Here is a 140794-nt window from a genome sequence, read left to right as displayed (position 1 = left end):
AACACCACTTTTGCTGCATCACGTGGGTTTTAGTATATTGTGTCTTCATTTTATTCATCTCTAATTATTTTCTAATTTCTCTTGTGATTTGTTTTTTGGATGATTGATTAAGAATTTAAAAATTAATGTATAGTTTCCACAAGTTTACAAATTTTCCGGTTTTCCTTCTATTATTTATTTCTAATTCATCCAGTTTTGATCAGAGGATATACATCACATCATATCTATGTTTTCAAATGTTGAGACTTTGTGACCTAATTCCATTCTATTTGAAAAGACTGTATTTTAAAGAACGTGCATTTTGTCATTGTTGGGCAGAGTGTGCTGTATTTGTCTGTTAGATCTGGTTGGTTTCATGTGTTGTTCAAGTCCTCTATTTCCTTACTATTGAGAGTGAGATACTGAACTCTCCCGCTATTATTGTAGAACTTTCTGTTTCTCACTGCAATTCTGTCAAGTTTTGCTTCGTAGATTTTGATTGTCTGCCATCAGGTGCATAAATGTTTACATACAATTATTTTTCTTGTATTGAATCTTTTGTTAATATACAAGGTTCTTCTTTGTCTTTTGTAAACTTTTTTATTTAAAGTCTATTTTGGGGCATTTCCTGGTGAACCTGTAGTTAAAACTCGGTGCTCCCAAGGCAGGGAGCCTGGGTTCAATATCTGGTCAAGAAACTAGGTCCCACATGTCATAACTAAGAGTTCAAATGGTGCAACTAAACATTTTTCATGCTGCAACAAAGATCAAAGACCCTGCATCCTGCAACTCAGATCCAGTGCAGCCAAATAATTAAATATTTTTAAATATCTCATTTCCTAAAAAAATATACTCAAGAAGGCAATGGTGGGGGCGGGGCAGGTGAAGGTACAAAGAACTAAAGGAAATTAGGGGGAAATGTATTAACAAAATTAGAGTATCAACAAAGAGAAAATCTTAAAAGAAACCAAAAGGAAATTCTGGAGCTCAAAGTATAATAGCTGAAATGAAAAATCCATTAGAAGGGTTCAACAGCAGATGTGAGTAAGCAGAAGAACTAATCAGTGAACTTGAATATAGAGCTGAAATAAAGAAGCATGAAACAAAAATGAAGAGACTATGAACTTTAGCAAAGCTATGAACTATGAACTATCAAGCAAAGCAACATATACATTATGGGAGTCCAAGAAAGAGAGTAGAGACAGAAAAGGGAAGAAAGATTATCTGAAGAAGTAATGGCCAAAAACTCCCCAGATTTTCTGAAAGATATAAATCATTACTTCAAGTAGAATAAACACAAAGAGACCCACACCAGGGCACATTATAATCAACTGTCAAAGGCCAAAGACAAAGAGATAACCTTGAAAGCAGCAAGAGAGAAGTGACGCATCCTGTATAAATTTGCTTCAATAAGATTATAAAGTGATTTCTCATCAGAAACTTTGGAAGCCAGAGGCAATAACTATTACTTGTTTATTTATTTATTTTATTACTTGTTTAAAGTCCTGAAAGAAAGTAACATTAATAATACTATATGTATCATAATTATCCTTCAATAATAAGGAAAAAATTAAGAAATTCTTAAATAAACAAAAGCTGAGAGAGTTCATTACCACTAGATCTGCCCTACGTGAACTACTAAAGGGAGTTCTTCAGGTTGAAATGAAAGGACACAGGACAGAACTCAAAGATACTTACAGAAATATAGGTCTCTGGTAAAGTGATATATATATGTGCAAATATAAATGCCAGTATTATTGCAACTTTGGTTTATAACTATATTTTTTAATTTGCTACATAATTTAAAAGACAAATTCATGAAAATTATAATTTGATTTTATTGGTCAAACACTGTAAGAAGATGCTATTTGTGACATCAGTAATATAAAGTGAAGATGAAGTTGTATAGGAATAGAGTTTTGTATTCTTTGACATTGTTACCATCAATTCATATTAAATAGCTGTATTTTAGGATTTATATGTAATGTCCATGGTATTTACCAAAAAACACAGCTATACACTATAAACAAGAGAAAACAAGAACAGAATCAAAATGTGTCACTACAAAAAAATCAACTCAGAAAGAATTGAAAGCAGGAGTGGTTGTACACCAGTGTTCATTGCTGCACTATTCACAACAGCCCAAAGGTGGAAACAACCCAAGCGTCCATCAACAGATGAAGGGATAAAGTGTGGCATATACAGGCTTGGAATGTTATTCAGCCACAAAAAAGGAATGAAATTCTGATACATGCTACTACATGGGTGAAACTCAAAGATATTAAGCTAAATAAAATAAGCCAGACACAAAAGGACAAGTACTGTATGATTCCACATATATGAGGACCTTAGAGTGGTCAAACTCCTAGAGACAAAAAATAGAATGGTGGTTGCCAGGGGCTCCTAGAGTGGATTGGAAGATATCATTTAATGGGTATAGAGTTTCAGTTTCAGTTCAGTTCAGTTCAGTTCAGTCGCTCAGTCGTGTCCGACTCCTTGCAACCCCATGAACCGCAGCACGCCAGGCCTCCCTGTCCATCACCAACTCCCGGAGTCCACCCAAACCCATGTCCATTGTTTCGGTGATGCCATCCAACCATCTCATTCTCTGTCGTCCCCTTCTCCTCCTGCCCTCAATCTTTCCCAGCATCAGGGTCTTCTCAAATGAGTCAGCTCTTCACATCAGGTAGCCAAAGTTTTGGAGTTTCAGCTTCAACATCAGTCCTTCCAATGAACACCCAGGACTGATCTCCTTTAGGATGGACTGGTTGGATCTCCTTGCAGTCCAAGGGGCTCTCAAGAGTCTTCTGCAACACCACAGTTCAAAACCATCAATTCTTCGGCGTTCAGCTTTCTTTATAGTCCAACTGTCACATTCATACACGACTACTGGAAAAAACTATAGCCTTGACTAGACGGAGCTTTATTGATAAAGTAATGTCTCTGCTTTTTAATATGCTGTCTAGGTTGGTCATAACTTTCCTTCCAAGGAGTAAGTGTATTTTAATTTCATGGCTGCGGTCACCATCTGCAGTGATTTTGGAGCCCAGAAAAAATAAAATCAGCCGTTGTTTCCATTGTTTCCCCATCTATTTGCCATGAAGTGATGGAACCAGATGCCATGATCTTAGTTTTCTGAATGTTAAGGTTTAAGCCAACTTTTTCGCTCTCCTCTTTCACTTTCATCAAGAAGTTCTTTAGTTCTTCTTCACTTTCTGCCGTAAGGGTGATGTCATCTGTATATCTGAGGTTATTGCTATTTCTCCCGGCAATCTTGATTCCAGCTTGTGCTTCTTCCAGCCCAGCGTTCCTCATGATGTACTCAGCATATAAGTTAAATAAGCAGGGTGAGTTCCAGAAAAACATCTGTTTCTGCTTTACTGACTATGCCAAAGCCTTTGACTGTGTGGATCACAATAAACTGTGGAAAATTCTGAAAGAGATGGGAATACCAGACCACCTGACCTGCCTCTTGAGTTTCAGTTTGTGGGGTGAAAAAGTTCTGGAGATGGATAGTAGTGAATCCACACCAATGTGATTTTACTTCATATACTTCACCTTTCAGCAATGTGGATCATACACTTAAAATGATTAAGATGATCAAGTTTATGTTATGTATCCTTTACCACAACTTACAAAAAAAAGATGGCAGGGCAGGAAGATGGAAGAATCTGGATCCCTAATGGTACTGCAGGGACGTTGCTCCAAGTCCGCAGTCATCCAGTTATTCGGACCCCTGTTCATTCACATCCCTATCGTGGAGATTCTCTTACCGCAGCTATATGCACTCCTGAATAACATGCCTGGAAGCCCCCGCTCTCTCCCACCTGGTTCCCAGCATGCCCTCCCCCCTATTGTTGCTTGCAGGACTTCATTGACGTTTCCACCCTGATAACTCTTCAATGTGGGAGCTGCCCTGGGCACTGTAGGATTTAGCAGCATCCCTAGCTTCAACCCCCTAGATGCCAGGAGCATCCACCACTCCCACATGTGATGATTTAAAGGGTCTTCACTCCTTGCCAGAGGCCCCGTTGGGGCAAATCACCCCAGTTGAGAACCACGGCCCTATGCAGCCTTTGCTAAGCCAGGTAACCTGCTCACTGCTCTGCAAATGTGCTGTGGGTCCCTTTCCCCCAGCTCAGCTGTGATCCGCAAAACCCCCTCCAAGTCCTCCCCAAACCTGCCTGTCCTTCACAGCTCGCATGGAATTCTCCATCGCGGTGGAGACTTTGCCCACGGTCCCCGGCCCATGCAGGCTTGCCAAGCTCCAGCCATCACACCATTTGGCTTCTCTGTTGCCGTATGTGTGGGTTTTGCTCTTGGAAGCTGAGTTCCTGGTTCCTGGAAGATATTGCACATATAAGGGTCCAATCTATGCATTTCAGTGAACGTATGAGATTGTCTTTCCCTGGAACTCAGTCGCGGTCCGAATGCACTGGTGTGGAAGCCAGAAAACTCAAGGCTGTCTGGTCCTTTGTCCCCATCCCCTGCGGGGAAGCCATCAGCATCTTGGGAGCCTGCTCCCCCAGCCCACTGCTGAGGCAGGGAAGGCCTGCAGGTCCACACAAAGGATGGCCCAGGCCCACAGCCCAGTCTCCACCTTGAGTCACAGAGGTGACTCGAAGGGCGTGTCCAGCCCTTTGGGTCAGGGAGCAGAATCCAGCCTGCTTGGCACATCCTTCCTTTCACTTTTAAAGGGAAATAGTGCTCAAGAGCCTCAGTTGGAGAGGAGAGAGGGTTATGAAAATGAATGACCCCCAAGGGACCAGGGACACTCTCAGGGGAAAGGTTTTTATCAACACCTGTGAGTCCTAGTTCCTGAGCCCAGGAACCCACTGACAACTCAGCATGGTGCCTACCTCCAAGAGCTCCCAGGCCAGGGTGGAGACAAGGGGCCAGATACAAGCCTAATGAGGTCAAGGGTAGTATTAGAGACATACTGAGAAAAAAAATGCCCAGCCCAGGCCGGAAGTCAGTCTTCCTAGAGGAGGCCACGTCCAGGCCAGAAAGGTTTCACATTCCAGGGCTGTCAAATTTAGTAAATATGGAGGAAGACACCCAGGGAGATTTTTTTTTTTTTCCTTTGACCAGGCTACACAGCATGTGGGATCTTAGTTCCCCGACCAGGGATAGAACACAAGCCCCCTGCATCCCCACATTGGAAGCACGGAGTCTTAATGGTTGGACCCCCAGGGAAGTCCTGACCAGTGAGATTTAAATTTAAAAGAAGCAGCTAATAATTTTTTAGTATGTCATAAACATTCCATGGAATATACTTAGGTTGGAAAGTTACAGACTTCATCACTGCACCTCACAGACCAAGGTCAGACTCAGAGAAGGGACAGGGCAGGGCTGAGCCTTGGGTTCCAGAGTAGAGCCCACCGATCTGAGCACCCTCCTACTCTGCCATTTAACTGGGCAGCCCTAGGCTGCCTATTTATTCTCTCTGAACCTCAGTTTTCCAATCTGTAAAATGGGATGGGTGTGTGGACATTAAAGCTTGCCTCTTAAGGGCTGGTCTGGGATCCCACAGCATCAGGCTCCCTCAGGAGGGAGATTGTTAGAAATACAGAATCTCTGGCCCTGCCCCAAGCCTGTTGGATAAAACCTGCCTTCCAAGAAACCTCTGATCCAGGTGTTCATTTAAATTTCAGAGTGCTGTGGGCAGAGCCACCCTATGGGACCCAGGGGCCAACACAGAGCCAGGCACAGTGGTGCGGGGAGGCCTCTCAGGCTGCCTGACCTCCTTGGCACATCCCACACACACAGACACTCAGAGGGGGTACTTTTTACCTGCACTTACAGCTGAGACCCCAGAAGAGGCCAAGAAAAGTGAGCTGCTTCCCTGGAGGTCAGGCTGGCCCAGCTCAGGTGCCTTAGGTTTGAAGACCTTCGATGTGCCCACGCTCTCCAGCTCAGCCATGCCACGTTAATCTCGCTGCTTCTCAGTGGCCTTGTGGATGGACTCATGGATGGTTGCTCAAGCTCTGGAGGTTCTGAGGTGCAGTGAGGTTGAGTCTGCCCAGCAAGGTGCCTGGCACACCATGGGAGGCTGGGCAGAGGCACCTTTTCCTGCCCAGAAGGATCACTTCCTTTTCCACCTGTGGCAAACCAATGAGAAGCAGCCCCAGCCTCACTGACAGCGAGGACACCCCAAGGCTTTTTTCTGGGGGAAAGAGGATGACATCTGGCAGGGGCACCTCCTGGCACAAATTCAACTTAATTGGCATTGCCTCCAGGAGAAACTGCCCCTACAGACCAAAGTCCCGAGACCAATTAATTCCCCAAATGCTGAGTCACTGATCCTCAACAGATGGGGGAGAGAATTAGCTGAAACAGGAAATGCATTGAATTGGTTTGTGCTCTGGGTCCAGAGGTTTCTAGGGACACTCTGTTGCCCGTGTGTTATCACCATGGCTACTCAGCTATCTGATCAGGGTGCTCCCCTGCTTCAAATCCACCAGCACCTTCTGAATGCTTAATATGTAGCTATATTGCCCTTTAAAAATAATTCAGGGACTTTCCTAGTGGTCTAGTGGTTAAGACTCCACACTTTCAATGCAAGCGATGTGGGTTCGATTCCTGGCTGGGAAACTAAGATCCCATGTGCTGCGTGGCACAGCCACAACATAAAAAAATTTTAAATAAAAGACATCAGTTTAGTTTTTCAGTTTTTGCCTGTTTCAGTGATGATCTCTTTGGTTTTCTTTTTATCCTCAAATGTGCCAGGCACCCTCCCCCCTGGAGCACTTTCACTCTGCTTCCAACACCCTTTCCAGTCTCACCTAACTCCTACAATAGTGAGGCCCCAGGTAACCCTCCTGGCCCCTGGGCGTCCCAGAAGGGAGATGATCTAGCCATAAGTTCACCTGGCTGGAGGGCACTACCCACTCCCTCCCGCCTCCAGCCCAGTGCAGAGCCAGGAACACAAGGGCACCCATTCAAGCCTATGCGTGGGTGGGATTGTGCCAGTCAGAGGTGTGGAATTTCCCTGCACTCTGCTGACCCCTTTGCCATAAGCCCTGTACGTCAGTCAGCCTGGAACCTGCTGGAAACCTGCCGAGCTTATCTATTGTTCAGTGATCTCTTTCCTTCCAAACCCAGCTCACTTATCGCGTGCATGCCCGTGTCCCAGGGCCTGTTCCATTCTATTTTGGACACACTTATCAAGGGCAGAGGTTTTGATATCAGATAGACAAGTTCAACCCCTGACAGCCTGTTTCCCTGTGTATAAGCGGATAGCAGAGCCTCCACCCAGGGCTGTGTGATTGTATGAGACGTCTGCACACCTTCCCTCTGCAGGTCCAGGCCACAGGAACACACCACTCTCTTGATCCCGCCCAATTCAGATTCCACCAAGTGCCAGGGCCTGTTCCAGCCAAGCGTGGGTTATATAAGCACAGCCCAGGGTTATGTAAAGTGCCTAGGATGGCACCTGCTCCCAAGCTGGTGAGACCAAGCTACTCCTTCATGGGGGTGGACAGTGGGCCAGCCTGGGACACCAGAGCAGGCCTGTGCTGATGTCCAAATCCTGTCCTCTTCACCCACCCTTTGACTTGTTGCCAGGTGAGTTCTGAGCCTCAGCACCCCCACCCAGAACTTGGGAGTAGCCCCTATCTTGGTAGAACACTCAGCGCAGGTCTCAGCACACAGCTTGCATCTAGCATGTGGCCAACAGGCCCCAGCTCTGTTCCCAGACAGGAACGCACCCCACCAGCAGAGGCCCCTCTGAAAAGAAATATCACTGGAGAAACCCAAGGTGCCCACTCTCCTGCGTCTGCGCAGACTCAATGTTAAGTTCATTGGCTGGGACGCCTGGACGTGGCAGGCTCAGAGGAACAAGGTTGGCACACCATTTGAGCAGACCGCCACCTCTATGTCCCAGGCTCTTGGGTCCCCAGGGCCAGGCCTGCCTCACACAGCAGGTGGGGAGGTCTACAGCCAGCAGCCTGGCAGGGATACAGGAAGCTCTCCAGGCTTGACCCCTTCAACAAGGCAGTGACACCCATGAGGCTGTTGCTGCAGTTCTGGGACCCCACAAATGCTAGGCTGCCATCTCTGTTCAGCTCCATTAGCTCATCTCCTTAAGGTGCCCGAGCCACGGCAGGCCTCAGGAACCTGGTAGCAATGTACTGGTTGCTGTTTCACTCACTGATAATCCCACCTGAGCGGCAATCCCCACCATATACACTTTGATTCCCTAGAAATCCTCAAAATGGCAGAAACGTGGAGACCCTAAACCTGAGGGCCCACCACCCCCTAATAGCAGCCAGAGACCCAGACTTTCCTCACCGTGTAGACCAGCTTGTGCTGGTACCACTACCTGGTTTTCTGCTGGAATGAAATACTCAAGCACTTTCAACTTTCTTCCCAATTTTCTCCTAACTCCCCTGCCAACCCTGCTGACCCTCTTCCACTAAGTACTCTCATCAGCTGGGCCTTGTGAGGCCTGATAAGTGGGTGACAGTGACACTGTGATAAGCGGGCACAATAAAGGGCACAGTTATCAGCAGCATCCCCCTCCTCCAGACAGCAGCTGGGAGGCCCAAATATGAGGTGGGACCCTCCCCTGTCAGAACCTTGCAGGTGGGCTGAGAGCAAACAGACAGGGCATGTGTGTGTCACACTGTCACTCATGCACTTAAAACACCCAGGTAGGACTTTCCTGGTGGTCCAGTGGCTAAGACTGCACATTCCTAATGCAGGGGGTCCAGGTTTGATGCCTGGTCAGGAAGAAATAGGTCCCACGTGCCACAATGAAAAAAGACCACACATGCTGCAACTAAGACTTGTTGCAGCCAAATTAATTAATTAATTAAACACACACACACACAAGTGTGCCAAACAGAGCAGAGCAGTTCAGGAGCAGAGACAGCTGGCCCTGGCTGCCTGAGGGAGCAGAAGGCTGAATTTACAACGGGCCATGGAGAAAGAGGCGTCATCAGGCAGGCTCATCTTTCCAGGAGGCGAAAAGTCGTTCCCAAGCTTCACAGGAGGTGTCAGCCTGATCCCAGAGGGGAAGGCCACAGGAGCAGATGGTGGTAAGGTCAGAGAGCCAGATGCCGGTGGGTGTCTCCCAGCCTGAGGGCTGCTGGGTTGCAGTGCTGCAAGGCTGACCTCTTCTGGCCAAGGAGGCACTGCACACAGCAGGCAAAGAGCCAGGTGCTGCTTCCTGGAAATGGTTTCTGATTCCCAAGGTTTCGATGGCCTCTTCCTACAGGCAGGAGGTACAAACTAGGGCAGCTAGAATCTTTATTCTGTTGTTATAGGCAAAGCACCATCCTGGCCATCCATCTGGAGGGCCACAGTTCTGCCTGCCTGAAATCCAGTCCATCCAGTCTGAGAATCAAGCTACCTCCAGCAGGGAGGCCTGCTCCACACTCCAGTCCCGGGAGAGGCTGGGAAGGCAGCCAAGGCTGCCTGAACCACCTCAGGAGGGTGCTGCTGTGGGTCTGAGTTTCTCTCCTCTGTGCTTGAAGCTTCGCAGTGGGTTCTGTGTCTTTGCCTTCTGTGGGGGCAAAGTTACCGATTAACTGTGGGGAGCAGACGTCTGTCTGCACATAACGAGAGACTCAGAGAAGTGGCTGGTACTGCTACTTGGCAGGCCCTGCAGGCCGCGAGCCAAGGACAGGTGCTGCTTCCAGCACCGCAGACGCCCACCTTCCTCCTCCTGCAGCGTGGAGGACGAGGAGGGCGGTGGGGACAGGGAGGCAGGTCCTCCTTTGCTCTGGAGGCTGCTCATGGTTGCCAAGGGAAAGCCCCGGCCCCCACAAGTCTGGCCAGGGGTCTGGGGCCGGTTCTCAGGACCTTGTTCCTTCCTCCTGAGGACAAGGGACGAGCACACCCCGGTGACCAGGGAACCAGACTGGGGGTGGGGTGGGGCGGGGAGCCCTGCAGCCATCACCAAGGCCCCAGGGGACATACCTTGGCCTTCTTAGAGGCAGGGGGCTTCTTCCGCTTCTTGTGTGGGTGGATGAGGCCGCGCAGAGCAGGAGGAACTGGAAGAGACAGCCAGCTCAGCGGCTGCCCCCACTGCCCCATGGGCCTGCTCCCACCCCCTCTCCCGCCGGCTCCACCTCCAATGGCTTCCAGAGCGCTCTCCCCTCCTGACCCAGGGCCTGGCACTCCGATCCTCACTGCAATCCTAAGAACACACGACTATCTAGTGTCACACCGCTGTCCCCAGGGATGCCCACTAAAACACATCTCTACAGTACGTGTCACAGTAAGGGTGAAACAGAAGAAGGAAAATTAAGAAAGAAAACGCTGCTAAAATAGAAAAGCAGCCTTCACGTAATTCCTTCCTATGTGGCCCTTCCTCACCTGTCAGGAGCCACCATCACTGCTCGGGACCTGCTACATGACCCCTGGCCTCTGCCCTCTCACCCACCACCCAGGGCATAGCTCAGGGTCCCATCCAGCCAGGTCACACAGGTCCTGACAGGCCTCTGAGCACCACACCGCCACACCCTCCCACGTCATCCCAACCCCTAAAGGCCAAAGGTTTTGGGCAACGACTCTGCTCCTGTGTAACAGAGAGGATGGGATTCACTTCTGAGGCAGGAAACAGATGGGCCCCAGGTTAAACATTTACAACTAGCTTCCTGTTTACACTTTGAAAATAAAAATAACAACAGAACAGTATAAGTAGCTGGACTTTGTCTCCTGCGGACACTTCAAGATAATGGGAAAAGGAGTAACAGAAAGGAGCTAAGTAAGCCCTGCTTAGGTGAAAAATTAAGGAGACCACGTATTCTTCATTCACGGGGTCAAGGAGACCTCCCAGACTATGCAAGCACAAAAAGGTTCCTCAGGGGAGGGGGCACTAGACCATAAGGTCTGCCAACCTCCCGAAAAGTCTTGCACTGGAATTCACCTTGTCTAAAAGATGCGCTTGCACATCCAGGAGGGCCCTGAGTCAGACCTGATATGGACTTGGGGCCACATAATGCAACGTGACTGGCCAAATGAAAACCAGAAAACTGCCTCCAAATAAGTGGTCTAAACCATCCCAAAAGGGACTTCCCTGGTGGTCCAGTGGTTAAGAATCCACCTGCCAATACAGGGGACACAGGTTCGATCCCTGGTTCTGAAAGATCCCGTGGACCGCGAGGCAACTAAGTCCATGTGCCACAGCTAAGTCCATGGTGCCCCACAACAAGAGAAGCCATGTCAACAAGAGGTCCATACACTGAAACGAAGAGTAGCCCCCACTCGCCCCAACTAGAGAAAGCCTGAGAAAATGCAATGAAGACTCAGAGCAACCAAGAATAAATTAATTAAAAAAAAAAAAAGCTCAGAGCTACTTCTCTCTCAGTTCACCCATCTTTTCTCCACATCCCTCTTCTCTCCTAATAAACACTTCACTTGCCTTTTTTTTTAACTTTTTCCCAAATTCTTTCTTCAAACCAGGCAAGAGCCAGGGCCCTGCTCCCAGCCACAAGTTTCTGTGGTCTAAATTCAATCCCCACTCAGGGAACTGGGATCCACTTCAAGCTGCCACACAGACCACCCAAAAGCCACCCAAGATCACACCCACTCCTCCCCCTCTCCCCCTCCTCACTCCTCAGACCAGGACCTTGGTTGGTATCCCTTACAGCTCACTTCCTGGGGAGCCTGGCCCTATCTCTCTGGCATTTTCCCATCTCTCCTGGATCTTTCCCATCCACTTGCTTGGGGTTCTCCTTGCCATATCCACCAGCTTACGCTAATCCACAGGGGTACCAGGGAAAGGGGACTGCACTCACTGCTCTGCTTCCTTAATCCACTTTAAGCATCTTCAGCATAGAAGTCACACACACCCATTACCAAAGACACAAGGAGTATCATTACCGGGTGCAAAGGGAGCAAGGCTCCTGAACACATCAGGTACGCTTTGGCCTCATCTACACCATAGAAACCACTTTCGGGATCCATTCTTTTCTTGGCTGTGCCATGCAGCATGCAGGATGTGGGATCTTAGTTCCCTGGCCAGGGATTGAACATCAAACCCATGCTCCCTGTGCAGAGTCTTAACCACTGGACCACCAAGGAAGTCCCTCTTGGGATCCATCCCTGACCTCATAACTGTGATCCTGATATCCCTCATCCCCACAAGGCTCAAGCAGGTCTATTCTCTATTTCCCACCCCCCGCTTCCCCGGTCAAATGTTCTGGAGTCAGACACCCAAGGGCAGCTTGGCCTGGTCACTATCCCCAAATCTCCTCCAGCACGAGTAGCACTGCCTCCTACCTGCGACTCCCACATCCCACCCAGTCACTCCCTTCTACACACAGGAGGCTGCTTGGCCAGGTATTAGCTTGCTCTTTCATAGGACCAGGCTCTAGATGTGAGACCCCTGGCCTTGAGAGCAGAGTGCTGCCCTGGTTTCCTGTCTCCCCAACAGAGAGCAATGCCTACCCAGGGGCACTGTGCAGAGTTATGTCTGTGTACATGCTCGCTGCCCAGCTCCCAGGGCTCTGTGTCACCCCAGTGCACGGCAGCCCAGCGATGAATGCACAGCCCGCCCCCAGCCCTGCTCACCCAGGTAGTCAGGGACGTTGCCCAGGTGAGGCTTCACCACGGCAGGGTGTAAGGGCAGGTCGTGCCGCAGCAACTGGAGGTCCCTGGGGTTGTCTTCAAAGTATGTCTGGCAGGGAAGAGAAGCAGGCACTGCATGGTTGGTCCTCCTTTTGTAATTTTGCAGGATTTTTTTTTTTTTTTTTTTTTTACAGGGGAGTTTTTGAACAGGTAGCCCATGTTCCAATTGTTAAGGCTGAGATTTCCCACTGCCTTGTCAATGGGGCCCCCTCCCAGAGGCAGCTCCATTTCTGGTTGCTCATATCCCCTCAAGTGCTCTGCACACGCAGGAAGGCATATGTCCCTGCTCCCACTCCCTATTCGGTGGGGGCAGTTAGGAGCACGCCACACCCTCCTCACTGGGAATCACTCTATGGCCGTGCACCTTCCAACTGACACACAAACAGCTGCCTCCTCCTTTTGTGTAATGCACACCACGTGAATGCACCTGACTTGGTTTACTGCGTCCCCGGGGTGGACCCCCTAGTGTTTCCACCTTGGGAATCATAACGGAACGCAGGCACCTATACAGTTATGAGCTCACACAACTCTTACAACTGTGTCAAGAGAATAAACCCCAGAAGCTGTGCTTCTGATGGACACAGCCACTGTCCACCTCAGAGACTGGGCCGATTCACCTCCCAGAAGGACAGCTGACATCCTTGCTCACTCGTGGCCAGCTTTCTCCCCATGACCTGCTAAAGGCACGGTCTGCCGCCCAGTTCACCGCCTCTCTCACACCCACAGCTTTGCTGCCGGCCTCCAGGAAGGGCGATGCCTTGGAGCCTCCCCTTTCCGTCCCCCCACCACAGCCCCTTACCTTGAGCTTCTCTGAGTGCAGGAGCTCCTCTTTGATCTCCTTCAACCTTGCCTCGCGGATGGCTTGTTTAGTCACTGAGCGCATGGCATCCTGGGGGCAGACATCAAAGGTCAACATGGCAGGGCTGCCTGAGCCCGCCCTCCTGCCAGGGTGCTGAGCAACAAGAGCCTGACTCTGGGTCCTGGAGAAGCCCCAAGTACCCACATCCCCATAGGGCCCCACTCACCCTGCAGCGGTAGCGGAAGCCCTCGATCTCCTCCATGTGGAACTGGTAAGGAAGCAGGACAGGGGCACCACTGTCTGCAGAGAAAACAGCAGTGAGGGTCCTGCAGACTTGGGCAGGGTCTATGGAGGCCTTCAGCTCAGAACCTCCCATGTCTGCTCCCTGGGGTGGGGCAGCCGGGGATCCAGCCCACTCTTTCCTCACTTTGCAGACGTGCAGCAAAAAACCTGGGTCTCATGGACAGTTCATGACAGGGGATCCACCCTGCTGCAGCCAGGGCAGTTTCCTGTCCCCCCGTCCTGGGCCCTGTCACATCTCTCAGCCTTAGGACCTGCCCACTCGCCCACTCTCCTACTCTGAGGCCACTCTAGCCACAAAGTATGTGCGATGACAGGCACGGAGCACAGCCAAGGAGCACCAGACCCTGAAATTTAAAGTGTCACGACAGAAGCCTGGCCCTTTCTCGGGTCAGTGAGGGCGGGGCTCTTACCTCCACTGAGAAGCTCCTCGATCTTGCCCAGCTGAGACTGCTCTGTGGGCAGCACGAAGGTCAAAACTATGCCGGGGTTGTTGGCACGTGCCGTCCTGCAAGGAGAGACAACCCAGCCCGTGTCTCTGGCTGTGGGTCCCACCGTGTGCCCACAGTCCGGGTGCCCAGCCCGCCACGCCTCGGTTCTCCTACCTGCCGGCCCTATGTATGTAGGCCTCGGGGGTGGGGGGGAGATCAAAGTTGAGCACGGCACATACGTGGTGGAAGTCTATGCCCCTGGCCACGCCCGCCTCTGGATCAGAAGCCCTGTAAGAAAACACGCCAACCTCAGACTGAGCCCTCCTCTCCTCAGAGGCCATGTTCTCAAACTTATTTAATCAGCACCACGACTAAACAAAGGCTGGTATGGAATTACAAGACACTGTCACGAGTAAGATTCTTAAACATCATAACTGTGCCAGGAGCTAGAGTAGGGGGGGCAGCCAAACCCTGGAACTCACTGCCCACAGGGCAACCCGAGAAGCACTCTGAGCCAGCCCACCCGAGAGGCAGACAGGGACTGGGGGCTCCCCTTCCCCCGAAGAAAGATCCTTCGTCCAAGTCACAGCCAGTGGAGGCTGGGCCACCTTCCTCACAGGATAACAGTAGGCCAACAAGTCAGGCAGTGTGGCCATTCATGCTGCCCATGAAGCACAGGCCTGTGAGCCCTTCACTCCCTGCCTCCACACGCTAGTTTCCCAGTCTTCTGAAAGGTGGGTCTCCCTGGCAAGGGCTGAGAGGAGATAAAAGTGGACTCACTTGTCCCGCTTGGGTCCTTTGCCCCGATGCTTGCCCTTGACTGGAGGCCCCAGGACTTCAGCATCTGTTGCTATGACGCAGTCGTAGAAGCCTTGATTGAACTGCGAGATGATGTGGCACCTGTGGCTCAAGAGCAGACAAAAGTCAGATCTAAGAGCACTGGAGGCCTCTCCCCCTCCCTCCACCTGGTCATAACGGTCATCCTTTCTGACTCTTCCCTCCTCTTCAATTCTTCCCCAACTTAATCTTTGTGCTTCAACCTCCTCAAGTGAAGATGGAATTATAGTTGGTATTGCAGAGTTGTGAGAGATAAAGTCATTGAAGATCATTCAAGCCTGGAGCCCTCAATCCACTAAGCACTTAAGAAACAAGAAGAGTGACTATGTCTCCCCTTTTCCATCCCCATCTTCAACCAAGACATGAGAGTCAGCACACCTGGAGCGTAGTGGAAGCTCTCCATTGAGCACACAGGCGGGGATGCTGAATTGCTCCAGGAATAGGCGCAGCCGGTAACTCCGCTCCAGAGTGTTGACAAAGAGCAGAGACTTTCCCCGAATCAACGACAGCTTGAGCAGGGCATATAGCAACAGAAATTTGTCTTCCTCAGTCTCACAGACCACCTGAAACTGCTGTAACTGGTCTGGCCCTGGTAGCTGGGACTCCTGTAACTTGAGGGTAACCTAGGGGAGGACAAGCCTGTGGTCAGGAAAGAAAAGAAGACAGAAATGCTACTGCAAGCCGCTGGCTCGCCAACCACAGCACTAACGTGTTACTGGAGGGTGCCCTGGGTCCCTTCCAACTGTGTAATGTCAGAATTCAAAGTATACTAACTACTGCAATTTACAAAGGACATAAAACTACACACAATTTGGGGCACGAATCAAAGAGAAACACACTATAAATGACTATAGTGAAAAGAAAACCCCTACAATAGCAACCTTTCTGAAGAGTAAAGTTCACATAAGGGGAGAATTTTGGTCCTGCTGCTCAGAGCAGCCCTTCTGCCCTTTGGGGGTCCCTGATCTCAAGGCCTTTAGGCAAAGCATGGTTTGAACCCAGCGGATACCTGGGACTACACAGTGATTTTAGGTTGGAGGATCAGGAGTGCCTAACAACATGGGACTTCTAATGCCTCAGAACCAGGAATACTAAACGAGGAATTTTCAACCCCAAATAACAAAGGGTTCCTTTGAGAAGGCAGGAGCGAGTCCTCTGAGTCTCCTGACGGTCCCAGGGGGCTCTTACCGGGTTATGTAGTACCAGTTCCTTGAGGGCGTGCACATCCTCATTAAAAGTAGCTGACATCAGAAAAGCCTGGTAAATCCGGGGCAAGTGACTAAAATGAAACAGAGCCCCATCAGACTCCAATTCTAAGGCCTCTAACAGGGGCAGATGAACTGGCCCCCTCGCTCCAGGCCCTACTGTGTATTCACCACCCCTTCTCCTTACCAGAGAAGACTCTTAAGTTCCTCCTCAAAGCCAAAGGAAAAAAGAAGATCAGCCTCATCGACCACCAGCAGCTCCATGGAGTCTCGAAGCTTCAAGTTGTCTTGCTGCAAGTGGTTTAATATGCGGGATGGGGTCCCCACCACCACATCGGGCTTCTCCATCAGTACAGCTCTGTAGACAGGGGACACCTCAGTATTAAGTAGAAGGTAGCAGCTGGGACCTCACCTCAATCAGCCCTTGTTTTTGCTGCACACAAACCCCATCCCACATCCCAGTGCGGACTCATTCCCTCACAGCCCTGCTGTTCTAACCCACCTCTGAGAGGCTGAGTCTTCAGCGGCTGACACGTTGGCCACCCGGATGTCTCGAGCACAGTAGGCAGCCAGCTGCTGAATCATGGATTGGGCCTGCCTTGCCAATTCCTTAGTCGGCACAAGGACAAGGGCTCTCACAGCCTGCTCTACTGCAGGCCCTGTCTGCAAGACAAAGACTTCAGCCAGTCAGTTATCATCATGGCCATTGGATGCTTTTCTCTACCTCTTCCAGGCAATCTGATCATGTACTATGACTTCAACACAACAATATTGTTGTGTTTTGATCACCCCTTCACTTACTTTACCCACCTCTGAATGTAGATCAGAAGGCCCTTTCCCAAGGCACTGAATTCAACAAGGATAACTTACTTTATCATTACAAAGTTACTCAAAATGTGTCAGTTACTGAACAACCATCAGTTACTTCTCTGGTGGTCCAGTAGCTAAGAATCTGTGCTCCCAATAGGCTTAGGTTCAATCCCTGGTCAGGGAACTAGATCCTGCCTGCCACAACTAAGAGTTCACATAAAACTACCAAGGATTCCCACATGCCATGAGGAAGAAGGAAGATGCCTCAACTAGGGTCTGGAGCAGCCAGACAGAAGATCAAACTAGTCAACCCTAAAGGAAACCTATCCTGAATGTTCATTGGAAGGACTGATGCTGAAGCTGAAACTCCAATACTTCGGCCACCTGATGTGAAGAACTGACTCAATGGAAAAGACCCTGATGCCAGGAAAAACTGAAGGCAGGAGAAGGGGATGACAGAAGATGAGATGGTTGAATGGCATCACCGACTCCATGGACATGTGTTTGAGTAAGCTCCTGGAGTTAGTGATGGACAGGGAAGCCTGGCTTGCTGCAGTCCATGGGGTCGCAAAGAGTCAGACACGACTGAGCAACTGAACAGAACTGAGTACAGAGAATAATGGTCGCAAGGCCTGGACTAGAACCCAAGTAACCTGAATCCCAGCTCAGAGCGTTTACCAGAAAATCATCTGATTCTCTTGGATCAGCCTTCATGTGTAAGAGATCCAAAAAAAGCCCGGTTCTTGGGAAAGACTTGGGTGCATGAGTGTGGCCGGCACAGCTTTCCAAGAGGGCGCAACGGAACTCAAACGCCTTTTGAGTTCCTTTTGAGTTCTCCCTTTCTCGGTCTTTGGGGCCCCTCCCCCGACTCACCGCCTTCCTGTGGAGCAACAGCTGTAGCATCGGAATGGCATAAGCGGCGGTCTTCCCGGAACCCGTGCGGGCGCGAGCCAGGAGGTCCTTCCCCTCCAGCGCCAGCGGGATGGCCTTTTCCTGGATCAACGTGGGTCGCGACCAGCCCAGATCGGTGACGGCCTAGGAGAGACAAGGGACGGCTCAGGCGGCGTGCTGCCCTGCCACCGCTCCCATCCACCGTCGGTTGGGCTCCTCAGCCCTCCCCGGTACCTGTAGGAGCCGGTGGTCCAGGCCCATGTGTTCGAAGCCCAACGACTCTTGATCTTCCATGCTGCTGCTCTGTAGTGACAGCGCGCAGGCGCGACAGGAAGAGCACGAGAAGACGCGTGAGCCGGTCAAAGCAGCAGCCAATCAGTTTCAAAGGAGTTAGCCTTGGCTTCCGGTGTTCCGGCTGATCTCTGAGGCTGCTGCTGCGCTCTAGCTGTGGGGTCTCGGGGGAGACGCGGCGGGCGGCGGAGATCCCACCGGTCCTTGCCGGTCCCCTGACACTACCTCTAAATGGCGTTCTGGGTTAGGGTTACCTGCGGCAGAGGCGGGGCTCCGTGGAGGTGGATGAGGTCCCCTCCGTGCCCGCCTCCGCCCACCGACACCGGCCACACAATCCTCAAGTTTCTCCACCAGGTTGCATGCTTATGCCTTTACCATCATCTAGCACTTGATTTTTAACAGCCTCGCCCTAACAATTATGCCAGTATTAGTTGTAGTTATATTGACAAATACATAAATGTTTAGAATGCTCGTCTGTGTACTACCTAAGAAAAGGGATGCCGCGGGTGGTACCTTACCACATTTGGGAAATACTGGTGAGTCCTGCGTCCTTTCCTGCCATTATGCATCTGGGGGAATCTTTCAGGTTTATGAGCAAGCATTAATTGCTCTGCCACGGACTATACTTAGGAAAAGTGCACCAGCATATGTGTTACAGGGTTGTTTGCCTGTAGCCGTGGTGGGAACGTGGGAATCTGAAACGCGGCAATGACTTTAAGAGTAAAAAGCAAGTGACACTGGGTGTACCAGCATATAATAGAGGCCACCAGGGCTGGGCTAAGGTTTAGGGTCACAGGCAGAACAAGGACAGGCTATAACAATTGAACTGTCCAAGAATGAAGTTTGGAAGAATCAGTAGCATAAGAAAAAAGAAAGGTAGCTTGCTCTGGGGTTCCCAAAGGTAGCAACCTGTGTTGCCTGCACAGCTTGGTTAAAAATAATAATTCTTAGGCGTTCCCTGCAGGTCTGGTGGTTAGGATTTCAGGCTTTCACTGCTGTGACCTGGATTCATTTCCTTTTTGGGGACTGAGATTCCCCAAGCAGTAAGACTCAGCCAAAAAAAAAAGGGGGGGTGGATTTTTGGTCCCAACTTATATGTTTGCTATTGCTCCTGTAACAAATCTTCATAAATTTGGTGGCTTAACACACTTACTATCTTACAGTTCTATAGGTCATAAGTGTGACAAGGCCTCTCTAAGCTTAAATCAGGAGGTTGGTGGGGCTGTATTCCCTTCTCGAGGTTCTAAAGGAGTCATTATTATTTTTTGTGTTTTTTTGCCTTTCGCAGCTTCACTTGTGGCCCCCTTGGTCTATCTTCAAAGCTATTAATGGAGGGTTGAGTTCTTGTGTCACATCATTACAACCTTCTTTTGCCTCCCTCTTGCATTTTTCAAGAAACTTTGTCATGACATTGGGCCCTCCCAGACAATCCAGGACAATCTCCCTATTTTAAAGGCAGATGGTAGCAACCTTAATTTCTCTTTGCCATGTTTGGTAACATATTCACAGGTTTCAGGAATTAGTACATCTAGTTGGACATTATTGGGAAGTTATTAGTCTGCCTACCATGTGTGTTAACAGGGATGCAGGATGTCCATCTCTTTGTGACCGCATAGCCTTCCAGGCTCCTCTGTCCATGAAATTCTCTAGGCAAGAATACTGGCATGGGTTGCCATTACCCTCTCCAGGAGATCTTCCCGACCCAGGGATTGAACCTGGGTCTCCTGCATTGCTGGCAGATTCTTTACCGTCTGAGCCACCAGGGATGCCCATTCTGCCTACCACACCAAACATAGTCAGACTGGACGTAAATGTTGCTCAGGAATCTATATGGATGAGTTTCTCAGGTGCCCTATGCATCTATTCTGACATGGGTCCAGCATGAGATCCAGAAGTCAGGCTCTGGGTGTTATAGGGTGAGAACTGAGAGCACCACAGGTAAAGTGAGGCTGGAACCAAACATGGAGATGGGGACTGGGCCAGGGATAATGGGATGAGTAGAAAGACTCCTGTGCCCCCATAGCCTTTTTGTATAAGGATAGAAGGCCATTTGGTAAGGATGTTTTATAACCTAAGAAAGCAAGGACTTCAGAATGGAATCAGGGTAGTATTGGGGGAAAAGGTCCCCAGAACTCCTTGGATGTAGCCGAACTATTTTTTTAAATTTTTCCTAGCCTCTATGGTGTCTGTGAATACTACACACCAATGTGGAAACTTTTTTCCTCACATCTACCACCGATTAGCCTATCCTCTGGCAATCAAGATTCCAACTGTCCCATCAGAATAAAGGTGTGATATACTCCCACCTCTGTCTTCACTCCATTCCCCTATCAAAAATCAGAAGAGGAGAAACCGAGTACCTACTGACCCATCAGCATAATTGAGATGCACAGATGGACAGGCTACTTCCTGTATTCCTACAGCCTAGACACTAGTGTGCTTGGCTGGGTAGATTCCTAGTAACAGCCACAGAACAGACGTGTGTTCCCTTCCTGACACATCCCATGCTCCTAAAGAGCCCCAGGCCAGAGGTCTACACACCAACTAGTTTCAAGGCCACCTCATTTTCCGTGTTAATTCTAATATTAAGAGTATTATGGTAAATATCCAAATAATTTTGGATGAGTCATTTATGGTGTTTCACCTCACTGGACCGTTAACATGGTCACCCCAAACTGGAATTTTTTAAATATTTACAAAAATATTAAGTGAAAAGGTCTAGAAAACTAAATTGCTTATACTTCTATAAGTAAAAATAGATACACATGTAGAATAATATGGAAGATAAAAACAAGAAGGGGAAAAAAAAAACAAGAAGGGAAGATTTAGTTTTGTATGTCAGATAAATAATGTATTTTAAATAAATAAAACCATGAAATAAAATGTCAAGAATGGGCAACTAATGGTATTAAGTTTTATATGGCAAAAAGGCATGAGGGAAGTATGCTAAGATGTGTTTACACTTATGATTCCAGGGAGCTAAGAAACAGATACTTAATCCCTTCACAGGATTCCTTGCTGTCAAGCCTACGTGGCTGCCCTCTGTGCATGGCTGAGCCACCACCCTGTCTGTTCCCTAGCCTCACAAGCCCACATGCCCAAGTCCGCTCCCAGTCAGCTGCAGAAGCACCCAGACCAAGAGCTTTTCTTCCATCTCCTTTGGTGCCTCCCCTCTGCCCACGGCCTCTTTATTTCATTTCAAACACAGCTACTACAACACGTTTTATTTCACTGGAAAAATCTGTATAAAGAACCAAATCTGGTTCCCGCAAGGAAAACATTTACCACAGCTTAAATAAAAGTTAAGGGAAACAGGAGGGTAACAGTGTCCTGCCTTGTGTGAGCTGTCACTGCCTCACTCTTGAATTCAGGCCCTGTGTGATGGAAACCACAGGTGTCCTGGAGAATTCTCTGCCTGGCCCTCTGATTAGGCCTTGAGAGCAGCTGCTCTCTGGCCCTGAGAGCTGAAGTCCTGGGAGCTGCCATGGTAGTTAAGTTATCAAGGATGTGTGCATAAACAATGCAGAAGGGACTGCACCAATGTTTTCAGCTAGTCACACAAAGGCAGTAACACTTCAACTAGGAAGGAAAATATATAATTTTATCAAAAAATAGTTCTAATATATAGAAAAACTTTTCAATCCTCTGGGGCCTTTGCCCCTATTTACATTCACAAAGCTGCTGAGTGAACCCAAGACTGACAGCAGAGCAGTGAGGCAGGCCTCCTCGATGGAGCATTTTGGTTGCCTACTTCGTAAGTAGATGAAGGGAAAGGTTAAAGGCGTAGGAGGGTTTTTCATTTGCTCATTTTATGAGAAAGAGGGGAATCACTGGATGCAAAAGAAGACTTAGTCCTGGGTCAGTTCCAGCTCTGCACAAACCCCAAGACAGATCTTTGAAAGCCTGGACCAGTGTCCTGTGTCCTTGAAAACCAGTGTTAACAAGTGGTTGATCTGAATGCTTTGTTGCCATGGAACCAATGTGGCTTATATTCTTTTTTCACTTTTTTTTTTCCCTCAGAATCCAGGTGGATAAGATATTGGGTGGGGAAAGTACCAAATAATTGAGGTGACAGGAAAGGGTCATGTGGTGAGGACACTACACCAGCTTCTTGGCCTCAAAGAAGCTCTTGAGGTGACGCATCTGCCAGATGCCAGTGAGGATGAGGATGACAGTCTGAGCGATGGACCACCACAGGACCCTCTGGTTGGTGCTCTCACTGATCAGACGGAAGCGCTCTTCACGATACTGCGTAGGACAATGAACCCAGGGTTAAATGTGCAGGAGAGACAGTCTCAGCTGTTGCAAGGTCCTTCCCTCCCATGCCACTGCTCAACTGTGGGACCAAACACCTTTTGAAATACTGCCTCTGATTCCCCTGAGAGTGCCCCAAGGAAGTAACATGCTGCCCCTCCATGAGCTTCTCTGCTAGAACAGAAATCACATTCTTAAACCACTTAAAGCAAGATCCCCCCCAAAAAAAAAGAAAAAAAAAAGCAAGATCCCAAAATAAGGAGGCAGGCAATGGATTTTGCTAGAGGGTGAACTGTCCTCTCTACACTTCATTCTACAGAGCTGAAAAATGGCCACCTGCACTGATACCCTCCATTCCAGTCTTTGAACAGCCGGCTTCCCGAGTAGGGAAAGCCCCAGGAAGACACTGCCAGGTGTAATGGGTATAAAGGTCAACTGCCATGGCCAAGTACAGTGACATGCCCTTACCCTTTGGTAATCCTGCTCCTTCTGGATCTGCTCCACCTGATCAAGCAGCTGGCGGGCTCGGAGCTGCAACTCCGTCAGCTTATCCTTGGCAGCAATCTCAGGGTAGTTGTTGGCATGCTCCCCAACCTGGATGTCTAGGTGCACACGCTAGGAGGAAACAAGGTTGGACCCCAAAGTCAGCGTCATTGTGACATTATGATGTCTAAGTGATGCAACCTCTGATGGTCTGTTCCAGGCTATGGAACATACTCTTGTCCCTGTGGGACAGGCGGGCAACGTCTATTTCTTACTTGTAACTGTGCCACAAGGAGTTACAAATGATGTGCATGCTTGCTAAGTCGCTTCAGTTATGTCCCACTCTTCGTGACCTTGTGGACCATAGCCCTCTAGGCTCCTCTGTCCATGGGTCCTCCAGGCAAGAATACTGGAGTGGGTTGCCATGCCCTTCTCCAGAGGATATGCCCGACCCAGGGATGGAACCTGCATCTCTTGGTCTCCTGCGTTGGCAGGCAGGTTCTTTAGTAAATCTAAACTTTGGAACCAAGTGACAGATTCTGAGCTATGGCCAAGAGAAAACTGTTACCAGTCTGCCTCCAGCAAAGAGAGCCATCCTGGTAGAGTTGGAGTGCAGGCAGATCTGATGGTCACCGGGAGTGTGGGAAGTGAAGGTGAAGCGGCCCTCTGAGCCGTACTGCCGGGAGAGCACCACCTGCAACAGAGCAGTCAGTGAAAGCCCACACCTTTACTCTAACCTCGCCAAGTGCAAGCTCGTGTCTTATGAGTTCTGTCCAACCCAAGAGCTCTAGTGAAGGTGGCCCTACCTTGCCTTCAGGATCCTTCACCTCCACATGCATGCCCAGGCCGGGCGTCGAGGGCAGGAAGACCTCCTTCTGTTTATCCCACATTTGGGTGCGGTAGTTCCCTGCGGAACAGACAGAGCTGTCACAACCCGCCTAGTCCGTCCGGCTCCCACACTCCGCGGCTCCCGGGACGCCAGGCAGGGGGCACTGCTCGCCCGGTCACCGTCCCGCGTCCTCAGAGTGCCGCTGCGAGCGGAGAGCCCGACGGCGTCTTGGGGACAACTCAGGGCCCGATCCACCCTCGCCCCGCCTGACCGATGACCATGGTCTCGTCGGGGATTTCCTCGATGAAGCAGCGCTTTTCGGTCTCGCCGATGTGGAAATAAAGCCCCCGGGCGCTTGCTGCGCACAGAGCAAGGAGCAGCAACGCCGGCAACCCCATTGCCCGCCGACGCCCAGCCGAGACACCTGCCAACGCGCGCCCTCTGCCCAGTGCGCATGCGCGCACCTGCGCCCCACTCCCTGACGACGCAGAACGACCAGGCGCAGGACGCGCTTGCGCGGTGACTCCCGCTCTGCGTCCGCTCCGCCCCGCCCCGCCCCGCCCCGCTCGCGTCCTTTAAGCCAAGTTACAGGGCCGAGGGGAGAGTGCGCAAACGCAGGACGCCCGGAGACTGACTGGTCCCTCCCTCTCTCTGGAGGCGTAGTGGGTTCCGTCAACAACCAAAAAGCTGCTTCTCCTCAGTGCGCATGCGCGCGCCTGCGCCCTGCTCCCAGCAAACGCGGCGTGGCAGAGCAAGCGTACGGAAATGTTCACAACCCCTTCGCCCCTGCTGCTTACCCGTCAGCCTGCGCTGGGGCTTGAGTCCCGTATCCGGAAGATTGGGTCGACGTAGGCTTCCGAACTCGGGGTCCACCGAGGAAAGGAAAGTCGGAGTCCCCGGACCGACAGACCGTTCACGAGACTCCGACTAGGCGGATACCGGTGTGAGAAATCGTGTAGGAGCCTCAGGCACATTCGGTGCCGCCAGGAATAGGGGCTCACCGAGCCTTTGGAAGCCTTGACCTCGGGGTGGAGGCCTCACCTGGGTGGGGCTCCAAACAGACCTACAGGAAACGGTATTCCAAGCCGTGAGGCGCCAACAGGTTTAGGTGTTCCAGATTTTAGGAGTTTATCGGTTTTGTTGCTTGAGATGACAGTGTTGGAATGATTATTTTCTGACACTCCTCTGCTAGGGGTATACACCGAAGTGCTCACAGATAGTCACCCGGGGGTGCTTACCAGTAAGAGAAAGTGGAGATTGGGCTAAAGGTGAGAGATGTGTGGGAAGAGGGACAAATAGAGACGGTCCAGTGGTCACTAGAACTGCACCAAAAGGGCGAGGCTCGGCGGCGTCTCCGCCTCTGTTTCCAGCCCTTATTGTTCTCTCTCAACTTGTCCAGCTGCTCATTGTCTTCTAGGTGAAGATGTGGAACATGCAGTCTCTCGGGCTGTGGGTCTGCTCCACTGTCTCACGGTGGTTTAGGGCTCAGAGTGGAGAGAGATGTGAAACAGAACAAAATCCAGCCTCTTGGGTCTGATGGGCCCATGACAAGTGCAAGTGGGGGCCCAGAGCTTGTTCTGCTGCTTCCCATCCTTCCTAAACACAAACCCTGTAAAAATCATTCTTACCGCGCTTACCGTGGTTTAGTCACTAAGTCGTGTCCGGCTCTTGCGACCTCACGGACTGTACCCTGCCAGGCTCTGTCCATGGGATTCTCCAGGCAAGAATACTGGAGTGGGTTGCCATTTCCCTCTCCAAGGGTCTTCCCCACCCAGGAATCTGCTTAGTGTTGGATATGTTCCTATTTATCTCTTAAAAAGTGGGATTGAACCAAGGCAAATATCCTAGTGGCTTTAAAGAAGTTTTACAAGGAAACCCTGAGCAGCAGCAGTTGTGCAGTGAGGACGGAAAATAAGATCTCTTTTATCAGAAGCTGGAAATTTGAGTTTAAGTATGAAATCTGATTTTTAAATATTAGCATATGGCTCAGCTTTAATGAAATGGACAAGAAGTCACAGTCTAGCCACATTCAGCAGTCAGTCGTGAGAACAACTTGTGATCTCATCCAAATTCAATAGGGGACAGTCTTCTTGTTTAAGTGATGATCTCTGTGCAGTTTCCTCCCTTTTCCAAGGTTCTGTGTCCTTCACCTTCTTTTCTTTGAGCAAACTGGTGCAACTTGAGAATGAATATCTGGGCTAAGAAAATTGAGGAAAAGTCTTGAAGAAAACTTAGAATGAGGAGGTCTATGAGGCATGTTTACATCTCCTAATGAGAGCATTCCTCTTGTGGGACAGAGGAAGGCAAAAAAGAAGCCAGAAAGGTCCTCACTGGGTGTGGAATTAGAGCAAAGGAAGGTTGAAAATTTGTCTTAAAATTTTTACTAAGAGAATTTCCAAACACATAGAATAGTTAACAATGAGCTTTCAAATACTAGCAACCAGTTTCAGCAACAATCAAAATTTTGTCTTATTTTATTTATCCATTTCTGCACTTTTTTCCTGAAGTGTGTTAAAGATTCCCTGGACATCATATAGGTATATTCCAGTGTATTTCTAGCCAATAAGGACTGTTAAAAATAACATTATCACACCCAAAACAAAAATAATTCTTTAATAATTCTAGTACTAAAAAAAAATAATAATTCTAGTACTTAGTATATTTTCAGTTCCCCCCACTCCATCTCAATAAACTTTGGATTGTTAAAAAGGTCTATTTACTACATTCATTTATATATCTTTTAAACCTCTTTTGATACATAGTAGTCACACCTTGTCTAAGGGGTATATGGTCCAAGACTCCCAGTGAATGCCTGAAACCACAGACTGTGCCAAAAATCTCTCTCTCATGTGTTTTATTCTATACATACCCATGGTAATGTTTATAAGTTAGGCACAGTGAAAAATTAACAATAACTAATAGCAAAATAGAACATTATACTGTAATAAGAGTTATATGAATATGGTATCAGAAAGTTTTGTTGTACAAATTTAATGCCTTTTCCATCTTAACTAAGGAGGAATCATGTTGTGGTTGTAACTTTTGCAGTTTGAAGTTCAACAGCAAAACCAGCAAGAATTTTTCTTTCTTTACAATTTCACAGAAGTTTCACCCTTTAACATAGATCTTAACAACTTCAGCATAAGACTTCTTTTTCTTAGTAAGCTGAGAACTTTCACCTTTTCACTTAAAGGAAGCCCTTTGCAGCTTCTCTTTGACTTACCTGAATTGCCAACATCACTACTCTTGCACTTTGGGGTCATTGTTAATTAAACCGAAGCACTGTGATAGTGGTGCAGCCAGCCTGATAACTAAGAGGGCCGCTATAAACAGGCAGGATACGCCTGGACAAAGAGATGATTCTTGTCCCAGGCAGGACAGAGTAAGATTTCACCATACTACTCAGAACAGTGAGCAATTTAAAATTGATGAGTTGTTTATTTCTGGAATTTTCTATTTAATATTTTCAGACTGCTGTGGACCACAGGAAGCCAAATCTGGATAAGCAATTCCCCTTCCCTTTCCATTGTTGATGATGGTGATGCTATCTACTTATTGAAGCAATTTGATCATTTGACCCGTAGAATTTTCCACATTCTGAATTTGGTTGATTGTTTCTTAATGTGACACTTAACATGTTTCTCTGCCCTTGGTATATCCTTCAAACAAATCTAGAGCCAGTGAGGATTTACAGTAAGACAGTGTGTTTCAGTGCATTAAACCCATTACCCTTTTTAATGCTCAGATTCTCCAATAAAACATTGTTTTCGCAGATCTGGGCTCAAGCGCTGCTCTGCCACATTCCGTTACTTGAACTTCAAAAATGTCATTTAGTGCGACTTAATAAATACTTTTTGAACACCTATTTTGCATTAAAAAAAAAAAAACATTGTTTTGCTATACCCTTTTGACACAATTCTAGTAGTCTTTAGGGTCTTCCTTGTTTTCCATTTTGCACATCTCCCATTGTAGGTATAAAATCAGCCATTTATCGAAGGAATTCTAAATCCCTTTAGCAAAAAATGGTATCTGTATTTCTTTCTTTTCTTAAAAAGAACCCTGGAATTTGTCCTAATTGATAGATAATCTTGATATTATTGGGACTTTCCCGGCGGTCCAGTGGTTAAGACTCCATGCTTCTGCTGTAGGAGGGTTAGAGATCAATCACTAGTCAGGGAACTAAAATCCTGCAATGGCACAGCCAAAAAAAAAAAAAAAGTTTGCATTCCCCACAGGAAGAAAGCTGTCTTAGGTAATCTAATTCCCCTGGCCCCAGACCTTTACCCTGCAAAGGTGGGAGGAAGAAATTCCTGCAAGCCTTGACCTAGGCTAGCTAGCCGTTCATTCAACCAGTATCTGCTGAATAGCCATTTGTACCAGACACTTTTAAACCCTGGGAACACACTGGTGAACGAAACAAAAGTCCTTGTCCTTGCAGACTTATTTTTATTATTGTCTATCAATAAACTAGATAAATGAGTAAATACATAGCATGTCAGATGGAGGAAAGTATCAGGGAGGAAAATAAAAGGAGTATAATGAGTTGAATGGTGGTCCCCCAAAGACATGTCAATGTTCGAGTCCCCAGAACCTGTGAATGTCACCTTACTTGGAGAAAGGATATTGCAAATGTAATTAAGGATCTTGATGAGATAATCCTAGATTATCTATGTGGGCCCTAAGTCCAATGACAAGTGTCTTTATGAGAGACACAGATTAGGATGACTACTATTAACAAATAATAACAAGGCTTCCCAGGTGGTTCAGTGGTAAAGAATCTGTCTGCCAGTGCAGGAAATACAGGTTTGATCCCTAGTCTGGGAAGATCCCACATGGCACAGAGCAACTAAGCCTGTGTGCCACAACCACTGAGCCTGCATTACGCAACAAGAGAAGCAACCAGAATGAGAAGCCTGCACACTGCAATGAAGAGGAGCCCCTGCTGGCCACAACTAGAGAAAAGCCCATACAGCAACAAAGACCCAGCACAGCCAAAAACAATTTTTAAAATGTTCACTATTATAATAACAGAAAAGAACAAGTGTTGATAATGTGGAGAAACGAACCTTTGTGAACTATTGGTGGAAACATAAAATGGCTCAACCACTATGGAAAGTTGTATTGAGGTTCCTCAAAAAAATTAAATTACATGCATGCATGCTCAGTCACTTCAGTCATGTCCAGCTGTTTGCAACCCTCTGGACTGTAGCCTGTCAGGCTCCTCTGTCTATGGGATTCTACAGGCAAGCATACTGGAGTGGCTTACCATTCCCTCCTCCAGGAGATCTTCCCAACCCAGGGATCAAACCCAAGCCTCCCACACTGCAGGCAGATTCTTCACCGCTGAGCCGCTAAGGAAGACCCAAATTACCATATATCCCAGCAATCCCACTTCTGGATAGATCTGTAAAAGAAAGCAGGATTTTGGAAAGATATTTGCACATCCATATTCATAGCACTATTCACAATACCCAACAAGTAAAAGCAACTCAAATGTTCATCAGTGGGTGAAGGATAAACAAAATGTGTATACTCCATATACAAACTATGGAGTAGTATTCAGCCTTAGGAAATTCTGCAATATGATACACCATGGATGAACCTTGAGAATATTATGCTAAGTGAAATAAGCCAGTCACAAAGGACAAATATATGACTCCATTTATATGAGGTATCTAGAGTAGTAAATTCAGAGACACAGAATGGTGGTTACAAGTGGGGAGGGGGGAGAATGGGGAGTTGCCTATTGGGTAGTTCAGTTCAGTCACTCAGTTGTGTCCGACTCTTTGCAACGCCATGAACTGCGGCACACCAGGCCTCCCTATCCATCACCAACTGCTGGAGTCTACCCAAACCCATGTCCATTGAAGTCAGTGATGCCATCCAACATTCTCATCCTCTGTCGTCCCCTTCTCCTCCTGCCCTCAATCTTTCCCAGCATAAAATGAGTCTGGTCTTCACATCAGGTGGCCAAAGTATTGGATCTTAGTTTTACGAATGTTGAGCTTTAAGTCATGTGCAAAAAGATGATGTTGGGTTCCTACTGCACATCATATACAGTTCATCAACATCAGTCCTTCCAATGAATATTCAGGACTGATTTCCTTTAGGATGGACTGGTTGGATTTCCTTGCAGTCCAAGGGACTCTCGAGTCTTCTCCAATACCACAGTTCAAAAGCATCAATTCTTCAGCACTCAGCTTTCTTTCTTTATGGTCCAACTCTCACATCCATACATGACTACTGGAAACACCATAGCCTTGAATAGACAGACCTTTGTTGGCAAAGTAATGTCTCTGCTTTTTAATATGCTGCCTAGGTTGGTCATAACTTTTCTCCAAGGAGTAAGCATCTTTTAATTTCATGGCTGCAGTGACCATCTGCAGTGACTTTGGAGCCCAGAAAAATAAAGTCTGCCACTGTTTCTACCATTTCCCCATCCATTTTCCATGAAGTGATGGGACCAGATGCCATGATCTTAGTTTTATGAATGTTGAGCTTTAAGCCATATGCAAAAAGATGATGTTGGATTCCTACTGCACATCATATACAAAAATTAATTCAAAACACACAGACAACCTAAATGTTAAAGCTAAAACCATAAAATTCTTAGAAGAAGGATAAATCTTCATGATCTCAGATTTAGCAATGGATTCTTGGCTGTGACAGATAATGAACTATGCAACAATAACAACAAACATGGATAAAATGGACTTCAAAGTTTAAAACTGTTGTTCATTAAAGAACGTTATAAAGTAAAAAGACAACCTACAGAATGGGAGAAAATATTTGCAACTCATATACCTGATAAGGGGTTAATATATGAAGAACTCTTCCGACTCAACAATGAGACAAAAACCCCAATTCAAAAAAGGGCAAACAACTTAAACTTTTCTCCAAAGAAGATATACAAATGGCCAATAAGCGCATAAAAAGTTTGACATAATTGGTCATTAGGGAAATGCAAAACAAGACAACAATGATATCACCTCACTCATACTAATATGGCTATAATAAAAATTTTGTTTAGGAAATTAAGTACTGAAGCATATGCAGAAGAATTGAAACCATCATGCACTGCTAGTGGGAATGTAAAATGGTATGGCCCCTGTGGGAAACAGTTTAGTACTTGCTCAGAAAGCTGGAGATAGAATTACCATATGACCAACCACTTACGCTCCTAGGAAATACCCAATAAAATTGTAAACAAGTACTTGACAGACACTTGTAAGCTAATGGTCATTGTCGTGAAACCAAGCAGGATTCTGTGGGAGTTTCCAGGGACAGACTCAAATATCTCCGTCTCTCTTTTTTCTTAAGATTTTAATTTTATTTATTTAATTTTGGCTGTGCTGGGTCTTCATTGCTGTTCAGGCTTTTCTCTAATTGTGGTGAGCAGGCTTTTCTATAGTTGTGGTACATGGACTTTTCATGGCAGTGGCTTCTTTTGGTAGGAGCATGGGCTCTAGGGCGTGCAGGCTTCAGTAGTTGTAGCATGCGGGCTCAGTAGTTGTGGCTCACAGGCTCTAGAGCTCTAGAGCACATGTTCAGTAGTTGTGGCACATGGGTTTAGTTGCTCCCATATGCCCATAGGCATGTGGGATGTTAGTTGCACATAGGCATGTGGGATCTTCCTGGACCAGGAATCTAACCCATGTCTTCTGCATTGGCAGGTGGATTCTTCACCACTGAGCCACCAGGGAAGCCCTCCCCTGTCTCTTGTTTGTAGAAAAGCTTAAGCCCCTAAGCTTACCCTAAGTTCCAAAGAGCAAATTTAATCAGAGAAGTGAGAAAAGGCAAAAACAAAGGAAAACAGTCCAGACAAATTAATAATAATTTAGCCATAAAACAAAGTCAAGGACCTTTATAGTTCCTCCTCAAGAGTTATAGATAGTATTCTGAACCGTATCCTTGAGCTGTTTTGCAGATACAAAAACCCCCACTAGGTGGAGGACGTTAACTGCATGCTGAACACAAGCACACAGAGCCCAGGCCAGCTGGAACCAGAAGGCTGATGTTGACTCCTGAAATAGCACCTAGTTACTTCACCACCAACCAATCATTAGAATGTCCTCCAGGCACCCTGTGACCCTCTCCCCTAATGTTGCCTTTCAAAACACTTCCCTGGGAATTCTCTGGCAGTCCAGTGCTTAGGACTCTGTACTTTCACTACTGGGGTCATGGGTTCAATCCCTAGCCAGGGAACTAGGATCCTGCAAGCCATGTGGTACAGTCAAAAATAAAGAATAAAAATTTAAAAAACAAACGAAACATTTCCTGAAACCATTGACGAGTTCTGATCTTTTGAGCACAAGCTGCCTTTTTTCCTTGCTTGGCCTTGCAATAGACACTGTATTTCCTTTCACCACAACCTGGTGTCAGTAGATTGGTCTCGCTGCCAGTCAGGCAAGTAGACCCAAGTTTAGTTCAGTAACAGTAGCACTATTCACAAAAGCAGAAAGGTAGAAACAAACCAAATGTCCATCAACCGATGGATGGATAGACAAGGCGCAGTATATCCATAAAACAGAATATTACTCAGCCATGAAAAGGAAAGAAATTTTGATCCATGCTATAGTATGGATGAACATTGAAAACATGCTAAGTGAAATAAGCAAGACATAAAAGGACAAATACTATCTATGAGATATATACAGTACCTCATATGATACTGTATATGAGGTAGATGGACTCATCAAGTTTATAGAGACAAAGTATAATAGAGGTTACCCAGTGAGAAGGAAGAAGGGAGGGGGGTGGGAAGTTATTGCTGCTAAATGGTTACAGTATTTCTCTCTTTTATTACTATTTTTAATTGGAGCATAATTGCTTTACAATGTTGTGTTAGTTTCTGCCATACAATGACATGAATCAGCTGTATGCATATGTATATCCTCTCCCTCTTGGACTTCCCCCCACTCCCCACCCACATCCCACCCATCTAGGCCATCACAGAGCACCAAGCTGAGCTTCCTGTGAATTTCTCTTTGGAATGGTAAAATAGATAGTGGTTATGGTTGTACAACATTGTAAAGTGATTAATGCCACTGAATTGTTCTTTAAAAGGACAAATTTTTTCTTATATTTTACCACAATAAAAAGAGAAAGAAAAAAAACACTGGTTTGTTCCTTGGTTCCTTCGCTTTCTGCTAGTCTTTAAATCCACAGAACACATATCAGCCTAACTTTGTTTTCACAAGCATTTATGTATGTGTGTGTTCAGTCACTCAGTTGTATCCATCTCTTTGCAACCCTTTGAGATGCAGCCCACCAGGCTTCTCTTGTTTATGGGATTTTTCAGGCAAGAATACCGGGAGTGGGTTACCATTTCCTCCTCCAGCAGATCTTCCTGACCCAGAGATAGAACTGGAGGCTCCTGCATTGCAGGAGCAATAAGCTCATTCTTTACTAATGAGCTGCAGGGAAGCCCCTTTCAGTTCAGTTCAGTTCAGTCCTTTACTTCCTCCTTAAAAAAACAAAAGGAAAAAAAAAAAAAAACCCACCTCTACTTTGCCTTTCCATTTTAGAAATGTGGGCTTCCCTGGTGACTCAGCTGGTAAAGAATTGGCCTGTAATGCAGGAGACCTGGGTTAGAGCCCTGGGTTGGGAAGATCCCCTGGAGAAGGGAAAGGCTACCTACTCCAGTATTCTGGCCTGGAGAATTCCATGGATTGTATAGTCCATGGGGTCCCAAAGAGTCAGGCATGACTGAGCGACTTTCACTCACTTCACTTGAGAAATTTAGAAATTGCTACAAGTCTGTATCACACTTGCCAGCAGGTGGCAAGTTCTGTCTGAATTTCGGCCCAGATTCATACACTTGTGTCCTCTATGGAGCTTTCAAGGTGAGATCCCTATGACCAGATGACTGTCCTTTGTCACCTCACTATCCCCGGCTTTGCCACATGACACAGTCCTTGCCTTTAAATTGTGGGGAATAAACACAGAGGAACAATTCAAGACAGTGTGGAACAGCCTTTCCCTACTGTCGGTCATTTGGATGCCACTTTCCCATACTAGTATCTAGTTAATATAGATAGCATATTAAAAAGCAGAGACATTACTTTGCCAACAAAGGTCCGTCTGGTCAAGGCTATGGTTTTTCCAGTGGTCATGGATGTGAGAGTTGAACTGTGAAGAAAGCTGAGAGCCGAAAAAGTGATGCTTTTGAACTATGGTGTTGGAGAGGACTCTTGAGAGTCCCTTGGACTGCAAGGAGATCCAACCAGTCCATCCTGAAGGAGATCAGTCCTGGGTGTTCATTGGAAGGACTGATGCTGAAGCTGAAACTCCAATACTTTGGCCACCTCATGTGAAGAGTTGACTCATTGGAAAAGACCCTGATGCTGGGAGGCACTGGAGGCAGGAGGAGAAGGGGACGACAGAGGATTAGATGGCTGGATGGCATCACTGACTCGATGGGCATGGGTTTGGGTAGACTCAGGGAGTTGGTGATGGACAGGGAGGCCTGGCGTGCTGCGACTCAAGGGGCCGCAAAGAGTCGGCGGATATGACTGAGCGACTGAACATAGTCTTAAAATGGAAACTTTTATTACAAAATAAAACATTTTAGTATTACAGTAAATCAGAAAACCTATTACTTGCCATATATCTCAAAGATAACCTGTCACAAGTCAGGAAGACCAAGTAACTTCTACCTTTATTATTGTCCACCTAAGCCTAAGTCTTATCTTGGTCAGAAAAGGGAAAGAAGAAAAAGTGGAATTAAAGACACTTTAGCATTAAATGATGCTTTTCCCTTGCTAATAAAGACTGAAGAACTGAAAGGACTTTCTCAGTATGTGATTGCTTACAACTTACCATATTTCAACAAAATTAAGATTTTTGTCCTCCACATTTTGAAAACAGTTTTGTATCTACGATTGAGGTGTCCTAGTGAAAGTGGTCCCCCCCCCCCTTTCTCAGCAGTAAGTAAAATAACCTCTAAAAGCGGATGACCACTTGGTATTCGATGAAACAGCATAATAAACCATCCATGCACCAAGTGAAGGCTCCCGCAGGCCCGTTGCCTACTTTGGGAAAACCTAGTGTCAGAGTTAGGACTTCCTGGTTCTCACTCCACGGTCACTGCCTGCGGCGCCTCGAGCGCGCACTGCCGACCAAGGTTTGTTTCTGACAGCACACACCAGGTGAGTTCTCCATCAAAGGACTCCTGACAGCCTACTGCAGGAGACAGTACTTAGCAACATGTACACCCCCTTTCAGAACTGTCACGCAAGCCGGTCAGGACCGGACATGCCAAAAGCAAGCCACAACCTCTAAGCTAACACTATCACCCCAAGACGGCGCCACAGGAGATGTGGGCGCGACTCTGTGACGTCAAGGCCCCGCTCACGAGGTAGGGGCTGCCCCTCTCGTCTCAGGGAGGGGCGGCGTGCTGACGCCACACGCTGAGGCGGGGCCGAGAGTTTGGTGCCCCGGAGTGGGGTGTCGGCGCCTCATTCGGGTGGAGCTGAGCCGGAGACAGGTAGGCTTGCGCGGCCGCCGGGTCCAGCAGGATTTGGGAGGCTCCGCTCCGGTCAGGCAGGAGGCGATGGTCTTGGCATGGGGCAGGGCCGCCGCACCCTCGTTAGCGCCGCCGCCCCGGTGACAGGGAGTGGACCTGGCTGGAGCGGGGCTGACGGGGGGAGGTGGGTGGGACGGAGCCTGACAGACGGACGTGGGAGCCAATGGTGCGGGGGTCGCCTCCTGGCGGGCGGAGATTGGCGGGTGCGGGCGTGCGCAGAGGTCGCGCGGGGCGCGGAGCGGTAAGCCATTGGCTGTAATGGCCAGGGGGGTGGGCTGCACGGCGGATGTGAGGGAACGGGCGCAGCGGCCAGGGTGACCCCCAAGGTCGAGGAGGCGTCACGTGGGAGTCATCAGGCTGTGTCCTCTCCCCGCCTGGTCGGCTGGAAGGGTGGCGCGCCCTTGACGAACCGGCTGTGAATTGTGGACATTCGTTTTTCCCAGAGCGCGAAGCCGCTGGTCGGCTTCTGTCCGCACTGACCCTTCGCCCCTGGGACGACCCCTTGAGAAACAAATTACTCTGCAGTACCCCCTCTGTCTTCAGTGCCCATAGTACTAATCCTTCCTGTGTTCCTTGAGGTGACGCCCTTGAGGAGCGGATTACCCCACAGTATCTATCCTGTGTATTCAGTACCCCCATACCCATCCTCCCTGCGCTCTTCTGGGGTGAACCCTTGAGTGAATTACCCTCCAGCACTTGGTACCTCCACTCTCCTCAGTACCTTGACTGTACTCGGCACTCATCGTTTCCATTCTCTGTGCTCTAAAGGGTGACACCCCTAATGGATGGGTTACTCTGCTGCACGCGTGCTCAGTGCCCATATACTCAGGAGCCCTCCTTGCTTAGTACCCACAGCACCCATCCTCCCGGTGAACTCTTTGGGGGCAACACCCTTAATGGGTAGACTAGCTTGCCGTACGCTACTGTATTCAGTACGCTTCTTTCTTTCAGGGATATGGTAGCTCATGTTGAGATGAAGCGCGTTTCCTCGAGGAACACACTAGTTTACCTTTTCCCTTTCGCAAAGCTACCTGATGTTAGTGTAAGTTGTGTCCCGAAGCTTAGTAGAAAACTGATAGCGAGACATTGAGTACAGACAAGAACTTGCTCTCTCTGCCCTTCACCCATAACGGAGGAGAGATGACTCAGGCCTGAGGTGTGAACTCTAGTTTTGTCCTGGGGTTTCTCCGCTTGGTTTTACCTGTACATTGAAGCAGGGACTAGAGGCTGACTCCCAGGTTTACTGCTCTGCGCAGCTTTAGGATAAATGGCCTGGATGAAGTCTTGTTTGCACTGTGACAAGAGGTGCAAGAGTCAAACTGCAGTTTTTTGTGCAAGACCCTCACGGTCTGAAAATGTATAATACTATTCTAGCTTTGCAAATTAGCTGATCTTAGAAAGTTGAAGAAAGATTAGAATATCCTGATAAAATTTTGAAGAGCATTTTCCACATTTCAAGTACCTTTTTTTTTTTCTTTAACAGCTTTATTGAGATATAATTTGTGTACCATACTGTTCACTCTTTCAAGTATACAATTCACTAGTTTGTAGTGTATTCATAGTATGCAGCCATCACCGAAATTTAGTTACTTTTAAAGACTAATTTCAGAAATGCATTAATTTCTGTTGATTTCATTTAAATTTGAACATACAGCTTATTAAATGTGAAATATTTACCATGCTATATGTGTATCTTGCATATATATCAGATCTGCTTTTAATTAGTCTTACTCCTCACTGCCCCATTTGAGAGAAGTACTGTACCATCTTTAAAATTTTTAGATAGTTTTATTTTGGAATAATTGTACAATTATTGAGAAATTTATTCTAGAATTTTGTAATTTTGAGAAATTGTACATGCAAATCTATTATATGCAATTATAACAAATACTTCGGAGAGGTCTCAATGACCATTTACCCATTTTCTCAAATAACATTTTTACAAAACCTACAGTACACAACCAGGTATTGACATTGATTAACAGTCAAGATAGAGAACCTTTCCATTATGCCAAGGGTCCCTCCTGTTATCTTGTTATGGCTGTACCCACTTCCATCCTGCTTGCCATTCATCAGCTCCTGGCAACCACTAATCTGTTTTCCATTTCTATAATTTTGACATGTCAGGAATGTTACATAAGGAGAATCGTACAGTATGTAATCTTTTAGGGTTGGCTTTTTTCTCTAAGCATAATTCTCTGAAAATGCATGCAGGTTGTTGCCTATATCAGTAGTTTTGTTCATTTTTATGCTTTTGATGCTGTTGATGTACCAGGTATTGGTGTACCACAGTTGATTTAAGTCTCCAGTCATTAAAGGACATCTCGGTGGTTTCCATTCTTTGAATTAACAGCTTCTTAACAGCTGTTATAAACATTTATATACAGGTTTTTAGGGTTTCTTTTTCCTTCAAATTCCTGGTTTTTTTTTTTTATTTTTATTTTTTTAATTTCTGGTTTAATAAGGACTTTATTTTGAGGAAAAAAAGGTCCCAAACATCAGACTGTTCACAAAAATAACCCATGGTATCAACTTTAGAAAACAAGTCTTAATATTACACCAGTTATTTTTCTAGAGGATGCATTTGACATGCCAACTCTCATTCACAAAAGTACATAATTAAGCTTGTGTTGAACAGCCCCACATAGCACTTTTATATGGGGTGTATATACAGGTTTTTATGTGAACAGAAGTTTTGATTTCTCTGAGGAAAAATTCCCAGGAGTGTAATCACTAGGTCATAGGGTGGTTTCATGTTTAGTTTTTTCTAAAGTAGACAGACTTTTCTATTACATTCTATTTCAGACTTTTCTTTTACATTCCCACCAATAATGTATTTGTGACCCACTTACTCCATGTTCTTGGTAGCATATAATGCCATTTAAAAATTTTTAGCCATTCTAATAGATGCATAGTGATTGTGGTTTTAATTTGCATTTCCCTGATGGCTAGTGATACTGAATGTCTTTTTATGTGTTTATTTGCCTCTTCAGTGAAATACCTATTCATATCTTTTGCCCATTTTGTAATTGGATCATTTGCAGTTTTTAATGTTTCATTTTGAGAATTTCTTAAGCATTCTAGTCCTTTGTTGGATATGTGGTTTACAGATATTTTCTCCTGTCTGTAGCTTGTCTTTTCATCTTAATGGGCTCTTTTGGAGAGCAAAGACTTCTAATTTTGGTCAAGTCCTGTTTATGAACTTTGTCTTTTCTGGGTTGTGCTTTTAGTAGCAAGTTAAAGATTCCACCTAGCTCTCTTTCTATTACATATTTCTCTATAAGTTTTATAGTTTTGTGTTGTACATGTAAATTATAATCCACTTCAAGTTAATTTCTATATAAGGTGTGAATTATGGCTTGAGTGATTTCTTTCTTTTCCTTTTATTCTTTTTTTTTCTTTTTCCTTCCACTGTAGATATCCAACTAGCAGCATTTGTTGAGAGGACTGTTCTTCCTCCATTGAATTGCTTTTACATTTTTGCCAAATATCAGTTGGTTGTGCTTGTACAGGTCTGTTTTAGAGTTCTCTGTTGTATTTCATCAGTCTTTTTGTCTGTCTCACCGTCAGTACTATACAATATAATTATTGAAGCTACATAATAAATTTTGGAATTAAGTAAATTGGTTCTTTCCACTACTATTGTTTCAGCTAATCTAATTTCTTTGCCTTCGCCTATAAATTTTAGAGTAATCTTACCTCTATCTACAGAAATTCTTACTGAGATTTTGATAGGAATTATGCTAAAGTTGTGTAACAATTTGGAGATAATCTTCCAGTCCATGAACAAGGTATGTTTCTCATTTATTTAGGTTTTTTTATTTTGTTCATTGGTATTTTGTAGTTTTTAGCATACAAGCCTTGTACATGTTTTGTTAGACTTATACTGTTTCCTTTTTAAAAATTCTTTTTCATGTGTCCATTGATAGTTTGTAGAGATACAGTTGGTTTTTATATATTGATCTTGTATCCTATGACCCTGCAAATACACTTATTCTATAAATGTTTTTGTAGGTTCCTTAAAGTTTTGTACATAGATAATCGATTATGTGATCTGCAAATAGTAGTAGTTTTATTTCTTGCTCTCTGATCTATATGCCTTTTAGTTCCTTTTTTTTTGGCTTATTGCACTGGCTACGGCTCTCAGTACTATGTTGAATAGTAGGGATGAAAGTAGACATCCTTACATTGCTCCCAGTTTTAAAAAGATGCAGTCACTCTTTCACCATTAAGTAGTGTGTATTAGCTGTAGGCTTTTGTGGAGGCTTTCTATCAAGTTAAAGTTCCCTTTTATTCCTAGTTTTCTGAGAGTTTTTATCATGGTGGTTGAATTTTGTCAAGTCCCTTATCTGCATCTATTGATATGAGCATGTAGTTTTTCTTTTCGAGCCTGTCAGTATGGTAGACTGCATTGTTTTTTGTTTTGTTTTGTTTTTGGCTTTGCCACATGTGGATCTAAGTTTCCAACCAGGGATTGAACCCATGCCCCCAGCAGTGGAAGTAAAGAGTCCTAACCAGTCCTGGAATGCCAGGAAATTTCCCGGAGTCTACTTTCTCAGGAGCTTTTAAATTACACATGAAATTTCTTGAATAGCTATTTCAAACTGAATAGGTTGTAGTAGTTTGTACTTTTGAGATTCTTGGTTTCTTTGCTGACCTCATATGTAGCCTTTCTATCTCTTGTTGAAAGAGAAGTTGAAAAAAAAAAAAAGAAAGAGGAGTTGAAGTTTCCAACTGTAATTTAAATTTGTTTTTTTTCTCCACTCCCTTTTATTAGTTTGATTCACATATTTTGCAGTTATGTTGTTTGGTACATACATATTTAGATTGCTATATTTTCTTGGTAGATTAATCTTTTGTCGTTAGTATCTCTGGTAATTTTCTTTGCTCTGATGTCTATTTTGTCTGATAATAGATAATTATTAGATGACAAAATAAACTCCTGCTTTCGTTTGCTTAATGTTTGTATGATACATAATTTTTCGTCCTTTCACTTCCAACCTTCCTGTATTGTTATAGTTGAAATTTCTTATATTATTGGATCCTATTGTTTTATCCATTCTGCCTATCTCTAACTGGTGTATTTAGATCATTTACATTTAGTGTAATAATTGATATGTTAGGGGTTATGTTTGGTATTTTATTCTTTATTTTCTTTTGTTCCTTTGCTTTCTTTTTCTTGCCCCTTTGTGGGTTACTTGAACACATTTTTCTTTTTTTTTTTTTAACTTGAACACATTTTTAAATTCCACTTTTAATTATATGTAGTGTTTTTTAGTATATCTGTGTAGCTTTTTTTAGTGGATTTTTAGGTAGTGCATTGTATGTACATAATTTATCACAGTCTACAAGTGTCATCATTTTATCATTTTAAGTGAAATATGAAAACCATATCTCTGTTTACATCATTTTATCCTACTCCACTTAAAATTGTTTTAAATAATTCTTCTACAGACACAGCGTTAGAACTACATTAGATGTGTAGTAATTTTTGCTTCATCCATCACACATCATTTACAGGATTCTAGAGGAAAGGAAATTATATTTACCTATATTTTGTTCTTGTTCTTTCTTCATGATATTACAAGGTTCCCTTTTATCATTTACTTTCTGTTTACAGGATTTCATTTAGCCATTCATTTAAGATAAATCTTCTGCCAGCAAAGTTTTTCTTCATCTAAGATCTTTATTTCCCCCCTTTTTCCTGAAGGATGTTTTTGCTGGATATAGGACTCTGGATTGACAGTTATTTTCTTTCAGCACTTGAAAAGTGTTGTGCCACTTTCTCTTGACCTCCATAGTTTCTGATGAGAAATATACTATTTCAGTTGTTTGTAGTTTTCAAAAGCTTATGATGTATTGTGGAATGTATTTCTTTGGGTTTATTTTGTTTGGGGTTCTCTCAACTTCTTGAATCTGTAAGTTTATGTCTTCTGCTAAATTTGGAAAGTTTTCAGCCATTATTATTTTTTTTTTTTTTTTAATACATTTTCAGCCCCTTCCCCTTTCTGCTGCTCCTAAGATTCAGATGACATTTATATGGAGCATTGGGTCTTTTGTTATAGTCCCACATGTCCCTGAGGCCCTGGTTTTTTCCCCCAGTCTCTTTCCTCTTGTTCAGAATGGGAAATTCCTTTTGTTCATGTTTGTTCATGTTCATTGTTTCTTCTTTCTTTAGTTTAATTTATTTATCAAGTTTTTTATGCTAGTTATTGTAATTTTTAGTTCTGAAGTTTCCATTTGGTTCTTCTCTTTCTTTACTGAGGCTATTTACATTTGTTTCAAGCATGTTGATAGTTGCTTGTGGAAGTATATTGATGCTGGCTCTTTTAAAACTTTACCACATAATTCTAATGTGTGTCATCTTAGTGTTGGTGAGTACAACAGAACAGGCTTCTGACACTGCTGGGGGGATAGGAGGTGCTGCCTGGTTATTACTGGGTGGAGGTGGAGGCTCCTCACCTGGCCTCCTTGGTATCTGTGGGTAGGGATTCCTAGTCACTGCTGTGTGGGTGTAATTTCTCAGTTAGACCTTTGTGATTCCACCCTGCCTGGGAAGGGAGATTCCACCCTGCCTTGTGCTGCTGGGCAGTAAAATCCAGGCTCCCTCCTGGCCTCTACTAATGTTGTTGAGGGGAGGGGGTCATTGTCACTGGTGGGGATGAAAGTCGCTGATCTCCTCTGATACTACCAGATGGAGTGGGAGCGGGCCACCATGTTTTCTGTGGGGTTGGTTGCACAAAAATATTCTGTCCTGCTAGACTGCCCCATTCTCAGTCGTCTGGCCTGAGAGGGCAGACTTATGCTGCAGCTTTTTTTTGAGACTACAGTAGTTGGTGTTTCTGGGTTGCCAACTTCTTCAGCACCTAGTCCGGAATATATGAGGGAAAAAGAAAAGGAGAACTCAATTCTGAATCTTCTGGGCCCTAAGGTCCCTTCCCAGTCTGTCGCCTCTCCACATTTCAGAATCGTGTTTGGATTGGCCTCCAACTAATAAAATAATATTTAAAAAAAAAAAAAAAGAATCGTGTTTGTTTGTTTTTTTAAATGAAACATCTCTTATTTTTAGCTGCATGTGGTGGGAAACAGAAGTTCTGTGTATGCTTTTAAAGTTTTTAATAAATATTGACAAGTGCCCTTGCTTTTCATAAAATTTTAATAATTTATACTTTAACCAACACCTTTAAAAAATGCCAGCTTACCTATACCATGCACCACCACAGTCAGGGCACCTCTGGTAAGAGTGTCAGTCTGGGGAAGGACAGATCAGTCTTCAGACCTGTGCACTGAAGCTTGTTTAGGGTTCCTGGTTCAGAGGTGGAAATCCTTCCTAACAGTCTGGTCAGTTACCCACTCCAAATTTATTTCTGTTTTGGTTTACCTTGGAAACTTCAGCTTTTTTAAGAGATAGCATTAGCTGTGGGGTTGCTTTTCTTGTTTTTTGTTTGTTAATTTGACTGGTTTGTTGGGTTTTTTTTTTTTTTTTTTTTTTTTGTAAATTGTCCTTTTAGTCATAAAAGTATTTAAGTGTGTAAAATTCTTTCATTTTTGTATCATAGTTACAAAAGACATTGAGAAAGCAGGAGTGATTGTTCCCTGCACCTTATGGCAGAGGAAACTGACCATAGATCAGGTGACACATTTAAGGCTCACACAGTAAGGGTCATTCTGCTTGTTTGCCCTGCAGGCTCAGCCACCACTTTCATCTAATGATGGCAAAATACCTTTGCACTTTAAGAGTAACCTGCACTTCTTCCCTCTCTGTTTATGTTTGATGAGGCATCACAGGTGAAAGGTGTTGAATTCTCCTTAGATTCTCAGCCAGTAAGAGAGAATTGGTATTTGTGCTCTCTCTGTACCTAATATCTTTGTATCACTGCTAAAGCTAGAATAATGGAGTAACAGCTGTGGGTATGTAGCAAGCATTGTTTTCTTGACTTGTCATGAGAATCTTGAAACACCCCCCAAAAATAACCACCTTTCAAGGTAAGTTGTTCTTTTTAAATGGTTCACAGGCAACATACAATGGTAACAACCATTTAACTATGCATGTGCTTTTCCCTCAAAGATTCATGTCCTGAGAAACTGTCCAAGCTGTTTTTACCTCTAATTACTCCCCTGCCTAGCCAGCATGACGGTCATAGACGTCTGGAGTCAGTTTATCTCCCCATCCTGTGAATGGGGAGGTGACCTTGGGTAAAGTGTGTGCTGCCTGACTGGGGAATGTTTAGGCGCAGATAAAGTTGTTTTATTTTCCTAAGAGCAGAGCACTTAACCCTTAAAAACAAGTTTTGCTTTAGTTTTTGCTTTTTTTTTTTAAATGTTATTTTCCTCAGATGTATAGATTTATATACTTGTGTCTTGAAATTAATGGTTACAAAGAGTGTCACTTTGGGTACTTTATTGATATTGATAGATTCGTGTTTCTTCTTAGACTTTTTTAAAAAAACAGCTTTATTGAGGGGTTTCCCTGGTGGTCCGGCAGTTGGGGCTTCCCACTTCTATTGCATGGAAGTGGAGAGGGGCACAGGTTCAATCCCTGGTCAGGGAACTAGGATCTCGCATGCCATTCTGTGTAGCAAAAAAAAAATCAATGAAGTTTAGGCTTGGGCATATTCGTTGACAAAGATTAAAAGAAAAAAAAACTTTATTGAGGTATAATTCATATACCATATAATTCACCCATTTAAACTGTATAGTTTAATGTCTTACAGTATACCAGAAGGTCGTGAAGCCATCAGCATAATCTAGTTTTAGAATATTTTCATCTCCCCCTGCCCCCAAAAAACCCATACCTGGGCTTCCCTGGTGGCTCAGTGGTAAAAAATACACCTGTCAATGCAAAAAGCCCATACCCATTAGTAGTCCTATCAGATACTTACTGCCCCCAACCCTGGGCTTTATGTCTGTATCAATTTGCTTGTTCTGAACATTTCATATACATGAAGTCATGTAATATTGTGGTTTTTTTGTGTGAATGACTGTTTTCACTTAATATATTCAAAGGTCAGTTGTGTTGCAGGATGTATTGGTATTTCATTCCTTTTTAATAGTTCTATTATGGCTTAGTTCTATAGTATGGCTCTATCACATTCTGAGTTTTTCCACTTTTTGGCTAGTATGAATAATGCTGCAGTGAACATCTGTGTACAAGGGCTTGTGTGGACATATGTTTTTGTTTTTATTGGTTGTGTACCTAGGAGTGGAGTTGCTGAGCCACATAGTAATTCTATGTTTAACTTTTTGAGAAACTGTTTTCCAAAGTGGCTGCACTTTTTTCCGGTTTATACTCCTACCCGGACTGTATGAAGGTTCTAATTCTTCTTGTTCTCTCCAACACTTGCTTGTATTGATTATAATCCAGTCTAGTGGGCCTGAAGTCCTATCTTGTTGTGATTTTGATTTGCAAATTTTTTTGCCTTATGACTAATGATTTTGGGTATGTTTTAACATTTCTACTGGTCGTTTGTGTGTCTTCTTTGGAAAAATGTCTATTTGTTTCCTTTGGCAGTTTTTTTGATTGGGTTACTTTTCACTATAGATTTATATTTACATTTTTGAGTCATGAGTTCTTTATATTCTGCATGCATGTACCTTACTAGCTGTATAATTTGCATATATTCCTTTTTAGACTGCCCTTTTTGATGGTGTCTTTTGAAACACTGAGCGCTTCCCTTCTGGCTAAGCTGGTAGAGAATCTGCCTGCAATGCAGGAGACCTGTGTTCGATTCCTGGGTTGGGAATATCCCCTGGAGAAACAAAAGGCTACCCACTCCACTATTTTGGCCTGGAGAATTCCATGGACTGTATAGTCCATGGGGTCACAAAGAGTTGTACATGACTGAGTGACTTTCACTTTGAAGCACTGAAGTTTTTATTTTGATGAAGTCCAGTTTGTTGTTGTTTGTACTTTTGGTGTCCTAAGGCACATTGTTTGACTCAAGGTTCTGAAGATTTACTCCATTTTGGAAGTTAGAAACCTTCTAAGAGTCTTACAGTGCCAGCTCTTGCATTTAGGTCTTTGATCCATTTTGAGTTAATTTTGTGTGTGGTGTAAGACAGGGGTCCAAAATCATTTTTCACATGTGGATCTCTAGTTGCCCTGGCACCATCTGTTGAAAAGGCTGTTCTTTCCCCACTAGGAATATTTGGCACCCCTATCAAGTAGAAATATTGTTCTCAACCACAAGTCAGAACACTTGGACTTTTTTGACAACCCAAAGCTTTCATGAAAGGGTTTGAACGGTTCAGCATTCCTACCAGAAATGCACTATTCTTAATGTTGACTCTGGAATTGGAAGGATGGAATCTGAACCTTCCAGAATCTGAAATGTATACCTGGTGTCTGCTCTATGGGTCTCTCAGATTGCAGATAGGGAACAGCTGTTCCTGGTCATCCTGGGGTGGAGGCAGGGAGATGTTGAGCGCTCTGCTGAAGGCAAAGTTTTCCTATGAGTCATCTTAAGGGAAGTTTGAAGATTGTTAGTAATTGTGCTGGGCAGCACTGAGCTGTTTGTCAGATTTTATGACTGTAGAACTTGGTAATGTGGTTTGTTTACTGTATCATATTGGAAGGACTGCTTTAGGAAGAAGAGATGAAGTGAACAGTTTTGTACTTGTCGGTGTGGTGCCTGTTAATTGGATATTGCAGCAACTGAATAATGACTGTTAATGGAGGTGATGATACTGCTGTGTTCTAGGAGAAAACTCCCAACTCAGAGTGTTTCAAGCTGCCTGGATAATAATGATATTGGAGAAAAGAGATGAGTGTCGGCCTGAGTTTTTTAAAAATTAACGTGGAAAGCAACAGTAATAGTATTTTTGCCATCAGTGTCTTTGATAGCTTTTTGTCTGCCTTCAACTTAATAGCTGAGAAAATTGGAATAGAGTTGGCAGTAGAAAGAACTACTAAAGTTACTTAAGGGTTTTTTTAAAAAAGGAGTTAAGATAGCATCCTAAAGGTAGCATTTAATTTTTAAGTGGCAAGTTTTTGTTTGTTGTTTAGCTTTTATATTCTGCTTTTGCTGACCTGTCTTTTCCAAGCAGCCAAACAGGCCAGAGTCCTTTATGCATATCCTGATCATATTTGGGTCAAGAGAAGGGGTTCTTACAAACAGTGTAGAGGATAGTTTATGTAACATTTATATCTGGGTAATTCTCAGCCTGTCTCAGAGCTTGGATTTCCTTCAGGCAGGAATGAAGGTGGGGTGTAATTCCCACTTTACAGCCAGGGCACTTGCTTTAAGGCCAGCCATTTGTTAGACTGTCAGTCACCACTTCCCAGGGCAGAAGGCTGTGGTGAGCCTCACTTCTGCCCAGCGGCTCCCCTCCCCTTCCCCAGCCTCTTTTGCTATGACTGGAAGAGACCACTGGGCAGCTGGGATTTTTATGGGAAGAGAAGCAGCACAGTATCCTTGTCCCCTTCCAGAGGCATCTGACTGCTTACACATGATTGGAAGTGGTTCAAGACCCTCCGCTGCAGCTGCTTAGTCACTTCATTCGTGTCCAACTCTGTGCTACCCTATGGACTGTAGCCCTGCCAGGCTTCTCTGCCCATGGGGATTCTCCAGGAAGAATACTAGAGTGGGTTCCGTGCCCTCCTCCAGGGGACCTTCCCAACCCAGACAGTCTAAACTCTTTCATAGTCTAGTGGGTCCATCAGCTGCTTTTGTAAAGTGGATAGTGTAGTTAGAGTTATATATTAGATTAATAAAATTACAGCCATCAAACTCAAGGTCCATTCAACCTTGGAGAAAATGTAAACAAACTCAGAAAGGTGACCTATAAAGCAGAAGAACTAACACCTGCCTCGAGGGAGTTAGTGGATTTGGAAGAGACCTGACAGGTCAAGCTACTGACTATAGAGTGGAGTGAGGTAGGCAGACTCTTCTGTGGTCATTGCTGTCCATGCCTTTGTCTTGCAGAGCCCCCTGCCTCCCTTGTTGGCCCTCTCCTGGCTCCAGTTTTTGGAAACGTGGCATCCAGACCCTTGGCCGTCCAGCTAATCCATTCCTCCTGCTGGCCAAGACAGTTCTTGCTCCTCCCCTGTGTTCTTCAAACTTTTCCATCTCTCTGATCTTTCTTCCTACTGATTCTTATATGTAGAATCCCTGCCTTCCCCTCCTCTTCAGAGCGAAGTCGTCCCTATTGTCTGTGCCCTTCCCCAAACTTTCCTGGCTGCTGGAAAGAAGCACTTAGGAGAAGTGGGTTCTCCCAGGGAGTTTTGTTGGTATTTTCTGTGCCTCCCAGGTGCTCAGTGCTTTTGCTGTAATTATTTTTAGTATATTTTTTTCTTCTGCTCAAAGATAATTTATTTGAGGGTGGGCAAAATATTTTCCCAGTGTCTCTGTGTTCTCCAGAATACCAAGAGTCCAGCAGGGCTCGGTAATCTCCGGATAGATTAGAAAGTATTTCTCCTTTTGCAGTTAATACTAACCTAATCCTTAATTCACCCTTGTTGCCTTTTCCTTTAGTTGTTTTACACAATGTATAAATTTACATGTTCTTAGTTGTGTCTTAATTCTTTGCGACCCCCAGGGACTGTAGGGATCTACCAGTCTCCTCTGTCCATAGGATTTCCCAGGCAAAAATACTAGAGTGGGTTGCCATTTTCTACTCCAGGAGATCTTCCTGACTTCTGAACGTGCATCTCCTACATTGCAGGCAGGTTCTTTACTGCCGAGCCATCAGGGAAGTGCCCCTGTCATGATATCTCATAGCCCTCAAACTGGATCAAAACTTGCAAGTGCAGACCATGACCTCTGCAGCTGTGCTCTTAGCTCCCCATGTTGAGTGCAGGCCCTGCATGTAGACGGTTGGTCCGCTTGACTACCTCATGCTCTGCCATGCTCTCTGAAGCAGAACACGCAGCCACACATGCACTTACAGACTCTTTCTCCTCCAGCCAAAGTCTTGAGAGGATTTCCCCCTAGTAGCCTTGTCTGCTAAAATGCGCTTTCTAACTTCTCTTTCTTTTCTTTGGTGCAGACAGTCGTGAGAGACTTCAGGACAAGAATGTTTCACTTAAGGACTTGCGCTGCTAAGTTGAGGCCGTTAACGGCTTCCCAGACTGTGAAGACATTTTCACAAAACAGACCCGCAGCAGCTAGGACGTTTGGGCAGATACGGTGCTATACTGCCCCCGTTGCTGCGGAGCCTTTCCTCAGCGGGACTAGTTCGAACTATGTGGAGGAAATGTACTATGCTTGGTTGGAAAACCCCAAAAGTGTACACAAGGTAAGGCTCAAAGGAGCAGGTGTCTTCGTGTTTGGAGTCTTGGCCGGTGGTGGCTGGCCGTCCAGGTAAGTGCATGTGTTCTGAGGACCCTCAAGAAGGAAGTTAGGCAGGCGGCTAGAAGCCCCACCAACTCGAGTGCTTTGCATCAGCCCAACTCGACCGTCAGCCCAGGCCCAACAGGAACCACCTTCTCTGGAGGGGCATTTCCCTCTCTCCATGTGCGGCGCGCTCAAGGCCTTGCTTCCTGGGACAGCCAACATGTTAAGCCCCCATGGAGGTGACGAAGCACTTGCTCCGCTCCCAGGACATCACCAAGGCTGCTACAGGACAGCGGAAGCACACGGACGGAAGGACCTTCAGGAAGCTCCTCCATCCCACTGTCCTTGGATCACCTGAAAACTGTCTCATGTGATTTCTCTACAAATGACATTTTAGATCAGCACGTTCGTGTCCCTCTCCTGTATTTGAAAGTAAATTCTGTGACGGCTTCCTTCTAATTTCTCCGTGTTGACGTATTAGGCTATTCTTTAGAACCTCTCCCTTCACGTGTTTACTTGATGCAGAGCATGCCTGGTGGCAGAACTTCTTCAGAGCATTTTGCCCAGTGATATTTATGAGTTTTGATAACTGTTTCTTGGCTTTCAGGTCATGCAGCTGGCCCAGTGCAGGCACTGGAGGATGGGTCCCCAAGCTGCTCAGCTCCTTGTGGCCCATTTGCAGGGTGTGGGGAGATCTGAGGAGACAGTATATGCGAGGTGCTCAGGGTCTACATAGAGGAAGTGCCCATCAGAGGCTGGCTGCCATCTCTGTTGATCTGGCCTCCTCCTTTCTTGTGAATTTTAGGGATTTGTCTTCAAAAAGCAGCCTGCTTCTGTAAGGCCTTTGGGTATAATCTTCACCCTTTGCCCTGAAGTGTCAGTGACATTTAGGATTGGATATGTCTGTGTGACTGCGGGAGCCCCCAGCCATGTTTTATCAGGAGTGCCACCTCTTGGTCTGAACCTCCTTGCCCAGCAAAGGAGGACATCTAGCCAGGTCTTTCCCTTCCCTGTTTTCTTGGCAACCTGGAAGCTGCATTGCTCCTTGAGCAACGTGAGATCTGGTTTTCTGTGGGAGGAGATCTGGGGTGTGTCTCCCAAGACGGTAGACAAATGGACCACCCAGAAAGAAGTTTTGTATAAAACTGGCCCTGCCAGTAATGTCAGATATTAGCAGTTTCTGAGGACAGTTGCTACAAGGTTCTCTTTCAAATAAACTTAGCCCAGAGGTTGTGGAATCAGACTCCGTCTCGTGTCCAGGCTGTTCCTCACCTTCTTTTTCTCAGATGTAATCTCTTTGTAGAACCAAACAAGTTTTCTTAAGTTCTATTTGGTTTAGGGGGGAATAGCACCGGAATGAGCTCTTACAAGGTAATATGGATCTAGGCTTGGGGGTGTCCGTGTGTGGATGTGTCATGGGAATGGGTTGCAGTGAAGAAGCACAGCACTCTCTGGTGCAGAGCTCTGAAAAGTGGAGCTGAAACCATCACAGGGATTGTCACCATTATTAGTATTTGTGTTAATATCATTATCATTATTATTGCTTAAAAATTTTTTTTAAGATTTACTCTTTAGAGGAGTTTTAGGTTTACAGCAAAATTGAGGGGTAGGTACAGAGATTTGCCATATACTCCTTGCCCCTATACATGCAGCCTCCCACACCATCAATATTCCCCACCAGACTTACAATGTTTCTTATAATTGATGAACCTGCACTGACATGTCATCATCACCCAAAGCCCATAGTCTACATTAGGGTTCACTCTTGGTGGTTTGCATTTGTGGTTTTGGACAAATACATAATGATATGTCTCACCATTACAATACATCATACAGAGTATTTTCACCACCCTAAAAATGCTCTTTGCTCCACTAATTCTTTTCTCCCCCTACCAATTCTTGAAAAATATTTTTATCACATAGCATCAAGAAAGGTAGCATGTGATGACTGGGAAACACTTGGGGGCTCTCAGGCTGGATGGAATGGTCACAGAGTCCATCTGTCCTGAGAGTGAGGATAGCACAGTAAGAGGACTACTAACAAAACTGCTGCAGCCTTCTGAGGAGGACTCTAGAGTGAGGGTTGGTTCCTTGGACTCCACAGGTCAGAGCAAGCACCTCTTTGAGACTCTGCAGGGGTGTGGGTAAAGGATCTCCAAGAAGAACTGTAGTTTAATAAGAGAATACATGCAGGTTGGCATCTTTGGGTCAGATTTTATCTGCTGATTTCTGTTGTCAGGTTCTCCAGGGGACTCAGCGTATCCTAGAGGGAGAGGGACAGGATGGTGTAAATCAGTGGACGTTTAGAGTGGCAGTGCCCCTTCTCGGGCTTCCCAGCAAAGTGGACTTGATCACCTCTCTACATTGAATTAGGCCCAATAACTGATGTGTGCTTATTTTTTGACAGAGATGTTCCAGAGCTTTGCTCAGATTTTCAGAGGCATCTATGACAATCAAAAGATCTTGGAAATTGTTGACTTTGTTAAAAAATGCTTTATTTTGGTTTATGTCAGAAAAAATAGTTTAGGGAGATATAAAGAAAATTAGCTTTTAAGATTGATCATCTTTCTGATCTCTCATTTCTGCATCAGATAGGGGATGTCAGACTCCCTGCCCGAGAGCTGGTTCAGTTGCTGTGCTCTTCCCTCCATTTGCAGAGGGCTCACAGGGAACTGCTAGGACTGGACTTTTTTCAGCAGAAACAGAACACATTTAGCATCTCTGCCTCTCTGCTCTCCTGTTATTTCTTAAACTTTTTATGACCTTTTCAAACATGTAGTAGGAGTGTCAACTGCAAATTCGCACTTGCTGTCTGCATCTCCAAAGATCAAATTATGAGCCTCTGCAGCCGCTAACCTTCAACACTGCTTGAAAGGAGTTCAGGGAGGAGGTCAGAAAGCAGGCGCTCTGGGCTCTGGAAAAAACTGGCAGGACAGGTCTTCAGATAGTTAGATTATTTTCCAGGGAAGATTTTATGAACCCAGTTCTTTCATCTCCTCATATCTAGAAAAGCACTAAATTCCTTCATAGTGACGTCTGTTCCTCATGACTAGCAGTAACCTTCACAAGATTAGCATCAGCCTTCTGCAAAAAATAAGTGCTTGGTTGCATATACTCTCCCTTCACCAAAATTACAAATATACTGACCACCTCTCAACCTCCTTGGAGCAGTTTCTCAGAGCTATATGAAATGCTGACTCCCTGGCTATAGTCCTCATTTTGCTCCAAATAAAATGTAACTCACAACTCTTAACATTGTGCTTCCCCCCGCCCCCCAGTTGACAGGAATGTAAAATGAACCTCCACGAGGAGACCCAGTGCCCAACTTCAGTAGCTCTCTACACTTTGCCAGTTATTAAAAATCTATTTCTTCCCTACTTACTATTCTGTTTGTTGGTTTGTTTTGTAAAATACTCCCCACTTGTGTTTATCAAGGCAAATCTCAAACCATTATTATTTCTGTCATAAATGTACCTGAGTGACTCTAACAAGGGAATGGTTTCTTAACCATACCTAACAAAATTAGCAAGGCAATTCTCTAATACTGTAGTCTGATTCTCAGTCTGTATTTCATTTTTGAGTTTATAATTTACTTTTTAGTTTTGTCATATCTCTATTTTTAAAGAAGACTTTTATTTCTAGATGTCTAATTATGAAAGTTATGTTTGTAGTAATCAAGCAGTTCAGGGGTGCAAAGCCCCTGGGCACTCCCTGCGCCTCTATGCTTAGTTACCTGATCAGCCTTGGATCTGCCTTTGTACTCTTGTCTTCCTATCCTTTGGTGTGGTCCTTTCCTGGACAGCCATCTCTTCCCCATTGTTTTCTCCAGTCCAGCCTCTGCACTTCAGTCTTGAACACCTTGTCAAGTGCAGCTCACTACATGACCCTTTTAGGAACCTTCAGCCGGGCTTGGTCTGTCAGCATGCAAAGCCCCCCCTCATTAAGGTCTTGGCCATGTTGGGGATAAGTCAGATTGTGACGTCTTATTTTTAATTACATCTAAAATACAGAGTCAAAGCCACATTTTCTTTGTTAGTGTTTTAGACAAACAGGTAACTGAGAGCTGCTGAACCCTCAGAGGACCCCACCCACAGGCATCATGTGGTGTCAGCCCTGCCTGGGGAGACCCAGGCTCAGGCCCTGTGCCTTCTCCTCCCTGTGGTGCCCTCCCTGCCCCTTCTGATTGGGCCTGCACGCTGTCCTTTGTCCATTAGAACTTGCTTCGCCTGCCTGGCCTTCAGAGTGACCTCTGCCCACTTCCTGAAAGCCCGTCTTGCTCCTCTGCTGAGTCCATTTCCTCTCCTGCCTTTTGCCAGCCTGCTGCCAAGTGTAATAACAGCTCTCTTGTCTAGCATGGTCACGACAGGACCTCTGTAGGGATCGAGGTGCGAATTCCAGATTCTCGGTCCCACCTCATTGAGCTTGGCTACGCTGCCCTTCAGGCCCACGCTGTTCTCCTTTTTTCTTCCCTGCTCATAAAACACAATCCCGTAATTTTCTGTAATTGAACCAGACAAGCAAAGCAGAAACAGATATGCGTTGTCCCCAGCATGCAGTGACACCATTCCTTTTCATCCTGCCACTTGAAACTGTCTTGGCTGCACTTTAAAAACAACCATGGTGTGCTCTAGTTCTCTGCTGGCCTTGAAGAAAAACATACACATGGTATGCTTAGTAGGCTTTCAGTGAGCAAGGCTGTTCAATTGCATTTTGAAGTTCCTCCATACTGAGCTTCCTACATTAGGAGGAATCTCAGCCCTGGTGACTTATTGTGTTAAATCGACTAAACTGCGAAGAATATCCTTCCTAACTTCAGTATGGTGTTTTACTCTTAAAAGATTTATGTTTATGCAATCAGGGAAATAAAATTTGCACCTTTGAAAAGTGTAGGGGTCATGAAGCAGCGCCTTCACTTTACATGTGTGGCAGTTTGCAGCTCATGGCAGTTTTTTTTGGAGGACTGAGTTTGCTGTCAGGAGGTGTGAGCGTTCAGGACCCTCTAGCTCGCAGGCCTGTGAAAATTCTATAAGCACAGCACAGTTAGAACACAGGGTAAACCCCACCGGCTTCTAAAGGGAAGCGACTCATACTGAACTTTGAAGGGTAAGGAAGGGGCCTGACCAGGGACAGTGTGCCTGTGCCCAGGAAAGGCACTGCAGAGGGACACTCGGGGGCGCTCAGCGACACTCGAGAGGGTCCTGCGAGGCTCGGTGCCTGGAGCCAAAGGCAGCACGTGAAAACCAAAAGTTTGAGCTATGACATGCATTGAGAGGCCCCAGGGGTCAAGCAGAGGAGTGTTTGCTTATGTTGTGAAGCGCTGTGGGGGCGTGGACCCCTCGGCGGTTGGAAGAGGGTGAGGGCGTCGGGCGCTGACAGAGCTGAGCCTGTGGCGAGAGGAAGGCAGGCTTGGAATAAAAGCATGCTGCATCTCTGGGAGCCTGACTTTTTAATGATTACCCTTTTGTACTGTATGTTAAGCAAAAATAGTGGGTTTTTAAATGTCAGTGATAACTGCAGAGAGGGATCCAGAGTGACCACAAGGGAAAGGAGGATACCAAGAGCAAGAAAGGAGCGTCATCCTTGGGGCTGGGTCAGCTGCTAAGAAGGGAGCAGCGAGCTCCACCCCGGCCACTCTCCCGGCGCCTCCTTTTTGAGGAAGGAAGGAAGGAAACCTTGTCAGAGGGAGGGGTCCTTTGGGGCTTTTCCCAGAAAGCAGCTGCTGTGGTTGGTGATCAGCATCAACTCAGAGCCTCTGGGCCACTGGCTCTTCTTGTTCCATCTGTGCCAGGCCCCACTGACGGTGTGCCAGGCTCTGGGCTCTGCTGTCCGCGAGCAGGTTGTAAGTTTAGGGCCTTCTTTCTAAGTGGTTATGACTTGCAGACACACAATTCTCTCTGGACCGAGTCTTGGCTTGGCTGGGCTGGGTCCTCCAGGTTCGGTGCCCACTAGGCATGTGGAGGATCAGATGCCCTCTGTGGTCCCGCATGTCTGCCCTCGGAAGTTGTAACCCTGAGTTGACAGAATGCATTGTTGGCTGCAGACAGCCAGGCAGAGGGCATGGGCTCTCACTTGCTGAGGAATCCCAGGAAGACTGCTCATGAGAGGTCACAGATGTCCTGCATATAATATTTTCCTGCAATAAAAATCTGGTTCCTGTGAGTGTACATAAAATAAATAACCCTAAAACCTAGCAACTCAAAACACCACCAGCAAAGTCTTTCTCCTGTGCAGCTGTGGTTCAGCCAGGCTGCAGCCCCACAAAGGTCACCCTCACATCTGGCGTTTGGTGCTAGCTATTCGCTGGGCCCTGCTGTCATCCAGGGACCAGAGCGACCCCCTCACAAGGCCCCAGCATATCTCTTGAGAGGAGAGGGGAGGGGAGGAGAGCCTGCTGGCCTTGGATGCCCCACCCAGAACTTACACACTGCACTCGCACCCACGGCTGTGGTCAAAACAAATCTCTGGTTGTCCACGGGGACACGCCTCCAGTGGAGGAGCCTCCCAACCCCTGCAGGGGGCCTTTATGTGGACCTGGGAGGATGCATGGCCACTGGGCAGCTTACCACAGTGCTTTCCATAATAATATGGGGCCCCCACCCTTAGTCTGGAGCGGGAACTCAGGATGCATCATTCCCCAATCAGCAGTTAGGACTAAGCCAGGACGGCTTTTCTTTGCTAATCCTGTGTGTTTATTGACATTTTACCAGCACATGGATACAGAGAGAAGATAGTGGAACTTGTCTGGAGATGTTCTCTTGCCTGTACAACACTGTGGTTTAAAAAAAAAAAACACGGCATTGCTCTAATGAAGCACAATTCACTTGGCTTCTGTGGTTGAGGAATCCCCAAGCAGAGCCCCTGGTTTTAGCTATAGAAATAGTTCTATGGTGACAGGTCTGGCAGGCCCAGATCCTGGTTCCTTCTAGACATGGTGGTGGGTAGTGAGCTGGGTAGAGGCATGGCCCTGCCCTTCCTCAGCTGGGGATGGTTTAAACAAGGCCCTGCCTTGGTTGGAGGGGTCTGAAGCCCAGCATTGTGCATGTCTTTCAAGACTGCTTAGCTCTGAAGCACGAACCTTTGGTGAAGGTTCTGTGGTGGTCCCCCAAGGGCCTCCTCTTCCCCTTACCCTGGGCATCGTGTCGTCGGGACGTTAGGACAGTCACACGTGGTGCTTTCAGAAAAGGCATGGAGCCCAGCAGTTAGCACAGATGGCACACACCAGGAGGGTGGTAGACACTGCCCAGTGCAGAGACATGATTTATTCCGCTCCGTACAGTAGCTGGGCTGGTGTGCACAGAAAGCTGGGTGCCTAGGAAATAATGTATACTTTCTAAGCTGGAGGAGCCCTGTGTGGGGTGACTCGGGAGACAGACAGCCTCAGAGAGGTGCCCACACTTTCCAGGGCACTGGGGTCCTTGAGGAGCCACATCTTTTGGCCAGCCAGCAAGTCATAGGTGACCATCTGTGGCTCCAGGAGCCACTCAGTTCAGTTCATTCGCTCATGTGTGTCCCAACTCTGCGACCCCATGAACTGCAGCACGCCAGCCTTCCCTGTCCATCACCAACTCCCAGAACTTACTCAAACTCATGTCCATCAACCATCCAACCATCTCCTCCTCTGTCATCCCCTTCTCCTTCGGCCTTCAGTCTTTCCCAGCATCGGGGTCTTTTCCACTGAGTCAGCTCTTCGCAACAGGTGGCCAAAGTATTGGAGCCACTGCCTGTCCATTTATTTGACTGAATTAGCCTGAACTCACCAAACCCTTTTTTGGCCACACATAAGTTTTCCTTGGTCACTTGTTCCTCTGAATCTCATGTTTGTGGTAGTTGAAAAGCACTGTCAGCATCAGAACACAGTGAAACAGTTGTTTGTGACAGTGCTGGGATCTGACGTCCAGACCTGGTAGTCATTCGTTTATCAGTTGTGATGGCCTTTGAGCCTGGGGTTTGGTCCATCCAAGAAGTGGCCAGAGGCTCCCACACCCACTGCCCGGGCTGGTTTTATGTCATGGTCCTTGGCAGAGAGCCCAGCACAGGGTGGTGGTGGCTATTAGGTGACATCATGTTCTGTACCAGGGTGCCTAATGCAGGTGGGTGAGGATTGTTCCATAGGGAGGGTGGAGACGGCAGGGTGGCAGCAGGAGTGGCATCAGAAGGGGACTTTGGACAAGAGAAAACAGTCTGGTCGGTCCAGAACCCAGAGTCACAGAATTGAGCAGCCAGAAGAAGCATTAGCAACACTGGGGTTAAGCTTTGATCACGTTTCTTGAACAAATACGAGTATACCTGCAGGTGCTTTTTTTAAGGGTGTAAAACACTACACAAATAACAGGGCTGTCCTCCTAAGTAGTCTGTGCTCCGTACTTTTATAGGCAAAGAATCAGGCACAGAAAGCTGAAGTGACTTGCACTTACCCAGCCTGCAGGGGGCAGGACTGGGGCTCCCAACCCTCTTGAGTGGGCAGGCAGCAGGCAGGCCCCCTCTTGTGGGCTCAGCATGTGCGTGGCCCTGTGAGGTCACACACTTGCACTGGGCTGCGTATCTGACACACATTGGAGGCCTTTGAAGCGGGGGAGAGGGCCTGTGGTAGTGTGTTTGTGACCCCTCCAAAACCAAACCCTTCGTGAACAAGTCTCTATTGTGACCTTCACAGTCAGGAACTTGGCCCTGAGACTCTTGCAGCCTGCTGACAATCAACAGGGTAAAGTCTGCTTGCCTCACTGAGCCGCTGACACCCGTGTCACCTGGTGAGCACTGCCACCCTCCCTGAGGTCAGCACCTCGTCTGAGATGAGGACTCTGGACACTCCGCGTTCTTAGAGCTGACACCACATCCACCACCGCACCTGATACCCCGCCGAGCACAGCACTTAGCATTATACCTGATACCATGTCTGGTACCTCTCCAGACAGTGTCCTGGGCAGCCCACATAACACTGCATCTGAAACCGCCCCCAGCACCACAGCTGACACCCCCGGCACCATTTTTGATACGCCGCTGAGCATAGCACCTCGCATCACACCAAGCCCTACCGGTGTGCCTGACATTGCATCTGACACCACACCTGTCAGGATGTGAAGGAGCCTGGTCCTGTCTGACCTTAACTCAACAGGTATGTTGAGCACCTCCTACATGCCAGGCACCCGACCGACTTCCTTAGACATTAGAGAAGTGTTTGGAGCTTTGAAGAGCTCCCCCTAATAGGGGAGAAGAGGACTGGTGACTTCAGGGGAAACCCATCAGGCCTGTGTAAGAAGTCTTGGAGGTTTTATGAAGCAGTATAGGAGGAGTGAGGGCTTTTGAAAACAAAGCTTCATGTACTACAGTTAAACGCCTTTGCTAAGCTAAGTCACTTCAGTCGTGTCCAACCCTGTGCGACCCCATAGACGGCAGCCCACCAGGCTCCCCCGTCCCTGGGATTCTCCAGCCAAGAACACTGGAGTGGGTTGCCATTTCCTTCAATGCATGAAAGTGAAAAGTGAAAGTGAAGCCGCTCAGTCGTGTCGGACTCCTAGCTACCCCATGGACTGCAGCCTACCAGGCTCCTCTGTCCATGGGATTTTCCAGGCAAGAGTACTAGAGTGGGGTGCCATTGCCTTCTCCTAAATGCCTTTAGTTATCTAAAAGTAAACGTAACAACTCTGGTTTCATTTCAACCAGAATATTATCCTTATTTGTACTTGAAATCTATCATATTTTGGTTTAAGTTGTTTCAGCAACAAGTTGGTGGCTTTAAACCCACTCAGGGGAGGTGGGTGGCTGGCCCCACTACTCTGAGGGCCAGGACTGCTCACCTCCATGGTATCAAGGCTGTGAAGCTCTAGGTGCAGGGAGCATGTGGGACCACACAGGCATCCTCTTCTTGAAGCTTTCTCTTCGTTTGGGAAGGGCACCCCACTGACCCATCACTTCAGCCTCACGGTCACCTGTCTCTTTGTTTGGGAAGGGCACCCCACTGACCCATCACTTCAGCCTCATGGTCACCTGTCTCTTCATTTGGGAAGGGCACCCCACTGACCCATCACTTCAGCCTCATGGTCACCTGTCCCTGCAGCAGGTCTGCAGACACTTGGTTCTGGCAGCGGGGAAACTGCTGCCAGGGAGAGAGTCAGAACTGGCAGCAGGTACGCACACGGGTGAATAAAGTGACAAGCTGAGATGTGTGCACATGAGGGCTACGATTATCCAAAGAGAAATCCTCTCCAGATAGTGGCAAAGCCATGCATCACATCTCGGAGATGAGTGTCCTGGGCAGCAGGGGTGGGGGTAGGGTGGGGTGTGCAGACGGCTGAATGAATGCAGAAGCTGGGACAGGTGTAGGGGAGGTGGGGTAGAAGGGGCACCCTGGGGAACAGTGCAGCAGGGAGGGGAAGCGTGGCTCAGAGTCCCAGGCCTGGTGGAACCTGCAAGCCAAAAAATGACCTTCACTATCACAGTTTTTTTTTTTTTAATTGGAGTATTGCTTTATAATGTTTCACAGCCTTTTTAAAATCAGCTTCTTTTGGCGGTCTGACTTCATTAAACTTTACCTGCTTTAAGTTGCAGTGCAAAGGTTTTGCAAACTGTGTGCAACCAACAGTTTTCTGTCACCAAGTGATCAGATCTGGTGAAGGGGGGCTTGCTGGTTGTTGGGGTGGGCTCCTTGGCTGGGCAGTCACCTGAGTGCAGGTGCCCGCCCCTCCTGCTTGGAACTTGTGGGGGAGGGCCTGGCCAAGCTGCAGGGGAGCAGAACTGCTCACCAGCTGCTGTGTGCTGGTGGTGCGGGCGGTGGGGGTGAATTACAGGAAAGGAGGACGCTGCATTCCTGGCATATTCTTTCCCAGTGGTTCCCAGCTCTCTGCAATACCGGTATGAACCAGTTTTTTCTGACTGCCTCCAGCTTGAGCAGAATTTCCGTCGTTGTTGTCCTCAGCCAATTGAAAATCACCTGGAGTTTTATCCCAAGCACAAAAGAAGGTCAGAGAGAGGAGGCCCGATAACTGCGATTTCCCCCCCGCCCCCCCACCTCCCTGGTCCTGGACTGGAAGGTCCTATAGCCTTTGTCTGCCTGGCCTGTGCCCTCTGGGTGTCAGCCCTGGAAATTCTTTGATATCTTTGTCTGCTGGCTTTGGCAAGGGTAAGCCAGCCTGAGAGATGCTGTTTATCCTTGGGTTGCCCTGCTCTGACTCACTTAACCTGATCAGCATCTCTGCCTGGTGGCCGCTGTGTCAGTCCTACTTACCTGCACCTTTCCCAGGAAGGTGTGGTTGGCATGCCAGGTGCTCAGAGCATCGGTGTGATAACTTGCCTCCCCCCACCCCACCTCTGCAGCTGCCACCAATGTTCTTGTTAGTCAAAGCTGATTTTTCTGAAGAGAGATGAACTTGTGGTTTTTGCTGTGCCTTTTGGCTCTGGATCTTTTAGCAGCTGGTGCCTCTCAGGATGAGGGGTCGGCGTGTAGCAAGGGGACCCTCTCTATCCAAGGTCTTGTTGGGCAATTGCCACTGCATTTCAGACACATCTTCATGTATTCTGTGAGGCAGAAGATGGTGTTTAAGGCTTGAAGGAAGTGTGCTGCTCAGAGGCTTGGCCCCACCCCCCCTTACAGCCCCAAGGTGTGTGTCCATAACAGGACTTAGTGTAGACACAGGTAAGGGTGGGGACTCCAGTGCCAGAACCAGCTGGGGGCAAAGTAGAAACTGGATCGGGTTTTACAAGGCTGTTAGTTCTTGGCGTGCAAGGCTGGGCTGACTCTTGCCCTGTTGCCTGCTATGTCAGCAGGGCTCCTTGTAGTCCAGGCCCTCGGTTACTGGAGGCATGGGTGGGAGCCACAGAGAGCCCTGGGCCAGAGCTGCTCCCAGAATGCGTGGAGCTTACATGGCCTGCTGTTCAAGCTCCACAAAGTTGGAAATGTTTGGGGGGGTGTTCAGCATGTCTGCTCCTTAGGTTCTCATAAGGAACTAGGTGGATGCCGAGCTTGGGCAGCCTTACCTTGCCCTAGGCTGCTGATCCTGAGACATCCTCTCTTTTTCTCTCACAGGAGTAAGTCAGTTGCTTTCTCTGGTGACATACTGCTTTTACTCCTGTTAGAGAACTCAGAGGGAGAGATTGGTCTTGGGATTCCATGCCCCAGATGAAGAATGCCATTGGTTGTCAGGTTGCATGATGTGATGTTCTCTACAGTCAGTGTTATGGCTGGCACCACAAGAGAACCCCAGATCTCCCTTCTACCATCAACTGACAAACTTAAAAGTAACTAGAATGGTAAAAACAATAAAACTTTGAATAGTGATATTTGTTAAAGCATTTCAAAATTGTTACTGAGATAGAATTCACATAAAAAGTATACAGTTCTGTTTTTTCATGTATTTACCATGTTGTATAATCATCTCCCTAATAGTTGGATTTTTTTTAAATTAATTTTTCTGAATACAAAAGGAATATGTTCTTATTGTAGAATGATATAAATGTTCTGGAGCACTCCCCTCAGAAACACTTTTAGTGAGAGGCTGGGCTGCTGATGTTCCAGGCCGATGCCCATCCCAAGAGGGTTGACTGGCAGTAGCATGCAGCCGTCTCTTGGACCATCCAAGTCATCTGTCTACGCATCGTAAAGAACCTGCCTGAAAAAGCCAGAAGATCTTCAGGACCAATCTCCAGGTTTCTGCCCAGACACAGACCCATTTGGTACCTGTGCAAGCTCCCAGACAAGCCCATCTGAACAACATCTTGGCCCCTTTTACTAGGAAGGTGCACACAAATCTAGTCAAGTTTCTCCTCTCCAGATTTTTCAAGGAGTCTCACCAGAGTTCATTGACAGAAGAATCTTAGAAACTGGAAGAACGCATGGCAGAGAAGAAAGACAGTGTTTTCACCTTTCTAAGCTGCTTCTTGTCATTTAGTTGCTAAATCGTCTCCAACTCTTTGTGACCCCATGGACTGCAGCCCACCTGGCTTCTCTGTCCATGTGATCTTCCAGGCAGGAATTTTGGAGTGGGTTGCCATTTCCTTCTCCAGGGTCTAAACTGCTTGAGTTTTACTATATATTTTTTTTGTAATGAAGGTTTATTAAATCTTAGTTTTTCTGACCTCTACATTTTTTTAAAGCCTCACATCTTCATCTAAGATAAACTATTATAGTTCACAGTATCTGTGCAAATTATAAATTGAATCAGGGAGTTACCTGGCATTCCAGTAGTTAGGACCCCGAACTTCCACTGCAGGGGGCACAATTTCAGTCCCTGGTCAGGAACTAAGATCCCACAAGCCACACAGCATTGACCAAAAAAAAAAAAAAAAAGAGTCCTACACAAAATAGTCAAAAATAATAGGAAGAGGAGTTAGTTCACATTAGCACAAAGGAAATTGAAGCCAGTAGTATTATCAGTTATTACCAGTAATATGAACTGCCTACCAGATTGTGTGCTAGATGCCTTTAGTCTTTATTTAAAAAAAAAAAAAAAACGCTAAGAAGAATATAGATTTTTTTCTTTCTTTTTTTTTTTTTTTTAGATTTTTTTCTTTTTGTCCTCATCTTACAGATGAAAAAAACTGAGCACATAAATTTAGGTTATTTGCCAAGATCTCAAAGCTCAGAATTAAGGTTCTGCCCCTGACAACACAACCTGAGCTCTTAACTCCTGAGCAGCCTCCTAAAGCACAGACATGGCTATTTCTCTAGGGGTCAGTGAGGGGACCCTTGAGGCTTCACACATCTGAGCCCTGGACTGCCTCTCACATACAGGCCCTGATTCTGTTCTGTGTTCAGGGAGTGAGCATGAGCAGTTAGGCCTGGGCCCTAAAGGCTGTGCCAAGCCCCTGGAGTCTAGAAAGCAGCCCTAAATACCTTCTGTCTCCCTCAGGAGGTTCAGTGGGGGTTTGAGGATCTGGAGCAGTTGTAGCGCTTCAGGCAGGAATGCCAAGAGCATTGGTCTGCTAGATAACCAGGAGGGGACAGATGGGGCAGGAAGGCCTCCAGTCACCCCCTCCTGGGCTGCCCGTGTGGAAGCAGTTGGCACACGCAAGTGGGGCAGAGGTGCCTGGCCTTGGGCCTTGGGGGTTTTGATGGGAGGGTAGGTGCATCATGGGGTTGGGTGAGGAGGCCTATCACGAGGAAATGATGAAAGCAGGGACCCAGCCTCTGAGAGACCCACCCTCGGAGTGTAGAAGCAGGCTATCCAGAGTATGAAGACGTTGACCCAACCAGCCTACTGGTAGATGGACATAATCAAGACTTACCTGCCAAGAGAGGTTCTCTTTTTGGCTAAAAATGCATCCTAGGCCTTAAGGGAGCAGTGGAGTGACACGTGTATTCCCTCTTTGTCTTCAGTCATGGGACATTTTTTTCCGAAACACCAATGCCGGAGCGCCCCCAGGCACCGCCTACCAGAGCCCACTCCCCCTGAGCCCGGGCTCCCTGTCAGCTGTGGCCAGAGCGCGGCCCCTGGTGGAGGCCCAGCCCAACGTGGACAAGCTGGTGGAGGATCACCTGGCGGTGCAGTCGCTCATCAGGGCTTACCAGGTAAGGTGGCGGTGGGCGGCCATCCGTGACAGCACCTCACCAACCCAGTGAAGGTGGTCATTTAACTTTCACCCCCCACCAAACGCTAGGTACTCTCTCCCTGCTCTGGGGGTGGAGGGAGGCAAAAATGAAATATGACAAGAGAAAAGGAGCCCAGACATCCTCTTGCCATTTGAGTAGATCCTCTGCCACCCATGGCGCCTGTCTGTGTTTCTTTCCATGAGTTGACAGGAATGATTTGTGGGCAGGGAAGCTCACTCCATGCCCACGTGGCCAGGGAACTGCTGATCCCCAGGAGGGAGCGGTGACCCCGAGGGTGTGCTGCTCCCTCAGGCACTGCCCCTTCTCAGTTGTTAATGCCCAAATACAAAAAGAGAAGGTAAATGCCCAAATACAAAAAGGTAGGATTTGGGGACAGAAGCAGAGCCCATGGAAGCAGGAAAAAGCAGGAAGGGGCAGCTGAGCCTCCAGAGGGGCCATCTCTCCACGAGCATTCCCATTGGAGGAGGGTCAGGCAGAACCAGTGGATTCCGTGGCCTTGCTCAGAGCCCAGAAGCCCCTTCCAGGATATCTACCTGGCGTGGAGAAGAGCCTGGGATTCAGATCTTACCATCTGCTCTGTGAGTAGTTCTCAGGAGGAGAAGAACAGTTGGGCCTGGAGCAGCCCTTTTGGGAGCCCCCAGAATCTAGGCTCCCCTGCTGCCTCTCCTGGCATCGCTGCAACCTGGCAGGGGAGTCCCACTGTGGAGTCCTCATCCCTCCACTGTTCTCTTTCTTGGAAACAGCCATATGGGCTGTTCTCCTCTGCCTACCTGGCCAGTTGCCACAGGTGTCAGGACAGGCAGCACAGTGGATCTATCCTGCGGGGGGAGCCTGGCACGTCAGGCTTTCTCCCCAGGGCAAGTGAGAACAGACAGGCGTGTGTGCTGAGGTGCTGTTCTCAGCAGGCGTTTCTACAGAAGGGAGGCACAGCTGGTGTGTGCTGACCACTGCCTGATTCATTCAGCCTCAGTCATTTCTGCAGTCTTTCAGCGACTTCATAAGAGCTGTTCCTCTTCCCAAATTGCTAGCAGGAAACTGTGGATAAAAGGTCCAAGACTTAAAGACACCAATTTGGAAGTTGGGAGGGATTTTCCCTGTGCTTTTGTTTGTAAACGGTTCTGATCAGACGCTGTGGTCCCTGGTGCCGCTGCCTACTCTTGTGCTTACTGCCCTGATCCCACAGCAGTGCCATCTGCACCTTCCTGAGGGACCTCAGGCTGTTCTAAGCTGAGTGGCTTTCACACTCGAGTTAAAGTCCCAAGCATTTCCCATTTCTGTTTGTCCAGGAAGGCTGTGTCAGGATCCCAGGAAATGGGTCCTTTTAGACTTCCAGGTTTATCATAAGCTGAGAAGTTTATCCCTTTTTTATAGAAGTGCTTTTATGCTCAATGCCTGCATGCTAAGTCACGTCTGAGTCTTTGTGACCCCATGGACTGTAACCCTTCAGGCTCCTCTGTCCATGGGATTCTCCAGGCAAGGATACTGGAGTGGGTTGCGTGCCCTTCTCCAGGAGATCTTCCCCACCCAGGAATTGAACCTGCATCTCTTATGTCTCCTGAACTGGCAGGCGGGTTGTTTGCCCCTAGAGCCACCTGTGAAGCCTTTTATGCCCAATAGTGCTTTAAAACAAACTATTCTAAGGCTTATTTTTGGGTTAATTGGTGCTCTCAAGGAAAGGTTTGATCAATTGTAACTTTTACCCCCCTCACAGCCCACAGGACCTGCTTAATGACTGCTTGTATTATTGCTTCCAGGTCAGGGGTCACCACATTGCAAAACTTGATCCTCTCGGAATTAGTTGTGTAAATTTTGATGATGCTCCAGTAACTGTTTCTTCAAACGTGGGTGAGAATGAATCTGCAAACACTAATTTTAATGTGATTTTACTTTTTTTTACCCCTCCCCTCTTTTTTTCTCCTGTCCTTTTGTGTGTGTCCTCCCCCCATCGCTGGCCCATTCGTAGATACGCGGGCACCATGTAGCGCAGCTGGACCCCCTGGGAATTTTGGATGCTGATCTGGACTCCTCCGTGCCCGCTGATATTATCTCATCCACAGACAAACTTGGTGAGGGTCTGCGGGCGGCCGGCGCTGCGCTGCTTGGCGCCTCTCTGTGTGTCCCAGCTCGTGGCAGCCAGGACGTCCTCAGGCCAAAGGGAAAGACTCTTAAGTTTCCTTCGTTCTGATCACTTGACATGTATAAGTTATGCAGCCTTAGTGAGTTTTGGGCAAGTTACTTTTAATCTCAGCTTTTCAGCCAGATCACATGAGCTCAGTTGTCTAAGCCTGAAAATTGAAAAGTGAAATTTGGGGGCAGAAAATGTTAGTGGCACAGAGAAGACATGACCCACCCAGGCAGGCGGGTCCCCAGGATATTCCAGGGACTAGCACATCTGGCTTCGGTTTCCAAATCTCGGGGCAGTGCAGCCTGTGCCCAGATGGGGCTTTGCTCGGAATCGTCACATGCCCTGAAGCACAGTGCAGCCTGCCTTTGACGGGGCGAATTCCAGAGCAAGGGGTGCAGTTGGGGTGTCTCGATTCTCACATGCCGGTGATCACACTGAGGAAACTTTGGAAGGCATCCCGCGTGCAGGGAGGCGCATGTGGCACACAGGCGGTTGTAGCCACGACCCCCGCACCCCCTCTGTCGTGAGCACAGGGGCCGGGCGGGGCTCACACCTGTGGTCGCTTTCAGAAGTTAACCTGCTCTGAGTCACCGTGCTGCTAACCTGTGCTACAGAAATGATGACGTGACTAATTTTTAAATGGCCAGGTTGTTTACGAGGAACACTGTGCATGCTAATAAAACTGATGATTACCTACCTGCCTAACGCTGCTCTGGGAGGGGACAGAATTTGCCTCCCTTGAATAATATTATGTAACGCCCCCCAGAGGCGGGTCTGGGTTGTGAGTTGAGAAAAGCTAGTCAGGTAATACTGGAGGTCTTGCTTAGTCGTGTCCGACTCTGCAACCCTGTGGAAGGTAGCCTACCAGGCTCCGCCGTCCATGGGATTTTCCAGGCAAGAATACTGGAGTGGGCTGCTATTTCCTTCTCCAGGGGATCTTCCCAACCCAGGGATCAAACCCGGGTCTCCTGCATTGCAGACAGATGCTTTACCGTCTGAGCCACCAGGGAAGCCCTTAGTCAGGTAATGCTGGAGTTCAAATAGCATTGGCCCCAGGATGGCTGTTAGAGGTTTGTCTCTGCTCTGTCTTCATTTTGGAAACACTCCTAGGGGATACAGGGTTTCTTCTACTTTGTAACTGCACAGAGGTTTTGGAAGAAAGATTAGATCAACTCTTCTGAATATAAAATAGGGCCAGTCCAGATTGTTGGCCGGATGTGAGTTGAATCCTGCTGCTTTATTGAGTGGTGACAGCTTTGTGCACCCCAGAGGTGGGCTTTTCTCTCCACTGTCCCCCCAGGACACTTGGAGTCTCTCTCCTCCTCCTTACCACATAGCCCCCAAAGCACCCAGACCCCACCCAGCTGGGACTCATCTGTGCTGAAGCCCATCGGCACCACCTCCAGGTGCTTGGGGCAGGGCAGACCTCCCACCCCCACCTCACCTGGGAGACCTGCGAGCCCCCAAGCACTGGCTGCCTGAGGAATAGCTCAAGATCCTGTGCCCTGGGGCTGACTCTCTGGAGAAGGATCCTGACTGTGGGGCCTGGCAGGGCATGGGCCACAGAGGCTGGTGTTCCTGTGCACAGTCAAGCATTTAAACGAGAAAGGCATGGGGCAGGGGTGAGGGGTGTCTGACACTGCATCTCCCCTGTTCTTGCGCCATCCCTGATTGCCAGGTTCTTGATATCTGCTCAGACCTTTCCTAGTGGTTTGCAACTCACTGGAACTGCCTGGGGAGCCTAGAACTCCTGTCTGTCCTGCCTGAGGCCGGTCAGGGTGGGATTACCATGGCCAACAGGCTCCCGCAAGGGTTTCTTGGAAGCTCCCAGGCTGTCCCAGCCCAGGAGTCTGTGAAACCTGAGAGCCTCCAGCCCTGTTGATGCTGCCCACCTCCTCAGTTCATAGCTCTCAGGGAGCAGGTGCAGAGTTAGGGCCCCTGTCGTTCTTTCGGGTCCTTTCTAGGCCTTCTTGATCTCCTCTTACAGTCATCTCTGAAACAGTGCCCCAAGTATCTGTGTTTCCATTAAGGTGCAGCATCAACACAGTGAGGGTGAAGCAGCAGGAGGGTGTTATAAACCAGAGACACACAGAGGTGGCCCCAGAGCTTACTGAGCTCATCCTCTGGCTGGGAGCCTGTCAGAAACATCAGGAGAAAGTTGAGAAGCAGCCCCTCCTTTGCAGAAGAAAAGTGCCTCTCATCCTGAGAATTCAAAATAGTATGATAGAAAAGTCATGGAAATAGTGTAAACCCAGTATGTATTGATATTTGAATCTGTAGGAAAATTAGTCTTGAATTATCTCACCCTTGATGTATGTAGGTCTTTACAAAAACATCTGGATCAACAGGGTCACTCTGTTCGGAGACACTGGACAGTCCCTGGAGTGCTCTCCTGCCCATCATCTCATCCAACCCTCAGGCCTGAGCTCAAGCCAGCTTCCTACGTGGAAAGCCGGTCTCTGCCAGGACTAGCTCTGTCTTCTCACCAGTAAGGTTGTTGCAGTATTAAATAAACTCCTTAAAATAGTGCCTGGAGCTTACTAAGTTCCCTGAAGGTGTGAGCTACTGTGATTATTAACAGTCTTTTGAGATAAATAGCTGCTGATGTCTCTAGAAAAAATGGATATTTAGAAATAGAGCAATGGAACAAATAACCCAGAGTTGGTGCCACAGTTAGTAGAAAGGACTGGGGTGAAGCCTGAGTGACAAGAAAGCAGGCTAGCTCATGCGGCATGGTGAGTGTGGCCCACATGGTGGTCGGGGTGAGTGAGTGACTGCAGGGGTGTGCTTGTCACACAGCGCTGTCCTCAGGCTTGCATCCCTCTCACCACACTGCCAGCTGTCTTTCCTCTCTCTGGTAGATGCGGCACAATTCCTCCATTCCCTGTGGGGAAGCCAAGGCCCAGGCGGTGACTACTCCCCATCCATTTGAGAGCACTTGGTAGTGTGACTGAGGCAGCACAGGGGTAGAGGAGCAGCTTCCGGCCCTGGTTGAAGGCAGAAAGCCCTTCCCAAGGGCAGTGCTGGCCAGCCCAGAAATGCAGGGTGAGCAGGGCTGATGTCCCCTCAGAGTTTTTTAAATAAAGTGGAAAATGTGAAAAGTTTCTACTGAGTTCTTGCCCAAATACTCACAACCCTTGCAGTGACATGTGGAGAGAAGAGAGAATTATCAGGTAGCAGGTAGACCGCAGACTCGGCTGCCAGGCAGAGCTCCAAGGTGGTCCCAGCAGACGTGTGCACACAGACTGTACTGTGAATGCAGCACAGATATAGTTGAGATGGTGGGGTTAGTGATTTATTATTTATTATGAAAATTTAAAAATTAATGTTAGAACAGTTTGGATATTTTTAGGTGTGGGTTATGCTCTAGAATTGTGCAGTGACTGCTAGGAGCAGGAGACCTTTTGCCAGGATGTGTTATGTTAGGGGCTGGGTTCCAGGTCCCCAGAAGTGCATCTTAACTTAAACCAGACTGAGTCGACCACCCATACAGTCGAGGAGGGTTGGGAGCTCCAACCTGAGATGCCTGGTCACATGATCCACATTCCTCCCTAGGTGGGGTGCTGGAAGTCTCCAAGCCAGATCAGGTTTCCTAGCAAGGCCTCTCCTGGTTGACCCTAAGGAAGGACCAAGAGTGTGGCTTTTGACAGGGGTCAGAGTTGTTGCCACTTTAAGTAGAAACCAATCAATTGCAGGCAGCCTGTGCACTCTCAACTCCCGGCCTCCAGTCCTTCTCTGGCTCCAGTCCTTGCTTCGCTGGAGTGGGGAGGGGCATCAGGAAGTCTTGTCTCTGGGCCAAGCGGGACTGCCCTGGGCAGGGTGAGGATGTGGAGAAAGTTCTTGTTAACTCTCACCCTCAATTTGCTCTCCTCTTCCAAGTGCAGCATTTGAGTTAGATTCCAGCTTTAAAATGCCATCGAGTGGTTTCTGTATGGATTCTGTAGTATAACTATTCACGGTGACAAAAAAAAAAAGATTGAAATGTACTTAAATATCAAATTGAAACATAATTAAAGGAGAACTCAAATTCTGTAAATAAAACTAAAGAAGGCATGAAACTTCGTGATTAGTGTTTGCAAATTGTCAATCTTAGGAAATAAACTTGAGTTACATAGTTAAAAGGACGATTCAGAAGTCCAAGTTATGGCAACGTTTTTGCTACTTTAAGTGGATTAGTTCATCCCCAGCACAGCAGGACATGAAGTCTCCCTACCCTTCTGACCTTCCACAGTGCCCTTTCTGGTTGAATTTTGTCCCCTTGATGGCTGGGAAGAATGAGCTAGAAATAGGGTTGAATTTTAATCTACTTTAGTAATTTTAGAGCAGTGGAAAACAATTTACATAGCATTTATTGGTTGCTCTGTGCAGCCTGTGGTGCCACCAGACCTGTGAGTGAAGAGTTGGGATCAAATCGTCCAAGTGACTCAGGTGGGCAGGCCAAGCTAAGGTCATGATGGGCACATGCATGTCGCCTGCAGGGGTGGCCTCCTTCCTGTATGCCCAGGAGCTGGCAGACCAAGACACACCCAGGCCTAGCATCATATCCCTGCTTCTTGCCAACTATGTTTCCCTTGGAAACACCTTGGCCAAATTCCAGCTGCTCTGTCTCTCTAGCAGAGAGTCTTGTGCTCATCAAGAAGTAATTTTTTAAAATATTTTAAAGTGCTCAGGTGCAGGGAATCCCATGTGCTGTCTGTAAGTGACAACCAGAATATCTACTGTTAACACTTTCCTTTGGTTTGTGTCTGTTGTTCACATTTTATTTTTAAAATACTTAAGAAGTGCAGATAAAACTATATGCCCAGTACCCAGAGTGAACCGTTATAAGCTTTCAATCATATTGCCTTTAGGTTTCTTTAACCGATATGCACTCACAGTTCATTTTGAGGCTGGGGGGAGTCCTATAGGCAGCACTGATGGCTGCTTGGGATGGTCCTATGTCTTGATTCTGAGGATTAAAAGGAATAAATGAAGAGTCTTCATCCTTGCCTTAAGCAGTGCATCCTTGCTTTTGTGCAGAACCCAGGTGTTCCATTGTCTTAAGAGCCATTGGCTCCGAGGTCTTTGGTGGTCTTTCACTGTCCTCGAGGGTGAGGAGGGCTTTACCCACTCAGAGCTGGCGCCCCTGCGTCCTCTCTGAGTCAGAGTTCTTGCCATCAGCATCCAAGGATGCATTGGCTGGCCTTCTGCTGCACTGCCAAGGCGAGAGCGGCCACAGTGCTGGTGACCATGCTCTGACCCCTTGGTCATCAGGCCCACATACCCAGGAAAGCAGGGTCAGCAGGTGTTTTGTGTGTCCAGATCAACATCTTGAGTTTAACCAGTGCAGGCAAGCTTCCAGGTGTGGGCAGGAGTGTGTGCAGCTGTGGCTCTTGGCCTGCATTCTCAGCAGCCGAGTTCCTCCATCCTGGTTCTGCGTTCTCGAGAGGGGAGTCCAGGGACCCATCTTCCACTCTTTAGAATCCAGAAGGAGCTTGAGCTTTAGGGTCTAGTCTGCCACGTGATGCTCCAGTTCTGAGAAATGAGCCTTAAAAACTAGGCTTCTCCATTTTCTTTTCCCCAGTTTTTTCATCTCGAATCAGTCTAGACTGGATGGATTCAACTTCCCAGGAGAGCTCTGTGTCAGCCACTCATTCAGGATGGGGACGTGAGGAGGTCTCGGCCACCACCACACAGTGGCTTCTCAGTTTCAGGAAACAGCCTCTCCCTCCTTCAGATTCACCTTATTCCAGCTGTTCATGAACCATTTCCATGTTTACCAAAGTCACTCTCAGACCATACCCACCCATCCCCCTGTTCTCCTTCAGTGTCTGTGTCTGTGACAGTGTTTGTGCTACCTGTTACTGCAGTGGTGTAGGGTTTGGGTGTTTGGGTTTTTCTTTTTTTTCTAAAACTAACTCTCACCTGTCTTTTTCCCTCTGCGCTCACCCATGCTATCCCACTCTGCCTCTCAGATCTTGCAGTTTTCAAGGAACGACTTCGAATGCTAACAGTAGGAGGTATGAAAATAATGAGCCTTTCACTTTTCTGGAGCTGAGGACTTCATTTGAACAGGACATGCAACTTTCCCCAGCATGCAATTTGGGGAAAGTTGACACAACTCTGTCGAGTGTTTTGAAGTTTGTTCATTTTTTTGAGATATGTTTTTCCTATCACTTAGCTGTTACCCAGCAGGTAGAGCTACTTACCGTGTCATTTTTGCTTCTGTCCATTTGTGTTCTGAAGAGCATTATCACCTTCACATGTGTCTCACCATCGCTTCGCTTCGCTTCCATCTTTAGCGTAGGCTGTCTCTAGCTCCTGCTGTAGCCAGCGGGGACCTGAGGCCACACTACGTTCTGCATGTTGGCACATCCTTTCCTCCACGTTCTGCACTGTGCCTTTGACTGGACTCTGGATTCTTTCAGATTCTGCCTCCTGGGCATTTTTGACACCGTTTCTCTTTTGATCTTCCCATGTTTAAAGAACTGATAAAAAGTTACTTAATGAAGTAAGGAATTCTTATTGACCCTTGGTTCTGGGCAGAGCCCCTTTGAAGAATCCAGAGTGGGATGCCCAGGGGTCCTCTGCCTGCTGTGGCTAACCCCAGTGGCCAGTCTTCCTTCCATGCCAGGTGTCACTCAGAAGTTCTCGTTTTCTTCCATCTTACTGATAATATTTGTGAGACTCCAGTTTTAATTAAACTTTTTGTTTTGAGATAATCATAGATTCAAACACAGATATGAAAAATAAGAGGGACATTCTCATGTGCCTTTCAACCAGTTCCCCAATGGTACCATCTTGTACCTCACGCCAGGATGCTGACACTGACAGCAGTCAAGCCACAAATGTCTGCATCACCTCAGCTGCCCCTTCGTAGCCACACTCACTCTCCTTCCTTCCCCTGCCCCCATGTTTGACCCCTGGCAACCACTGTTCTGTTTTCCATTGCTATAGTTTTGTCATTTCAAGAATGTTTTACGAATCACAATATGCAACATTTTGGAATTTGTATTTTTCAATCAGCATGATTTTCTAACACCAGTTTTTTCTTATTTGCTGAATAACATTCCCTGCCATTGGTGTCCCACAGTTGTTTTAACCAATTTCTCATTGAAGGACGTTTGTGTAGTTTCTGTTCTTTGGCTAATAGGGTCCTTTACAGAGCAAAAGTTTTAAACTCTGAAGTCCAGTGTATCAATGTTCCCTTTTATGGATCGTGCTTTTCATATCAAGTTTAAGAACTCTTTTCTTAGTTCTAGATCCTGAAGATGTTCTCCTTTGTATTTTTCTAAAGGTTTTATAGTTTTGCATTTAGCATTTAAGTCTGTGATCCATTTTGAGTTCATTTCTTCGATGAGATAAGTTTAGATCAAGGTTGGTTTGTTTTTGGCCTGTGAATGTCAACTGCTCCAGCACCATTAACTGAAAAGTTTGTCTTTCTTATCTTTGAATTACTTTCACACTTTTGTCAAAAATCAGTTGGACTTATTTGGTAAGTCTGTTTCTGGGTTCTCTATTCTTTCCCTTAATAAGTATCTTTCCCCACAAGTGCCACATCGTCTTAATTACTATAGCTGCTGAACTTTATTTTCCTTTTTTCAGAATTGCCTTGGCTGTTCTGAAGGCCTATCTCTTTCCTTGTAAATTTTAGAATAAGCTTGTCTGTTTATGAAAACTCTTTACATTTTGATAAGAATTGTGTTAAACCTATAGATCAATTTTAGAGAGAATTAGCATCTTTACTATGTTGTGTTCCAATCCATGAACATAGTGTATCTTATTTATTTAGATCATCTTTGATTTCTTTCATCAACTTTTTGTAGTTTTCAGCATACAGGTTCTGTACATGTTTTGTTAGATTTACCTGTCAGTATTTCCCTTTTAAAAGAAAATTTTAATGTCCACCTGTTTGTTACTGATATCTTGAAATGCTATTGATTGTGTTTTTGTAGCACCCTATGACCTTGCTAAGCTCACTTATTCTAGGACTTCTATTTTTTTGGTAGATTCTTTAGGATTTTCTGGATAGACAATCATCTCATTTTTATTTCCTTTTCTTGCCTAATGCCCTGGTTGGATCTTCCAGTACTATGTTGAACAAGAGTCATGGGAATGAATATCCTTGCTTTATTCCTGTTCAATGGTAGATTATATTGATTGTTTTTTCAAATGTTAAACCAAACTCTGCTGGAATAAACCTCAATTGGTCATAGTATATAATTCTTTTTGCATATTGCTGTATGTGTATGTAGGCATATACACAAAGATATATATATATATCTGCATCTATATTCATAAGGGATATTGTTCTATAATTTTTTTTTTCTGACTGTCTTTGTTCTTAGTATCAGGGTAATTCTAACTTCATAAAGTAAGTTGAGAAGTTTTCTTCCTACACTCTTTTCTGAAAGAAATTGTGTAGAATTGGTATTAATTCTTTAAACATTCAGTAGAATTCCCCAACAAAACCATCTGGGCTTAGAGTTTTCTTTTTCAGAAGCTTTTTATATTTATGAATTCAATTTCTTTAATAATTACAGAGCCATTCAAAGTGTCTGTTTCTTACTGGGTAGATAACAGCAGTTTGTGCTGTTCTAAGAATGGTTTGTTTATATCTGAGTTGTCAAATGTGTCTGTTGTTCATAGTGTTCCCTTAGTATCTTTTTTGTATCTGGAGGGTCTATAGTGACACCCTGTTTTATTTCTGATATTGGTAATTTGTCTTCTTTCTTTGTTTCTCCTGTTACAGGTTTGTCAGTATTACTGATCTTTCCAAAGAACCAATCACCTCTTTCATTGATTTTTCTGTTTTGCTATTTTCAATTTCATTGATTTCTGCTCTTATCTTGATTATTTCTATTTTTTTAATTATTATTTCTTTACTTTTGCTTACTTTGTGTTGGTTTTCTTTCTTTTTTTTCTTCTTTCTCTGAGTCCTTATGGTAAGACCTTATAGACTACTGATTAAAGAGAAGTCAGTTTCTTGTAGACAAGCATATAGTTGGGTCCTGTTTTTTTAATTCACTGTCAATCTTTGTCATCTGAGTAATATATTTAGATCATTTATATTTAACTATTGATATGTTATGACTTAGGTCTACCATTTTATCCTTCATTTTGTTTCTCCCTTTCCGTTTCTTTGTTTTCTTTTTCCTGACTTCCTCTGGGTTTTTAAGCCTATACTTTAAAATTCCATTTTTATTTGTATAAAATCCTTTCAATCATATCTCTTTGTGTTTTTAGTGTCTTTTAGCCTTTTTAGTGGTTGTGTAGGTCTATGATATTTCATATACATAACGTGTCACAATTTAATAATGTCATCATTTTACCAGTTCATGTGAGTGTACTTGCCTCCCTTTATATCCCTTCATTCTCTCTACGTATAATATGTAAATTATATTATTTACATATAAATATTAAATATTTCCTCTACATGTGTTCAGAACAGCATCAGATAGTATTACAAATTTTGCTTCAATTGTCAAACATACTTAAGACCCAGGAGGAGAAGGAATCTGTTTTGTTTACCTGTATTTTTTAGTTCCACATTCTTTCTTCCTTCCTCCTGTCTCATTCCTTCATTTTTTTAAATTTATTTATTTGGCTGTGTCTTAGTTGTGACACTTGGAATCTTTAGTTGCAGCACACGGGATCTGGTTCCCCGACTAGGGGTCGAACCCAAGCCCCCTGCATCGGGAGCACAGAGTCTTAGCCACTGGACCACCAGGGAAGTCCCCTGTCTCATTCCTTCTGATAATCATTTCCTTTCTGCTTACAACTTCTTTTAGCCATTCATTTAGGATGACAAATTCTCTTAGTTTTTTTTTTTCATTTGAAAATGTTTTGATTTCTCCTTCATTTCTATAGGATATTATCACTATATATAGGATTCTGGGGAACCAGTTCTTTTTTTCAGCTCTTGGCATATGTGGTGCCACTTAATTCTGGCTTCCATGACTTCTGTAGAGAAATCCAGTGTTATTTAAGTTGTTTTGCCCTCTAGGCAAAGTGTCACTATATTCTGGCTGCTTTCAAGATTTTTTTCTATCTTTAAATTCAGAGGTTTAATTGTAACATATTTCAACATGGATTTCGTTGGCTTTATTCTGTGAGTTCACTGAGCTTCTTGAGTCTGTGGATTAAGTCTTTTGTAATATTTGAAACGTTTTCAGCCTCCCTCTTTTTCTTCTCCTGGGATTCATCAACACAACTTTGAAATCTTTTGTCACAGCATCACATGTCCCCAGCACTTTGTTCCCTTTTTTCTTTCTAGTCTGTTTTCTCTGTATTCTTCAGATTGGTTCATTTCTATTGTTCTGCCTTTAAGTTCACTGACCCTCTGTTCCCTGCTAATGCCATACTGAGTTTTCATTTGGTTTATTATATTTTGCAATTTCAGAATTTCTCATTTGGTTCTTCTTTGTATCTTCAATTTTTGAAGAGACTTTCTTCACTGAGACTTAATTTTTTTCATGTCTCTGTCATGTTTTAATTGCTCACTGAAATCATTTGATAATGACTCCTTGAGAAGGAGATAATTCTAATTAGATAATTCTAATATGTGTCATTTTGGTGTTGGTGCCTGTCAATTATTTTTTCTCGTTCAATCTGATATATTCCTGGTCCTTGTTATAAGTGATTTTTTAAAATATTGAAACCAGGACATCTTGGGTATTATGAGACTTGGGATCTTATTTAAATGTTTGTTATAGCAGGGTTCCTCCGAATACTGCTGTGGTAGGGAAGGGCTCCCCTAGTTACTTCCCCATGGGAATGGATGTTTTGGGCCCCAAAGTCTCTGTTGACTTTGGGGTAGGGGAATGGACTAGAGCATTCCCTCCCAGAGAGAATGAAAATTTGGGCTTCCTCTTGGACCTTCTTTGAAAGCTTTAAGTAGGGTCAGAGGTCAGAGTGCGTTGTAGCCTGGCATGGGTGTCGATGGGGCTGCAGTGTGTTATGTATGTTTGGGTAGAATAGAGCAGTCATGGTCTAGAAGTTTTCTGCTCTGCTAGGGTGCCCTTCTCCTGGTTCTTTAAAGAGAGCAGCTTTTATTGGGGCTTTTTAAAAAGCTACACCGGTAGAAGTTTCCATGTTCTTTGCTCCAGGTCTGGGATATGGGAGCCCAAAAGGACACCCAAGGGACCTCCTTGGATGGTCAGCATTTTACTCCACCCTTTGGCATCGTCTTAGGTTTGTTTTGTATGCGATATCTGCGGTTTTTAGTTGCACTTAGTGGGAGAATAGGTAGGAATATGTCTATGCTACCTTCCCAAAAGCCGATATCTGTAGATTTAAGTTATCAAATGACTGAGGAACTCAGAAGCAGGGCTAGCAACTTTGAAGTTCAGTAATGATCCAAGTAACTGAGTCCAAGAATGATCAGTTCAGGGTTGGGGAAGTGAAGCATCACACATACAGTGAGGCTGAGGGCTCCACAACAAGCCCACGTTCTTCTCTGGGACACAGAGGTCACCTGGTTAACTCCACAATCAAAGTGTTCCCGACAGAGTATGCTCTCTTTGGATACTCTGGTTCCCTGAGCCCCCACTGCTGAGTGTTTCCACCAGCTAGGAAAAGTGCCCCCCCAAGTAACTCTGGTTTTCCTCCTAAACACTTAGAGCTGGGCTATGAATGGCCAGGGCCACGCTTTATCAGACCCATGTGATGGCCCATCCTCATTCTTGATAGAATAACAGCAGGAAACAGGTGCATAGCGTAACCAAGCCACTCAACCATCACTACCACCACCCAAAGGTGAAAAGACTAGGTTGTTTTTGTTTTAATTTTAAAAGGGGGGAGGAGCAGTTGAAAAACAGAGTTTGCTTTTGCTTTTAAAATTAAAAAAATAAAAAAAGATCCTAGGGCGTTAGATGAATCAAGGTAGTCATTCCTAAGAGCATTAGATGAACAAAGGTTGTCATTCCCAAGCCAGCTTAGGAAAGGGAGCTTCATGGCCCACCCATGACCAGTTGAGTCAAGGTCTGGCATTAGAGCGTGGAAATATGCATTTTTACAACTCTCCCAGATTCCCCAGAGATTTGGATACACAGCTGTGTTTGCAGGCAACTGCTTGAGTCCCTTACTGGGCCGTGTTTCTTATTTACACTTAATTAGGTCAAGAAATGGGAGAATGTCTTATCTTGCAGTCAGGTATTGGAGACTGTGGGTGCTCGGTTAGAGTTTCATGTTTCATGAAGTCTGGGATTGTGAACTGCAGCTTTCCTCACTCCACCCAGTGTTCTAGGGGTAGGGTGCCTAAGGTAGTGTCCCCTGACAGTTTTCCTCCAGGTCTCTTCCCCTTTGATAGTTACTGCAACATGAAACAAGCGTGTGATGCCTGGGAAAAAGCACCTGCACCATGTGTTTATCAGCTTGAAATATGCTTTCAGAGGGAGAGGCACCATGCTCGTGGTGCTCAGCAGATAGCAATGATGATTCGGTGATAGTCAGTGATACAGTAAATTCTTTAGTGATTAATCAGTACATATGTGTCAGTATTGGACTGGGGAGAACGAGCATCAGATCTGTGAATGCCAAGTGCTGTTTGGAGAATGGTTCTTTGTGTGCAGTTGGGAGTTCTTCCAGGAGAAGGTGCCATCCTTCATCAGATGACTGTGGGAGCCTCTGCCCTGCTGCCCGGCAGCTCTCCCTGCAGGCCCCTTGGCTTGCTTCTTGGTGACTGTCCCTCACTTCTCAGTCTCCTAACTTCCTGTCACTCACCACCAACATATGTTCTTGCCATTAAGACATAGGTGACCTAGTTCTAATCCAGTTCCTCATTTTCTACTTGAATTTTCTCCTTAACTATTTTTCATTTGCTTTCTGATTGACTTACCTAATGCCTTTTCAAACCTAAACTGCTTTGTGTCTTTGGGACCTTGAAATACACTTGTTTCTAAATTATGAATAATTGGTGCACTGGACTAATATATGTGTAATATGAACTTTATTCTCATTTTCCTATGATGCTAATAATATACTCAGCTTGGTTTGTTGCTTAAGTTTGTGTCTCTGGCTATAAGATAGTATTTATTCTCACATATAACAGAGGTTTTATGATTTTTCTGTTCTCTTTTCTCTCCTCTGGGGAGTCCCTTCCCCTTTTCCTAAACTGTGGCCCCCGTGTGGCTGTGCCCCTCTCTCCTCCCCCATGCAGGATTCTACGGTCTGGACGAGTCTGACCTGGACAAGGTCTTCCACCTGCCCACCACCACATTCATTGGAGGGCAGGAGTCCGCTCTTCCTCTGCGAGAGATCATCCGACGCCTGGAGGTGAGAAAGCTGGGCTGATTCCTGAAAGCTCCAGGGAACTTGCGAAAACTTGTGGAAGCCTCCGAACTAAGTGGTTTTCTTTCCCTTGATCCTATATATTTTTTTTAATGTAAGGGAAGAAACTTTTTTTTTTTTTTGCCATTTTATTGATGAAAATCCATGTTTTTGTATTTTTACAATCAACCATAAAAACAAAAGGCAGAATTTGCTTCTAAGACTTAAAAAAAATGTGTCATAAAGCATTAGGTAAACAAAGACTGCTATCTGCAAGCCTGCTTGAATAGAAACACCTAGGGAAAGCCCTGGCCCACCCACAGCCAATTGAGTCAGTTCTGGTTTTGGAGTCTGGAAATATGCATTTTTACAAATCTCCTAGAGATTGGGACACATAGCTGTGTTTGCAGGCGACAGCTTGAGTCTCCCTTTGTCCTGATCCGAGCATTTGAAAGGGGCAGAGAGCCCTGCTCAGCTCTCATTTCAGTCAGTGCCAGAGCCCAGGAGTTGAGCTCGTGTGGGACAGTTGGGCCTGTACTCTAGGGGTCCCAGCCATAGCACCCCTGTCCCCAGAGGGCCCCACGTCCAGGGCTCTTCCAAGAAAGCCTCCCATTCCAACTTGTCCTAGCATGGAATACCTCATTCTCATGGTTTACAGATATTGTGTAAAGTTACCCAACGATGGTGTGTTAGGTATATTTACACGTGATATGTGCATATAGTAGGCTGCTATGTGACCTGACAGAACTCATTGTGGTCTTGGTCCTGTGACATAATAGTCAACTTGTAGCTCTTTGAAAATTTAGAACAAGTGCAATTTCTTGTCTTCCTAACGTAGAGAAGCTAAGAGTCAGCACCTAAAACTCTCTGCCCTTCCCTTCTGGGGACTGAGCCAAGACAAGAAAGACAAAACATGATTCAGGAGCTCAGTAACTGTGTGTTCCAAGTTAATAGCTAAATTCATGTTGGTAATGATGGAAACATACTGTTTTTGACCTAATAGTTTCCTTTGAGCTTTCAATTGTTCAGTAGTGGAAATATTGCCCCATCAGACATAAGTCAGGCGTAAGGAGCATGGACGGGGTTCTCCTGCCTCAGTGTGTAAAGATGAGGAGGGAGCCCCCCTCCCCCCTCCCTTCCCTCTGCCTTTCCCTTCCTTCTCCCTCTTCCCCACCCCTCCCATCTCCTTCCACCCCTTCCTTTCCTCTCTACTAGGCTTGCAACTCAAACTTGGGTCCCAAAGAAGACTCATCCATTTTAAGCTCATGGAGGAAGGTTCCAGGTTCATGTTTACAAACTTTGTGTCTGGGCTGTGTTTTCTAAAGTGTGTTTGTGCAGAAATATGCCATCTTCTGCAGCTCAGTAGATCAGGGAGCTATACAGCTCGTGGAAGTGGTGATCCCCCCCAGCTCTGAAGTCAGGGTAGGCAGGCCCTCACACCCCATCCCTGGGCTTCTTGTACATCCAGTTTAGAAGTTCCCAGTTTATCATATGAAGTATCATCAGGGACATAGGGTTTGGGGTTAGTGAAAATACCTTAAACATTAAGGTCTTTCCCAACTCCATTTCCTCTTTTCATCTCTTGGCTAGGGTGATAGCGAGAGTGTTGTGGTTGGCCTTTATTTGAGTTCAGGCAAATGTCCCTTTGTTTCATTATCACAGAGCTAAGGTGCAGAGGTGCTCACCCCTGCTCTAGAAGGCGGGAGTAAGAGAGCAGGGACCTGGTGTAAGGTCTGGGCCCACCACTAGGATCCCAGGCACATCTTTGCCCTACACCGTGCCGGCCAGTTTCCATGTTAGTTGTGAAAACCAAAGAGGGTCACAGACAGAACCACCAAGCAGAACCCGGCACGCTCGGTGGGCATAGCTGCTGCAAAGGCACGCAGGGCATTTGTGGGCCCTAAACTCACTGTTGGGTGTTTCCTGGCGGGCTTAGTGGTTAGGCTTCAGCACTGTCACTACCGTGACCACGGTTTGATCCCTGGTTGGAGAACTGAGATACCGCAAGCTGTGTGGCATGGCCAAAATATTAATTAAGATTTAGTGGCACATCAGGGCATATCTTCTTTAATTCCAACACTGATTGGGGTTTGCTGTTGGCCCCTCATTCTGAACCCAGGACAGTCAGCAGGTGATGAGGGGAGAGAAATGCTGATCACTTGGCTCAGGAAGGCTGTGTGGGCCCCTCCAGATGGCTCCCCAGCAGGTGCCTCTGTCTGGTCAGTGTCAGGAGAGACGAGAGAGGGCCCCCATTTCAGCCCAGTACCCCGCCAGAGACTGCTCAGCACAGTCCCCATGAGGGGTTCCCAGAGGGCTGCCTCTCTGACACTCAACTCTCCCGTGCCTTTCTTATTTTCTCTCACTCTGATTTCCTGGCATGCATACTGCCCAGGTCACCCTAGGCTTTCAACAGGACGCATGGCCTCCTTCCCAACTGGGACATGTGAGTGGTGTCACGAAGTGCCTGCTCTGTTCAGGACCCTTTCTTTTGTATATGTGCAGTCATGCTTCTGTAGAACCTGATATCCCCAAGAGAGTCAATTGTTAAAAGAAGAATGTAGAATTTGAAAGCCCGCTATAGTTAAGTGGCCTTTGAGCTGTGATATCCACCAGCGGCACAGGGCCTTTTTTTCTCACAGTGCTGGGCACAGTCTGACCTTGAGGTCAGAGAAGCTGCCTTGCCCAGCAGCTTCCTTGTCCCCGGGATGGTGATTCTGTCCTCCCGCCATGAAAGGAGCATACCTTGACGCAGGGGTTGTCACTCTCCCCTCCCTGCCCACTAGGCTCCATGCTTCATGGAGGAAGCATTTCATGGCCAAGTTCAGAGTGAGAGGAGGTCGCGGGCCCAGGCCTGGTGCCCCAGGTCATGGATGCTAGCTCTGCTGCATCTGAAGTGGAGGCCACCTGTTCCTCCCAACCTTCTGGCTAAGTGGGCAGTCAACATACCTGGGTGACCATCCCCTTGATTGTGTGTTTGTGTGTGTGCATTAAATATAGATGGCCTACTGCCAGCACATTGGGGTAGAATTCATGTTCATCAATGACCTGGAGCAGTGCCAGTGGATCCGGCAGAAATTCGAGACACCCGGGGTCATGCAGTTCACCAACGAGGAGAAGCGGACCCTGCTGGCCCGGCTCGTGCGCTCCACCAGGTACAGGGCTGCACTGGCCCCGTCTGTGTGGTACACTCTGCTGATGGGGTTGGGTGGGTTTGGGGCATGGCCACAGCTCTGTGAGAGCAAGGTTGTCCCTGCTGACATGCCTCTTCAGGGTGGCTTAGTTTCTGTCCAGGTTTGAGGAGTTCCTGCAGCGGAAGTGGTCATCTGAGAAGCGCTTTGGTCTGGAAGGCTGCGAGGTACTGATTCCTGCCCTCAAGACCATCATTGACAAGTCCAGTGAGAACGGAGTGGACTACGTGATCATGGGGATGCCACACAGGTACCTGACCATCCTGTGAGCGTCTGGAGCACAGAAGCGGGGCACTGGGCAAGCCTGGTACACAGTAACCCTAATCCCTGCCCCCAGATGACCATCGTCACAGCAACCCATCATTGGGCAGTCACAGTCACACACGAGGCCATAGGTGGTTGTAGACAGACATCTTGGCCTCATGACCGTATTGGGATCACAGGTGAGGGAGGTTAACCTAGAGGGAAAGTGACTTGGTGACACAAAGCAGAGACCTCAGCTTGAGGAGGCCGAGGATGGAGCATTCACTGCAGGCTGGCAGCATTCTCTGTTTTCTCCTTTTCCTCCTACCTCGCCATGGCCTTGGATGCCAGGCAAGCAGAGGCCAAGTGTCCCCCATCAGCTATCGTCTCAGCTCCTCTTGGGCTGCAGACTGAGGCACTGCCTGTACCTCAGGGGAGAAAGGAGATAAAACAGCATTGCCTGCTGCCCAGGGCCCAGCTCAGACCCTGCTCACTCCTATGTGTCCAGGGGGAGACTGAATGTGCTTGCGAACGTCATCAGGAAGGAGCTGGAGCAGATTTTCTGTCAGTTCGACTCAAAGCTGGAGGCAGCTGATGAGGTGAGATACCTGATTTCTTTTAGAAACTAGTGTAGCTCCAACCCACACAAGACCCTGACTTCATTTATTTCTCCTGAAGGATTTATGGGATCTAGGATCCTCTATACCACTCACAAAAAAAGGAAGTGGCCAGTGGCTGACCTCCCAGAGAAAAGAGAGATGAGAGGCCTGGCAGCCCCCACAGTTCTCCCTGCCGGGGGTGGGGATGTGGCCCTCTAGTTGAGGGACCTCCTCCTTGTACCCTGGGTGGAGCCATTCTTGAAAAAGCCTTCCCATCCTTCTAGGAATGAGAGTTCTGGGTGTAGAAGTAACACAGGACAGGGCTGTCACAGAGAGTAAGCATCTCCCTGCCTAGGTAAAAGCCTCACCGTTTGTGCCGGCAGGGTTCTGGAGATGTGAAGTACCACCTGGGCATGTATCACCGGCGGATCAACCGTGTGACCGACAGGAACATCACCCTGTCGCTGGTGGCAAACCCTTCCCACCTGGAGGCTGCCGATCCTGTGGTGATGGGCAAGACCAAAGCTGAGCAGTTTTATTGCGGGGACACTGAGGGGAAGAAGGTGAGACAATGTGAGCTGGCCAGGGCCAGTCGTGAGGCCAAAAAGTCCAGGACAGGCTCACAGCCACAGGCATGCCTCAGACCTCACATTTCCGAAATTGAACAAAATGTTCTGAGTGAACTTCCAAAGAGTAGCAATAGTAAACCAGTCCCAGTTACAGATACACTTCCTCCCAAGTTGTGACCACCAGGGCTAGGTGGGGAGTAGTTTGTTTTTGTTGTCATCACACCTGTGGAGAAGCTAGTCTTGCAAAATAATTATGATGGTCAAAGAGGTTTTGTCATTGAACAAGAGGAGAGAGTCTTAAGGAAGAGGTGTGGGTGAGCCTAAAGGAAGAATTGTGAAGCTGACAGATAGGAGGAGAGATGGCCCAGTCGGTATTAGGGTGGCACTGTTTAGAGATGGAGAACAGCTCGAGGTCTGGATTGTCCTAGTACAGAGGTGGAGAATAGCTCTAGGTTTGGATGGCCCTAGTACCAGCATTTTCCAGATATGTGATGGTGAATGCTTATTATTGATTAGCCAGCCTGCTGGTATATAGAAATCCTCAATGGATTGTAACTGTTTGTCCTTGTTTGATCTCAAAGTATAAGTCTGTCTTTTACAAATTATATAGTTCTTACTATTGACAACCTCAAAGCCAAGCAATCAGGAAAATCAACTTTTTGTAGTGTCTGTGTGAGCATTCTGGGGCATGTTTGAAGTGAGCATCACCACCGTACTCTCAAGCATCTATTCTTCCTAGAAACAGGGTCACATGTGAGAAAGCTAATAGAACATACACATTGTGATGTAAAGCTGCAGGTTAACTGGTAAGGAACCTCAGAAGAGGAATACACGGGTATGGAAGGAAGTGGAATGAAAGGCAGTCGAATCTTCTCATTGATAGAGCAGATAATTGTCATATTTAATTAAAGAAACAGCAGGACTTAGGTAGATGGGAAGAAAAGAATGTTCCCCAGAGATGAAAGATGGACAAAGATGGCGGCAGGCGGGGGAGGTGCTATGGGCAGAACAGGGAGGAAGTGGGTGGGAGGCAGCCTGGCCGAAGGATGCCCTGGTGAGCCTCAGACTTTTTAGAGGTGGAGCCAATTGTTAGTTTACTAGGTTCTTTAATTCAAGACACTGTAACTCTATTCATACTGTGTTTGGATGGTTTGAGGGTAATGGGGTCCCAGCCGTAGGTGGCATTGGGAATAGGAAGTGGTCCCTGCACCACAGAGAAAGTGTATAGTCCGTGGGGAGGATGTTGGGACATGAGAGTTACTTCCCTGGGCTTGGGAGCCTGGACGGTGCCGCAGAAGCTCCAAACAGGCAGAAAGCGGCTCCCTGTGCAGCCCCCGAGGCCACCAGTGACACTGTGGCGGGGGATGGATGGGGCGGAGAGCAACATCAGTGACCGGCATTTCTGCTGTCCATGCTGGGACACTTGCCAAGACTTTTGTGGCCGGGGAGGGGAACAAGACGGCAGAAAACATTACATGATATTCACATTCATAAATTATAGACGCACAGCCATTCAGGCATCGCTTGATCAGAATGCTGGAAACACCCTGAAAAGTAATGAAATAACTAGACAAAAGCGATGGAGGATATCTAACATGCTTCAGATGATCACAGCAATCAATGCTGTGAGGCCAGGAGAGGCTGGTTAGCCCCATGTGGTCGCCAGGTGCTTGTCTGAGGGAGTGCCCGGTCTACAGGTGTGCCCTGCCCAGTGTGAATGGCCCATGCCCAGAGGCCCCCAGCCTTACCCTTCTCTCTGAGCCCACCCTTGCCCTGCTCAGTGGATGGGTCAGACCCCACCAGTCCTCCACACTTGCCGTCCTTGCTACTCATCCCAAACCTCTAGGCAATTACCTGATTTCTGTTAAACCCAGAATCCAGGAAGCTGGAGTATTTGTTACATAACCTTCAGTGTTTCAGAAAAAAAATATGTAATTTCTATAAATGTGGCCAAGGTTGTTCCGTAAGCTGGTGCAAGATTGAGCCTGACCCAGCTTGGCTCAGGGTTGGCCCTTGGGACGTTCATGTGGGAAAACAGCTCCCCAGTGCTGCAGGCAGAAAGGAGTAGGTAGGAGTATGATTTCGGCAGCCGGTAGCACGCTGGAGACTACAGGGACGACAGGTAGCCTGGCAAGCGGCCCAGTACAGCTTCACCAGAAGATCAAGAGAAATAGCGAGAGGAGAGGGGAGGCTAGCCTGAAGTGCCCAAAGGCAGGAGGCCGAGGTTGTATAGAGAAGGCTCTGCAGAGGAGCAGCTTGCACCCTGGTGATCAGGGCGAGGCGCTGTGTCCCCCGGCTGTTTGGGACCTGGCGAAGCTTCCGTCCTCTGAGGTGGTCCCTGTACAAACCCAGCACTTGTGTCTATTTCTGCCTGTCCTAGAGAGCGCTCCTGCCGCCACCATGGCGGGACACATGGGGTCTGCTACAAAAAGAGTCTAGACTTTGTCTCTGAAGAGCACATGGACCTTCCCTTCCTGGCGTGAGAACCAGGGAGGTGACAGGAGCTGAGGACACCCAGCAAGAGGGCATCACCGAATAGGGGTGGTGGGGTCACGGGGGCACCAAGCCAGCAGGTAACGCAGAGGACAGTGCGAGTGAGTCTCACGGTGCAGGAGGTGTTTATAGATGTGGAAGGAGGAAGGCACAGAAAAAGGATTGGAATTGGAGGTGTTGTAGTTACACAGTGTATAAATTTAGAAATCTCTGTACGCGAACTTAGTATCCATTTTTTGGCTCTGGGCTGAAAGAGCCTAGAAGTGATGGTGTTTTAGTAGTGATGAGCACACAAATAGTCTTAAATGTGATCCTCCACTGAAGGAACCAGGCTCCTTAGAGAAATGTCTGATTCCAGGGCTGGGCAGGAGTCTGAGAAGCTCTTGTGCCAGAAAGCGGGGAGCCACCCCCACCATGAACCCCGGGGCCTGTTTAGACGGCATGGGGCTCCCACACCAAGCCCAGGACGATGTGAGCGTCAAAGTAACTACTGAAACTAGTCAGTTACACCCATTGAATACAACAGGAATTCGTGAGCACATATTAAAACAAATAAAGGTTGAGCAGAGAACGCTGTTACATAACACGAGTGCATAAAGGTAGGGTGACACCTGGTAGCATCCAGGAGGTGCCACGGAGGCTGCTGGGTGGGTGCGGGTGTGGTGAGGAGCAGGATGTAAAGGTTCTCCTCACTGTGCTCCTTACCGAGGAGAAATGGTGAGTTTAAAGGGAGAAACCTGGACAACTACCTGTCTGCATTCACATGGGGCAGGCCACCTCGGGTATCCCAGGTATGGCATGCGGCGTTCCTGAGTCTGTTCACGAAGGACCGTTGGAGCCCAAGGGCTGTCCAGAATGTGGAGATGGGAGAGATAAGGGGCTGCTCGAGGTCAGAGAAGCCGAAGAGGAGTGGTCCTGAGAGCACGTCTGCATGGGACCTAGGGAGAACGGGCTCTGGGCCAGCATTGCTTTCCTTATGAAAGAGCCCTGTGTGGTGGGTTCAGGGGCAGTGGGCATTGGCTCTGCAGCAGATGGTGGTAGGGTGGTGGGTGTGCAGACATGGCGCGTACCACCTGGAACACATCACAGGGGAGAGGGGCTGGGAGGGGCCTGGGGGTCTTTCTGCTTTCCTGCCCTTTTCTTTCTAAGTTTTAAATGATCTCAAAATACATCATTTTGGGGCTTCCCTGGTGGCTCAGTGGTAAAGAATCCACTTGCAGTGCAGGGGACATGGGTTCAGTCCCTGGGCTGGGAATATCCCACACGCCACAGAGCATTTAAGCCTGTGTGCCAACTACTGAGCCTGTGCTCTAGAGCCCAGGAGCCGTGACTGCTGAGCCCTTGTGCCATAGAGTCTGTGTTTTGCAACAAGAGAAGCCACTGCAGTGAAAAGCCCTTGCACCACAACTAGAAAGTCACTCCCACTCTCTGCAACTGGAGAAAAGCCCACACAGCAGCAATGACCCAGCACAGCCAAAAAGAAAATACTACATCATTTTTTGAAAAGTGGATCATGATGTACTCTCCCATGTGCCTTGTGGACATGGTGGCCAGGACCACGTCAGATTTGGGTTCTCCTTTGCCTGTCTGTAGGTCATGTCCATCCTTCTGCATGGGGACGCCGCATTTGCTGGCCAGGGCATCGTTTACGAGACCTTCCACCTGAGTGACCTGCCGTCTTACACGACTCATGGCACTGTCCACGTGGTCGTCAACAACCAGGTAACCTGGGTGGCCCTGGGATCTTTGCAGCAGAGAAGGCTAAGGAGGCCACATCAGCAGTTAGACTTTGTCCTGAGGCTTCTGTGCTCACGTCAGTCTTACTTAGAGGGACATCTTCTTATCATTTAGTACATTTTTTGTTTTCTGATTAATAAACTTGGACAAACAGGATACTTTCTTTTAAGTAGAGAGATGTTAATTATGCTGTTTTAAGAGCATGATATTATTTTAGAATATTTTCTACTAGACCCACAAGCATTTGGATAGCTTTTCTTTCTTAAGAAACTGGGGTTCTATATGCACAGTTTTACATCCACTTCTTATTTACCACAGTGTTTTCTCATGTCTTTACATACTCTTAAAATATTAATTTTTATGACAATATACATTATAGGTTGTTTCATAAAACATATTGCTGTGTTGTTAGACTTTTAAGATTGTCATTTTTCACAGTTTTAAATAATGCTTGTTGAACATTCTTATAAGTAAATATCTCTGTCCAACTCTAAAACATATAACATAGTTTATATCTGTTATTTCCTGTGCCGTGTATCCAAGAGTTCATCTCACCAACTTGTGTGAACTTTGATATAACAGATACTTGAGTTCCTTTAAGTACTGGCACTGTGTCAGGTAACAGGCAGAGAAAGGGCGCGTTCCCTGTCATTATAGAGTTTATCGTTCTAGGTGAGGGAGCAGGGGGCCTACCAGCTACTGGGTTAGCCTGCAGATGTTTCTCTGAGGATTTGACCTTTAGGTGGAAATGCAAGGTCAAGTAGGCAAATGTTAGGGGGCAGGAGCAAGTCAGGGAAGGGTCCCTCTGTCCAAGGGAGGTGATGAAGCTGTCACATCTAAGGTTTGAGGGATTTTTTTGAGAGAAAGCAGCCACCAGCTGCTTCTGCATGGCCGCCAAGAAAGAGGGTCTTACTCCAGATGTGTTGAGAGGCCCTCGGAGGACCAAAGCCAGGAAGTGACGAGACAGTTTGATTTATGAAGATGGTTTGTTGATACATGTGGAATGAGTTAGAGGAAGACAAACAGTTGCAATTGTCCCAGCCAGAAATAGACAGGAAGAAGGGAAAATTTAAACATGAAAGTAAATGTGGTAATCAGTACATAGTGAATGCCCAAGAACTTAAAATGTACAATGTCAAATACAAACAAGACAAGGAGCATTAAGGATGAATGTAACACACAATGTAACAGCTACTGCTTATTGAGTGCCTACCATGTGCCAGACTAAATTAGTGACTTCATATCCTCTAACTTAAAGCGTGATCCCTGTCTTCCCTATGTGGTAGGTGCTATCATTCCCATTTTACACAGGAGAAAATTGAGCAGAGAGTTGAATAGCTTGCTTGAGAGTTGATATTTGAATTGCTTCTTTTAAAAAGCAGTATTAGAAAAACACCAAAGAAAGAGAAAGGTCTAAAAAACAATGCATCGCTGCACTGTGTTTTATTCAGATGACCATGCACAGATAGTCTTTAGTCCTTGTTGGGTAGGAACTGAGTTGCCAGCGGCATGGTCTTCAGTCTGGAAACAGTAGAGCAAAGATCATTCAAAGGGATTGGAAGCCCCAAGACACAGGGAGAGTTTTTCCTTTGTTTGTTTATTTTTAAGAGAAAAGTTTTTCTATATGTAGTCTCCAGAGTCAGATGAATTTCATCTCAGGAGTTTTTTTTTTTTTTTTTTGATTATATATTCTGATGGCAGAATCTATTTGATAATCTCTTATGGATCCTGGCAAGCAGGAGAGGTGCCAAATACTTTTAAAATTTTGTTTAGGGGATTTCCCTGGCAGTCCTGTGGTTGAGACCCCACGCTTCCACTCCAGGGGGACACAACTTCAGTCCCTGATCGGGGAACTAAGATCCTGTAAGCCGTACAGATCAGTCACAATATGTGTGTGTGTGTGTGTGTATCATGCTGCACAATTAATATCTTAATGAAACTGGAAGAAAGATGTAAATATATAAAGCTGAAATAAATAATCATATGGAGGGGCATTGTGGAGATGGCCCCACAATGCTGCAGCAAGACTGGAAACCAAAACTTGTACCACTTCATCAGTAGGGAGCTGGTAAGTAATTTATGATAGATCTCTACATGTGTCACAAAGCTTTAACGAATTAATACATATAAATCAATATACATATACATAGAGTGTTTAGAATAGAGACTGGTGGTGCTAGTGGTAATGAACCTGCCTGCCATTGCAGGAGACATAATAGACACAGGTTCCATCCTTGGGTTGGGAAGATGCCCTGGAGGAGGGCATGGCAACCCACTTTAGTATTCTTGCCTGGAGAATCCCATAGATAGAGGAGCTAGGTGGGCCACAGTCCGTGGGGTCGCAAAGAGTCAGACATGACTGAAGTGTCTTAGCACACACGCATAAATAAGCACTAATGTAAGTTAATAGCAACCACAGTGTAATAAAGCCATGTGAAAGAATGGATGTATATATACTGTTGAAATCATCTGTAAGATACATTAAATGGAGGTGGGGGGTAGAGCAGAATGTGGAGTACAGCTCTATCTGTGTGTGTGTGTCAGTGGGTGCACATATACCCACCATGTGTGCTTAAAGATACAGAAGTCAGTAACAGTGGCAGACATTGAGGAGGGCGTCTGGGGGACTGAGACCTCAAAACTTCGAAGCAGTTCACTTTCTGTGAGGTGAACTGTAACGTGCATGCTATGATTCCTATCTTACCTGGTGCCTACCCACATCTCCCTGTGGGGAGTCCCAGATAGACCATGGGATTGTGCATGGTCTCTGTAAGTGTTTTTCAGAATTCTCGATGGTACATCATTTTTTAATGTTCTCATCGGTGTCTGACTAGTTCTAATCTTTTCTTTAGTCAGTGTGATAAAGGAGTTTATATAAAGGCAATTCATCATAAATAAAGAACTCTCAAACTTCTGTAAAAACCTACAGTTTTACTAATTTTTTTTTAGTCTTTCTGCTGGTTTTGGTACCATCTGTCATGATGTGGGGTCAGTTAAGAAGTTCTGTAGCAGGAAAAGAGGCCTGCTTGGCTGAGGCTCTCATTTCTCTAAGAACACACCTAGGATTTCCCCTTCTACATTTTTCTCCTAAGGAAGCCATCAGATGCAAACTATTTTTGTATAAGAATGTTTATCAAAACCAACGAGTCTTTGTATAAATTTTGGCAAAACTGTAGGGAACAGTATTACATAATCATTAAAATATTTAATATCCTGGTGAAACATTTGCAGTATGGTGAGTGAAAATGCAGGGCACCCTTGCTGCTGGGGAAGGCTGCATGGCCCAGCCACGTTGGAGAGCGCTTGAGGGTATTTGGGTGTAGAACTCAGACCCTGTGGCTTAGTTTTCCCTTCCTAGGAGGAGTGCAGATAACTCAAGTGTTTGCTGGAGAAAACCGGTGTAGAAATGTGTACAGTAACAGTGTATTAATCATAAGTTGGAAACAACATCCACCGACACGAGAATGGATAAATGAACTGTGGTACCATTTAGTACTTAGATTTCACCAAGCTCTGCTAGGAAAGTAAAGGTCCATGTTTCAACCTGGATGAACCATGAATATAAATTTGAACAGAAAGCAAGTTGCAAAGAATCTGTACCACATAAAGAGTATGCTACCTTATGTAAGGTACATAGAATGTATACCTCTGTAGTTTAAAAGACATGGAAATACTCTTCCAAAATGTTTATGTTGTGAAAACCAAAAAAAGTAAGGAGGCTTCCAGATTAAGGGAGACCACAGAGAGGTGGTAACTAATGCACAGTGAAGTGTTGGATTGAGTACTAGGCTGAGGCAGGAAAGACTATATCTTTAGGACTATTGATGAAATGTGTATACTGAGGGGTCTTATAACAATATTCTATAATATCAAACTGCGTGAACTGAACTGTATCACGGCTGGTAAGGCTATGTCCGTGTTTTAAGGACTAGGGACAGTCTTTTGGTCTACAACTTACCTGAAAATGGTTCAGAAAAAATGTGTGTGTGTGAGAGTGCGTGTGTGTAACGGAAAGAGTGTATATAATAAAAGGGGCAAAATGGGAGCCATTGTTGAATCTGAATAAAGAATCTGGGAGTTCTCCGTAGCTTCCAACTTTTTCATGAACCGGAAATGATACCAGTAAGCCTTTTTAATTTTAAAAATCAGTAAGCCTAAGAAGGGGCTTCCCTGGTGATTCAGTGGCAAAGAATCCACCTGCGATGCAGGAGACTCGAGTTACAGTCCTGGGTCGGGAAGATCCCCTGGGGAAGGAAATGGCAATCCACTCCTGTTACTCTTGCTTGGAGAATTCCATGGTCAGAGGAGCCTAGCGGGCTACTTTCCCTGGGGTTGCAAAGAGTTGGACGAGACTTAGCAACTAAACATCAACAACAAACCTAAGATATCTATATATTGTTTACCGACATATGGAATACATATAGCAACGTGTGGAAACTACGTCCTCTACTTTCAGGGCCATGTAGTGTCATACTTTTTGGATGTTTGAAGTAGTTCATAAAAATAAGTTTTAAATGCAGATTATAAAATTACAAATATATGATTAAGTTTTAATGTATCTAAGTGATGAAACCTTTAAATTTTCTTTTCAAAGAAAAAATACTCATGTTAGTGAACAGAGTACAAAATTACAGCAATAGTAGGATCTAAAATTTTATATTTATATTGATATGTGTATGCATGCAAAGAAAATCATCTAGAAAGGAAGGCATCAAGATATTTACACTGAAACTGGTAGAATATAGATGATTTTAATTTTTCATACTCTCTTCCAAACTCTATTCAACAGGTATGAATTTTGTTACCAGAATAGGAAAAAAGAAAAAAAATTTTTTTAAATAGCCCTTTAGGGACCGTCTCAAGAGTAGGCCACATGCAGTCAAGTGACCTCCAGCAGGTGGCCTTCGGCTCTGCCCTGTCTGCCATTAGCCCCACCCTCACCCTCAGACATATCCACTCTCGCCCCAGCCCTGTCCCCACCCTGCCATTGACCTGGGGGTAGACTTGCCCTGGCCCACTCTACTTCTGTCCCGATAATGCTTAGCAGTGTGCCAAGCCCCCTGGCCAAGCTGCCTGTCCCTTGCAGATCGGCTTCACCACAGACCCGCGCATGGCCCGCTCCTCACCCTACCCCACTGATGTGGCCCGAGTGGTGAATGCCCCTATCTTCCACGTGAACTCGGATGACCCAGAGGCAGTCATGTATGTGTGCAAAGTTGCAGCCGAGTGGAGGAGCACCTTCCACAAGGATGTGGTGGTGGACCTGGTGAGTGACCTTAGCCTGTGTCCTGGAGAGAGGGGTTAGGGCTCCCTAGGGCCAGGGGACACCTCCCTTCCCCTCCCGAGAGCTCCTGTGTCTTTGACTTGGTTGCCCCAACCTGGGCAAGAAGGTAATTGGGGTCCTGTGCCAAGATAGTCCCAGGTCATTCTTGTTTCATCGGGGGACAGTCAAAGCAATTCTAGTGTGTGAAGGAGAGGGAGATAGGACCCTAATTCTAGAGGAGGTCAACTGAGGTGTCAACTAGGAGAAATGGGACACGTCCTCATAGGTCCTGGGTCCCGACTGACATGGTCCCTGATGCTGGGGTCTCCCGGCGTGCCCAGGTGTGTTACCGGCGCAACGGCCACAACGAGATGGATGAGCCCATGTTCACCCAGCCGCTGATGTACAAGCAGATCCGCAAACAGAAGCCCGTGCTGCAGAAGTATGCAGAGTTGCTGGTGTCGCAGGGCGTGGTCAATCAGCCTGAGTACGAGGTGCGTCCCTGGCTCTGTCCTGGTGGGTCTTTCCGGAGCCAAGGGGGGATAGAAAAGACCCACCACAGGGCCAGTGCTCACTTCTGCAGAGCACTTAGGATCCAAGTGAGGACATGTGAAATATTTACAACTACAGCATTTCAGCACATAACCTGGAAGGTCCAGGCTACTGAGGAGTTAGTTCCATGAGGGAGGTGGGACCTGAGAGGACTTCACCTTGGCCTCTGAGGCTCACAGAGCCCAGTGCAGAGGGGTGAGGGGGTGAGAGGGGGGTGAGGGACCCAGCTCAGTAAAAGACCTGCTGCGAGCTGATCTTTCTGGCTGGTCATGAGAGGAAAGGCCCATGCAGAGCAACAGAGAAAGATGAGCAGTGCAGGTCCTGAGCACGCAGAGTCAGGGGCCTGTGAGTGAGGCTGGTGCTGGGATCAGGGCAGGCGCCAAGATGGCACTCAGGCTCAGTCCTCCTGGGGCTGTGCTCGGAGCCCAAGAACTGGACCAGTTCATTAGGAAGACTGGAGGGAGGGTGAGCAGGACCCACAGCCCGCAGTGGAGAAGGAGCCGCTGGGACGGAAACACTACCAGGCTTCCCACAGATCTCCCAGAGGTGATGCGTGTTGGGAGGAGAAGCCAGGGGTCCGTGGGGTCTGAGGGACTCTGCACCGGGAAGGTGCTGTGTGCCCTGGCTCGGTGTATGCTGGCTGGGTGCCCGGCACGCCCTGTGCAGGGCAGTGCTGACGGCTGCATTGTGCGCGATCCTCTAGGAGGAGATCTCCAAGTACGACAAGATCTGTGAGGAGGCCTTCACCAGGTCCAAGGACGAAAAGATCTTGCATATCAAGCACTGGCTGGACTCCCCCTGGCCTGGTGAGTGAGGCATGCCACCGGTGAACCCCTTCCGCCCACACCCCATGGGTCCCAGAATCAGACCCCCGACTGCCGCTCTCAAAGGAAGAAGATCTCGGCCACCTCTCAGCAGCATTTCACACGTCCACGGTTCCTTATGTCAGCCTGCCCTTTCTGCCCCAGGCTTCTTCACCCTGGACGGGCAGCCGAGGAGCATGACCTGCCCCTCCACGGGCCTGACGGAGGACATTCTCACACACATTGGGAACGTGGCCAGCTCCGTGCCTGTGGAGGATTTCACCATTCACGGAGGTGAGGGTGCCCTGCCCTGCCCCGCCTCGGCCAGCACCCGGGCCTTCGGAAGTAGTGCCGACTCCCTTCTGGCCTGAGACTGGTCCCCGTCTGGCTCAGGTTCCTGCCTCGTTCAAGGCCGTGCAAGGGTGATTGGATGAGGGTAGCCTGTCTCCTCACCCCTGCCCCGGCATGGTCTTCAGCCAGCAGAGCAGTGGATGAAGGCATGGGATGTCACAGCCTCCCTGGTCTGGACACCTCTCTTCTGGCAACTCTGGACCCCAGAAGCTGGGGCTGCAGGGAACTCTTGAACTAAGCGGGTGTTCGGGGCGTCTGGTGAACACCGTCTGTCTCTGCAGGGCTGAGCCGGATCCTGAAGACCCGTGGGGAGCTGGTGAAGAACAGGACTGTGGACTGGGCTCTGGCAGAGTACATGGCTTTTGGCTCCCTACTGAAGGAGGGCATCCATATCCGGCTGAGCGGCCAGGATGTGGAGCGGGGCACTTTTAGGTAATGGCCTTGGTGTTCTTGTGGGCCCTTCAGAGCGGAGGAGATGCAAAAGAAGGGCTGTGGTGTTTGTCTTCCAGATGAAAATCACTGCCAGGAAGCAGTCGTTAGATCCCATTGTCTCAGGCCCAGAAGCACCCTATTCCTGCTCTGATTAGATGCTTTTGTTAAGAACGAGGCTTTGTGCCCCCAGCAGCGGCTGTGCGTGGGGTCTAGTCTGAGCCGCGTGCAGGGCCGGCTCCTGCCTGCTAATCTGTGCCGTTCTGCCGCAGCCATCGCCACCATGTCCTGCACGACCAGAACGTGGACAAGAGAACCTGCATCCCCATGAACCACCTCTGGCCCAACCAGGCCCCCTACACCGTGTGCAACAGCTCCCTGTCCGAGTATGGCGTCCTGGGTGAGCACTGGGGCCCGCGAGGCCCTCCTCCCTGTCCTCCCAGCCACCCTCTCCCCATTGCTTCCCCGACCCCCCCCTCCTCCCCACCTCCCCTTACCACCCACCAGCTGACTGCAGTCCGGTCTCCTCCTTCCTCCTGCTCTGCAGGCTTTGAGCTGGGTTTTGCCATGGCCAGTCCTAACGCCCTGGTCCTCTGGGAGGCCCAGTTTGGTGACTTCCATAACACGGCCCAGTGCATCATCGACCAGTTCATCTGCCCGGGACAAGCCAAGTGGGTGCGGCAGAACGGCATCGTGCTGCTGCTGCCCCACGGCATGGAGGGCATGGTGAGCCCCCCACCCCTTCCCTGGCAGACCTAGGAAGGGCCTGCCTGGGACCCTGGTCCCGAGACTGGCACGGTGCAGGCTCTGCTGGTGTTCCCCACCTCCTTGGAGGCAAGAGGCAGGTCCTGCTCAGTTCTGGATAAGAAGTGGGGGTGTGGCTGGGGCCCGCTCAGCTTCAGGCAGTCCCCGTGCTCTCCCTCCCTCCTCCCCCAGGCCCTGTGAGGGGTTTTCTTAACACTCCAGTTTGGAAGTCATGAGGAGCCAGGAGTACTCGGCCCTGTCCTGATGTGAAAACTCCTCCTCCACTCCATAGGCAGGAGGAGAAGGAATTAAACTGTTGGCAGGAAAGAGATAACTTGGTGTTTTTCAGACCAGAAATGAGCAAGTTGGTTAAGAGAAGTACTGAATGCAGCTGTCAGAATGGGGGAAGCTCCTGATTTGTAACTTGTGTGTCTGGTTCCAGGGCCCAGAACATTCCTCCGCCAGGCCAGAGAGGTTCCTGCAGATGTGCAATGATGATCCAGACGTCCTGCCGGTAAGTAGCCACCACCTGGGCGTCTGTGGGCACCTCTGAAGGTGCCACTGCTCTGTCCCTCTCAGGAGTCGTAGGTGGGCCCACGCCTGCTTGTGTCCTGGAAATGAGAGGCCTCTTCAGAGCATAGAAGACAGTACCAGGCTGCTTCCTGCAGCAGAAGCTTTTAGGAGTAATACTGTCTGTGTTTTGATTCAGGCAAGTTATTTATTGCAGCTTTCATGATCTTAGTTCCCTAGCCAGGGATTGAACCTGCACGCTCGGGAGCTCAGAGTCCTAACCACTGGACTGCCAGGGAGTTCCCCAAGCAGACATTTTAGAGGAAAGAACTCTGGGGTGATTTTAGTGAAACTTTAAGAGCTGAGAGGAAATTACTGGGAGTCAGTTTCTAAGGAAAATCTGAATTGGTTTTAGCTAGACCCTGTGTCTGTCCTAGGCCAGGCAGTAGTTTTCAGAGACATAGGGATAAATGTGGGGCTGAGAATTCCATTCAGAGCTTAGAGCTGACTGGCTGAGCTCTGTCTGTGTCCCCTTTGCGTGCATCTCAGAGGGAGTTGAGGTGCCTAAGGCTGGAACCCGGGGCCTTCTGAAGCTGTCTGCCTCAGTGCCTCCCACAGCAGGGTGCTTAGAGTCATTGGGCCTCTGGCCTTCTACCTCTTTGCTATAGGACCTTAAGGAAGCCAACTTTGACATAAATCAGCTGTATGATTGCAACTGGGTTGTCGTCAACTGCTCTACCCCTGGCAACTTCTTCCACGTGCTACGTCGCCAGATTCTCCTGCCCTTCCGGAAGCCGGTCAGTTGGGGGTGTCCCTGCTCAGAGAGGCCTGGCCTGAGGACTCCAGGGCCCCAGCCCAATGGGAGGATGAACATGTGAGCGGGTGGTTGTAGGTGGTGTGTTGAGCTTGGAGGAGAGGTGAGCCCCGCCTCAGGGGCCAAAGGAGCAGAGGGTCCTCAGGAAGCAGGCTCCTGGGCAGGGTGTTGAAGGGTGAGTGGGCGTGTGTGTGAAGGGTCCAAGGGGAGAATGCTTCCTGCTGCTGCCGGTAACTGTGCAGGTAATAGAGCAGGGCAGCCCTGGCCACAGGCAGGGACACCCAGGAAAGCCTCAGGTGTCTTTCCCAGGTATAGCGTAGCGGTGCCAAGGGTTCTGAGCAGACTGGGGCGGGCCCTGGAGGAGAGGGTGCCTAGCTGAGCAGAGCCCAACGTCTCAGGGCACAGGAGGAGAGCCCAGGGGCAAACAGCATCATCCTGTTTCCTCCTTTCACCTCAGACCTGCGCTCCTCCTGACTATAGAGCCAGGAGGGCAGCAGGAGGGCCTGCTCTGGAGACGGGCCTGGGCAGCCCCTTGCTGCCCTCCTTCTTGAATACTTAGAACCTGGTCTGTCATGAGCCTGTGCTTCTGTGTTTCAGCTCATCATCTTCACCCCGAAGTCCCTGCTGCGGCACCCCGAGGCCAGGTCCAACTTTGACGAGATGCTTCCAGGTAGGCGTGAGGGGGCTGGGCATTTGGAGGGGGTCTTAACTGCTGCTGTGTTAGGGGGCTTGTCAGTCTCACTGTGGTCCTTGCCACATTTTTGGTTATTGGGTAAAGACCACTGAACACGACAGCCAGGGTGTCAGAGCTTGTGTGCAGATTGGTCCAACAGCATGTCTTCTCTTGTCCCACCAGGATCCACAGCCTTAGCTGGGTGCATCCCTAGGACTCTCTTAGAGGCAGTGAAATGAGTCCGAGGTTAGAGTGCACCCTGCTGCCTGACCACTGCTCCCGGGGGCTGACAGCGGCCAGGGGCAGAGGAGAGGCACTGGGTGGGTAGGGCCTGCCACGTAACACCCAGCTCAGTGGGGTGAGGGGAGGCCCACAGCACTGCAGTCTCACCTGGACAGCAGACAGGCGCTGGCAGCATGCAGCAGCCCTGCACATCCCCATCACTGCCAGCCATGGAGCCCCCTTTAGTTTTCTATCATGCTAAATCCTGTCTTTGGTTTTTTCCCTTTTATTATTATTATGGTGAAATATGCATTATATAAAATATACCATCTTAGCCACTTTTAAGTGTACAGTTCAGTGGCATTAATAAACACATTCACCAGACTTCCTTGGTAGTCCAGTGGTTAAGATGCAGCACTTGCACTGCACGAGGCATGGGTTTGATCCCTGGTTGAAGGAAAGCAACTCCCCCATCACCCCTTCTCCCCAGCCTCTGGCACCCACCATTCTGCCTTCTGTCTCTATAGGTTTGACTCCTCTAGGAACTGTATATAAGTGGAATTGTATAATATTTGTCTTTATGTGACTAGCTTATGATATCCTCAGGGTTCATCCATGTTGTAGCATGTGTCAGAATTTCCTTTTTTTTTAAAGCTGAATAGTATTCTATTGTATGTATATGGTATATACACTTTTTGTTTGTTCATCTGTCAATGGACACTTGGGTGGCCTCCACATTTTAGCCATTGGGAATAATGCCACAATGAACATGGGTGTACCAGTCTTTCTTCAAGACCTTGCTTTTGATTCGTTTGGATATATACCAAGAAGCAGAATTGCTGGGTCATATGGTAACTCTTGTAGTGTAACATACTGTTTTCCATAGTGGTTCCCAAGAGTGCACAAGGTTCTAGCTTCTCTGCATGGCTTGCCAACACTAGAACTGTTTTCTCTTTCTGTGTTTGTTTTGCAATAGCTATCCTTGTGATCATGAAGTAGTATCTCATTGCAATTTTGATTTTCATTTCCCTAATGATTAGTGATGTCGAGCGTCTTTTCATGTGCTCACTGGCCATCTGTATGTTGTCTTTAGAGAAATGTCGTACGTCCTTGCCCATTTTTTAGTTGGTTTGCTTATTTTGTTGAGTTGTGAGATTTCTCTCCATTTACTGGATATAGATGCTTTATCAGATATATGACTTGCAACTATTTTCTTCCATCTGTGTTGTCTTCTGATGTACAAACTTTTTTAATTTTTATAAAGTCCACTTTTTCTATTTTTTTTCTTAAGAAATCCTTGTCAAATTCAGTGTTTAAGTTTTATAATTTCAGCTCTTGGTCTGCCTTTAATCCATTTTGAGTCAGTGTTTCTGTGTGGTGTAAGGGCCTAGCTTCATTTGCATATGGGTATCCAGTTTTCCCAGCACCATTTGTTGAAGAGACTGTCCTTTCCCCATTGGATGTTATTGGTTCTCTTGTCAAAATCATCTGACCATATACGTAAAGCTTTATTTCTGAACTCTCTTCTCTTCCATTGGTCTGTATATCTGTCTTTGTGCCAATACCACGCTCTGATATTGTAGCTTTGTAATAAGTTTTGAAATCAGGAAACATGAGTCCTCCAACTTTGTTTTTCTTTTTCAAGATAGTTTTGACTATTTAGGATCCTTTGGGATACCATGAATCTTAGGATGGATTTTATTTCTGCAAAAAAAGTCCATGTCCTTGGGATTTTGATAAGGATTACATTGAATCTATAGATTGCTTTGGTCGTATTAACATTGTGACAGTGTTAAATCTTCCAGTCCATGAACACAAATGACTTTCCATTTATTGGTATCTTTAACTTCTTTCAGTAATGTTCTGTAGTTTTCAGTGTACAAGTTTTTCATTTTCTTGGTTAAGTTTGTTCCTAAGTGATTTTATTTATTTAATGCTGTTTCAAATAGGATTTTTTTCTTTTTTTAACTTTCGGATTGCTCATATAAATACAACTAAATTCTTAGTGTTAATTTTCTATCCTGTAATTCTGCTGAATTCATTTATTAGTTTTAACAAGTGTGTGTGTGTGTGTGTGTGTGTGTGTGTGTGTAATCTTTAGGGGTTTCTACATATAAAAAAGATGATTTTACTTATTCCTTTCCAATTTAGATACCTTTTATTTCTTTTTCTTGCCTAATTGCCCTGGCTAGAATTCCAGTGTTATGTTGAATAGAAGTGGTGAGAACGGACATTCTTGCCTTGTTTGTGATCTTAAAGAAAATGCTTTCAGTCTTTCACCAATGAGTATGATGTTCACAGTGGGTGTCTCATATCTGGCCTTTTTTTGTGTGAAGGTAGTTTCCTTCTAATCCTAGCATTTGTGTGTGTAGCATGAATGTGAGCATGTCCTGTGCTGCATATGTGTCACTAAGTGAACCCCTCATTTTGAATGCAGCTTTCTGAAGTCAGCCTTGTTCCCAGAGGGATGGTTCAGGCCATGAGCATTTGAATATTTGCTCCAGTTTCCAATGTGGAAAGTTTTGGTGTTTGTAAACTCAGGAGGAGTCTGAGCAGAGTGGTCATGGGGTGCTCTACTAGTCCTAGCTGTCCCCCAAGTCTGAGGCATATCATTCTGAAGAATGAACTGATGTCACTTGTTTTCCAAGGCTGTTAGGCTACCATGCCTGTTAGGTTCTCTCAGTGTGGATTAATGCAAGGACATCACAGGCTGGTGGGAGGGGCAGCGTCCTAACCCTCAGAAACCCTGTGTTCTGGTGTCAGTCATGGTACAGCCCCACCTCACGGAGGGAAGGCCCTAGACACCCTCAGCCAAGTCCTGAGCAAATCCCCTGGCCATGGGGATTCTCTCGTAGGAACCCACTTCCAGCGGGTGATCCCAGAAGATGGCCCTGCAGCACAGAACCCAGGAAACGTCAAGAGACTTCTCTTCTGTACCGGCAAAGTGTACTATGACCTCACCCGAGAGCGCAAAGCGCGGGACATGGTGGAGCAGGTGGCCATCACCAGGATCGAGCAGGTGAGGGCTTGTGGTTCTCGGACCAGTGCTGGCGGCCCTCCTCCAGGCGTCCGGGCCCTCGAGCTCTCCCAGAGGTTCTGGTTTGGGCGTCTTTTAGGGGTCACCGCGCTCCCCGCTGGGGCCACCAGCCTCGCCCATCACTCTGAGCATTGCCTCCTGACAGGAGCTTCTCTCTCTCCCCCCAGCTGTCGCCTTTCCCCTTCGACCTCCTGCTGCAGGAGGTCCAGAAGTACCCCAATGCTGAGCTGGCCTGGTGCCAGGAGGAGCACAAGAACCAAGGCTACTACGACTACGTGAAGCCCAGGCTGCGAACCACCATCAGCCGCGCCAAGCCTGTGTGGTAGGGACGCGGGCAGTCAGCTGGGGCCGCGAGGGTGACGAGCCCCGGCCCCCTCAGTGGCCCTCACCCTCACTGTCGCCGCCCTCAGGTACGCTGGCCGGGACCCAGCAGCAGCTCCAGCCACTGGCAACAAGAAGACCCACCTCACGGAGCTGCAGCGCCTCCTGGACACAGCCTTCGACCTGGACGCCTTCAAGAACTTCTCGTAGATGCTGCCCGGGCTGCTTGGGCCGCCCTGCACCTCACGACTGCCCCTTGCTTCCAACTAAAGCATCGTGCCTCCGCACTGCCCGCACCTGTGCCCATCCTTCCCGCACACGCCCCGTGCTCACTTAGGAACTAGGCTGTTGCCCCCTCCTGTGCTTGGCTGCCCCCCCAAGCCAGATACCCGCCGGGCTCTACAACTTCTGTCCAGCTGAGCAGCCTTCATGGAGACAGTGGGGAGCGGGAGAAGGAGAGGGAAGCCCCTGCAGGTGTCCTGGGAGGGACAGGTCTGCCCCCACCCCATCCCCCCAGCTCACCCCTACAGGACTGGCCTCATGCGGCATCCCCCTATGCCAGCAGTCCTGGTCACCCAGCAAGGGGTTCCCACACCTGGACAAGGGTGGCCTCCTCTCCCCAAGCTGAGCCCCCACCCCCTCACAGGAGCCATCACTGTCTGAGGGTTTGTAGGGTGGGTGGGCTCTGGCAGGACCCTCACCATGCGGTGGACCAAGGGCACTGCTGCGGGACGGCTGCTGGGAGCTGGCCCGAGACTGACCTGGCACAGAGCGGGAGGGTCCACTCTGCAGTGACCACTTCCACCGCTCCAGAGGGTCCCGGCCGTGTGCAGGGCCGCACACACTCCACCACCTGGGGCTGGGTGTGGCCACGAAGTGCCACTCAGATCCGGGGTTCCGGCTGCTCCTCTGGTCCTGCTCTCCCTTCACCGCCTAGCCATCTCCTTTCCTCTTCCCTTCAATGCGATGGAGACTCCAAAGCGCTCTTCTCTCTGCTGTGCCAAAGCTGGTCAGAGGGGGAGAGGAGGGGCAGGAGTGAGAGGCAGCAAACGGCCAAGGGGCCAGCTCCCCTGACCCATCACAGGGACAAATCTGATTTATTTATTTTGGTTAAAAAAAGTAACAAGAACAACTTTGCATTGCATTTGGCTTAACCCATAAAAACTGAGTTCTCCTTGAGCCTGTGTATGGTGTCATTCTTTCTGCTTCGCCGTCTCCTCCAAGGAAAAGGCTACCCCAGCATCTCTGCCCTGCCTGGGAAGCGGCTCTCCTCCCTGCTGCGCTTGGGTGAAACTCCTCCCTCCCGACCACCTCCCTGTGGCTGCCAGCAGCGCCAGGAGATTGGCCACTGTCCTCCTCCTCACCTGGCCTCTCCATCCTTATCGTTGCAGATTGTGTCTGATGCACCCTTATTTCTGAGTATGCCCTGCTCCCCGTCCCCCAGCACACTCCACCTAAAAAAGTACTCAGCCATCTGAGCCAGCATGCATGGTGGGCTCGCCCTAGGACACTTTTAGCACCCTCCGGGAGCCCAAACCACTCATCGGACCTCGGGAGGGAAGCCATCATACCAGCCGAGCCTTCACCAGGCCCTGTTCCCTTTTGACACTAGCCCCACTGCCTTGAACCCACACCACGCCGGCCTTGGTTCCCTGGAGGGTGGACAGGTCCCAGCACTGACGGAGGGCTCGGGGAAAGGCCTGGATGTGGACAGGCGTTAACTTCCAGCGTGGGGCCCCCCGGTGTTCACCCCATCTTCTGGGCCACACCAGGGTCCCTTGTCCTTGAAGCCTTTTCAGAATGTCTTCATTTTGTTCAGAGGTTGCCCAAGGGTCCTCCCAACCTGCCTTTGTCTCAGGCAGGTGGCGGGGAGGGAGTGGGAGACAGGACTGCTGTCCCTGTGGGCTTCGAAACGAGCACCCCATCCATCCGATGTGGTCAGCCAGGCAGGTTAGAGCTAAAAGAGACAAATGGCTCAGGAGCCCCTTTCCTTTCCTGGAGAGACCCCCAGTGCTCTGAGGGGGGAGCTGTCCTGTACTCTGGGGAGTTAGAGTCCAGTCCAGAGCACATAGAGCTAAGACACAAGATGGAAGCTGGGCCCTCACGTCTTGCTGCTTCCAGTCTGGTCGGGGGATGCAGGGGAGCCAAGAGCCCAAGGGGGTCTGGTTACTTCTGAAAAGGGGGGCATCTGAGGGAGCCACCACCATGGACCCTTTTTCGGGGCTGGGTTCACAGGAATGGGGCAAGGGACTCAGCAGATCTCTCCAACTCCCACGGCTCTGCGGGGTCTGCAACCCTGCCCACATCCAGGGAGAGCAGACCTGAGGCTTTGGAAAGATGAGGCATAATTAGACCACGCTGGGCCACACGCTGGGCAGAGACTACTCTGGTCAGCTCTGTTCTGCTTCAGTCATCAGTTGCCTCTTTCCTAAAATCAGAGCAATGATGGGAAGGAAGGAACCTCACTGTCTCGGAGAGCAGCCTTAGTGACCTTAGACGGGATTTCCAGGGGAAATCCCTGGACCCATGTGCGGGAGAAAGTGCAAGTGTGTGTGTCGGTGTGAACACATGTGTTTGTGTCTGACATGCCTCTGTGTGTGTGAGTATGCATAAGCATGTGTGTGCCTGGGCCACGATGCAGATTCCTGGCCTTTCTGAATATAAAGGTCCATCTCCCACCTGCACCTGTGAAAGGATCGGAAGAGGGTCAGCATGCCTGGCAAAAGGGGCTGTCACTGGGAGGGGCGCCCAGGACAGGTGGGCCTGAGCCAAGGAGGAGCCAAGGGGTTCAAGTCCCAGCCATGTGGGTTAGAGTCCCAAGGTGAGGGGAACGGTTTCAGAGGGAGGTGCTGATGGACCTTTCGAGAACCAGCGACGCAATGCAGGAGCATCCGAGTTTCCAGTGACCGTCATAACGACAAATCACAGTGCCACAAGCCAGAGGTGGGGGTGGGGGACCACAGGAACTCACACTGTGAGTCTGGAGGCCAGCATCTGAAAGCGAGGTGTTGGCAGGGCCGTGCTCCCTCTGCAGGCTCCAAGGCAGGATCTTCTCGTGCTTTTCCAGCTTCCCAGGCTGGTAGCCTCATAACTGCTGTCTCAGCTCTGCGGTCACATAGCTGTCTGTGTCTCTGTCTCTAAGCTCCCCCAGCCTCTCTCTGATGTTTTCAGGGTCCACCTGAAGAATGCAGGATAAACTCCTCCTCTCATAACTTACACCCTTTGCCATATGAGGTGACATATTCAAGCGACTAGGATGTGGACATGTTTGGGGGGGCTTCCATTTTGCCTACTGTATGGAGCTACATCCTAGGACAAGAAGTGGGTACTATGGTCAGCAGATAAGATAGGGGGTCCCCAGAAAAAATGAACCGGGCATGGGTTTCTTGGCATAAGAGAAGCCATTTTTTGAAGCCATTTTCTTTGGCTGCACCAGGTCTTAGTATCAGCACACAGATCTTTTAATCACAGCATGCTAATTCTTAGTTCCAGCATGTGAGATCTAGTTCCCTGACCAGGGATCGAATCCAGGTCCCTTGTATTGGGAAAGCAGAATGTTTGCCTCTGGACCACCAGAGAAATCCCTAAGAGAAGCCATTTTGTGACATAAGCTTCACCACAGTGCTTGCCCTTGAACATTCCTCAGTAATAGTGATCTTAAGGGGGGGAAAGATCAAATGTTATCAGGCAAGAGAAATAACAATCAGTTTAGTTGCTCAGTCGTGTGCAACTCTTTGCAACTCCATGAATCGCAGCTCACTACGCCTCCCTGTCCATCACCAACTCCCGGAGTTTACTCAAACTCATGTCCATAGAGCCAGTGATGCCATCAAGCCATCTCATCCTCTGTCGTCCCCTTCTCCTCCTGCCCCCAATCCCTCCCAGCATCAGGGTCTTTTCCAATGGGTCAACTCTTCGCATGAGGTGGCCAAAGTACTGGAGTTTCAGTTTCAGCATCAGTCCTTCCAATGAACACCCAGGACTGACCTCCTTTAGGATGGACTGGTTGGATCTCTGTGCAGTCCAAGGGACTCTCAAGAGTCTTCAACACCACAGTTCAAAAGCATCAATTCTTCGGCGCTCAGCTTTCTTCTTAGTCCAACTCTCACATCCATACATGACCAATGGAAAAACCATAGCCTTGACTAGACAGACCTTTGATGGCAAAGTAATGCCTCTGCTTTTTAATATGCTATCTAGGTTGGTCATAACTTTCCTTCCAAGGAGTAAACATCTTTTAATTTCATGGCTGCAATCACCACCTGCAGTGATTTTGGAGCCCCCCAAAATAAAGTCTGACACTGTTTCCACTGTTTCCCCATCTATTTACCATGAAGTGATGGGATGAGATGCCATGATCTTTGTTTTCTGAATGTTGACCTTTAAGCCAAATTTTTCACTCTCCTCTTTCACTTTCAACAGGCTTTTTAGTTCCTCTTCACTTTCTGCCATAAGTGTGGTGTCATCTGCATATCTGAGGTTATTGATATTTCTTCCAGCAATCTTGATTCCAGCTTGTGCTTCTTCCAGCCCAGCGTTTCTCATGATGTACTCTGCATATAAGTTAAATAAGCAGGGTGACAATTTACAGCCTTGACATACTCCTTTTCTTATTTGGAACCAGTGTGTTGTTCCATGTCCAGTTCTAACTGTTGCTTCCTGACCTGCATATAGGTTTCTTAAGAGGCAGGTCAGGTGATCTGGTATTCCCATCTCTTTCAGAATTTTCCACAGTTTACTGTGATCCACACAGTCAAAGGCTTTGGCATAGTCAATAAAGCAGAAGTAGATGTTTTTCTGGAACTCTCTTGCTTTTTCAATGATCCAGCTAAGTAACAATAGGAAAGATAACAGGTCACTTGTAAAGACTTCCAGCTCTAATTCTTTGGTAAAGACTGGCCTGAAGCACTTTCCTGAGCTGTTTTGCAGAATTTAAGCACACCCCCCCCCCCCCAGGCACTCAACCATCAGATCAACTGGAACCTGGAGTTGATGATGATGATGATAATAATGTTAACCTTTTCTGACTCCCGTGTGTGTGTTAATTGCTCAGTCCTGTCTGACTCTTTGTGACCTCGTGAATGGTGTAGCCATGGGATTCTCCAGGCAAGAATACTGGAGTGGATTGTCATTCCCTTCTCCAGGGGATCTTTCCACCCAAGGATTGAATGGGCTGTGACCCCCATGCATTCAACCAACTGAAGCCTGGACTCTGTCCACTGCCCAAGCCCTTTTATGGGCATGCATGTTGTTGTTCAGTTGTTTAGGGTCCAACTCTCCGTGACCTTATGGACCACAGCACGCCAGGCCTCCTTGTCCATCACCAACTCCCAGAGCTTACTCAAACTCATGTCCATCGAGTTGGTGATGCCATCCACCCATCTCATCCTCTGCCATCCCCTTCTCCTCCCACCTTCAATCTTTCTCAGCATCCGTGTCTTTTCTAATGAGTCAGCACTTCACATTAGGTGGCAAAAGCACTGGAGCTTTAACTTCAGCATCAGTCCTTCCAATGAATATTCAGGACTGATTTCCTTTAGGATTGACTGATTTGATTCCTTGCAGTCCAAGGGATTCTCAAGAGTCTTCCCAGTTACCACAGTTCAAAAGCATCAGTTCCTCGGCACTCAGCTTTCTTTATGGTCCAACTCTCACATCCATACATGACTACTGGAAAAACCATAGCTTTGACTAGACAGACTTTTTTGGCAAAGTAATGTCTCTGCTTTTTAATATGCTGTTGAGATTGGTCATAGCTTTTCTTCCAAGGAGCAAGCGTCTTTTAATCTCATGGCTGCAGTCACCATCAGCAGTGATTTTGGAGCCCCTAGAAAATAAAATCTGTCATGGTTTCCATTGGTTCCTCATCTATCTGCCATGAAGTGATGGGATAAGATGCCATGATCTTCATTTTTTGAATGTTGAGTTTAAAAGCAGTTTTTTCACTCCCCTCTTTCACTTTGATCAAGAGTCTCTTTAGTTCTTTGCTTTCTGCCATAAGGGTGGTGTCATCTGTATATCTGAGGTTATTGATATTTCTCCCAGCAGTCTTGATTCCAGTCTGTGCTTCATCCAGCCCAGCATTTCTCATGATGTACTCTGCATATAAATTAAGTAAGCAGGGTGACAATATATAGCCTTGACATACTCCTTTCCCAATTTGGAACCAGTCCATTGTTCCATGTCTGGTTCTAACTGTGGCTTCGTGACCTGCATACAGCTTTCTCAGGACACAGTTAAGGTGGTCTAGTATTCCATCTCTTTAAGAATTTTCCAGTTTGTTGTTATCCACACAGTCAAAGGCCTTAGCCTAGTCAATAAAGCAGAAGTAGATGTTTTTGTGGAACTCTCTTGCTTTCTCAATGATCCAACAGATGTTGGCAATTTGATCTCTGCTTCCTCTGCCTTTTCTAAATCCAGCTTGAACATCTGGAAGTTCATGGTTCATGTACTGTTGCAGCCTGGCTTGGAGAATTTTGAGCATTACTTTGCTCAAGACCGGGAGCTGACTGTGGCTCAGATCATGAACTCCTCATTGCCAAATTCAGACTTAAATTGAAGAAAATAGGAAAAACCACTTCTCATACAATGTTACAAGCCTCCATCCATAGCTCTTCAAGCGCTCTGTCTATCAGATCTAATCCCTTGAGTCTATTTGTCACTTTCACTGTATAATCTTAAGGATTTGATTTAGGTCATATCTGAATGGTCTAGTAGTTTTGCCCACTTTGGTCATGTTAAGTCTGAATTTGGCAATAAGGAATTCATGATCTGAACCACAGTCAGCTCCCGGTCTTGTTTTTGTTGACTGTATAGAGCTTCTCCACCTTTGGCTGCAAAGAATATAATCAATTTGATTTCGGTATTGACCATCTGGTGATGTCCAAGTATAGAGTCTTCTCTTGTGTTGTTGGAAGAGGGTGCTTGCTATGACCAGTGCATTCTGTTAACAACTCTGTTAAACTTTGCCCTGCTTCATTTTGTACTCCAAGGTCAAATTTGCCTGTTATTCCAGGTATCTCTTGACTTCCTACTTTTGCATTCCAGTCCACTATGATGAAGAGGACACCTTTTCTGGGTGTTAGTTCTAGAAGGTCTTGTAGGTCTTCATGGAACCGTTCAACTTCAGCTTCTTCAACATTAGTGGTTGGGGCATAGACTTCGATTACTGTGATATTGAATGGTTTGCCTTGGAAACATACAGAGATCATTCTGCCATTTTTGAGACTGCACCCAAGTACTTCATTTCAGACTCTTTTGTTGACTGTGAGGGCTACTCCATTCCTTCCAAGGGATTCTTGCCCACAGTAGTAGATACAATGGTCATCCGAATTGAATTTGCCCATCCCTGTCCATTTTAGTTCACTGAATCCTAAAATGTTGATGTTCAGTCTTGGCATCTCCTGTTTGACCACTTCCAATTTGCCTTGATTCATAAACCTAACATTCCAGGTTCCTATGCAATGTTCTTTACAGCATTAGGCTTTACTTCCATTGCCAGTCACATCCACAACTGGGCATTGTTTTTGCTTTGACTCTGTCTCTTCACTCTTTCTGGAGTTATTTCTCCGCTCTTCTCCTGTAGTATACTGGGCACCTACCAACCTGGGGAGTTCATCTTTCAGTGTTCTATCTTTTTGCCTTTTTATACCGTTTATAGGGTTCTCAAGGCAAGAATACTGAAGTGACCCTGCAAGAGACTGACAGATTTGCCTGTGAGTGTCCAGGAGTCTCCGACAGAGGCATGAGTCGGTGGTCGCCTGCTGCATTGTCAGGGGCACTGAGTGTGGCAGCGTGTCACGGGACTTTTTTTTTCCCGTAGGAAATGAGGCATCCTTGTGGGTTTTTTTTTTTTTTTTAATTATTTTGAAGTTTATTATATTTGACTTTTTTCCCAATCATTTTTATTAGTTGGAGGCTAATTACTTTACAATATTGTAGTGGTTTTTGCCATACATTGACATGAATCAGCCATGGATTTACATGTGTTCCCCATCCTAAATCCTCTTCCCATCTCCCTCCCCATCCCATCCCTCTGGGTCATCCCAGTGCATGGGACTTTTTGAAGGAGGTCTCCATTATCTTCATTACCTCCACCATAGTTTGGTCTCAGATCAAACAACAGGGAGGGAACACAGCTCCACCCATCTATAGAAAATTTGATTAAAGATTTACTGAGCATGGCCCTGCCCATCAGAACAAGACCCAGTTTCCCCCACAGTCAGTCTCTTCCATCAGGAAACTTCCATAAGCCTCTTATCCTAATACTTCAGAGGGCAGACAAAATGAAAACCAGTCACAGAAAACTAATCAAACTGATCACATGAACCACAACCTTGTCTAATCAGTGAAACTATGAGCCATGCTGTGTAGGGCCACCCAAGATGGATGGGTCATGGTGGAGAGTTCTGACAAAACTTGATCCACTGGAGAAGGGAATGGCAAACCACTTCAGTATTCTTGCCTTGAGAACCCCATGAACAACATGAAAAGGCAAAAAGATATGACACTGAAAGATGAACTCCCCAGTATGGTAGGCTCCCAATATGGCAGTTCCAGTTCAGTTCAGTTCAGTCGCTCAGTCGAGTCCGACTCCTTGCAACCCCATAAACGACAGTACGTCAGGCCTCCCTGTCCATCACCAACTCCCACAGTTTACCCAAACTCATGACCATTGAGTTGGTGATGCCATCCAACCATCTCATCCTCTGTCGTCCCCTTTTCCTCCTGCCATCAATCTTTCCCAGCATCAGAGTCTTTTCCAATGAGTCAGCTCTTCACATCAGGTGGCCAAAGTATTGGAGTTTCAGCTTCAACATCAGTCCTTCCAGTGAACACCCAGGACTGATCTCCTTTAGGATTGACTGGTTGGATCTCCTTGCAGTCCAAGGGACTCTCAAGAGTCTTCTCCAACACCACAGTTCAAAAGCATCAATTCTTCAGTATAGTCCAACTCTCACATTCATACATGACCACTGGAAAAACCATAGCCTTGACTAGACAGCGGCTGTGCAGCACAGGAGCAGCCGAAAGGAGATACCCCACATCCAAGGTAAGAAGCAGTGGCTGTGCTTTGCTGGAGCAGCCGGAAGAGATACCCCAAGTCCAAGGTAAGAGGAACCCAAGTAAGACAGTAGGTGCTGTGGGAGGGCATCAGAGGGCAGAGAGACTGAAATCACAATCACAGAAAACTAGCCAATCTAATCACATGGACCACAGCCTTGTCTAACTCAATGAAACTAAGCCATGCTGTGTGGGGCCACAGAAGATGGACGGGTCATGGTTGAGAGGTCTGACAGAATGTGGTCCACTGGAGAAGGGAATGGCAAACCACTTCAGTATTCTTTCCTTGAAAACTCCATGAATAGTATAAAAAGGCAAAAGGATAGGACACTGAAAGATGAACTCCCCAAGTCGGTAGGTGTCCAATATGCTACTGGAGATCAGTGGAGAAATAACTTCAGAAAGAATGAAGGGAAGGAGCCAAAGCAAAAACAACACCCAGTTGTGGATGTGACTGGTGATAGATGCAGGGCCCAATGCTATAAAGAGCAATATTGCATAGGAACCTGGAATGTTAGGTCCATGAATCAAGGCAAATCGGAAGTGGTCAAACAGGAGATGGCAAGAGTGAACATCGACATTCTAGGAATCAGTGAACTAAAATGGACTGGAATGGGGGAATTTAACTCAGATGACCATTATATCTACTACTGTGGGCAGGAATACCTTAGAAGAAATGGAGTAGCCATCATAGTCAACAAAAGAGTCTGAAATGCAGTACTTGGATGCAATCTCAAAAACAACAGAATGATCTCTGTATGTTTCCAAGGCAAACCATTCAATATCATGGTAATCCAAGTCTATGCCCCGAGCAGTAATGCTGAATAACTTGAAGTTGAACCGTTCTATGGAGACCTACAAGACCTTTTAGAACTAACAGTAATGCTGAAGAACCTGAAGTTGAACGGTTCTATGGAGACCTACAAGACCTTTTAGAACTAACACCCAAAAAAGATGTCCTTTTCATTATAGGGGACTGGAATGCAAAAGTAGAAAATCAAGAAACACCTGGAGTAACAGGAAAATTTGGCCTTGGAGTACAGAATGAAGCAGAGCAAAGGCTAATAGAGTTTTGCCAGGAGAACGCACTGGTCACAGCAAACACCCTCTTCCAACAACACAAGAGAAGACTCTACACATGGACATCACCAGATGGTCAACACCAAAATCAGATTGATTATATTCTTTGCAGCCAAAGATGGAGAAGCTCTATACAGTCAGCAAAAACAAGACCAGGAGCTGACTGTGACTCAGATCATGAACTCCTAGTTGCCAAATTCAGACTTAAGTTGAAGAAAGTGGGGAAAACCACTAGACCATTCAGGTATGACCTAAATCATGGCAGTTCCAAGGCACTGTCAAAAGACCAAGGAGTGGGCAATGGCCCAATTCCTGGAAATTCCCACCCCTTTCCCAAATAGTTGGAATAATCCTTCCACTCAATAGCATATGAAATTACCCAGCCCATAAAAACTAACCATGCCGCATTTTGCTGCAGCAGTTGCCCTCTGCAATGGCCTACAAGCTCTGTCTGTGGAGTGTGGTTCTCTCTGAATCTGAATAAATCCACTTCTCACCTATCACTTTGGCTCTCACTGAATTCTTTCTGCAGTGAGACATCAAGAACCTGAGCTTCATTAGGTCCTGAAACCAGGATCCACGGGTTTTGGCTGGGTTCTAATTCCATGCAGGGTTTTGGCTGGGTTCAAGTACTGGCCTTGTGGGTTCGAGTCCCAAATGGGTTTTTGCTGGGTTTGAGTCCCAGCACATAGGTTCAAGTCTCAATCTTCAACCTATGGTTTCAAGGGAACTAGATCCCACATGCTACAGCTAAGAGTTCATATGCTGCAAGTAAAGATCCTGCATTTCACAACAAAGATGGAAGACTCCTTGTGCCTCAGTTGAGACCCAGCACACTCAAATAAATATTTTTTAAAAAGAAAAGAACTGAGCATGTTTGTCTTCCAACAGTAGATTCCAAGGGAATAAGTTTCTTCTAATACCTGAAGAGCTGTCAAATACCAAAATTCTCATTTTATACAGTGGTAGAAGGAAGACTTTAGGGAGGCAGATGTTTTCCAGTAAAACATCTCCTAGGTCTGTTACACTGGGGAGGGAAAAGACCTGCTGTAGAGTTCAAATTCAGGACCCTACTGTGGCTGTTTCCGGCCTCTTCCAGGAACTCGCCGGCAGCCCTCCCAAACTCACAGCCTCCTGGAGGCAGAAGCAGGCCATGTTCCACGATGCCTGCCTCCCTCCCCATGTGGGTCTCTCCTGGGACCAGGTCTCCAGATAATTTGTCCTGCTCTTCCACCTGTTTCCCAGCATTCCCCATCTTCCAGTTTTCTTTTATTTTTCCTCCTAATCCTCACATTGATGGACAGATTGCTACCTGGTGAGTCATGTCCTTCTTTTTGTCCCTTCAAGTGGGAGCAGGGAGGAGAGGAGTTACTATCATGGTCACTGGGGTGTTCAGAGCCCAGACCAGTGTCTGAGCAGAGCAGGTCACCATATTTGCTCAATGAAGTAATGGTTCTCAAAAGATATAGAGTTCAGGTAGCCTTGAGGGAAGAAATTTCAGCATTATTAGAAGTTAATTATGAGACATCCATTAATGGAGGAATGGATAAACAAAATGTGTACATACACGATGAAATACTGTTCAGCCTTTAAAAGGAGAAAATTATGCAAGCTGAACATATTATTCAATTATGCAAAGTGAATGAACCTTCAAGATGTTCAGTTCATCTGAGTCGCTCAGTGGTGTACAACTCTTTGCGACCCCATGCACTGCAGCATGCCAGGCCTCCCTGTCCATCACCAACTCCCAGAGCTTGCTCAAACTCATGTCTATCGAGTCAGTGATGCCATCCAACCATCTCATCCTCTATCATCCCCTTCTCCTCCTGCCTTCAATCTTTCCCAGCATCAGGGTCTTTTCCATGAGTCAGTTCTTCACATCAGGTGGCCAGAGTATTGGAACTTCAGCTTCAGCATCAGTCTCTCCAATGAATATTCAGAACTGATTTCCTTTAGGATTGACTGGTTTGATTACCTTGCTGTCCAAGGGATAGGCTATCCACTCCAGTATTCTTGGACTTCCCTTTTGGCTCAGCAGTACAAGAGACCTGTGTTCGATCTCTGGGTTGGGAAGATCCCCTGGAGAAGGGAAAGACTACCCACTACAATATTCTGGCTTAGGTAGTATGGGGTCGCAGTTGGACATGACTGACATGACTGAGCGACTTTCAAGACATCGGTCACAAATGAACAAATACTGTATGATTCCACTTCTATCAGGTCCCTAGAATAGTCAGGTTCAGAGACAGAAAGTAGAATGGTGGGTGGGAGGAGGATGGGGATCAATTGTTTAATGAGTACAAAGTGTCACTTTTAGGAGATGAAAAAGCTAAGGGTGGTGATGGATATGTGATAGTGGGGAATGTGCTCAACACCACTGTACACTTAAAACTGGTTAGGATGGTAAACTTTGTTACTGTATTTTACTACAATAAAAAAAAATGTGGGTAATCAGGAGAAAGTGGTCTTCCTAAAGGAAGGGTAGATAATAGTCGAGAATAATTTAAAGACTGATAATAGCATATGAAGATGCCAACCGACCACAGAGGTTGCTTCATCTGGCTAGAACTCAAGTGACTAACAATGTTTCAACAGGACGCACTCTAGGAAGAGGAAAGAACAGTGAGGAGAATGAGTTGTGTGATTCCGCATGGTTTTTCCTACAAGACACATCCCAAAAGTGGCCCATTGACACCGGGTCACCTCCGCAGACCCCGCCTCTGCCAAGACTCCGCCCTCTTCCAGGCCCCGCCTCCAGCCCGCCCGGTTCCACCCCTCCTCCTGGATCCGCCCTCTTTCAGGCCCCGCCTCCTCTGCTCCGCCCCGGCAGAGAGCGGAGAGCAAGCGCTGGTGACTCCGCAGACGCTGCGCCTGGAAAGGTGTGGAAGGGGCGGGGAGCGCAGGTCATCCCTAACCCGTCCTCCCTTCCCACCCCGCTCTTGGGCGGCCAGCCGCCCTAGCTTGCGCAGGCCCGCGGCCACCCGCGCCTGAACGCTAGCTCGGGGCTCCACTGCTCTGGCCTGGGGGCGGGGTCGGCGCGCGGCGTCATGCATATGCATGAGCGACTCGGCGGCTCCATTGTGCCCTCGGAGCGGGCGGCGGCGCGATGGCGCGGGCGGCGGCAGCCCCGGGGCGGCGGGCGGCGCTGAGGGCGGGCTGAGCGCATGGAGCAGCGCGGACCGGGGGCCGCGGCGGCGAGGGGCCGGGCCGGGCGGCTAGGAGGTGAGCGGACCGGGCGGGCAGGTGCGGGCGGCGGGGGCGGCAGGTGCGGCAGGTGCGGGAGGCGGCAGGTGCGGCGTCTCCAGGCCCGGCGCTGCAGCGCCTCGGCGGGGCCCCGGCGGGGCTGGAGCCGGCCCTGCCGCCCACCTGCCGCACCTGCGGCGCGTGCGTCGTGGTCCTGGGCCGACTGGCCCGCTGCGCGCCGAGGCGACCCCTCACCTGAGCCTTTGTTGGGGCTGGCCGGAATCCGTCCAAACGCCCGAGGTGTCTGGGCAGGAGCCTCAAACGGGCCCTCACCCAGACTGGCCTCGCTCCCTCCTTTCTGCGCTGTGGCCTGAAGGCTCACCTTTCGGGCCCCTCCGGGCCGTGCGTGCCATTGGCACGCGATGTGAGACCCGCGAAGGTATGCTTTGGGGCTGGCGACCCTGACCTTTCAGCCCCCAGCCGAGATTTTGGTGGAAATACCGTTTTCCCAACAGGACATACTGAAGCTCAGGCGGGACCGTGTCCTGCCCTCCCTTCCAGGGGTGTCCTACCCTAGCCTCCCCCATCTGCTCCCCGCTGCCCTGTCCCCCCCAACCCTGCTCCCCTACCCTGCTCCTCCGAACCTTCCTTGCCTCCCCTAGACCTGCTCCCCTACAGCATGTTCCCCATACTCTGTTCCCGCTGGTTGCGGAATATCCATGGTGATGTATTTAAGTCATTTGTGTTATCTCAGAAGATTTCACAGGGAAATACACAGAACATGTGACTCGATCTGTAAGACAGTTGATAGGGCGATCACAGATTCACCCACCAAATCCTGTCACACTAGAACCAGAGCAGAGGGCTTCCCTTGAAGAAGCTAGATAGAGGTAACAGGTTAGGTGAAGAATTCTTAACCTGACCTGGTGAGTACTGGCCTTGGGGACTTGTCACACCCAGAGGGTGGTTCCTGGCTGGAAAAAGAAAGGTGAGATAATGAATGACAGATTCAGAAGGACTGGTAGGATATACCTTGGGAGGACTCCTAATCATAGGATTGATCTCCAGAGGCAGCCAGGCCTCCCCATGGAGTGTCTGCTAGCCCTTGGATTCAGGATGGGAGCCGGGGCTGATGATTTAAAGGTGGTCATGTTTCCTCCCCTCTCTTGGTCCTAGGGTGGCCACCGTGTACCCATTTTCCACGTTGTAAACTGAGGCTCAGGGCAGGGCAGCCCTCCAGCTGTTCTCTGGAATTTCCCACACCTGGGCCATTGAGCAATGCTCCTTCCCGGGCATCTTGGATGAACTCTGAACACTTCAGCCAGTCACTGTGTGGCCTTCCAAGTTGAGTGGCAGGACTTCAGCCACTTGAGCATGTGAGCCCCCACTTTTATGTCCTCCTGGGACGCTTGAGTTGTTCGTTTTCCTTCTCTGTGCCTGTTTGACTCCAGTGTTCCTCTGCTTGGGGCCGGTCACCGGGAACTGTGGATTCCCTGTGCTGGAGGAGGCAGCGAGTCCCTGCTCTGTGACTGTGTTGGCACCGCCCTCCTGGGGTCTGTTGGGTGGTCGCCAGGTGTGGTGCTGCTGGGTGCCTAGGCAAGGAGCATGCAGTTGGGGCAGAAGAGGTCGGCCCAAGGTAACATCTGCCTTTGGAGACAGCAGTGCAGATACTCTGAGGTCCTGGGAAAGGGGAGTGTGAGGAGTGAGTTGCCTGTAGCTCTTTTACTGGAGGAAAATGTGATCTGACCCCCAGAAAGCCATGTGGCCTCCTAGACTGACATCACGCCAGGGCTTTCTGCCAAGGTCCTGGCTTCCAGTGAGAGTTGATGTGCAGGGAAAGCCCCCCGCCAGCAGGAAGCCACCAGAGGCTGGCCCTGGCCCTGCACACACCCAGGTTCCTTCTTAACTCTTCCTCTGACGGCCAGGAGTCGGGAGGAGGGTCTGCACTCACACCACATGTCTCTCCCTCTGTCAGGAGCAGAGGGTCCCCCAGTCCCCAACCTGGAGAGTTTGGGGCTTGTCAGGGAAGAGAGCCAACTTGGTTCAGGAGATTGGCAGGAAGTCACTGCCCCCGCTCAGTACGCTCGGGGGCGGGGGGAACTGGAAATGTCTGTGGTCTTGTCCACAGCAGAGAAGTCATGGGGGTGGAATTCCCCAGACTCACGTGATGTAGGAAGCTGCCCTGGGCCCCAGACCAGCAGCCTCCACAGGGGCCCCCGCCCTGCACCTGCCCTGTCCCCTCTCCTCCCCAGCTCTCCGGGGCTTTCAAACTGTGGTACCAGCAGCAGCACCTGCAAACTTACTGGAAATGCAAGTCTTGGGCCTCACTCCACCCTCTGAACTCAAAGTGGGGCTGAGTTCTGGTGAGCTGCCGTTGGAGAAGCTGCAGTTATGAACTAATACAGCCTACCCTGGGACTCTGACCTGGGCCAGAGGGCCCTGTCTTCATCCTGCTCTTCCCTTTGGGACAGCAAAGTGGGCCTGGCCAATCCAGCCAGCTTTAGTGTGGGGAATGATGGCCCTGGGCATCTCTCTGGGGAGAGGGAGCTGGCGGTGGTTGTACATTAAATAAATTTGTAGTTTGAGAGAATTATAGACTCTTAAGACATTACAAGAAATAACACAGAGAGTTCTGTATCTTTTACTGGGTTTCCCTAGTGGTAACATCTTGTAAAAGTGTAGCACAACATCACAGGAGGGTACAACTCCATCAACACAGTTGATACAGATATTCCACGCCCACCTTCTGTATTCCCACTTGCTTCTCTTCCCTCCTCCCCACGTTTAACCCCTGGCAGCCACCTGTGTGCTCTTCATTTGTGTCATTCCGTCATTTCAAGGATGTTATGTAAAGGGAATCATACAATGTGTAACCTTTGGGGACTGGCTTTTTCCACGCAGCATGGTTGTCTGAAGATTCCTGCAGGTTGGTGCCTGTATCAGTAGCCCTACCTTTTTATGCCTCCGGGCTCACAGTTGGTTAACTCTCCACCATTGAAGGATACTGCGTTTCCATTCTTTGGCTGTTAGGAATAAAACTGCTATAAATATTCACATTTTTTGTGTGTGTGAATATTTTGCCTGAACCTAAGTTTACACTCCTCTGAGATAAATGTTCAGGAATACAGTTGCTAGTATGTTGCGTGCTTAGTCACTCAGTTGTGTCCGACTCTTTGCGACCCCATTGACTGTAGCCCACCAGGTTTCTCTGTTCATGGGGATTCTCAGGCAAGAATACTGGTTGTTGTGCCTTCCTCCAGAGGATCTTCCCAACCCAGGGATCAAACCCAAGTCTCCTTCATTGCAGGAGGATTCTTTACCATCTGAGCTACCAGGGAAGCCCTGGTTGTCTAGTAGCTGCATGCTTAGTTTTTTAAGAAACTACTAAATCATTTTTCAGAGTGGCTGTACCATTCTATATTCCCACCAACCATGCATGAGAGACCCAACTTCTCCCAGCCAGCATTTGATGGTGTCACTTTTTTGTTGTTGGCTGTGCCAGGTCTTAGTTGTGGCATGTGGGATCTTTGCAGCACGTGGGATCTGGTTCCCTGACCAGGGATCCAACCCAGGCCCCCTACATTGGGAATGCAGTCTTAGCCCCTGAACCACCAGGGAAATCCCACTGTTTTTTTATTGTAGCCATCGTGGTAAGTGTGTAGTGATACCTCAGTGTGGTTTTAATTTGCATTTCTCTGATGGCTGGTGATGGTGAACCTCTTTTCGGATGTTTATTTGCCATCTGTACATCCTCTTTGATGAAATGTCTCCATATCTTTTGCCTGTCTTCTAATTTTTTTTTAACTTTTGCATTTTGAGAGTTCTTTATTTATTCTAGATACTTGTCCTTTGTCAGATACGTAGTTTGCAGATATCTCTTCCAGTCTGTAATTTGTCTTTTCATCCTCTTTGTGGGGTCTTTCACAGAACAGAAATTTTCAGTTTTTCCTTTTATGAATCATACTTTTGGTGTCAGATCTAAGAAAGTTCTCTGACTTTGTGCTGTACATTTAAAATCTATGACCCACTTTGAGTTAATCTCTAAGATGTGAAGCTTAGGGGGTTTTTTGTCTGTGTTTGTCTTCTGCTTTTGCATGTCCAATAGGTCCAGCACCATTTGTTGAAAATACTGTCTTTCCTCCTTTGTGCACCTTTGTCAAAAACTTTTTCCATTGGGCATGTTTGTGTGTGTGGGTCTCTATTGAGTTGTCTCGTTTGTTCTATTGACCTCTGAGTCAATCCCCCTGCCAACACTACAGTCTAGAGTAGCCTGTCTATGTTCTAAGTCCTGAAAACCCTGTATATTGCTCCAGGCCCCACTCAGCAGGTCTGGGGAGAGTTTCTGTCTGTTGGCAGTGCCCCCCCATCCCTCACTTCTGTGTTACGATCCTGGTGGTTGTCCCCACTGGGGACAACCAGCCTTCCCTTGCCTTGCTGGGTGATTCTGGCTCACAGGCCTGAGTCCAGTGACACCTGAGCCTTCTGGATCCACCAGCCCCTTGCTTTTTTGGCCTCTGCTTCCTGGTTGTCATATGGTCTGGAGCTTGACTCCTCTGGGGAGGAGCATAGGGAAGGGGAGCAGGGCCAGGTGTGAGGTGGACAAGCCCACCAGATGCCTCCTTCCTCTGCTTGCCTAATCTGTCACCTCCCCTCCCAGCCCTGGCTCCAGTTCTGGGACCTGCTTACCCCAGTGCTCTGTGGGAGGCCTGGGGCCCAAGCCACAGTCCCACTGTCCCCTTGACCTGCTCTGGAGTCCTGTGGAGGGACTATGGAGGAGCCCCCGCTCCATGTGCCTTCAGAACTGTGTTTGCAGAGGACTTGATCGTAACCCTGCCTCCCTGGGGCTGCCCTGTCCGTGAGGTCCAGATGGAGTGTGAGCTCTGGGTTTGAGTGAGTCCCAGGGCTGCCCTCTTGCTCTTGAGCCAGAGGGAGGCATTCTGAGTTCTGAGGAGGCAAGACTGAACCTCTGCAAGTTAGCTTCCCCAGGTTTTGTGTGTGTGTGTGTGTGTGTGTGTGTGTGTGTGTGGCCTTGAAATGCTTCCCCAGGTTGTGTGTGTGTGTGTGTGTGTGTGTGTGTGTGTGTGTGTGTGTGTGTGTGAGGCCTTGAAGCCCCTAAAAGGCAGTGGTGCTCTAGGATGGAATCGTGACACAGGTCGAGTGGGGCTTCCCCTGAGACCCCCTGAGAACCATGGCCACTGTGGTTAGGCTAAGTGGAGGTGTGTGTGGAAAGTGGCCCTGGGAGTGCCAGCAAGGGCCCTCAGCCTGGTAGGTGAAGGGTTTGCTTGTGGAGGTGTCTGAAGGCGTTGGCAGCCTGAAGAAGAAGCCAGCTACTGCCTCGCTGGTTTTCTGAGGTGCTAAGTGGAAGAGAGCGGGCCCCACACGGTGGGGGGAAGCATCCCCCCTTTCCAGCGTTGGCACACAAACTCCATGAGTGTCCACTGGCCCCTGCTGCTGTGTCCCCATTGGGTCGCCCCCAGCCCTCTGCCCACTGCACTATGTGTGCCTCCCTGCCTTGTTGCATCATCACCCTGGACGTCAGGCAACCTGTAGGGATCAGGTCTGCCCCGGGCAACCCCCTTGGCCTCGGAACGAGGGAGTGGGCACGTGTCACCCTTCTGCTGCCATGGGGTGGGGGCTGCCAGCCAAGGATGAGCTGCTGGCCCCACACCGAGTTCCAGCAGGCAACCCCCACACACACCCCCACCCCCTAATCTGGCTGGAGGATAGCTGACCCTGTGACTCTGGCATCTGGAGGGCCTGCCCACCATGGGGCGGGGTAGGGCCTCCTGGTGGCCCCCTATGTGCTTCTGGCCTTGCCCTCCACCCGGGGGCCTTGTGTGTGGTTGGAGGAGAGGGGCTGGGGTGGATTCTGGCAGTTGGGTCCTGAATATTCCCTGGCTATTATATGTAAGCATGCCTTCACATAGGGAGGGGGAATGTGGAAGGTTTTGAGGATCAGAAAGCCTTCTTCCATCTTCCAAAGGTATCCCAGGAGTGCTTGGTGGCAGGGCCTGACCGGCAAGGGCTAATGCTGGCTTCTGAGCTAGATGTAAGGGAGTGTGGTGAGCAGAGGTTTGCCAGGGTGGGCTGTATAAGGTCTGGTCAATGCCAGGGTGGCCTGACCGCCCCACCCCACCCCGAGTGGGCCCCCAGGTCCCCTGTCACCCTCCATCCTTGAGAGCAGAGACAGGACGGGGCTTGGTACTCCCAGCTGCGTCTCCATGCACTTCTGTCCCCCTTGTCCCTGCAGCCAGAGCAGCCGAGTCTCACTTGAGCACCGGTGCGAGCTGCTTCCTGCCTCCCGCAGACCTGGCCTTCAGGCTGTTCCCAAGCCAATGAACCCCATGAACCCTATGAAACCTGCCCTGCCCCCCGCACCACACAGGTGAGTGGGGGCTCCGGCTCCCCTCCCCTCTCAGGCCTCTGAACTTGGGAGGGTGGTGGTGGAGCAGGACCCCGCTGCTCTCAGCCTTCAGATCCTCCCCGGTGGGGTTCTCCGCACCTGAGGCCTCCTGACCCAGGCTCCCCAGCTGTGCTTCTCTGTGCAGTGATGGTCCATTCGCATATGAGGCGGTGCCTTGGCAACAGAGTGCCACTCAGCCGGCAGGATCGCTGTCTGTGGTCACAACCGTGTGGGGAGTTGGCAACGCAGCGCAGAGCCAGGTGAGCCCAGCCCTGGCCCCACCCTGGGAGGCGTCAGCGCCCAGCTCAGGTCTTGGAGGCGTGGAGCCAGGGCTTCCTGGGTCTCCCACGTCCTCTGAAACCAGTTCTTCCATGCATGGCATGGGATCCTCTCCTCCTGTCTTTGCCTGGCCTCCACACCCCCACCTGTGCGCAGCTCCCCACCACCCCCACCACCCCTCTGGACCACCCCTCCCCTCTGCCCCCACCTCCACCTCCTCACCTGCCAGGCCTCTTCTTTCCAGCACTTTAGAACCACTGCATGAAGCAGGTTGTTTGCATGGTCTCCTTTAGTGATTCTCGGTTCCTTGTAGGTTTTGGGGAACCCCATGGGCCCTGCAGGGAGCCCCCCCGGCAGCTCCGTGATGCCCGGCATGGCAGGCGGCAGCTCTGCCCTGAGCTCCCCACAGTGCCTTGGACAGCAGGCGTTCGGTGAGGGTGGTGCCAACAAGGGCTATGTGCCGCAAGGGGTGTATGGCCGCGGGGGCTACCCCGGGGGCCCTGGCTTCACTACCGGGTAAGCAGGACCCTCCTCCCCTGGCAGGTGTGCCAGGAGCCCCCTGGGGGGGCGATGCTTCTTACTTGGTGGGCACCAGGGAACTGTGTGATCGGGAATTATTGTGACTTTGCTGCTCCTGCCAGCTCCTGAGATAATGATGGGGTGTCTGGGAAAGAATGGGGCTCCCCATAGGTGCCGTGTGCCCCCCCCCAGGAGAGGCCAGGGAAGCGCCTCTGAGCTGAGCTTTCTGTTTCTTGCAGGTATGCGGGCAGCCCAGGGGGGCCGGGGGGCCTGGGCCTCCCCTCACACTCAGCACGGCCATCCACTGACTTCACTCAAGCAGCGGCGGCTGCTGCAGTGGCTGCTGCCGCCGCCACGGCCACCGCCACAGCCACGGCCACCGTGGCCGCCCTCCAGGAGAAGCAGAGCCAGGAGCTGAGCCAGTACGGAGCGGTGAGGCCCCGCAGCTCCTCCTGTGTGGCCCATGTGTGCCGGCCCGGAAGACAGGGGCCTGTCAGGAAACCAGGGTGGTGGACTTGGGGACATGCAGGCCATGTTTCAGGGCTGATGAAGATGAGACAGGAAGGGAGTGGGAAGCTGAGGGGAGAGGTCCCGGGCTGGGGACAGCCTGCCTGCAAGGGGTGGGCTTGGGGGTGGCACCCACACTGGTGGGTAAGGTCTGGATGGTTCTTGTCTTCTTTTCCCAGATGGGGGCCGGACAGTCTTTTAACAGCCAGTTCTTGCAGCACAGTGGTCCCCGAGGGCCCAGCGTGCCCAGCAGCATGAACCCGGCCAGCGTGGGAGGGCTGATGGGCCCCTCCAGCATGAGCCCCATGGGCATGAACCCCACGCGGGCAGCGGGCATGGCGCCCCTCTATTCAGGGCAGCGCCTGCCCCAGCAAGGGTACCCGGGCCCCCCCCAGGCCCAGCCGCTGCCCCGACAGGGTGTCAAGAGAACCTACTCGGGCGAGGTGAGTAGCCGGGCTTCCCTCCTCATGAGGGCCATCAGAGTCGTTGGATGTGAGAGAACTGGCCATCCCTGATGAGGGACTCCACCGTCCCTTTGTGGGAACCGGCTTCCCCAACACCTCTTCTTCTGGGCCTTTTGCCTCTTTCCTTCCTCAGGTGTACCCTGGGCAGCAGTACCTGCCAGGAGGCCAGTACACGCCTGGTGCCGCCCAGTATGCGCCTGGCCCTGGGCAGCCCCCTGCCCCGTCCTCCTACCCCGGGCACAGGCTGCCCGTGCAGCAGGGCGCGAGCGCAGCCCCGCCCACCGCCAGCCCCGCGGGACCGCTCTTCAAGGTAGGGCCGGCTCCACCCGGCCCCTGCGGCCCCTGCTGGCCCCGCGCCCAGCCTCGTGGGGCACAGAAAGGCCTTGAGGCGGCCAGGGCCGGCTGGGGAGGGGGCCCGGGAGTGCTCAGGTGACCGGCAGCCACCAGCTGCACAGGGGTCCCGACTAGTGCAGGGCAGCTCCCAGGACGGGCGTGCAGGTGTGAAAGGAGCCTCTGTGAGAGGTACGGCATAGGGATTGTCAGGCAGGTACCAAGCCACTTTAGGGAGAAGTGTCCCCATTTCCTCTGCTTGCTGCCAAGTAGCCCCGCAAGGGGACAGGCCTCAGAGGGGTCAGGAGGGGCCTGAGCAGTAGAGATGCTGCTGGAGAAGGGCGAGGAGATGTGAGTACCTCTGTCCTTTCAGCCTCTGTGGCTTCCCTGTAAATCCCTCTGATGTGTGGGGTCAGCTCTTTTTCTGTAGTGGTAATTCTGTAAATTATGAAATCTGTGTGTGCTCCCTGTAGGTTATTTGGGGAACCCAAAAAGTGTATAAAGAAAAAAGACCAACACCCACCCATGCATGTGCCGAGTTCCCTTGTCCCCAGCCCTCTCCTAGGGTCAGTTCCAGGCCCTGCTCGGAGGCAGGCGGCAGCCCCACACACATGCGGTTTTCTCTCCTGCAGCCTGCAGAGCAGTTCAACGGGCAGGGTGCCAGCTTCAACGGGGGCAGCATCAGCTACAGCCAGCCTGGCCTGAGCGGGGTATGGTCAGATGGGCAAGCGGGCGGGAGGCCCACGGGGTGGGTGCGGGGAGAGAGGGCACTCAGGCAGGAGGGAGTGTGGAGGCCCAGCCAAGCGCCTGGGGCTGCCCCCTGCCCATCCCTGGCCTGACCGTTCCCAGCGGGTGCTCCAGGAACAAGCACCCCCTCACCAGTCCACCTCCACTGTTTGTTCCACGCCACAGCCCGCTCGTTCCATCCCTGGCTACCCCAGCTCCCCACTGCCCGGGAGCCCCACGCCACCCATGACCCCCAGCAGCATCCCCTACATGTCTACCAGTCAGGAGGTCAAGTCTCCCTTCCTGCCTGACCTCAAGCCCAGTGTGAGCAGCTTGCACCCATCGCCACCTGGTGAGTGATGTCTGCTCTCAGGACTGGTGGGCAAGAGCTCTGGAGAGTCCTGCAGGGAACTTGGGGGGTGAGGGGAGGGCTTCACCTTTATTTTCTGTTAATGGAGCTCTTTGCAAATCTATTTGAGGTGTAAATCACCTCTCTAGAAAAATAGCCCCGCACCCAAAGTTTTGGGTATGGTTCCGGGGTATGTATGGGTCCCCAGAAGCCCACTCCTGATATCTGGGAGACCACTGCAGCAGCAGCAGCAGCTGGGGTCTTAAAACCCTGATTTGAGCACTGGGGTGGTAGCAGGTGGCCCGTTCACATCTCTTCTGCCTCCTGCTCCCTCTGAAAGCACCAAAAGCGCCACCTTTTTGGGTGGGGAGCGTGTTCTCTGAGAGTCATGATGCAGGGATCATTGGGCCAGGCGACTCAGGCAGGGAAGAATGGCGGGTCACTAAGATCCTGTTTCTGTTGGAGGTGAAGGCCGAGCCCAGAGTCCTAGGAGAGACGCTGTCCTAAGGCCCAGCCCCATGAAAGGGGAGGAGGGGCCACACTCCCCTCCACCATGGGCCCCACGATGGGGGCAGGGGTAGGCTGCCTGACCTGGTGGCCATCCAGGGCTGGTGGCCTGCTCATACCTGCGTTGCCTGCTTCCAGGCAGTGGCCCCTGTGACGAGCTGCGGCTGACCTTCCCCGTGCGGGACGGGGTGGTCCTGGAGCCCTTCCGCCTGCAGCACAACCTGGCGGTGAGCAACCATGCCTTCCAGCTCCGAGACTCTGTCTACAAGACCCTGATGCTGAGGTGAGCGGACGCCTGCCGCACAGCTCGCGGCCCCACCCGCCGCCCCCTGACTCTCAGCATCCCTCCTCCCCATGCAGGCCTGACTTGGAGCTGCAGTTCAAGTGCTACCACCACGAGGACCGGCAGATGAACACCAACTGGCCGGCCTCGGTGCAGGTCAGTGTCAACGCCACCCCACTCACCATCGAGCGCGGCGACAACAAGACCTCCCACAAGCCCCTCTACCTGAAGCACGTGTGCCAGCCGGGCCGCAACACTATCCAAATCACCGTCACCGCCTGCTGCTGCGTGAGTGCCCGTAGCAGGGAAGGGAGGGGCCATCATCACTGAAGAAGATGGCACTGGCTCTCCTCCTTCCCATGATGGGCCTTAGAGAAAAGGGTCTCAGTTAAAAATGTTCTGGCAGCTTTCCAGTTAGGTTCAGTAACTAGATTTGATGCTCATGTAAGCATCAAATGTTAATTATGTAAGAGAAGCAAGCTAAGCTTGCCTGTTTCCTGGAAGAATCTCACAAAGTCCCGAGTCCCAGCTGACCCTGAATCCTTGTTAAGGAGTCATCTGGGTTCTGCAGCTCCAGATCCAGCACTAGAAGAGGCACTTAGATGCACAGCTCTGATCAGCTTAGGTGGGAGGGAGCAGAGGCAAGGCAATCCTAATGCGGCCCTGTGGGCCTGGGATGTTATCACGTGGACCCAGCATAGGATACTAGTGGATGCTGTAGGCAGGGTGCACTCAGGGGCCTCTTGAATAATTGTGTTTCAGCAGAGAGGCCGTGGTTGAACACTGGTTCAGACACACAGTGAGCTTTACCAATACGTGTGGGTGTGGGTTCCTGACTCCCCGGGGAGGCGTGGCAGTAGCCCGCCTGTGCGTTGGCCGTGAGAGGAGGGTGGGCCAGCACAGAGCCTCCCTGCGCCGCCCCCGCTGACCACATTCTCCCGCTGCAGTCTCACCTCTTCGTGCTGCAGCTGGTGCATCGGCCGTCCGTCCGCTCCGTGCTGCAGGGCCTCCTCAAGAAGCGCCTCCTGCCCGCTGAGCACTGCATCACCAAGAGTGAGTGGCCCTCGCGCTCCCCAGCTCTGCTGGGGCCGCTGCCACACCTGGCACGTCCCCATGTTAGACACGGCTTTCTCCTCAGAGTCGGGGGCTCCATGCCGGAGGGAGCGGTCAGTCCCAGAATGGCCCTCAGAGGTGCTGAGCTAGCAGTGGCCTAGTCCCGCTTGGCAGCCCTCACTCACGTCTTGCTTTCCCCTGTTGATGTCAGTAAAGCGGAACTTCAGCAGCGGAACCATTCCTGGCACCCCAGGGCCCAACGGAGAGGATGGGGTGGAGCAGACAGCCATCAAAGTGGCCCTCAAGTGCCCCATCACCTTCCGCAGGATCCAGCTCCCTGCCCGGGGCCACGACTGTCGCCATATACAGGTGGGTAGTCACCCCAAAGCTTTGCCAAAGCTTTTGCTGCCGTTTTACTGTTTTTGGCGAATGTGGCCTCTGAGCACCTCAGCTGGTGGGTGGCAGGGCAGAACAGCCCATGGACAGGCTGCCTGGCTCCCCTGCCCTCTTCCCTCAGGCTGGGCTTTTGTTTCTTCTAATATTATCCTAAGTATAACAGCCATTTTACTGGATTTTTGGGGCTCCATTGTATTTTACTTATTTACTATTTTATTTACTTATTTGGCTGCACTGGGTCTTAGTTGTGGCATGCAGATCTTCAGTCTGTTGCGGCACATGGGATCTTTCAGTTACTATGGGCAGAATCTTTAGCTGTGGCATGTGAACTCTTAGTTGCAGCATGTGAGGTATAGTTCCCTGACCGGGAATCAAACCCAGGCCCCCTGCATTGGGAGCACGGGTCTTAGCTACTGGACCACCAGGGAAGTCCTGGGGCTCCCATTTCAAACAGCATCGGGGACGCAGGGCACAGTCTGCTCCCTGCCTTGCCCCCAGTAGCAGCACCTGAGGTTCTTTCTGCAGAAACACTCTGTGGGTAGACACGTACCCGCACTCTCCCCTCACCCTCCACCTTTGGTTACATAAGCAGTATACCCATCGCTCTACATAATGTTTTTCTTCCACACCACGTCCTGGAAGTTGTTCCCTATCAGCACGGTTGACCAATTCTTGCTTTGGCCACACGTCACTCCCATGATGGCTCCGTAGGCATCCTGTCTCTTACATCTGTGAGGCTGGTGCCACGGTGAAAGCCTGGCACATGTGCCTTCTCAACATGCAGTAAATAAGCCCCACATCCCTAGAACTGCAGGGCTGGCTCTCAGGGCATGGCTGGGTTACCCCTAGCCCCAGTGTGAGTTACTGTCTCCCCTTTCTCTGCAGTGCTTTGACCTGGAGTCCTATTTACAGCTTAACTGTGAGCGAGGGACCTGGAGGTGCCCCGTGTGCAAGTGAGTGTGTCAGAAGCAGTCCCCGTGGCTCTGGGGGTGGGTGGCACGTCCTCGCAGGCTGTTAACAGTCATTTCCTTCCATCAGCACTGAGAAGTGCCTGCCCCAGATGTGAGGATGGTGCTGCTCTAGGCAAGGACCTCATGCAGGGTCACCTCACACAGGGGGCAGAGATGTGACGGGGTCAGTGCCCCAGGTGAGGTCGGGCCAGCCGTCTGAGCTGTGTCCTCTTGGTTTTCTACAGCAAGACGGCGTTGCTGGAGGGCCTCGAGGTGGACCAGTACATGCTGGGCATCCTCATTTACATTCAGAAGTAAGTCTCCTTTCCTGCAGCCCCAGAGGGCAGCCCTGGGACAGGTGCGGAGACACCCCGTGCTGAATCAGCATGGAGTGGGCTCAGCTCCAGGCCATGGACGGAATCCACGTCCGACCTGCATGCCACAGGCACGTGGAGCGTACTGGGCGGCCACGAGCATTTGAGTGGAAGGTTGGCCTAGAAACGGTGCAGGGCCAGGAGAGGCGGCAGGGCAGGTGGTAACCAGCCCTGCTGTCCCTGCCCAGCTCTGACTACGAGGAGATCACCATCGACCCCACGTGCAGCTGGAAGCCAGTGCCGGTGAAGCCTGACTTGCACGTCAAGGAAGAGCCGGATGGGCCGGTGCTGAAGCGCTGCCGCACTGTGAGCCCTGCCCACATGCTCATGCCCAGCGTGATGGAGATGATCGCCGCCCTGGGCCCGGGTGCCACACCCTTCACCCCCTTGCAGCCCCCCTCAGCCCCGGCCCCTGGCGACTACCCCAGCCAGGGTGAGTACAGGGGACTCGCTCTGGAAAATTAGGGCCCTGGGCGATGACCCAGCCTCTCCCACCGGTCTGCCACCTGTGAACGCATTGCTCTGAGGGCCATGAGCCTGGGGGCCTGGTTGGGGACTTGGGGGTACAGATGCCCAGCTAGGTGGTGGGGGATGGGCAGAGGTGCCCGGGCTATGACTGAGCCCACCTCCCCAGAGGTTTGGAACAGAGGTCTGTGTTGGCACACTTCCAGACCAGCCGCATCCAGCCCTGTGGGTGGGAGTGTCTGGGCGTGGTGGGTCCCACTCCTGTCCCCTCACAGCCTCCTGGCAGTGGCATGACCACTTCCCCCAGCAGCAGCGAGAAGAAATGCCCTTTCCCAAGTAGCAACTTCATAAAGGCCAACATCCTCTGGGCGAGCGCAGTGAGTCCCACCTGTGCTGTGGCCAGTCTGCCCTCGTGGCTCAGCCAGCATGAGCCCCCTGCCCTCACCTGGACCTGGCTCTCCTCTCTCAGGTTCCAGCTTCCTGGGACCCGGGACCTTCCCCGAATCCTTCCCACCCACCACGCCCAGCACCCCAACCCTGACTGAGTTCACCCCAGGGCCACCGCCTGTCTCCTATCAGTCCGACATTCCCAGCAACCTCCTGACGCCAGAGAAGTCCGGCCCCTGCCTCCCAGGCCAGGTCAGTGTCGAGTCAAGGGGCTGTGGAGCTGTCCCCCGGGGAGCCCTCGAGCCGCTTTACTAGGTTGTTCTCTCCTTCCTCAGATGGCACCAGCAGGTCACCTGGACCCAGCCCATAACCCTGGGCCCCCGGGGCTGCTCGCCCCTAACCTTGGAGGCCCCCCAGGGCCCCAGCTGCATCATCCCAACCCTCCCCCAGCATCCCGGCCAGCTCTGGGCCCAGTGAACTCGGGGCCTCTCAGCGAGCTGGCCTTCAGTGCTGCCACAGGCATGATGGGGCACCCTGTGTCTGGGGCAGGGGAGGCCCCGGAACCGGCTCTGGACGTGAGTACTGGGCCCTATGTTGGGGAGCACTTGGAGCTGGGGCTCGGGGGTGCTTATCTGTTGTCCCCAGGGTTCGTGCACTTCATAGAAGGAAAGACAGTGACTCCTCCATGACTTCCAGACTCGGGGAGAGCTGGTTGGGTGATGCCAGCATCTTTGTTGTCAGGTGTCCAGAGTAGCTGTGGGGTGATTGTGTCCAGGCACCTGGTTCTCGGGACCTGCGCGCCAACGTGGCACATGCAGAGTCCCCGAGAAGACTTGGCTTGTGGCCAATGACACCGGCCTTAGGGTCTGACTTGACTTGTCTGACTCACAGGTGGTGTGCGAGCCAGAACCAGTGCATAAAAGACAGGTGATTGTCCCTCCATCCTGATAAATGAATACAAAGTTCAACGTGAAAAAATGTGGCAAGCACAGCTCAAAGCAGAAAATTCCACCTTCTGCATTCATGCTGTTCGTGTTCAGGACCCCTCACGGGCCGGGGTGTCCCATGTTGTCCTTGGACAGCTTAACACGAGTGATTCCTGGTTGCAGAGCAGTCTTTGGCAGGAAGAGGCCCTGTGAGGAGCAGGCTGAGGGGCTCTGGTGCTAGCCTGAGTTGGAGGCTGGCGGGGGGGCACCCCACTTGCCGGCTGGGCCTGGGGACCCGGTTGGGATGCTGTGGCAGGTCCGAGGCCAGAGCTACTATCAGGTTTGCTTTGTCCCCAGCTGCTTCCAGAACTGACCAACCCCGATGAGCTGCTGTCCTACCTGGGCCCGCCCGACCTCCCCACGAACAGCAACGATGACCTGCTTTCTCTCTTCGAGAACAACTGATCCTATCTGTCAACCGCCTGGCTGGCAGGGACGTGCCCACCGATGTCTCGCACCCTGCTTTCCAGCCCAGCCCCACCTGACACCAGCGGCCCTCCCCACGTGTACACCTGGAGCTGGGACCCGCCCCTGACACCTGGCTGCCAGAGGCCACACCGCACTGGCTGGGAAGGGAGCCCTGGGGCAGGGTTCTCACTGGCCCGGTTTGCAGCTGCAGAACTGTTTTTGAGGAGATGCCCAGCCCTGCCCCCATCTGTGCCAGCCCATGCTTGTCCAGCCCTGCCTGGTTCATGCATACCCACCACCCCTGAACTCCAGCCTCACCCAGGCCCCTCACCCCGCCTGCTCCCACCAGCCTGCATCTTGTCCAGCATTGACCTTTCTGTTTCAATGACCCGTTTGGCCCTAGGCCAGCAAGGAGTGGGTTACTCTGTCCTGGGGCCTGACCTCGCCCAACTCGCTATGGCAGGGGCTTCAGGCTGAGGCTGGGGGTGGGGGGCTCTAAAGCACAACAGTGTACATAGTGTAGAAACACTAATAGATGTAGGGTGGCTGATTCCTCTGTGCAGGTTGGGTCTCCGTGGGCTCCTGTCCTCACCCATGTGCAGGCCGGGAGGGGTGGGGGGCAGCAGGCTCCCTCCTACTGGCGGTTGGGCTCAGACTCGCCCCCATGTGCAGATTCTCCAGCAGCCTGTTCCCCCAAAGTTCCCCTTTTCTGTAAGAGTGAAGAATTGGTCCCACAGTGTTTTTTAAGTCCACCTCTCCTCCCACGTCCACCCTGGGGCCACGCCAGGTGGGGGAGGAGGGGCCATCACACTCTAGGTGCAGGGCCGAGTCGTGTCCCCTGTCTGCCTGTCTCTATTAAAGGACTCCCTCGTGGTGGGCCTGGCAAGTCCCTCCTTCCTGCTCCACCTGCTTACCACACATGGGCAGGGCTCCCCGCTCAAGGCAAGGACCAGCTATTTGCAACCCGTGGTAAATTTCCTTGTCCCTGGAATTTTCCAAGTTGGCTCTGTCTAGAGAGCTATTTGTGAAGTGTCACCAGGGCTGGGAGACACATCTGCCACCACGTCACCATGTGGGCTTGCCTCAGGCGTGGAGCCAGCTGTGGGGCCAAGGGGCAGGGTCTGAGTGTCTGACCAGCTGCATACTGGTTCATCTGTGTGCTTACTGCCCGAGCGGCCCCGTGGGCCTTCCAGTCCAGCAGAAAAGGCTTATGAGCCCTGTCGGGGAGAGGAGGGAGCACACCCAGAGACCGGCCCCAGTGGACATAGGGCAGTGTCCAGGATGGGGCAGCTCCAGGTTGCCCACTGACATTTTGAAACCCCAGATGTGGGCCTTCCTATGCCTCTGCGGCCTTATTTCTACCTGAGGGAACAGAAGTAGAGAAAGGCTAAGGGAGGAACAGTGCCCCAAGGGTTGCAGGGGGCAAAGAGGCTAGCCCCAGGGTTTGCCCAGAAGCCCACCCCAAGGATAGGTAGGCAACAGGGTCAGAGACAGGCCCAGCACAACCCACCCCTAGGAGTGGGGGGGGGACACACTCCTACCTATTCTGGGGGGCATTAGGCATAGCTGGGAACGTTGTCCCAACTTATGGTCTCGGTGGGCCTCTGCACGCTCAGCCTGTAACTTTCTGCATGTTGGGTGGAGTGGGGAGAGCAGGAGGTGGGGATGAGCCAAGATAGCTTCTAGCTACTCAAACTCCACCCGTGGCGGGGGTGGCGGGGGGGAGTGGGTCTGAGGGGAAAGTGCACACCATCAGGGCCCCCAGCTCCGATGTCACTACAGCATCTTTTCAAACACAGCAGGATGAAATTAAGGTGTGGGAGTTGATGAAATATGATGGCATTCCTGTAAAACATGACACCAGATATATACATTTCATGGATTCACACACATGAGGCAGTGATGAAGGGAAGCAAGATGGTCAACGTGTTGGCCACAGTGCTTCCTATCAGAACAGCATGGGTATGTCCAGGGAGAGTATCAATGGTGTCCTCATCCTCAAGGGGAGCGGTGGTTTCATGAGCTTCATATGCTTCATATATTGTATATCCCAGTAAGTCCTTGATGGCTCAGCAGGTAAAGAATGTGCTTGCAATGTTGAAGACAAGAGATGTAGGTCCTATTCCTAGGTCAGGAAGATCCCCTGGAGGAGGAAAATGGCAACCCGCTCCAGTCTAGCCTGGAGAAGCCCATGGACAGAGGAACTTGGAGGGCTACAGTCCAAAGGGTCACAGAGTCAGACACCACTGAGTGACTAAGCACAATGTACATACCAAATACACAACTTAAAAAAAAATCCAACTAGGCCTAACGGAACCGTTCACCCGACAGCAGCAGAATACATGTTATTTTTAAGTGCATGTGGAACATTCTCCAGGAGAGACCACGTCTTAGACTGTAAAACAAGTCTCAATAAAAAAAAGTTGAAATCATACAAAGAATGTAGTCTGACCACAGTGAAAGGTAGATAACAGAAGAGAAGACGCTTATCTGCTGGAAAACTCAAATATGTGGAAATGGACACTTCAAAAACTGAAGGGTCATAGGAGAAACCACAGATGAATTACAGTATAAAACACTACACAAATTGTATTTTGTGAGCAAAAAAAATTTAATTTTGGCTGTGCTGCACGGGCTTTTCTCTAGCTGCGGCGAGTGGGGTCTACTCTTTGGTACAGTGTGCAGGCTTTTTATTGTGGCTTCTCGTTTGGTGGAGCACAGGCTCTGGGGTGCTTGGACTTCAGTAGCTGTGGTGTGTGGGTTCAATGGTTGTGGTTCCTGGGCTCTGGAACATGGGTTCAATCTTTGTGGGGCATGGGCTTAGTTGCTCTGCGGTATGTGGGATCTAACCCGTCGTCTCCTGCATTGGCAGATGATTATTTACCACTGAGCCACCAGGGTAGCCCTACACACCAAAATTTAATATGCAATTAAAGCGGTTTAAGTAGGGAAATTTATAGCTGTAAATGTCTACAGATAGGGAGCTCAGTCAACCTAACTACCGCTGAAGGCAGTAGAAAAAACTAAATCCAGAGCTCACAGAAGGAAGGAAATAACTTAGAGCAAGCGAATAGGAAAACAATAGAGAAGCATTGTCAGCAAAGTTGTTTCTTTGAAAAGTAACAGAATGAACAAACCTTTAGCTACACTGACTAAAGGAAAAGAAACAAATGACTAAAATATGAAATGAAATTCAGGGAAATTACTATGAGCTCACCTTGGGATCAGTCAGTCAGCCAGTTCAGTTGCTCAGTTGTGTCCAACTCTTTATGACTCTGGACTGCAGCATGCCAAGCCTCCCTGTCCATCACCAACTCCGAAGCCTACTCAAACTCATGCCACTGAGCCGGTAATGCCATCCAACCATCTCATCCTCTGTCATCCCCTTCTCCTCCCACCTTCAATCTTTCCCAGCATCAGGGCCTTTTCAAATGAGTCAGTTCTTCACATCAGGTGGCCAAAATATTGGAGTTTCAGCTTCAACATCAGTCCTTTCAATGAATATTCAGGACTGATTTCCTTTAGGATGGACTGGTTGGATCTCCTTGCAGTCCAAGTGACTCACAAGAGCCTTCTCCAACACCACAGTTCAAAACCATCAATTCTTCAGCGCTCAACTTTCTTTACAGTCCAACTGTCACATCCATACATGACTACTGGAAAAACTATAGCCTTGACTAGACAGACCTTTGTTGGCAAAGTAATGCCTCTGCTTTTTAATCTGCTGTCTAGGTTGATTATAACTTTTCTTCCTAAGGAGTAAGTGTCTTTTAATTTCATGGCTGCAATCACCATCTGCAGTGATTTTGGAGCCCCCCAAAATAAAGTCTGCCACTGTTTCCACTGTTTCCCCATCTATTTACCATGAAGTGATGGGACCGGATGCCATGATCTTGGTTTTCTGAACATTGAACTTTAAGCCAACTTTTTCACTCTCCTCTTTCACTTTCATCAAGAGGCTCTTTAGTTCTTCTTCACTTTCTGCCATAAGGGTAGTGTCATCTTTATATCTGAGGTTATTGATATTTCTCCCGACAATCTTGATTCCAGCTTGCGCTTCATCCAGCCCAGTGTTTCTCATGATGTACTCTGCATATAAATTAAATAAGCAGAGTGAATATACAGACTTGACGTACTCCTTTTCCTATTTGGAACCAGTTTATTGTTCCATGTCCAGTTCTAACTGTTGCTTTCTGACCTGCATACAGATTTCTCAAGAGGCAGGTCAGGTGGTCTGGTATTCCCATCTCTTGAAGAATTTTCCACAGTTTGCTGTGATCCACACAGTCAAAGGCTTTGGCATAGTCAATAAGGCAGAAGTAGATGTTTTTTTCTGTAACTCACTTGCTTTTTCAATGATCCAGCGGATGTTGGCAATTTGATCTCTGCTTCCTCTGCCTTTTCTAAAAGCAGCTTGAGCATCTGGAAGTTCACGGTTCACATATTGTTGAAGCCTGGCTTGGAGAATTTTGAGCATTACTTTACTAGCATGTGAGACAAGAGCAACTATGCAGTAGTTCGAACGTTTTTTTTTGGCATTGCCTTTCTTTGGGATTGAAATGAAAACTGACCTTTTCCAGTCCTGTGGCCACTGCTGAGTTTTCCAAATTTGCTGGCATATTGAGTGCAGCACTTTCACAGCATCGTATAACTCAGCTGGAATCCCATCACCTCCACTAGCTTTGTTTCCTAACGCCCACTTGATTTTACATTCCAGGATGTCTGTCTCTAGATGAGTGATCACACCATCATGATTATCTCGGTCGTGAAGATCTCTTATCCTTAGGGAGGCTAAGAGAACATAAACAGTCGTGCACCAACAAATTACATAACTTAGGTGAAATGGTCTAATTCCTAGAAACACAAATTGTTAGGTCAAAACTGACCTAACAAGAAACAAAATATGAGCAGACTTACCAGTACAGAGACTGAAATAATAATTAAACCTCCAACACAGAAAAATTCTGGGGGCACATGACTTGAAGGGTGAATCCTACCATGTGAAGTATTACACGAAACTTCCTCCCATTTTTGTAAACATTGACAAGGAAGGAATACTTTCTGTTTCTTAGAGGCAGCTCCCTACGTTGCCAGTCTTTTCTCCCTCTAGGTTTGGCAGTCTGTGTCCTCTCCCTGGGGCTTCCAAAGCAGTGCTAGTGGAAAGAACCTGCCTGCTGAAGCAGGAGACAAGAGATGAGAGTTCAATCCCTAGGTCAGGAAGATCCCCTGGCAGAGGGCATGGCAACCCACTGCAGTATTCTTGCTGAATCCAATCGATAGAGGAGCCTGGTAGGCTACAGTCCATAGTATCAAACAGAGTTGGACACCACTGAAGTGAGTTAGCACGCACATCACACACACATGTCCTCTCCTCGCAGTGAGGGGCTGCTAACCAAGGGATGGCAGCCCCAGCCTCACTGCCATTCCAAGCTTGGGTGGCCGTTGAGAGTGTCCTTACCTGCCACAGGTTAAACGAGAGAAGGCAGGGATGGTAGGGCAATGGTTGGAGGGGGAAGTCTAGACAGCATTAAGGAAGTGTTTCATCGGCCCAGGGACTGTTGAAGATTTTTTCTTTTTTTTTTTTTTTACTGTTTACTTTTTGTGTTGAAAGTCATTGGACTGATCCATTTGTTTAACTTGACACACAGAAGTGAGTTCTCTAAGGTCATCCACCTGTGGATCTGCTCTCCCAGTGAAGACAGAATTTTCCACCACTCCCCCCACCCCCTCAGCTATCGCTGATCTGGCCTCTTTCACCAGAGATTAATTCAGCCTGGACTTGAGCCTGATATAAGTGAATCATCCCTTGGTTAGCTGCCCCCTCCTTAAAGTTCATGTTTTTATTTCCATGTAAGTTGTTCCTGTTTCTTCATTCTTAGCTATGACTAGCAGTGATGGACACTGCTCCCCCAATGAGACATCCAGCTCTTTCTGGTCAGGGCGTTCCTCTATTGAAACCTTCTCCATGGGGTGTTAGCCATCACCTAGTTGCAGGTGACTGTGACCCACTCAGAACCAGCTTGTGAAAGAAGGGTTCGAAACTGCCATCCTGAAAGGGCCACCAAGGACCTTGGGGTGAGACAGGCTGGGACCCTGGGCCCTTTGCTGCAATGCTGGTACCTGGACAAATGTTTCTTTGAGCAACAAATTACAAAGAAATTATATGGCACTAAAAACAACTGGGTGCATGTGCAGTTGGAGCAAATTATGGACAAAAAGATACAAAAAGCTGCAAAACCCAACTGCCACCTTTGGAGAGCTGGGAGGAAAAAGTGGGTGTTGGGAGTGAAAGCAGGGTACTGCATATGCCCCCTACACTCAACACCTTTCAAGGGGTAGGCAAACCACCTAAGCCATCCCTCCAGCTCAACCCCTAGACATACCCCTACCCTCACTCCATGTAAGGACCCAACTCACCCCTCCAAACATTTCATCTCTGCACACTCCAGCATGCACCTTGGAAAAACAAAAACGTTCTCTTCTACCATTATCACACCTAAGAAAATGAACAGTAATTTCACAGCCTCACCTATTACATTCAAAGGTCCCATTTGTCCTAAAATGCAGCCCCCACTTTTTTGGTTACACTGGATCTTTGTTGTGGCTTACACAACAAAGACACATGTACCCCAGTGTTCACTGCAGCACTATTTACAATAGCTAGAACATGAAAGCAACCTAAATGTCCATCGACAGATGAATGAATAAAGAAGTTGTGGTACATACATACAATTGAATACTACTCAGCCATAAAAAGGAATGCATTTGAATCTGTTCTAATGAGGTGGATGAAATTAGAGCCTATTAAACAGGGTGAAGTAAGTCAGAAAGAGAGATGTAAATATCATATACTGACATATATATACGGAATCTGAAGAGATGGCACTGATTAATTTATTTTCAGGGCAGCCATGGAGAAACAAACATAGAGAACAGACCTATGGGCACAGTGGGAGGAGAGGGGGGAGAAGCGATGTATAGAGAGAGCAACATAGAAATTCACAATACCATTTGTAAAATAGATAGCCAAGGGAATTTGCTGTGTGGCTCAGGGAACTCAAACAGGGGCTCTGCAACAGGCTGAAGGGTTGGATGGAGAGGGAGGTCCAGAAGGGAGGGGACATGGGTATCCCCTATCTATGGCTGATTCTTGTTGGTGGATGACAGAAAACCACAAAATTCTGTAAAGCAATTATCCTTCCATTTAAAAATTTTTTAAAAAGACCCCCCCAAAAAATGCGCTCCCCCTTTTTTGTGGTTGCCCTGGGTCTTTGTTGTGGCTTACAGGCTTTCTCTAGTTACAGTGCATGGGGGCTTCTTTTGTTACGGAGCACAGGCTCTAGAGCACATAGGCTCAGCAGTTGCGGTGTGCAGGCTCTCTAGTTGAGGCATGTGGGCTTGGTTGCACCGTGGTGTGTGGGATCTTAGTTCCCCAATCAGGGATTGAACCTACATCCCCTGCATTGGAAGGCAGATTCTCAACCACTGGACCACCAGGGAAGTCCCCTAAAATGCATTTTATCACCTTTTTTTTTTTTTTCAATTGGGGATCCAATCAAGGTTTACTTTTGCAACTAGTTATTATATCTCTTCAGTCTCATTTAATCTAGAACAGTTCTTGGACTTTTTCCCCCTTATATTGATTTTTTTTTTTAACAGTTCAGACAAGTCACATATTAGAATGTCCCACATTCACCTGGCTGTTCCCTCCTAGCACTGCTTAGTTTTCTCCTTTATCTCCCATGTGTCCTGTCACCTATCAGGAAAGTCTAGAGCTTGATTAAACATTCTTGGGCAGAGGAGATCATAACTTTTGTCTGTTCCTCCCCACAATACTGTGAACTCCGTGAGGGCAGGGACCGTACCAGATCGTTCCTGTCTCCCGATTTATTCCGACGCCCAGGACATTTGTCAAGGAGATTAAGGCAGGAAGGAATAGGATGGATGCAAAACTGCCTTTGAGAGGTGCTGTGGCCTGGCCCACACTCCGCAACAGCTGTCACACCTGCCATTACTAAGCACCTCACAAGCCCACTGCGCTCCTGTTGGCATCTTCTCCGTTTAGCTGTCCAGGGGGCATTTGCAGGTTTGATTGAGGAAGAGTTCTGCCCCCCTGATGCTTGGTGGCAGAGCAAGACCTAGACACGGTAACCTTGCCCTCCCCTGGAGAAGCAGCTTCCTTCCTGGCTCCCCTGAAGCTCCTTGTGGCTCCTTTAGGTGCTGAGACCCTGGCTGGCTTCAAGGGGCTGTCTCCTCCATCCTGCTCTTCCCTACTGCTGCTGGATGTGGGTGGGGGTCAGGACTGGACCAGGAGGTGGAGGAGGATGGAGCAAGCTCCACCAGATGGACTGGCTAACCGACCCTGCTGACGTCAAAAGAGACCATGTGACCTTAGCTGGCTTTGTCTGGTGTTTCCAGTCTGTAGCCAAAATCCCTCCTGATTGCGACCGAGTGGGACCACAAAGCCCGAGGTCTCTGGAGGTTGGGGTCTGCTCTTTTTACCACCCTATCCACAGGAGCCCAAATAAAAAGTGTCCAAGCTGCTGCCTACTCCCAACAGTGTCACTGTCTGCTTGACTTTCTTGCAACATGAGTAGGAAATGCTGCTTTTGTATAGTAAATACACCCTCATGATAAAAAATAAAACACCAAGGCAACAGAAACCCTCATTCACTGCTGGTGGGAATGCAAAATGGTCCGTCTACTTTGGAAAACAGTTTGATGGTTTCTTATAAAACTCAACATGCTCTTACTACAGAATCCAGCAGTCAGGCTCTTTGGTATTTATGCAAAGGGGTGGAAAACATGTCCACACAGAAACTTGTACACAGATGTTTATAGCAGCTTTATTCACAATTGCCAAAATCTGGAAGCCACCAAGATGTCTTTCAATAGACGAATGGATAAATAAACTGTGGAACAATCAGACAATGGAATATTATTCAGCACTGAAAAATGAGCCATCTGTTGTACACCTGCAACTTTTATAATATTGTGCATCAACTACACTTCAATAAAAAAATTTTTAAAAAGAAATAAGCAGTTGAGCTACATAGAGGAAACTTAAATGCACATTACTAAGAGAAAGAATCAACCTGAAAAGAATACATACTGTGTGATTTAAACTATATGACATTCTGGAGAAGACAAAACTATGGAGACAGTAAGAAGATCAGTGGTTGCCAGGAGTTGAGGGCTGGAAGATGAACAGGTGAAGCACAGAGGACTTTTAGGTCAGTGAAAATGTTCTGTGTAATCCTTAACAGGGGACACCTGTATTTATATGTTTGTTAAAACCCATAGAAGGGACTTCCCTGGTGGTCCAGTAGTTAAGACTCTGTACTTCCAAAGCAGACAGAACAGATGGTTCCATCCTTGGTCAGGGAACAAAGATTCCAGAAGACATCAGGCATGGTCAAAAAAATCCCCAAATCCCATAGAATATAGAACACCAAGAGAGAACCCTAATGTAAACTGTGGGTTTGGGTAAGTACAACGGGTCAAAGTAGTTTCATCAACTGTAACAAATGCACTACTCTGGTAAGGGATGTTGATAATGGGGGAGGCTGGCAGGGCAGGGGACGGCTGGGCGGGGACAGGGAATATACAGGAAATGTCTGCACTTTCCCCTCAATTTTGCTGTGAGTCTAAAACTGCTTTTAAATATAGTTTCTTTTTAGAAAGTCTGTTAAAAAATTGACATCTTATGTATTATTTGTAAATTCAATTCTTAGTTATTATTACTGACTTAAAAACAAGGCAAAACAAGGACTTCCCTGATAGTCCAGTGGCTAAGACTCCAGTGCAGGGGGCCTGGATCCAGTCCCTAGTCATAGAACCAGATTCCATACGCCTGAAAGTAAGACCTGGAGCAGCCAAATAAGTAAATAAATAAATATCTTTTTTTTTTTTTTTATAGTTGGAGGCTAATTACTTCACAACATTTCAGTGGGTTTTGTCATACATTGATATGAATCAGTCATAGAGTTACATGTATTCCCCATCCCGATCCCCCCTCCCACCTCCCTCTCCACCCGACTCCTCTGGGTCCTCCCAGTGCACCAGGCCTGAGCACTCGTCTCATGCATCCCACCTGGGCTGGTGATCTGTTTCACCATAGGTAATATACATGCTGTTCTTTCGAAACATCCCACCCTCACCTTCTCCCACAGAGTTCAAAAGTCTGTTCTGTACTTCTGTGTCTCTTTTTCTGTTTTGCATATAAGGTTATCATTACCATCTTTCTAAATTCCATATATATGTGTTAGTATGCTGTAATGTTCTTTATCTTTCTGGCTTACTTCACTCTGTATAAAATAAATACCTTTAAATAAGTCAAGTTTCTGCCTTATGACACAGGCCATCACTGGGTCTGATTCTATTGACTGTTGTCTTTCTGGATGATGGGTCACTTTATCTAGGTTGTTTTTTTTTTCCTTCTTTTTTTGTGTCTATATTTAGTCAGAGTTCTCCAGAGAAACAGAACCAACAGAAGGTATGTGTATTTGTTTGTTTATTATGAGGAATTAGCTCACATGATTATGGAGGCTGACAAGCTCCAAGATCTGTGGGGTGAGTTCGCGAGCTAGACATCTAGGAGAAACAACAGTGCAAATTCCAGTCCAATGGCAGGAAAAAGTCAACACCCCACCTCAAAGGCAGTCAGGCACGAGGGATTCGATACTGAATTCCAGACACAGTGTGTAAAGAATACCAGTGGCTGAAGTAAAGGGTCAGGACAGCCAGGAAATGGAGCATCCTTGCTTGTCAGCTCTTGGTTCAGCACATCTGGCCTGTGGGTAAGCTGTGTTGCGGCGTTAGATTCAGTTCCCCACGGACAGCAGGACTGGACCTTCCTTTGGTGGGATTGGCATCTGAGTCTGTGAGAGTCTCGTGCAGCAGGCTCTGTGCCCCTGCACCTTGGTGGGTGATCTCACTCTGCCCTTTCACCTTCTCACTGCAGACGGCCACTTCCTGGCCATCGGTGTGGTCTGGGGACCCCTGTAGTGCTTCTCTCGATAGCCCTGGCTCTCAGGACAGAGGGGCCCCACATGCCTGTCCTCGGGAGGTCTTGGCTCTCCTGCCACATCCCCAGTGGCACGTGGTATCGGGCCTGGCATGGTTACTCTC

The 140794-nt window shown here is 48.3% G+C and overlaps 4 protein-coding genes across 9 annotated transcripts; 2 read left to right on the top strand and 2 right to left on the bottom strand.

The window, feature by feature from the left end:
- Positions 1 to 8766: 8766 nt before the first annotated feature.
- On the bottom strand, positions 8767 to 18161 carry DDX56 (DEAD-box helicase 56). Its single transcript, XM_065939681.1, has 14 exons — positions 18066 to 18161; positions 17814 to 17975; positions 16633 to 16793; positions 16318 to 16488; positions 16114 to 16204; positions 15304 to 15548; positions 14869 to 14988; positions 14263 to 14376; positions 14071 to 14165; positions 13584 to 13657; positions 13358 to 13447; positions 12502 to 12607; positions 9904 to 9977; positions 8767 to 9487 (listed from the first exon to the last, which is right to left on the bottom strand). Exons 1-14 carry the CDS (start codon positions 18123 to 18125, stop codon positions 9410 to 9412), a joined length of 1641 nt encoding a protein of 546 aa, XP_065795753.1. The 5' UTR covers positions 18126 to 18161; the 3' UTR covers positions 8767 to 9409.
- A 3170-nt stretch (positions 18162 to 21331) lies between these two features.
- On the bottom strand, positions 21332 to 24157 carry TMED4 (transmembrane p24 trafficking protein 4). The gene is made up of 5 exons (XM_065939710.1): positions 23960 to 24157; positions 23666 to 23766; positions 23428 to 23553; positions 22845 to 22991; positions 21332 to 22370 (listed from the first exon to the last, which is right to left on the bottom strand). Exons 1-5 carry the CDS (start codon positions 24084 to 24086, stop codon positions 22221 to 22223), a joined length of 651 nt encoding a protein of 216 aa, XP_065795782.1. The 5' UTR covers positions 24087 to 24157; the 3' UTR covers positions 21332 to 22220.
- Positions 24158 to 35079: 10922 nt separating this feature from the next.
- Positions 35080 to 102131, top strand: OGDH (oxoglutarate dehydrogenase). Of its 3 annotated transcripts, XM_065939937.1 has the most exons (24): positions 35080 to 35176; positions 48203 to 48451; positions 62798 to 62989; positions 64995 to 65097; positions 71111 to 71155; positions 78295 to 78410; positions 81402 to 81556; positions 81696 to 81842; positions 82344 to 82434; positions 82818 to 82997; positions 87090 to 87218; positions 92320 to 92499; positions 92838 to 92990; positions 93752 to 93854; positions 94017 to 94145; positions 94484 to 94634; positions 94904 to 95031; positions 95179 to 95357; positions 95818 to 95889; positions 96554 to 96682; positions 97297 to 97369; positions 100450 to 100613; positions 100799 to 100953; positions 101042 to 102131. In XM_065939937.1, the coding sequence occupies exons 2-24, from the start codon at positions 48230 to 48232 to the stop codon at positions 101160 to 101162; spliced, it is 3117 nt and encodes a 1038-aa protein (XP_065796009.1). In that variant the 5' UTR covers positions 35080 to 35176; positions 48203 to 48229; the 3' UTR covers positions 101163 to 102131. The 3 variants fall into 3 exon arrangements, with proteins under 3 accessions (XP_065796009.1, XP_065796010.1, XP_065796011.1); XM_065939938.1 differs by lacking the exon at positions 71111 to 71155; XM_065939939.1 differs by lacking the exons at positions 64995 to 65097; positions 71111 to 71155 and adding an exon at positions 64786 to 64876.
- An 11776-nt stretch (positions 102132 to 113907) lies between these two features.
- On the top strand, positions 113908 to 130537 carry ZMIZ2 (zinc finger MIZ-type containing 2). 4 transcript variants are annotated; one of them, XM_065938967.1, is made up of 21 exons: positions 114112 to 114317; positions 115455 to 115654; positions 120529 to 120663; positions 120827 to 120941; positions 121274 to 121476; positions 121719 to 121911; positions 122166 to 122429; positions 122584 to 122760; positions 123413 to 123490; positions 123693 to 123858; positions 124501 to 124645; positions 124723 to 124933; positions 125593 to 125698; positions 125910 to 126067; positions 126980 to 127047; positions 127290 to 127358; positions 127607 to 127851; positions 128353 to 128522; positions 128606 to 128845; positions 129162 to 129197; positions 129554 to 130537. In XM_065938967.1, exons 3-21 carry the CDS (start codon positions 120614 to 120616, stop codon positions 129659 to 129661), a joined length of 2802 nt encoding a protein of 933 aa, XP_065795039.1. In that variant the 5' UTR covers positions 114112 to 114317; positions 115455 to 115654; positions 120529 to 120613; the 3' UTR covers positions 129662 to 130537. The 4 variants fall into 4 exon arrangements, with proteins under 4 accessions (XP_065795040.1, XP_065795039.1, XP_065795038.1 ...); XM_065938968.1 differs by lacking the exons at positions 114112 to 114317; positions 115455 to 115654 and adding an exon at positions 113908 to 113974; XM_065938966.1 differs by lacking the exon at positions 115455 to 115654 and having other exon boundaries at positions 114114 to 114317.
- The last annotated feature ends 10257 nt before the right edge of the window (positions 130538 to 140794 follow it).

This window comes from Muntiacus reevesi, chromosome 6 (genome assembly GCF_963930625.1).
Source record: "Muntiacus reevesi chromosome 6, mMunRee1.1, whole genome shotgun sequence".
In the NCBI taxonomy this organism is placed as follows: domain Eukaryota; kingdom Metazoa; phylum Chordata; class Mammalia; order Artiodactyla; family Cervidae; genus Muntiacus; species Muntiacus reevesi.
Note: the sequence above shows the minus strand (reverse complement) of the source record. Positions and strands in the feature narration are given on the sequence as shown.

Excerpts from the sequence above, each read along its gene's own strand:
- DDX56 (XM_065939681.1), bottom strand. The coding sequence starts at position 18,125 with ATGGAAGATCAAGAGTCGTTGGGCTTCGAACACATGGGCCTGGACCAC. Across the intron at positions 9,978-12,501 it reads CAACGTCCCTGACTACCTGG|TTCCTCCTGCTCTGCGCGGC; the intron begins GTGAGCAGGGCT and ends TGTCTCTTCCAG. Across the intron at positions 9,488-9,903 it reads CTGCCTCTAAGAAGGCCAAG|AAGGCAAAGACACAGAACCC; the intron begins GTATGTCCCCTG and ends TTGCCCCCACAG.
- TMED4 (XM_065939710.1), bottom strand. The coding sequence starts at position 24,086 with ATGGGGTTGCCGGCGTTGCTGCTCCTTGCTCTGTGCGCAGCAAGCGCC. Across the intron at positions 23,554-23,665 it reads TGAAGGATCCTGAAGGCAAG|GTGGTGCTCTCCCGGCAGTA; the intron begins GTAGGGCCACCT and ends GCTCTGTTGCAG. Across the intron at positions 22,371-22,844 it reads AGGAGCAGGATTACCAAAGG|TATCGTGAAGAGCGCTTCCG; the intron begins GTAAGGGCATGT and ends TGTCCTACGCAG.
- OGDH (XM_065939937.1), top strand. The coding sequence starts at position 48,230 with ATGTTTCACTTAAGGACTTGCGCTGCTAAGTTGAGGCCGTTAACGGCT. Across the intron at positions 65,098-71,110 it reads CTCATCCACAGACAAACTTG|ATCTTGCAGTTTTCAAGGAA; the intron begins GTGAGGGTCTGC and ends TCTGCCTCTCAG. Across the intron at positions 100,614-100,798 it reads CCATCACCAGGATCGAGCAG|CTGTCGCCTTTCCCCTTCGA; the intron begins GTGAGGGCTTGT and ends CTCTCCCCCCAG.
- ZMIZ2 (XM_065938968.1), top strand. The coding sequence starts at position 120,614 with ATGAACCCCATGAACCCTATGAAACCTGCCCTGCCCCCCGCACCACAC. Across the intron at positions 123,859-124,500 it reads CTTGCACCCATCGCCACCTG|GCAGTGGCCCCTGTGACGAG; the intron begins GTGAGTGATGTC and ends GCCTGCTTCCAG. Across the intron at positions 128,523-128,605 it reads GCCCCTGCCTCCCAGGCCAG|ATGGCACCAGCAGGTCACCT; the intron begins GTCAGTGTCGAG and ends CTCCTTCCTCAG.